The sequence below is a fragment of the Balearica regulorum genome, chromosome 5, assembly GCF_011004875.1.
Source record: "Balearica regulorum gibbericeps isolate bBalReg1 chromosome 5, bBalReg1.pri, whole genome shotgun sequence".
In the NCBI taxonomy this organism is placed as follows: Eukaryota; Metazoa; Chordata; class Aves; order Gruiformes; family Gruidae; genus Balearica; species Balearica regulorum.
Window position 1 is genome coordinate 45,541,502 of NC_046188.1, and position 144,179 is coordinate 45,685,680.

The window sequence follows — 144,179 nt, forward strand, 5'->3', positions numbered from 1 at the left end:
GAATCACTTCACCTTTAGATGAGGTATCTGACCCCAACAGTTGTTTGCCACTCTCCACTATGGATCACGTGTGGGAAATGCACGGTCCCTGTGGGGAAACAGCCAAGTAGAACAGTATGTGGCAGGAGGCTGCTGAAGGGGTGATGGGAGCAGCACTTGTAAGTGATAAAAAAGCCTGGCATCAGTTGAAAGTAGCGTGAAGAGCTCCAACCTGTGTGGGAAAGCACAAGAAGTGGCAGCAGATATTTAACTGTTCTCATAAAACTTTCCACTGGCTATTTGCAGTGATTCCTCCTATCCCTGGATGAGATGAACGAAATTGCCTGATTAAGTCCACATCCTTGGATGTCCCAATTAAACCAGCTTCTCATCTCCTCTTGCTGAGAGGCACCCTGCACTCCCTGACTGAAGCTGGTAGCAGCACTTAATGTAATACACTGAGAGCTTATGGCTAAAGTTTGAAGCTCTGATTTGGGATGGAGCCGGTAAGCAGCAGGCTCTAGAAAGAACACGGATACTTTAGTGTGAAATGAGCCATTGAGGAATTCATAAACTTTCTGGTAATAGCAGGTGACGACAAGAAGCACTCGAGGGTAATAGGGGCTGGCAGTAGCTTCAGAAAAGGACTGCCTCTTACCTTGGCAAGCACAAGGGAAACTCCCTCCTCCTCCTCCTCTTCCCCTTAAACCAAAACAATTCCCCCTTGGAAATTCTGGAAAGGAGTATTAGTGCACTAAGACGACAAGGCGTTCTGCAACATGGGTCTGAGGAGCCGGTTCCAAGAAAGAAATCCTCATACACACAGATCACAGAAACTCGAGCCCCTTTCGTATCAAAGCAACTTCCTCAAAGGCCTTCACAATTCATTTTTCTTTCCAAGGCCTAATGAAGTCGGAGACCTTCAAGGGAAGAGAAAAGACAGATTCCTGCCAAAGCACCCCACTCCCTGGATTTTTAAGAGATCAGAACATTTCAAGCTGCTAGTTCTGCAACTAAATATAACAACATTGCCTCCACACTCCTCCTTCTTCAAGTCCCTAGTTTGAGAAGGGTTGAGGACAAGGGGAAGTGAGGAAGGGAGAAAAATTTCTGAAGGAGAAAAACTGCTAAAAGACAATGCAGTAACATTTTAAAAAACTGAAAACTGTTTTATCCTGAAATATCATTGTATCATTGAAATGAGGCAAGATCATATACATCTGCGAGTTATTATCTAGCATGACTCTTGATTTCCAAGGAGTAGAATCAGCGCTTTGATACGTTGTGTGACTCATAAAAGAACAGTTTCAGGTCCCGATGGTAGGACAATGGTGACAGCAAGATCAGCAGCTGATGACTCTGCAGCACCCCATCTAAGCTGTTCTGGTGCAATTTCCACACAAAGATCAGATCAGCTTGTGGCTGACATGAAACCTTGGATCACAACAAGCTTTGCTCTGGTGAGTATTTCATGGGAATCATGTAGGAGCAGGCAGGAAGGGCTCTTTAAACATAAGATGAGAAATGTGTGGGATTCTAGGACGAGGTGCTAAGAGTGCAGTGCTGAGTTGAGATCTTAGTCCTTCTGGAAATGAATACCATGAAGTTTATTCAAAGAGAATTTTTCAGACATTAAGACTTGCGTCGACACAAAGAGTATACTGAAGGTCTCATAAGGACTCTAGATTGCCTGCTGTCTCTTCTCTTAAGGGTAGTGCTACTGGTCCAAGTCTTCATCCAAACACTGCACATCCTAAAGAGCTCACTGATAAGTCCATCCCTAATAACCATTCTTTCCTGATTTTAGTTTTAAACCTAGCCCAGTGATCAATTCCCACATTAAACCTCATACATTTGTCAAGGCCTTCACCAGTCCTTCTCTTAATACTACAAACCCTGAATAGATCACCAAAACCCCTTTTAGTCCCCTGCTGTCCTGACGGAGACTTAAACATCCATTGGCCCCTCTCAGAACCAGCTCTTATTCTTGCCCTGTAGGCAAGGCAGGACAGAAAAGAAATCTTAATCCTAGACACCAAGCAATTCTATTTAGGGTCCCATCGCCTGTGCTGAACGTCAAAGCAGCCTTATGACTCCGTGCTCTCACTAAAAGATAGGGTTAGGAATAAAATTACTCAACATTAAGTTGCATTCACAGACACGACCCAAAGGGTAGACATCAGCAACATCCCAGGAACTACCACCGCTTTGAGACTATTGGGCTTTAGTAGACCACAGTTTAGACTAGCATTAGGAGGTAGTAATAAACAGCTTTTACTGCAACAGCAGAAGGCTTGCAGACATAATGAGGCTGTTGTGGCAAAGACCCCGTGACTCCTGCTGAGCTTGCAGGGAGGCCTATTTCAGTGCTAAGTGAACTCCAGGATTCAGAGTGGATTTATACTTCTTTTTCCAAAATAATAAGGATCAAAGAGTTTCAGTCTGTCTCCTGCATGTAAGTTTCCAAAAGTAAGCTGTGACTCCATGCCAGAAAGCTCCTCCAAGCCATGATTACTTTCAGGGACACAATGCCTCAGCAGCCTTTTATTAAAGTTAGGATTATGGATAGGAAGAAACTAGGAGCTTCTTTTGTTGATGAATCCCAGAAACATGCACAAGTGGACAAGAACTGTTGCAGCTAGGGCTCCTGGGCTTGTGCTTTATTTGTGGCTGACCCTGCACCATCAAACTGTCTTGGAACACTGGAGGTATAGCTGGGGTTAGGCTTTGCTTTTGGAAAAGAAGTATGGGCCATGACCAGTTCTTATTATGCCCTCAAGGCCTGCAGAAGTAGAACAAGAAAACAGCAGTATTTGAGGGTGCTATTTAGAAAACACCTAAGAAAAACGAGGAGAATTTGAGCTGGTTTTACACACAAAAAGACTTCCATGGATAGTTTAAAGAACTACATGCAGTAGGATCCTACAGCCTGCAGTTACTTCACTGACACCGCGCCATGACAAAGCCTAGGAAGGAATCAGGCTGAACTTTTGTCTCCCCTGACCAAGTAACAAAGTACTGGTAGCAGGCTGACCACAGGTAGCTGCTGGTTATTCTGGGCACAGCCCTGAAGCATTGCTGTACCATGGGTGCTGAGATCACAGTCAGAGGTGGTTCTAGGACCTTGTACCCAACTGGCACCAGAGTGTTTTATATTTACTCTCTAGGCCTAAGCCACTGAAATAGCTTGACCTTCTCAAACCATTTCACTCCAAACTAAAACATTGTTTCTTTTTCCAGTGTTACGGTGTTCTTCAATCTATTCCATCCCAAAGCTAACCCTAAATTTAGCCATATATGAATAAGAATTTCCAGTACCAGAAGTTTACCTAAACTAGAACCTCCTCGCACAGCTACTCATCCTTCATTCTTAACTTGTGTCTCGTTTCCTTCCCATGAAGAAGTTACTGAAGCCACAGAATCCTACCAACACCAGCCAGCCTTCATCCCTTCCTGAGGACTAGGCAAACTCCAGCTTCAGTGTTTGTTGCCCCAACCCTCACTCTACTTGTAACTAACTCTGCAAAACAAAACCAAAGTTGCCTGTTACGCTTTGCATCCACACTTTTTGTTCATCACTGTACACTGTGCTCTTTAAACACTTACTGCCTAAATTTTAGATAACCCTAAATGTGACACAGCATGCTGGGCTGCTCCCCTCAGCACACCCCACAGCAGCAGTGTTATCTGGTCAGGCTTAGGCTCAATGACACAAATATACTCCCTCACACACCCTCTAACCAGATTATCAAGACGTTCTCCAGTTCTGTCACCAGTTTGTCCATTATAAACAGGTGAGCTTTACAGTTTTAACAAGCTTTTTTTTGTCCTTGCATAGATCCTAACCACAATCTCCTCTTTCCAGTGAGGTAGTTTTGCTTTACTGATGGAATCTGACGACAGCAGCCTTAAACATGACAAACCTTCTAAGATCCTGAAACATGCCATGCTCTCAAACCATCTGGTCCTGGGCTCTTACCCTTATATGAAACATCTCTGCATATTATAAACCAATTACATTCCTCAACTGTAGTCCTCTCCCTGTAAACAACGGTTAGCTAGTTTTAATGCTGAATTCTAGCATGACTACACACAGGAGGACAGTCAGGTAGAGATTGCTGCATTAAGGACAGAGCTGAGATTGCATTTACAAGGTACATAACTGCTGGCAGTATTGCAAAGTTCTTACAAGGTCCTGATAGCACTCACAGGAGCATGCGACAAAAGTTCTCTTAGTTGGTGAAAATAAAGGGTTGAGTGGGAAGCAGTTATCCTAGAGATTTTGTCATAAAGACAGGAGCTACAGACCACCCTTTCCTACCAAGCTGATTTCAGGGTACAGACAAAGAGACTGCTTCCTCCTCTACTTGTGCTTTTCTCTCCTCTTTGCTATTGGAGCATAGGAGTCCTCAGCATGGCTTGCGATGAATTCGAGAGAAGAGAATATCTCATTACCATTTTGCTGCCTATTAAAGATGAGACAATCTAGCTGTGGTAAAAAATAAATAGCTGTATGCAATTATGAGAATTGCCAGACATCTAATTTTATGTCAGGCAAGACTATTGCCTAATAGGAAGACAATGTTATCCTGCTGTTGCCTTGTTCAGATGAGAGATGGCCTTGAGCTAATTAGCTTCCACTATAGCCAGGCATGAAATTGCCAACTTTATGATAGTCATCTGATCAGCGATGTGCTCTCTGCATCTTCTCATCACATAAAAGCTGGTTACACCAGCTTCTCCACTACTCTAACAAAGTGCAAGCTCCTCACTAATGACGACTGGGATACTGAGGGAAATTTAAGAGAAACCAAGAGCAGGTTCCCAAATCCCAGACACATCTCTGCTTTGAAGCCTTGTCCCTGTTAGGACATCTTCCCACTTCTGCTCATAACTCACCAGTGTGAGGGGATTTTTTGCAACCAAGAGCCTGCAACCCACAGCATTCTGCAACCAAACTTCCTCATCAAGATTTGGTACTTTACTAGCCAAAGCAGGAGTTGCTGAGGACTTTAGGAAGAGCCAACAAGTGTGAGAAAGAACATTCAACCTGGGGTGTTACAGGACACAGAAGATTGTTTTCATAACATCTGTGGTGAGATTGACTAAAGCAATAAACAGTCTGCCAATACTCCAAAATGCTCAAAAGGCAACTCTAGCAACCTAATACATTGTTTTATAAACAATTGGTTTCAAACTGATCCCGAAATTAATGGGAAAGGCAGCAAAGTCATTTAAGGATAAAGGTGCTGTGGTTTCTGTATTGCCTGCTGACTGCTTGCACGACAGCAGCCATGCACCAAAGCACTACCACTCAGGCATAGGGGTTGTGTCCGTCCCTCTCACGCTGCCGGTGAGAACTGGCATGGCAAACCTTGACAGCTGACATACAGCCGCCTGCCACTCTGCCTGTCTCGTGGTCCCAGGTTCCTGAGAGCGTCTTTTCCAGAGAAATCTGCCTCCCATGTCCGCTCCAGGGCTGATGGCAGCTCATCCCGCTGCCCTTCGTGGCCAGACCACAGCTTAGCATTTCCTCAGCAACCCAACCTACCTTGCTGTGCCGGCTGGCTCCTCAGGGCAGTGGCTGACCACGATGGTGGGCTCTGCTCTGTGGGGATCCGTTCCTGGGCCTCCTCCAGGCACAGCTCCCTCACAGGCAGGACCTGCGCCTGCACCCTGTTCCCACCACGTCCATGGCACCCTGCAGGACAGGAAAGTGAGGCCTTGGCACTGCCATGCTCATCCTTTGCTGCTTCAAGGAGGCAAGTGGCTCCCGGACACATTGACTCCGCCACCAGATGACTCCTGCTTTGCTTATAGCAGGCAACGGCCCCGAGGCAGTAGTCTCACCACTGCCTTACGTGCTGCCCTGGGGCATAAACGAGGTTTCCAATAAGAACACAAATTACAGCTAAGCCCCTTTCTGAACAGTCATTCAGATTTGCTAGGGCAAACAGCCGTGGCTGAACGGCTGGCGATGGATCCTACCACCTTCCCACCCTGCTCATTGCGGCAACCTGCCCTCTGGTCCGGCTCCTTCTTGTCAGGGCAAATCTGCTGCCACCTCCGTCTGTCCCGGCCACCTCCCTCACTTCCAGACTGTGTGCCAAGGGCTCCCCCTCCTCCTCAGGCCATCCCCTCCCATACTGCCCCACACCTTCTAGAAGCTTCTGGGAGCTTCCACACTGCCCTGGTCCGGCTTCCACACCACCTCACTTCCACAGCTTCATTACAGACCTAGCACCAGTGCCTTTCCACTTAAAAATGAAACAAGAAAAAAACCCAAGCCAAACAATAAAAAACCCCAAACCCTATAAATCTGCATCAATGAAATACAGTCGTCAGATGTGCAAGTTGCTGGGATGCTGCTTTTCAGAGTCACTGAAGTACAGTCACGCTGTCGGCTGGCAATACAGTTGTACCATTTACTAATTTTATGAGCTGCTTAGAGAAGTTATTTCTAGGTGTGTTAAAAAAACCCCACAAAACCAAAACCAGCAGCAGCAGGCAGCCATGATTTTTGTGCATTTAAATTTTCACCATAATATTGAAGTATCACATATTTTAGGTTTGATTTCATCATGGAGTTCCCTTTCCTCTCTCCCTGCCCAGCCGAGCAAACATCCAATTAAACATTTGCAGTGGGAACAACGCGTGGCGCACAGACAAACAGTGCCACGGGCAGCTGGGATTACCTCAGGTGGGATTTCATGTCAAGCTGGGATTTCCCAGCTATTTCCATGGCTTCAAAACCTTAATACTGCTTCCTTCCAAACTCCAAGCACCAGCTACACAGCATACAGTTTTAAAAATAACTTCCCCAAGCAGAAGCTGCATCTGCCTCTATTTAATAGCCCTCAATGGACTTTTTTCCCCTCCATGATCCTGTCCAATCCCTCTTCAAACATGCACAAAGTTAACAGCGGCAGCAGCATTTCACAGTGTCTCCACCTGTCTCCCCCCAGCCTCACAGCACATGAAGAGACACATCAGCTTTCCACCAGGCAGCAACGTGACATTGGTGACACACCTGCTGCCATGTAGGCACTGAATTCACAGAATCACAGACTGACAGGAGTTAGAAGGGACATGTAGAGATCATCTAGGCCAACCTCCCTTCTAAAGCAGGATCACCTAGACCAAGTTGCACAGGATCGCATCCAGGTGGGTTTTGAACATCTCCAGAGAAGGAGACTCCACAACCTCTCTGGGCAGCCTCTTCCAGTGCTCGGTCACCCTCAGAGCAAAGAAGTTTTTCCTCATGTTCAGATGGAACTTCCTGTGTCCCAGTTTGTGCCCGTTGCCCCTTGTCCTGACACTGGCCACCACTGAAAAGAGTCTGGCCTCATCACCTAGACATCCACCCTTTAGATATTTATAAGCGTTGATCAGATCCCCTCTCAGTCTTCCCTTCTCCAGGCTAAACAGACCCAGCTCTCTCAGCCTTTCTTCCTCATCCTTGTAGCTGTCCTCTGGACTGTCTCCAGTAGTTCCCTGTCTGTCTTGACATGGGGAGCCCAGAACTGGACACAGAACTCCAGATGTAACCTCACCAGGACAAAGTAGAGGGGGAGGATAACCTCCCTCGACCTGCTGGCCATGCTCTTCTTCATGCACTCCAGGATAGATACCATTGGCCTTCTTGGCCACAAGGGCACATTACTGGCTCATGGAGAGCATGTTGTCCACCAGGACTCCCAGGTCCTTCTCTGCAGAGCTGCTTCCCAGCAAGTCAACCCCTAACCTTTACTGGTGCATGGGGTTATTCCTCCTGAGGTGGAAGACCCTACACTTGGCCCTTGTTGAATTTCATTTGGTTGGAAGGTCCTGCAAAACTGTACTGTGCTCCCAGGTGACTACATAGAGGGTATTAGTTTTGAGGAAAGGGTGCCCACTGATTTCTCCAGACAGCTTCTCTCATACACCATGTGGAGCCCATCTCACTGCTGCTCTGCCCTGCTTAAGCCTGGCTCAGTTCTGCAGCTCTGAAGGTTTGCCCACAGGGGTCTAGAGGAGGTGCTCCAAAATACAAAGTACTCAGGCATCTGTCTCTTCTCCCAAGTAGCAAGTGATAGGATGAGAGGAAATAGCCTCAAGTTGCACAAGGCGAGGTTTAGATGGGATAGTAGGAAAAATGTCTTCACCAAAATAGTTACAAACATTGGAACAGGGTGCCCAGGGAAGTGGTTGAGTCACTGTCCCTGAAGGTATTTAAAAGACATGTAGATGTGGTGCTTAGGGACATGGTTTAATGGTGTATTTGGCAGCGTCAGGTTTAGAGGTGGATTTGATTATCTTCAAGGTCTTTTCCAACCTTCATGAATCTATGGTTTAAAATGGTGTGTCAAAAAGGACCTGGTTTACACATTTGTTATAGACGCTTTTGCCTGAAGGGGAAAGAGCAAGCTCTACCCACCCACAGGGCAACAGGGGCATCTTGCATAGTTTATTCTTTTTGGTTGGGTGGGTAGTTGTTGTCTCTGCTTTTTTTTTTTTTTTTTGCCTTTTTTCTTTTTTCCTCTTCAACCCTCATACTGTAAGAAATGCAGATTTAAAGGGAAGAAAATTACTTCTTTCTCTCAGATGCAGCCAACGCTCTTGACTATTCATGTGCAAAAAACCCCGTACCCATCTACACAGTCTATCCCACCTCAGAAGACCAATACAGGCTGTTAGGTGGCATATTTAGAATATGGTTTTATAATCCTATTTTGTCAAATTCCAGGTCTTTCCACAATGTTTACTATGAGGCAACCACTAAGAAAGCACAAGAAAACCCTCTATCAGAAGTTATCGGACTATTTTCAGTCCTATTTAAGCAGAAGGAAAAAAAAAACCATAAACAAAACACACTGTTTTATAAGAACCTACAGCCTCTAGGGAAAAACTGTTTTGCCAAAAGAATTCCCAACCAGTGCTAACCAGAGTTAATTACAACATGGTATTAAAAGAACAACTTCTTTTCAAATACTTAAGAGCATCATGAAATAACCGCTGCCAAAATTAAAGGTCTGCTCTCTGCTGGGTTATTGTTCCAGGCTGTCTGCAGACATCACTGCATGAGTTTACTATTCTGACATCATTTTGCAAGTTCAGTGCCCAAAGCACATGCCTGTACTATAACACGGTCTTGACAGGACCTCACATTTCCACCCTAGTAAATCCTAAATAGTTTCCAGAAGCACTATGTAGAAAATACCCAGGAAGCATTCTGGGTAAGCAATTCAGATGATCACATGCTCTGGGATTCTTGCTGTCTCTGAAGAGCTTCCATATGTCCAGTCTGTAGCTCTAAGCAGGGCAAAAAGTAGAAAAAATCAGTCTGACGCACATTCCTCTGATCTCCAGTGCTGTCACAACTGCTGTTTTGGAGTTACTTACCTGATGCCAAGGCAGCCAGATCCAGAAAGAACTCCAGACCGAGAACTTCCAGGGAAATTGCTTGGACAAGCAGAGACAACACAGAAAAGGCTTAAGGTTATTGAACAGGAGGTAATGCTGGCAAGAGTCACACAAAGGACAAGGCCTGCCACTATGGGTAACATAGTGAGGATCTGAGGTCCTGGGGAAGGTCTAGATCTGAGACAGGTCTGGAACAGCAGCATGGTAGCCTCACATAGGTGTAAACCAATAGTTCCTAACTTAGTGAACACTCACAGAACAAAGAACAGTATCAAAATAACCTCTGAGCTGCTGCCATTGCTCAAAGCACCATTGTGAAGGAATGGGAGTTACTCACATCTGAAGCCTGTAGGAGGGAAGGGAAATGCTCTCTAGTTTCCTAGAGATGGGGCCTGTTGTGGTTACAGAAGTAGGTTTCTGCATTTTCTGCTTAACTCTGGATTATTGTGGGGACACAATTCACCTCATGATGCCATTCATTAGTGAGAGAGGTACAGGAAAGACAACACCAAAGAGAAATTTAATTCAAGTGTGTGCAAATACCATCCTTAGGGGCTAAAGCAGGATTTTCCCTCTCAGATTCCATGCCTCTTAGAGCATCCATATACTACTTGGAGCCTTATACTTCTCTTAAACCCCTATTTTAAGTTGGGATAACATTTTTGCCTGGAGAACTGAGAATACCTTTTCTCCAGATACAGAGCATCCAATATTCCCTTAATCCCTCCCCACAAAAGCCAAACAGCTCACACACACAGCCCAGCCAATTGTATTAGGAAGTTAGAAGGGAGAAACCAGAAAATTCATACCCATGAGAAGTAAGAACGTATGGCTAGGGTTACACAATCTACTTAGGAGAAGGTAATTTCCCATGTTTGGCAGAAAAGATTTTAGCCACAAGGCAAGAAATTGCATGTGCTCTACCAGCACATGCCTGCTAGAAACCATTTATAATGGCTAAAGCACACTTAGCTTTACTAGCACCATTTGACTAATAGCTTTGGTTCACTAATAGCACTGTTTCTGCTAGGGACCTTGTGCCAGCTTACAAGTATTTGAAGACTTCCATGCTAGTAGATTTTACACTGACAGGTTTTAGCATCAACTTGGCTTAAGATGTCATTCAGAAATCCTGGCTGCTAACTGAGGTTTATTCTTTGTAATAAAAGGCCAAGGCTAGAGCCAAGAGTCTCAGAGGCTAATGGGTTAGAGCCAGACCATGAATAATTGAAGGTATGTTCTCCATTTATGGCATTGAGTGGCAGCAACTGGCTGTGAAAATCCATTTGTGGGAATCCCAGGGTCCTCAGGCTTTTCAGCAATGAGCCCCTGTGGCTGCTGTTCCTCACCTTCCCCAACCAAATCATGGAGTCTGACACCACCGCTTGCAGTCTGTTCTTCAGCAGCCAGAAATCAGACCTTTTCTCACGTCTACCAAAATCAGCCTCAACCCCTGGGCAAAGCCAGCAGGGACCAGCCACACCACCACACATGGGAGAGTTACAGAGAAAAGAAGAGCTGCCACATGTTACATTTGAATATGTGCCATGCAGAAACCATCACAGAAAACAAGACACATTGTAACCTATAGGCTTATCCACACCCACTCTAATGCAGTTCCTCTTCCCTTTCTAGAATGAAAAAAAACTGTCATGGGAAGAATTATAGCAGCTTCTGAGTTCCTCATGATCACACAGAAGGAGGAATGTTACCAGTTCATTACTAGGGGCCTTGCTTAAGGCCACAAGGAGGTCACAACTATATCCTTGCAATATTAATTATTGGCCTGGGACAGTTATATAGTAGCTTATTGGTTACAGACAAAATGCTTCCATGTGCTGAGCTACTGCAGAGGCTGGCATGGTGGGTTTTACTAGACAAACATTGCAGCTCCCAAGAAGCATGAGTGCTATTCTGATTTCTAGTTCCAGCAGCAAACCTTTATCTCTGGAGACAAGCTGGGAGCCTGGCCCAAGGAGCAGCAGCAGATTTTTGCCCTCTGAAGGTCTGAGGACTTTCTTCCTGGAATCCTTTTTTAGATCAGGTTCCTAAGCATCAAATGCCCCCTCCTTCCCCCTAGAATGACCACACAAAGAAACTGAGGGTGGAGTGAAACAGGAAAAATGGGGACAAAAAGAAGCAGCTCCTCATGCTATCTTCAACTTCCAGAGCTACTTCGGGCAGAAACCCAAGAAGCAAGCACATCCCATATACAGCAGTAGAAGACATGCAACAAAGTATCCAACTGTGTGCTGCTCTAAGAAATGGAAGGGAAAATTATCCCTAAAAATGCCAAGTATGCAGCACAAATCATTTACGAGGAGAATACATTTGTAATTACAAGTTATTTTAGCTACCCTGCTGCCAGGAGTAACTAGGAGCAGAAGGAAGCTATGAGTGTCATCATCTTGTCCCCCAGGGACCAGCCCACGCTGCTGATACTACAGCACTCAGGCTGAGTTTTCTTGATGGAACACCTCCCTCCAGTGGCCAAAAGCAAGTGGTTTCCACAGAGCTCGGGCAGTTGGGGACAAGCAGTAGTCCTCACCTTCCCGCCTTTCTCCTTCCGGCTCCACATCAGGCTGAAGGAGAACCAGCAGTGCCCTTCCCCACCTAGCAGCCATCTGGTCAGGTTTGGCAGCTTTGCCATGAAGTGTAACCCTCTAAATAGTGAGGCCCTGGGAAAGTATTGCCACCTGATTAAAGCAGGATGCTCTGGGAAACCAAGTAGAAAGAGGGGACATCCCATATGACCAAGAATCAAGCTCCCCTCAAGGACAGCCCAGTGAACAAGTTGTACTCACAGATCAGACAGATCATTGCACCCTACTGCTGGTCCAGGATCCATTTCAGTGCATCTCACTCTGCACTCAGCTGGTCAGGGTACTGAATTCTTGACTTTAGACTAGTTCCCACCAGTGTTTGCTGGTAGCACCCCAGCACCTTCTTCTCTGCAAACTTCACTGTTTCTTCAAACATGTATGAGGACTTAGGTCATGCTCATTACTTCCTGAAGCAAGAGCTCCAGACTTCAATAGCACACTAACATAGGTCCTTCTAAAGACAGCCATCTTAAATGGCCAGACACACCACCACAGAGAAGGATCTGAAGGAATTTTGAGCTCCAGCTCATACCTACTTCTCAACTGCTTAGCTGAAAGAAGCAACAAGATTCATACAGTTGCTCTACCTACTTCTCAAGAGCCTTTCAAACAGTCAAGCCCAGCATGTGGTGGCATAACCTACAAAAATGGCTACCTCAGCTTGCTTCCTCCTCACAGTGGCAGGGCAGGGGCTGAGAAATCTTTTTTTTGAAATAGCAGCCTGGAGGGAGGATCCTACTGAAGGTGAGTAGGTAGAAGTAAAAACGGTAAAGCTAAGCTAGCAAGAGCTGTATGCACTGTGGGTATAGCAGCAAGCTTATGTTTTGTCAGTCTCTGAGGCTTATGACTTCATACAGTGCAGACTGTAGAGATTTGAAGCGACATCTTCCAAAACAGAGATCACTTAGCTTAGGAGATAGCAGGTAATTCAAAGGAACTACCACTCAGTCAGTTCACCCTAGGACAGACATCCTTCATAAAACAAGGCAAAGTTTACTCTAGAATATAGCCTAGAAAGGCTATATTGTCACCTCCCACGGCTGGGCAGTATCTTCCCAGTCAACATCCATCTCACATGTTGGCCTCAGAACACCTTCTTACAGGCCCTTTGCTAACTTGAAAAAACAAGGTGTCAGTGGTCTCCACGTAAGCCCAAAGGAGTGGAGAGGAAGCAAGGGGAAAACCACTGCAACGCACAATTCATAGGCAGAGATGTATTTTTTTAGCAAAGTCTTTATTACAGAAATATTCACCCTCTAGACTGCATCTGTACATGCATTTCTTCCAGTAGGAAGATGTTGCTAAAAACAGACAAAAAAAAGGAAACCCAGCATGGGCTCCTTTTTATTTGCTGCTCAGCATTGGCATCTTACAAATCAACAAGAATCTTACAAGTAAGAACACATTAGAGAATAGACTTTGTGCTACAAAAGCTAGCAAGCTTTACTGCTAAGAAGGGTGCCTTCTGCTATAGCAAAGGTCAGCTTGAAGGATCTGTGCAGGAGGTGGCAGGTGTCTCGAAATAGCAAAGCCTTATCAGACTTCCATAAAAACCAGTTGCCCAGTCATATCTACTCTCCCCAATCACTGCTGTGTCCAAAGATAAGGACAGAGCAGGGATCCACTGCTGGGTCCCTGACCCCCTGCATGAGCCCTTCTTCCCAGAAGGAAAACTGAGTAGGTAGTGAAGCCATCCCTTTGAACTGCTACTAGGGTTATTCCTACCAACCCCACCCCTGACAAGAGACAGTCCTGGGACCACCTGTGTAAGGCAAAAGCTCTCTCACCAAGTACCTTGTATCAGGCCTCAGGCAAGGACCATCCACTTCTCCCTCATACAGCTTCCTGCTGTCAGGGTGATTGCACACATGTGCAACTGCAGGCAATCTGTTGTGCCCTAGCCACCTCTAAGACTGAGGATTTGCACCCAGCTCCCTTATCTAAGAAGTTGGGGCAGTTTTTCACGTATATTTCCTACTTACTTCTGCTCTACATCACTCCTTGCTGCTGGCCACTGGCTGAATAGAGCAAACAGCCCAGCCATTAAGTACAGAGACCACCCAGCCTGCATGATTGCAGAACCAGCTACTTATCTGCTGCAGTGCTTACACTTGAGACAGAGCTCAGGACACAGCCATGGCTCCAGACCACAGAAGAGTCAAAGACTGGACAACTGAAATAAAAGCAACTTATCCTTGCATCCAAACTACAGAACCTAAACCAGACACTGGTAGCAGTGATATCTCCAATATACAGTGTCGGCAATCAAGTCAGATCCCTCCATACTCAAAAACCATAGCTAAAAAATTTTATGTTCATAAAGTGGGCAGGGGAAGAACCAAGTTAATCGTAACCTCTATAGAAGTTGGCAACCCAAGACTGCAACCAGCAGAGTCAGCCTGGGGCTGAGACCACACTATGCAGCAGTCTCTGAAGTGCCTCCAAGCTGACAGGAACCAGCAAAGCAGTGCTGGGGGAGAGGAAAAGGTAAAGAGGCAAGTGGGAGAAACATGTAAGTGTCAAATCCAGAACCCAAGGGTCCCATTCCAGAAGCAGCCGAGCACCACCCCTACAATCTGCCAGGCCACCCTAGAAATAGGTAGGCTTGGCTCCCTCCTGGTAGCTTCTCATCATGCTTGAAGGGAAGAGCTCTACTGAAGGCAAGGCATAGCTGACTTCAGAAGCAGGAGAAGCAAGTATGAGGGTAGTGCTTGATATTTCAGATGAGAGCCTAGACTGGAAGATGCATGGTAGGAGCTGAATCAGGTTAACTGCAAGGGAGGAGAAGGCCTATAAAGCACAACCAGTTACCACCACAAGTCAGTGAAGTAGGTGAAGCTACTAAAGCACTGGAATCTCAACAGCAATCCTGGCTCATGAGAAAAAGACATGGGACTTTTGGGGGGCAGGGGAAAAGTTGTGTGGGAGGAGAATGAGGGGGGAGAGGAGTTATTGTATGTTAGGTCCAGTGGGTTGTAGAATGGAGATACGAATAGTACTGTTTAACATGGAGCAGGCAGCAAAAGCACTGTCCCCTCAGGTTAATCGGTGTCTCATGTGATATGAGACAGTTAAGTTCTGCTTCTTGAAATAGAAATAATCCAGAGGCAGGATGCAGGTGGCCCAAGGGCCCTATTGCCAGAAGATCAGGCTGTATTGCAGCTCTAACAGTTCTTAGCAGAGTGGTATCAGAAATGGGATGTCACAGGAATCATGGTCAATGGTTGGACAGTCTGGGTAAGAGGCAGGAATGTTCTGTTTGCTCCTTTCTCTGTTGCCGTAGCTCTGGAGTCAGCCAACTCAAGACTTGGGCACTTTGGTGTAGTCTTCACTGTGTATGTTCTTGCAGAGTGAAATGGACAGTATCATCCCCAACAGCTGGAATAAGTAATGAAGAACGGGAACAAAATCAGCAACCAGACAGATAAGATGGGAAGAAAGGGTGCTACAGGGGAGCAGAATACAGTGGTCTCCTTAACACCACACAAGTGAACAGAGTTGGTCCCCAATGCAAGGAAAATGCAATAATCAGGATGACAAAAATATTTTGCTGCAAAAAAGATGTGCCTTCATCTAGAATCTATGCTATGGGCTTTCTAGGGCAGCAAGTGGGATCTCACTTGTCTCATTCTTCCTGGTTACGCATGCAGTGAATTGCCAAGCGTCAGACACAGCAGCAGGAACCACAAGTAGATAAGGCTTTGTTCAAGTTCTAATCCAACCAATGAAAGCAGCAGTTCAAAGCTCCAGGTAGACACAACTAAGAGCTAGAACTGCACTGCCACTGAACCAGGTGTCTATCACTTGGGAAAATAGCTTTACCTTTAGAAGAGTCTGTGATAAGACAGTATAAGTTCACATCAAGGAGTGACTTACCTCTATAACAGCAACACCAGTGCAAACCCCAAGAATGATACCAAGGTTGTCCTTCAACCACTTCTCTGCACCATCCATGCATCCCTATGGAGAAAACATGGTCACAAGGGAAAGAAGCTCAGATCTAAGTATCTGAAGACTGAAAAAATCCATAACACATCTCCTTGTGCATGCAAAGATTATCCCAGTTACATGCTATACCAAGTTTCACAGTAGCTTTAGCAAAAAAGGGAAGGATCCTTGTCCCCTCTTGTCCCCATTTCCACAGGTACTTGAAGCAATACTGACATAAAAATAGTGCTCTAAATAATTCCCAGAGGAACAAAGACAAGGCGACTTCAGTAGAAGCTTCACAGGGCCCATACATGCCCACTCACCTGCTTGTGAACAGGCCAGTCAGCATACGTTGCAGTGCCATTGACAGGGTCATCCAGATTACAGAAACCGCTATATACCTCAAATTCCCTGGAGCTATTGGAGCAGGAGCAGGGATATGCAGTCATGCTTCGGTTGATAAGAATCTCATTACTTTCCCAGTCCTTTGCTCCAGCCCAGCCACAGCAGGCAATCTAATAAGCAGAGAGAGAGAGACACACATCATCATCATGGTATTACACTTAGCACTAGAAACATACTGCTCGTGAAAACAAACAGGCAGTGGAGGTAGAAGTACACAGGAGTTCTCCGTGTAACAACAGTCTGGCCATACAGTTTGCATGAATTAGTTACATTACAACATTGCCATGATTACCAGATGATAACCTATGCATAGGGCTGTCCAGAATACAGGGCATTATTTACTATCCAAGAATGACTCTGCTAGCAAGACAAGAGTTATAGGGCCACTTCCAGCAGACTTTTAGCATAAGTTGACTATAACAAGCACAGGCCATCCATAAAGTTCTAGCACACCAGTCATACTGGTATATGTATCCTTCACCAGCCTTACTACATGAGGCCTAGATACTCAGATTTCAGCAGGCCACACAGCTTGACATCAATTCTATAGAATGTAATTTTGATTAGTTTTTGCAAACTAAATACTGGCAAACCTCATCTTATCTCCAGGTGACAATGCTAAACAGAAGTAAAAGTACAAAACAGATGCTGCTGGTGGGTCAGCAGGAGGAAGGCAGTTGTCCTGTGTGACATGTTTGAGAATTTTTTCAGTCCCTCCAGTTAATTGTCAGCAGATTGATTTGGCGAGGGAGAAGCAAGGCAGGCAAGAGATTAATGTGTTGACAAGATATCCCATGTATTCAAAGACATCTCAAAAGGATTACTACCTAGTCTTCCACTAGCAATGTCATTTCCATAGGTTTAAGTGCTAGACTATTTTTCTTTGAGTAGCACACATTTTTTGAGCAGACACGAAGCAGGAACTTTTCATTGCAAGGTACCACTTCTCAGCTGTGGCTCTTGAGGGCCACCAGCAGCCACCACACGATGGCGTCGACATGCTGCCAAACCCCAGCGAGTCACAGCAAGTTTGCGCCCGCCTGGCTGCAATCCGGGCTGGCTGGAAGATGGGATGAGGAAAGTTTTCCATCCGAAGAAACATTTACATTCCTATACAGCCACGTGGTAAAACTGCAGTTGCTGGAGGGGAAAGCACATCGGGAAGTCCAGCAAAGACCAAGATCTTACACATGGATCCCAGTACTTGCACGGTGGTACAGAGCAGAAAGGCTATCAAACTTGAGGTGGAAGTTTAGGGAAAATCCCCCCCTGCTCAGAAAGAAAGTGTAATGTTTCAGTCTGACATAATGGACACAAGAGCAGAAGTAGACAGCTGGATACCCACACCAGGACGAGCATTTGGTTTCCAAACAAGTGTTGCAGATCCAGCCTCCAGAAGGAACTACCTCTGCCTCACAGAGGTTTGGACTTTAACTCCAAGACTGGTCTACAGAACACCCACCCTTTTTCAAATGCTAACTGTAGTGTACGAGAGGAATTAGACTTCTCCACCTCCACAAAACCTCCTCCTTCTGTTCCTACATAAAAGAAGGCCTCAAGCAGGATCCTCTCTCCACAGTAGACTCAGCCTTCTTGAGTTCCCTAGCAAGTAGATGCAGCTACAGTGGTAAAACATAAATAAATCATTCTCCCTCCAAGGAGGGGAAATACTGCAGGTCAGTGTTTTACAGACTGAAAAAAAAAAATGCTATTACTTGTACTTACTGCACACCAGTCCCACACTGCGCATGTATTTAACCATAACAGTCAGCAAGCTCTCAAGCTTGTGGTTTGGCAGTGAACGGCTATCATGACTCCAGTGTGCCTGAGCACTGACCTAGTTGCTCAAGCACTGACCCTGATGCTAAAACAGAAATCATGGGCGGTTGGATGGCTCCCAAGAACGCTTACTCTTGCGGAAGAGCCCTCACAATAAGCAAGCAACACGCACCACGTAGTAAGGCAGACAGTCCTGCTGACTTGCCTGGCAATAAGCTAGGGACTTTACTTGCTACAAAAATAGCATGCATTGTGGCTTTCACACATATAGTATTCTGGAGGCCTTGCAGACAAGGAGAAGTGTTGGGGTGCCATTTGATAGGCCAGATACATTAGGCTATGCAGCCAATACTAGCTACTAGGAATGGTTCTGGGTCTTACCTAGCAATAGCAAGCAAGACAGTTTTCTAGTATGCAGGCACCAAACCTCACAGGCAACTTCATAGATCAGCCAGATCAACATGCTACAGTACTGCCTCTTGCAATACCAATTTCCCTGTCCTCTGCCTAGTTTTAAAGACCATTTATTGCACTGACAAATAGCATCATCTGCCTCTGGCTGCTCCCCTGCCTCCCCCATGACTCACCTGTGTTTGCACATAGTCCCATGCATCTTGTGAGTTCCTCTTATCATCATTCGAAGGGTCATAATTTTTAATCAGAATTCGAGCTATGTGGGACAACTCTTCTTTCAGCTGGCAAGGAAAAAAAGGCAGGAGAGTTATATTAGTTAATTCTTTGTAGCCTCTTCTTTGGGGCTTAGGGTACATAGCACCTCTCCCTATCACCTGTGTAAGTCCTGCTGTGGGTCCACCTTCCCCACAGTGGGGAAAAAATGGGCTCATCATTGTCATGAGTGTGAAAACATTTTACTTTGCTCTAGCTCCAGTGAATGAGGCTAGAGCAGAGACAAACTACAGATAGAGATTACAAGCACTGCAAAAAGAAGTAGAACGGGCAGTAGCTTCTGCTTAGACCTCTCCAAAGGATCTGAAGGAAACAGTAGCAAGTGCTCAGGCTACCCCACTCCCACAATACAGCTATTTTTAAGTTATAGCAAGAAGACAAACAGAATGAACCATGACTGAAGTCTTTGGAAAATGAGCATTTAATTGGCACATAAAGCAATGTTTAAAAGAAAAAAAGCAATCGCGCAGTGACAAATCCCCCAGACTGACCTTCAAATACGTTACTCTGCAGTCTTGTCTATGCTTTTGAGAAGAGGCAATAAATACGATCAACAGGATGAAATATAGAATGGGTTTACCAAGATAAAGTCTCACTAGGATGACCAGGTAGCATTTCTTGCTAAGAAAGTTTGTTTCAAGGCAGAAGTAAACACAACATAACCACCCTAGCTTTCAATGTTGCATGGCCTGCTGCTGTGTAAGAGGAAAGGTATTCTAGAGAAAATGAGTTAATTCTAGATCCCCATTTCCTCCCCCAATCAGTTTCTTGTCAAGCTTATTAAGCAGATGGGAGACTGCTACTCAGGTTCCTCAGAAGTTGAGGCTTAGAATAAATTCCTTTGCTTATTCAGTACAGCATTATGCTTGTTACAGTGTTGATGAGGAGCACATTTGATACACAGAGAAGTTCATACATCAGACTGAGCAATCATGCATCCCCTTAAGATCAGAATAGACAGGAAAATAAGTTGAACTCACAAGAAACCAGTTGTGGAGTCCTGAGCAAATAAGTGTTATAGTGTATGGAGGACAACTAGAGATCTACCACAGAAAAACTTGGGATGCTTGGTGGCCACAAAACAAACAGCCAGCCCTACAGGCTCCAGTAGTCCAGAATCAGAGAACAGAAACAGTCTTAGTACACATCAGGAAAATCCTTCCAGGAGAGACAGGAAAATAGTAAAACAATTGTACAAAGCACAAACTATATCTCTTCAGAAGTGTTATATGCAACTGCAGTCACTCAAAAAAAGCCGAGTCCAAAAAGTAACAAGTACAGATAAGGTGATACATACAGTCTCAGTCTTGAAGGGAAGGTAAGACAGCAGCTTCACTATGCAATGCAACAACCAAAGCAGTGGTACTTCCTAGCAAGTCCTTGCCCAGGCACAGAGAAGGGCTACAAACCTGACAAGCAATAATGAAACAGAACTGGGTATGGTTATCCTGGAAAGACACAGGCTGAACAACTGCTGCCTGCTCCAGATGAGACAGAGGTGAAAGATAAGTGTAAGCTGAAAGACAACATTGCCTTAAGTACTCGCAGGTAACATATTCCTAACCTCGTACTGCAAGTGAGACTCTGGTCCAGAATCTCGGTCACTGCAGTTCATCTCCAGTGCTCAGGGAAGGTATGAGTCACTGCTCCTGTGTGCAGCTGGGTTTTCTGACACACAGCTGGTGGAAACTTCCCTTTTTCACAAGGCATTGATCAACCTCTCCCCAAACTCCTACAACTGCTGCTTCTATATTAAGACAGGAAGTACTACAACAGTTATCACAAAGCTCAGGTATCATCCCTTCACCCACATTCCTTAACCAGAGATATTTAGCACACCTTTCAGTCTGATAAGAGGTGCAAGCTACCACCCAGCAGACTCCTTCACCTTCTTCCTCCCACCTCCTTCTGAAGCTCTTCTCAGCCAGCCTATACATGAGAAGAGCTGTTAATGCTAAGGACAGACACAGATCACAAGAGGCTGGAGAGAAGTGTCATTAGACTGCTTGAGGGATGGGACAGAGTTACATCAGCCTGAATGCTAGGATGCTCACACCCCATGTATTACCTTTTTGTCTGTGGTGCTACGGCGTATTTCAAATCAGTGGAAATTATTTTTCCTTTTGCTGTTAAGAATGACCATGGCAAATGCAGGGACACCCAGCAAGAGGAAGCAGTGTGTAGTGCCAGAGAGAAGCTTCTCTATATCAGCAACTCTGCTTCCTAGGAAAAATGCAGCTCAGCTCACTGGGATCAGCTATGTCAGGCCAGACAGATGGGAGCTGCATGATCTTTCTTCTCATGATGTCTAGCTCTTCCCCTTTTAATTACTTTGCTTCCCCTTTTCCTTCCCTTCAAATCAGGGCAACCTGACCTGGTTCTCACTAAAGAGATTGGCCTTAGCTGCTGCCATAAGCCTTATCAGTTACTGAACCTCTGAGTTCCCACCCTCACCCCTCCCACACACTGCTACTCCACACACACAGGGGGAGGCAAGCAGAGCTGGGTTTGTTGTCCTGCTCTGGGCCCATCTGGCCGCTTAGCTATTAGGCCAGATGGAGCCTAGGGTCACTTCTGCAAGAATCCCAGGCAGTGCCTCTCTTCTCCATCCCAGGACCCCACTACAAGCAGAGACAGGGCCTGAACTAGATATTCCCAATCACAGCTGCATAGGGAAGCTCTATCTCTGCTCTTCCTCTACTCTTACACAAGAACAGGCAAGAAGCCTTACAAACAGCTCTGGTTTCAAAAAATTAGGTGTTTCAGTTAAAGAAAACCTCAGGTATTCTTAGGTGTTTCAGGGAGTAATTGGAGAAAGGGGAAATATTATGCAAACAATAGCACAGCTCTGGAGAGTACACAGAGAGACAGCTTGTTCACGGGTTTAACCGGCAGAGCAGCCCAAAGGGGAAACACAGGCACCTGCAGCTGATTATCCTTCCGCACTTGGCAGAAGAAAACTGAAAGAGCAATAAGCTAGAAAGGTATATTGAACACTTAGGCAGGCTTTCAACATCCTCACTGTCTTCACCCATTTAAAGCCAATGCTGTGTAGAGCATAACTGCTCCAAGAAATCGCTACCCTTGCCTTCTGGGCTCCTGCTGCTTCCCAGCTCTAGCTAGCCTGGTGTCAGAAGGCACAACCCCACCACCCCACAGCAGGGACATTCAAAGCCTAGGCACCAAAGCCACGGATCACTGCCAGAAAGCAGCAGGGCTGTCAGTCTCCCCTTCACACAGGCTTACTGAAGAAAGAGCTGGGGAAAGCTCAACACCAGAGGCAAGAGCATAGGTCTTTGATTCCAGCCTCAGAATGAATCATGCAAGCTTCTTCCCCTGTCACACACCATTGGTCATCTATCCTGTCCCTCTGTCCGAGGCTCAAGCTAGATCCTTCTCCCAGCATTTATTAGCATCTAACCTGCACATGAAAACAGGCTCAAAAAAAAAAAACAGGAGAGGGGGTCTCACCTCTCCAGTCATTTCAGATTCTGAAACTAATGCATAGTCCATAGCCCCAGGCAAGTCACTGCATGCAATCACACAGGCCTGTTTGCTGCAAACAATAGCTAGCAAGTAGGGCAATTCCCAGAAGACCACTGCTCTCCTTCCTCAAGGCACTTAGAACCAAGCTGCAGATAACTGTGTGAACTAGGCCAAGAGAGACCCTGCTCAGGCTCTCTAGGTTTAGGGGCTTGTGATCCACTACATGTAGGCGAGTAGCAACATTCAGCTCACAAAGCAGAATGCCATTTGCAACATTTGTGACATTACTATTTCGTTGACTCTCAAAAAATCCCACCCTACCACACAGTTTCAGTCACCAACAGAGGTAAGGAAACAGATGTTGCATCAACATCCTCCCAGTAGTACTGGGCAATTCCAGTCTGAGGGGGCATTCCTCTAGCAATGCCCATGGGGGATGCAAAGGAGCATTCTTCCTGTCAGAAACTCAGCCTCTTAGTTGCACTAACTCTATTTCAGCATACTTTCATATGTCAGGGGTCAGGAAGGATTTTGACACCGAAAAGAAACAAATATTCCAACAAAAAACCCCCGTCTATTCAGTAGCTACTAATCAAGAAAAGGGTAGAGAAGTACAACAATAATCCTGTCTACTCTCCTGCAGTGCAGAAATAAATACTTCAGTTACAAGAAGTGGAGGAGTATCACCTTGCTACATTCTGGATCCAAGATCCTTTCCTCCACTCTTGTTATTCCTTGTTTTATATCTAACCAAGTTCCTGAAGTCAGAAAGAAACAAAACACACACAAAAAACACAATAGACATCTAGGGACTCAATCTTGAGCAGTTTTCGGTTTGCTTCGCTGTGCTCTGAGCTGCTCTGGGATGACGTACATCAAGTGAAGCAGAGCGATGTCCACTGAAGCACAACCACAAACCAGGGTGTGGGAGATTTCAGCCAAGACCTTCCTGAAACAGTTTTTCTTAGTGCTCAAGGCAGGTACTTCAGAGGACCCCTGAAATAGAAGGGCTCTAGAAGAGCTTTTCCATAACTCTCATTCACTGAGGACTGAACAGGAGCATCTGTTCAAAGCCCAGCTTCCCCTACCGTTCTGCTGGATCCGTACAAGTAATGATCTCAGCCACATCGGCTCCAAAGGCTGTGCAGAATAACCCCCAGCACTTCATTCTCTCCCTCGTCTAATTGAGGTTCAAATGAAGAGCTACAGCTCAAAAGCTGGAGTTTTCTAGAGTAGAGTGACAGCTAGAGGAGAAATACCAACGGAGGTATGGAAATTCATGGTCCAAAAAGTCCTATTTCCCCATTGCAGGGAAATGCCCATCCCCACACCTCCTCCTCTGCATTAGTCAGATTTTTTTGTTGAGAATCAGCAGCTTGTTTAAAGCTGTAACTTTACACACCAGCTAGCCAACGTTTCAGTTTCTCCTTTATCTCCAGCCAGCCCAGAGGGCAAGCTACATTCACACCACATTTGACAAGGAACCCAGCCAACAGTGGCTCACAGCCACTTGCACAAAGTTCATATCAGCTACGCTGAGGGCAGGCACCTCCTCCCACCCCCAAACTTCACCAGCAGGCCCCATCCATAACTTCCTCAACCATCTGCTTTCTGTAACCACCTAGCAGTAGGGTTGGCTTAGGAGAAGCAAGCACAGCCACGCAGTGGTATAGATATACGGTTATATGCAAAGGACAGCGTTACCCACAACTGGTACCAGATGCCTGCATACCAGGACAGAAGCCAGCAGGGACTCCACAATTATAACTTACTCCCACTGTGTGAATGTGGCTTCCAGTTCAGCTGTCACACAGCTGGAGGCCTGACCGGGCACTGCCCTGGCCAGGGAACCTATAGCCAGGACAGGCTGTTGCAATGCACTTAAGTAGCTCAAAAGTTATTCCCTTTACACTACCAAGCCTGTTGGAGCTCTAGAAGCATACGCTGTGAAACTGCATTCCTGACAAAGAGATCCACTTCAAAATGTTAAACCACTTGGCTTTAAGCTCAAACTGTAGTACAGGAACTGTCAGCTACTTGGGTTTGCTCTTGGGGAAAAAGGACAGCTCTTCCAAGGAGAGTTTTACATACAGATGCAGAAGCACTGGAAGGATGGAACAAGATGACACAAGGAAGGAGGCCAGTCAGAAAAGCAATCACTCAGGCTGGTAACCCCTCAAGGCACCAGTGATGGTAACAGGAATCACTGCTGCTACATGCCCAAATAGTAGTCTGCAGCAGGATCAAGAGGAGATGTGGTCAAAAGCCTTTCAGGAATTTCCTTTTACTGTTCCCACTACCCAAAAATAAAGCCTGCATACCAAACAGAGCTTCATAATCCTTGAGAAAGTAGTACTACTGAGGCTGGCAGATACAGAAGCAGCAAACCACACAGCAAAGCTGCTGAGCTGCAGTAGCAGAAAGTAGAATCCAGTTATGTCTGGTAACAGTACAGCCCAGTTTGGAAGAAAGAATTTCCATGTGTCTCCTGTTCCCCCAAACCAAGACCAAGGAAAACATGCACAGTAAGAAACTCTTACCACTTCTTCGTGGAAGTAGATGACCAGTCCAGCAGCAACCTGAGTTATGAGGATTACCATCAGGCAGGTGAAGTACTGGAAACAAAAGAGAAGACTACTATCAGCCTTTAGAAAGGTCTGTACATAATAGCACAAGTTTTAGTAAGAATTCATATACAGAAGTTGTCATTGAGCCAACACCTTTGCCTGCAGACAAGCTATGCTATCAACAATACTCTCCTCAGTAAAAGGCTTAAGGACAAGCACCTACATCAGACTAGTGCAGGGCTCCCTCTCCCACTCCAGCTCCATTCCCAGTCTGCTCTGACCTCAGTCATTTGGATTCTGCCTACCTCAAGCCTCCACAGCAAGAAAAGTCAATTTTACAAGCCTTTTTTTTTTTTAATTATTTTTACAGCCAATGACCTTTTTAAAAAAAATGTATTTGTTTGAGGATCTAAATTTAAGATTCACCAGCAAACTGCCTGAAGGAAAATTTGACATCTGAGGTTACTTTTAAACAGTGGCAGCTATTACCGTTACATTAGGAGATGTAGGACACACAATGTGGCCATACTTGGTTTCCTATACATGTGCTCTGCATAAGTAGGAGTCAAGTAGCAGGCCAAGGTATATGTCATCTCATCCATCACAGACAGAAAATTTCCTATAGATGAACCATTTGAAGAAAGGTCCTGACATACAGAACATTCCTAGTCAAGTCTCTCTCGACCCTTGCACTTTCCACAGAAGCTGGACTTTGCAGCACAGCAGGACACACTCACTCTTACTCTTCCCTCTCACTGCCCTTGATACTTGTCCTTGCATCATTGAGAGCACAATGCCAACTGGGAAGTTGGGGTGGGGGGACAAGGTACATGGTCACCTGAGACATCTCTCCTCAGTTGGTAGTCCTCAACCCACTGTTTGCAGGAAGTGTCAGTGACATCCTCTCTCATCTTGCAGAGTTTTTAGCTCATCATCAGTAATGTCAGGGAAACTGCTGCTGCAGCCTGTTGACTGCTGGAGAATTTAATGTGTGCAAATTAAGAATTGGATCTAAGTTGACTTAGCAGAAGTACCATACCCAGGAGACCTGAGCCCCACCTACAATCCAACATATTTTGCAGGAGAGGTATTAAAGGGTGGATCTAAAACATAGCATGAATTCTCTCACCAGACCCAAGAGACATCGGATTTCATTGACTGCTCCAAGACAGCCCAGGAACCCCATCAGCATGGTGAGAGCCCCAGCACCGATGAAGATGTATGCACCAGTCTTCAGGGAGGGAGATGACATCTCTGTAGGGGCCAGGAGAGGGAACAAAGTTAGCTACTGACAAAAAGTACGTCTGCCATCACCATTTACAGAATTGCCTCCATATCCACTTAGAATAGTCTGTTGTCTTCTACAAAGAGACTGCACAGAAGTGTGTTGAACACAGTGACAGAAGGCTGCTTCAGGGTGTCTTCAGATGAAGTGAGACTTTCAAACCCAACCTGCAGATCTCCATTATCTCAGAGCCTGGAAGACTCAAGGTCACTCTAAACAAATGAACCTTGTTTGGAGAAAGTTAGCTGCTTACTGGATTGTTAACTCCCTCATGAATGCACTCTTGAGTGAGAGTAAGATGAAGTATGTTCTACTCCACAACTACTCTCTATTTGCTTCAATTCCCCTCACTATTCTCAGGGAAGCTTTTTTTAAGTCCTAAAAACTTTTTGGTTTGGCTTTTCACTTTAATGCACTATTCCTTGTTCCAGCCATTCTGTTTTTACTTATACCCTTGCAGTCAACAGTGGGACACAAACTCCATGGAATGAAACATGATGCGAGAGCTACAGCTAGTGTTGAGCATAGATGATGTGACAGGTTACTTGACAAGTCAGTGTTGAATGGCTGGTGGCCAGGCACTCACTGCAGGCTGTTGGAGCACATGTGTATGACCCCCTGCAAATAGATACTATCCCAGAATCAAAACAGGTATCACACCCAAATTAGCTACTTTTACATATCCTCCTAGATATCCCCTGCTATTGTGTCTGGAATGACTGTGCTCTTGAACACTCAACAGTTTTTCAACCAAGTTGAAGTAGTATTATCTCAGGCATGCTGGTGCTGTCAATCCTCTCCCCTCAACATTTAGTACTGCGAGAAACAGAAGAAACAAGCTCTTACGTTTCAGTTGGTTACACGACTTTCTTGCAGAATAGGATTGGAGGGAGCCAGCATTAAGGCATAAAAGTTGAAGAGATACTCTGTCTAGAAATAGTAACCAGAAACCTCATTTATCATTAAGAGACATTCTTAAACCCATGAGCTGCACAGCGTAGGGGAACTCTGGATGTCCAATGATTAATGAAAATAATGTTCCTAGAGCTCAGTATTTAGTTTCCTGGACAGAAGTTCCAGGAGGCAAGTTTCCTCTGAGCTCCTCCTGAAATAGGTTGAAAGAGTGTAACCAAATCCAGACTAACACTGTCCCCCACAACACATTTCCCCCACTTCTGATACCTGGTGCAAGTCACCAGCTTCCAGATTTTTTCCCTAGAACATGCCAAACAGATGAAAAAGATCAGTTATCAAAAAATGAACTAGAGCTGTTTGACACAGACGTCACTTCAGACACTTCAGCCTTGATTCTTTTCCAGGTCAGACTCTCCCTGGCTGGACATAAGCCACAAACCCCAAGATCTTGCTCCTCCTTCCTTAGCAGTCCTGGGACTCTTGCTGTGCAGATCAGGTCCTGATACTGCAAAGCATTTACTGAAGCAGCAGCCTTACAGGAGTGGCCTTCACAAGGCCACACTATTCCCTCCCTGAAAAATCTGCTCAGCCATTACACAAGCATTCAAGTGCCCAGGTTGCAGCACCTCCACAGTGCTAGAAAGCAGTTACTTAGTCAACTTATTAGAAGAAAGTAAAAGGTATTTCCAATTCAAAAACCCTTTGGAGAAGCGACAATAGCAGGGGGACAGGAGCTGTGCTTGCACTTCTCATCTGCAATGCATCTTGAATTGCAAGAGAAGGCTTTGCTGGCAAGACGACTCCTGCTCTGCTTGCCATCGCTCCGTGTTTTCGCCTGCGCTGGGCAGGCAGCCCAGCAAGTACAACAGGCTCCTTTGGCAGCGGCTGGAGTGCCCTGCTGTGCCGGGCTCCCTCCCCAACGCCCGGGTTACTAAAGCAGAGAAAAAAGAGGAGCAAGGCATGGGAAAGGAAGCGAGGGGGCAGGGAGAAAAAGCTGATGCTGGAAGTCTCCAGGAAGGAAGCTGAATCCTTAAGTGCTCTGTTAGCAGACATTCTGGGTAAAATGGGAAGACGCAGAGCCAAACTCAGGGACTTCATACCTTCACAAGTGTTATTAACACCCATCAGCTTTGGGGTACAGCTGTTGGCCCACTGGTACCAAACACACCTCAGACTGAGAGGGGTGCTGCAAACAGCCAGGTCCTGGTAAGCTCCTTTGCAGCTGCCTGTATTAAAAGCATGTTTCTACTCTTGCCCCCACTTTATTAACCAACAGCCCTTAGTGTGCTTCTCACCCTGCTAGTATTAGAGTAGCAAGCCAGATGCCCCAGCACATCGAACAGAGCAAGCAGCAGTACCTGTGTGTATGACATTAGTAGGGGTGTTGTCTCCACCCAGCGCTTTCCAAAGCCAGGCCAGTGTTTGTCCTGGTTTTTGGCTGGGATAGAGTTGATTTTCACAAGAAGCTGGGAGGGGACACAGCCAGGACAGCTGACCCAAACTAGCCAAAGGGGTATTCCATACCATAAGACGTTATGCTCAGTATATAAAGGGAGCTGGCCAGGGAGGAGTGGCCGTTGCTCCAGGAAAAGGCTGGGCATTGGGCCCTGTGGGTGAGCAAATGGCATTGTGCATCACCCATTTTGTATATTCTAAGTATTGCTGCTGTATTTGCCTCTTCCTTTGCTGTCCTAGTTAACTGTCCTTATCCCAAGCCACAAGTTCTACCTTTTTCTTCTGATTCTCCTCCTCATCCCACCTGGGGAAGGAATAAGCAAGCAGCTGCATGGTGCTTAGCTGCCGGCTTGGGCTAAACCACAACAGTGTTCAGCAAGCGTTGGGAGATAAAGCATGATCAGTGTAGTTGGGAACAGGGCTATGAACGCTATTACTGTTTATTCCCTGGGGCTGCAAGCAGTGCACGTGCAGTCCTCCTGCAACATCTGACACTGGTGCCAGGGTTAGCCGTTCTGGAGATAGTGGCAATGGGTAACCAGACCCACTGAGCAGAAAAGTTTGAAGGACCCTCTAGGAAAGCGCACAAAGGAAGCAGAGTTTGTGGAAGACAGAGTTGAGCTACTCATTTGGTGATAGTCCACTTACAGCCCTGCCAGCTCAGTTTTTTTGGTTGTTGCAGGAAGCATACCCTCTGTTAAGACTCAAGTTGATGCTCTTGGCTGACTTCACGGGGAAGGCCCCTTGCCCATGCAGTGACACAAAACATCTCTGATGTCCCAGCAAAGTCTCATGAAGTGTGTACAATCCAGTGTGCTTTAGAAGCCAGAACATTAAAGACTTCACAGCCCCACACCTTCCGCCCCCCTCAGATCTGCATCCTCTACTGCTTAGGAGCAAACATACTGGATATTTCCAATGTACGTGAAGAACCAATAAAACCAGGTACCTTCTTTTCTTTGACACTTAAAACAGTTGAATTGAATTTGATCATTACAGAAAGCAGTGAGAACATAATGGACTTGCATAGCAAAACTACATTAAGGCATTGGAGAGCTTTGGATAGGATGGTAATGAGGAAGCTGTTGCAGAAACGCACAGCATGCAGTGAACATAGGACAAAATACTACTCCCTACATTTAGGGATTGTTGGGTGAAGAGGCAATGGTCTCTCAGTCTGACTCTGGTGTTGCAATCCGCAAGACTAGGAGGAATGCTGCCTCTCCAGGGTCACTCCCTTTCACCCTGTCCCCGAGAGTCCCATCTTGCTATATACCACGTTACTGCTCAGGTCACAGACCATGCGTAAAAGCACTGCCATCCCCATACTAGTCAAGCACAGCCCCGGTCTCGAGGCAATTCAGAAGGAAAAAGATGATGAAGAAACATGGTCTTACGTATAACTGCAATGAAACTGGTTTTGTCGGCCAGAATCCATATTCCAAAACCCACGATCACAGCACCCAGGATCTGAAAGAGCAAGAACAAAACATACATAGCTGGCTTATTAGTTTAGGCAAATAAGAAGGAGGCAGTCACCATTTTCCATACTTCCAGAGTAAAAACAACCATTCTTTTACTGTTCCCACTCATCTCCCCCGTGGTACTCCTCCCAAAGTAACGAGGATTAGCATGACTCCAGGAAGACAGCCTCAGCCAACTGAACAGGAGCCCCAGGTTCTGGCTTGGCAGTCCTTCACAGTATTTTAGTAGAACGAGATGATGCATGGAAGACTGTTCAAAACAGTCTGAGGAAGAGACCTCCTGCTGCTAGAACCTTGTTGTCAGAAGTACAAGGTAAGCACACAGCTTCTATGAGTAACCTAGGAAGGACAAACACATCTAGCATATGATTTTAAAGATTTTATTTTTTTTAATAGAGAAGTCCTTGACCCTATGGGACTGGGCTGGGAGCCAGGTGCCAAAGGATTAGATATCTGACAGCTGGAACCTTCCCAAGAAGGAAACTTTTGGCTTGTCAGTCTCTGTTATGGCTTTATTATGGCTTGAACCCACAAATGCAAAAAAAACCCCAAAACCAACCAAAAAACCAGCAGCATTCACTTTGCATGAAGTGCTTTGCCCCATCCAAAGCCAGGCTTAGGCATTCTGGCTTGGACCCTACTTTATGCCAGAATACCCCAGCCCCTCAAGCTAACACATCTTACCACCACCAGAGAGTCAAGCATTATGAAACATCACCCATAGTCTCTAACTCTCTCACCACAGAGTCTTATCTAGGGCAAGGATTAGCAGAGCACTATGTTCCTGTGAGGACTCAGCTGAATCCAGATGCTGAATTGAGAAGGCAAGAGACATACAGCTTTCCCACCTCATTTAAAAGGGGGAGGAGGGAGGGAGTATATGCTGTTTTAGCTTCCAGATATCATCATGTTTTATACTGCACTATGAAGTGTGTGCATGTAGATGATCCCTGCTCCCAAATTAGGATCAGAGCACTATTATACCCATAACAAAGTAACTATGCTGAGAAGCCTGTAAGTTTGCAGGTTTGATAAGAAGCTGAAACTTGTGCCATTCACCCAACTAGAAGTGGCAAAGCATGGAAACCCCTTGTTGTGCAAAGGTCTAAAACAGACTTTGAAGAAACAAAGGAATGACATGGAGTGCAAGTGAGATGCTTCCAGAGGACACGAACTGAGGGTGGCAGTTTTTACACCAGCAGGATTTCAAGACACGATGAAGTGAAATACTAAATAAACCGACAGGGCTTAAGAGAGATGGCAATTCTGTGCTTCATTAGAGAATGTTCTATATTTGGGAGACAAGGGAAATGCCAAACCACTACCTGAAGCAAGCTGACAGAGAGGGCTGTATGGACAAGCATTGGCTCCACATTTTGAGAATTTACGCTATGTTTCAGCTCTCATACAAAGAAGCTTTTCTGAGCAAAGATAAAGCAACAGTCTGAAATAAGCTGCTTGCAAGCTTTCCTAGCTTGGCAGAGAACATAACAAGTAGTTAGCTCTGGGGACAGGATTAGAAAGTTACCAAGCAAGTTCCCATCTCTGAAGACAAATGAAGACGACTGACTTAGCTACAGAAAGCATGTCATTGTTGTATCCCAGGAAAAAAAGAAAAAGAAATAAAGACGAGATGGCAGTAACAAGAATTCCCCTTTGCCTTATGTCTCAACATGCTGCACCGCAGCACTCAGTCTGCTGATCAGACTAGAAAGGCCCCTTGAACATGCAACAGCTGTGGCGCCTGAAAAATTCCTCTCAAACTTGGTATTGCCAAGAACTGCTGAATTTACAGTTTGAGGCAGTCTCACATTTAAACTGTAGTCTTACTAAAATATTTGTCTTAACAAAGATGCAATCCGGGCTGTATGTGACATCTCTTTTGGCTTGCTGACCCTAAAATGTCACCTAAGCTTTGCTGTTGCTGACAAAACACAGAACTGCTGCTGAGCTGAGTTCCTGGGAAGTTATTTGTTATGAGGTGCTCAGACTATCCAAGGCCTGTTTTCACTCTGATCTTTGCTCTAGTCCACGACTCACACATTTGCCAGGAGCTGCTGTGGAAAACACTAAAAGGGGAAGGCAGGGAGAAAACACTATCCTATTAACTAACAGTATATTTACGTCCTAGCAGGATAGCATCTCTGCTTAGCATCTTCAGGAGTTTGCACAGCATAGTGAGGCTGGTTTTGCCACTGGCTTGGCTTCAGACCCTCCATAGAAGAAATCACATCTGCCTTCCACACAGTTTAATTCCTCTGCTCCACTGCTTTAAACTCCCAAAGCGAGGATGATGTCCACCCTCCACCACGGGGGTGGAGATTTCACCCTTGATTTCAGCAAGATCCCCTTCCACACCCAAGCCAGAAGGATGCAGCTCCCTCAAGGCAGGGCCAGTAGTTTCCCACAGCAGAGCCCAGTGAAGAACTAAGCTGTGGTAGAGCTGGCTGACTTTTCCGGAAAGATCAGCCAGGGGTCCTCGACTGTCCTCCCCCAGCACTGCCTGCCTTCATGAGGTAGTGCTGAGCCTGGCACAGGGGCCAAGAGAAAGGCTCTTAAACTCCAGGCTTTTAGTTAGTAGCCTTCAGCTCCATTTACAGAAGAAGTAGGATAGACAGTTGTATATTCTGGACAAGTTCAGCAGTCTCTGGAAACTATTTAAGAGAAGTGTTTTCCTTTAAGGAGAAGCATCTGCTGTGGCCCACGTCTGCTGCTCAAGAAGATGGAGATGCATTAAGTTTTGGCTAGAGAAACTAAGCTTATACTTCAAGATTATGGTTTTGGTATCTTTTGTAGTAAGTACGCATGCAGTCCAGATAACCTTCTTCCCTTTAATCAAAGCAGGTCAAACACTTCCCCGAAGTAAGGCTGCAAAATACCACCAAGTCCCTGAACTACTTCAGCTATAGCAAGGGACCTTCTCATAGACCTTGAGCTGTAGTGAAGTGCTATTTCAATGACTAACTTCTAAAAGAGTCGCTGGTGTCTCTAAAGGCTTAATTCATCAGCTCCAAGCAAGGCTGGAGAACACACTTCAGACAGCGAGGGCTGGCCTGCACAGGGTGCAATCACAGAGGCTCAGCTCAGGGTCCAGAGAAGACAGAACTCCATCACCAGCATTAACATTCACATTTGTGCAAGCACTCTCCTCAACAAAACTCAGCAGTGCTGGGAAACCAGCATTAGGTATACAAAACCTGTCCATGCTGGGAGCTCACAGCAGCTCAACAGAAGCAGTTCCTCTACTAGATTAATGCTGATCTACCACACTGTATAAGCTCAAGAATCCCCATTCAGATCTTGAACAACCGTAGCTGAAAAAGCTTCTCATGTCAGCTACCTCCTATGACAGTGACAGAGTAATGGATACCAACTTCCTCAACATCTGGCACGTGCAAAAAGCCTGTCATTAGTTGAGACAGAAGCACGCTCAAAGTGTTCACTCTAGAGAAGCATCAAGCTCCCCACCAGAACACAGTGGCTTCAGAGACCCCACTTCTGCAGAGCAGCCTGAGAGGAAGACAGTGCCTGTGCTGTACAGCAGGCTGAGCAAAGAGCTCGTTAAAGCAGCTTCTCCCTTCAGTCAGCATAGACCTCCTCACACCCCACCTTACAACTCTTACTCTCCAGACCCAGTTCAGTGCATCCGGTCAGCTTTCCCCAAGAAGGAAAGGGGCTGGCTGCCACACCAGAGGAGTTTGTTTGGAGCAGGGTGTGCACCGGACAAAGAACAGCTGCTTTCCATCACTTGCAACCCAGACAGGAGGGCTCAAGCTCCAAGACCCACAGAGAGAATCAGTGCCTGCCATCCTCCCGGTGTCTTGCAAAATACAGGAAAAAGCTTTTCAGCACAGATGAGGGTCAGCCTGATGAAGCAGTTCAAGTCTGCCTCCTGACAGCACAGCTATCCCTGCAGGCTGCCCCTGACCATGCCTAGCTCAGAAAGGGAAGAAGAGGGCAATATAGAATAGAGACACCACAAACACCATTGATAGGATCCAGCAAAAACAGTGGCAGTGTTGTAAGACACTGTAGTATTTCAGGCCGTCATCTCTCCCCTTTCCTCCTATGCTAGGCTGGCTTTCTCGGAGAACTTTCGCTATACAGAGGTTAGCTAATGAACTTGGACCTAGGCTCAGGGATAAAAGACTAGACAGTGCTCAGGTACTGCGCTTCAACAAGACTCAAACACTGTCTTAATAAATGCAGCTCTGCTTCCCAGGGTGGACTGGTTAAGTTATACACTGCTTAAGAAGTACCATCTTTTCAAGAGAGGGGATAGCCTGGATGCTAGTACATCTTCAGAGGAATCCTGCACTAGTAGGATGACAGGCCTTGACTCAAATAGATTTTTCCTATCCTTAAAGTGAACCAAATCAGACTCTGGAAGATCTAGTGGCACTTGAAAAAACTCTCCTCTCCCTCCCACATCCCTGACTTTCAGCCCTTAGACCAGAGCTAACTACTCTTAGGATGGAAGCAAAACACAGAGAGAAAAGAGCCAGCAGAGTAAGCCAAGGGAAACCAGATCCAAATGGCCTCACGTTCAAGCTCACGGGCCAGCGGCACAGCACAGCAATGCAGGAAGCGAGAGTGAAGCTGTGTGCAGGGACAGAGACCAGAAAGCAGTGCTCACCTTATCATGCTCCATTTCCCTCCCTGCCCTCCCAGCCTGGTCCTTCCTTCCCCTTACACACTGCACAAAGGATAACAATATCAGACAGGCTATTTTCTTGCCAATATGCGGAAAGCTGAAACCGTATACTTCCCCACTACACCACCCCACTGCAGGAGGGTAGCACCAACAGTATCATCGCTGTCTACATGACACACAATATCTAAACTTCACAAAAGGATGCATGCAAGAATGTGTGGCCCTCCCAGACCCACTCTAATCCAAAAGGAGCTAATCTTTTGCTGAGTCTCACACTTGAAAATAACTGCATCCAGTGGGCTGCCTCACTTCCCCAAGCAAGCCCGGCCCAGTCTCCCCCACCTCCCAACTCCATTTCAAATAGGGGACTTGGACTAATTCATCTTGTTAAAAATCAAAACCAGCCGCTGGGACTTGAACAGAATTAGAGTTGTACTTTGAAGCCTGCCTGGCCTATTTAGGAGGGCACTGCCATTACTTGGCAGAGTTTTGTAACTTTGCTGCTCAGAGGCAGCTTAGCTGCTGCTCCAGGTGTGACAGAGAAAGTAGTTACAACTGCTCTTCTTCCAGAAAGGACACATAACTCCTGCTTTCCCTTCCCACTGCAGGAAGGGAGCTGTGTGCACTGGAGACAGCAAGTGGGTACTGGGAGTGGAGCTGCTCGAAATACATGGGAGCTGCACTGCAGCTCCCATGTCCCTCAGCTTCAGGGATTCCCTCCTTCCTTCCAAAACTCTGTTTTATTTAATGGCCACACTGGGCCAACATCCAGGAAAAACACCTTACCAGCTAATTTTAGTCCAGGCCTTCCTTTCTGCTCTGCAGACACCCACAATACTTACAAGGAACAGGAGATTGAAGAGGAAGAGGAAATACTTGGTGACTTTTAGGCAGCCAGACCCCATCTTCTTTCACTTACAGGACCTAAGGGGACAACAGACAGACATCCAGTTATGTTAGTGTCAGGTCCTCCAGGTAGTTTCAGAGCAACACCCCTACCCTGTGCAGAGCTCTGGATCATCTGGTGGGTCTCAGAGCAGACACACAGAAGGCACCTGCTTCATAGACTACCCAAATCGCCTTTTCAAGGCAGCAAAACAGGACACCACAGTCACTACAAACAGCTGCTGTTGCCAAGATCTCCTAGAGAACACTATCAGAAATTACAGAAGGGATTTAATCACAAATACACTGCTGATTCCATCACTATTTATACAGACTTTGCATTAACAGCATGAACCAAAACACCAAAGCTACTACCACTCCCAGCAGAGAAAAAGGATGTGCTTATCCGAAGAAGGAGCTCACAAGGCCAGCTCCCTCCCTCCAAAAGTCTCATCTCCTCATGACCCCCAAGCAGCTGCAGGAACACTGAAAGGCAAGGCCAAGGGGTCCATTTAAAAGGCAGCAGTAAATCAAACTTCCTATGTGCAACTTGGCACCTGATGCTTTGACAGCTTATGAGGACCAGCAAGTTTGCTCCATGGTTACATACTACTAATTCTGCAAGATCAAGACAGGCAAGATTTCAACAAGTCCCAGTTTCCAAAGCCAATCTCAAAAGTTTGAGGCAGTGTGGGAGCACTGGTAAGATAGGATGCTGGTTTCAGTTTGTTGGTACACACTGCACGCACCCATGGATCAGCTAGCAAGCAATACTGAGAGGGCAAGAGACAAACTCCAGGGCAGATCTTCACCACAGAGAAAAGGTACTTTAATGTATCTGAAGTTAACTCAGCTTCAGTCATGGTAATTGAGCAATGTAAAGCAGGAGAAGAGATGACAAGGTTGCTCTTAATACTGCAAATTAGGCAGCTTATCAGCAATGGATCCTCATCAGGTCTTTGTGCTATAGGACCCTGGGAATAAATTGATCTGTACTACGGCAAGCTAGTTCAATTATCACTTGCCTGACAGCAAAGAGCTCAGAAGCTAGAAAAAAGTCCCACAGGCTATCCCTGCTACCGGAGTAAGCCTCCTCCTGGGGAAGCAGCACAGCTAAGTAACACATGAGGACTGGTGGAGGGACATCTCTGAGGTCAGCTTTCCTGCTGCCTCTTCCTCCTCCAAGCTCAGTTATGTTTCCTGCATAGTCAACAGAGGACTTTAAGTTCCTTAAAATTTGCTCTAGCAAGCTTCTTGCTCAAAACAGACCATGCTGCTTTAAGAAGCAACAGCCAAAGAGCAGTACTATGCTGGGGATACCAGTATGACCTGGGAAGAGCCAGTCCCAACAGCTCCCTGCTGCCAGCCTGGGTGTACCGAGGGTCATTGGAGCCCAGTACGTTCTTTTCTTTCAATCAAAGGCTTTTGCTTAATCCTATTAAATATTTAGGTTAACTCTGGAGCTAAACTGGTATGTGGGCCTTATTATATCTGGCTAGTCTTCCCACCAAGCAATGGTCACCCTCCAACTACCACAGGAGAGCATGAGTCTGAACTCCTTGGCTGAAGACAACACTACTGCTCTAACTTCAAAGGATGCCATAGCTAGAGGCTATGCTAAGCCCATCGCTGCACAGCACCTAGCAAGATGCTATTGAAATGAGAAAGCAACACAGAAATACAGTCTCAGCCAGCCGTGGTACAGGCTGATCTTAAAAATCCCATCTATATAGCAGTGATTGCACCTAAGGAACTCTTACTGCACAGCCAGGTTAGCATCATCTCAGTTATTTTTTATCCAGTTAAATCCTCATGTCAGAGTCCATAAAGCCAGCAGCACCCAAAAGCAGGTCCTTCAAATTAGCCGGGGAAAGCTTCTATAATAGTTTCTGGTCCATACTTACACCAAATATCAAGCACGTGGCGTTCTCATTTCCAGTCCCTCCAGGTGCAACCATTGGCTATGAGCTGGTTCTGTTCCAGCACAGATGCTCTACACAACAGCTGCATCACTACCAACCTATGAAAAGTGAGTGAAGGCTCTCTATTAGCAGATTTTTACCCTTGGTTAATGACAGCAAGTTTATTCAACAAGCGTTGCTCATGTTAGATCAGCTCTCCTACCACAAATCATATGCCAGCTTGCCATCACAGAACAGCTGTAACCCAATGACTATCATGCCCTTTAATGGCATCTCAGAAAAGGGGCAAGTATTTGAGCAGGGACAGCACAAATGTTGCTTACTTCAAACTGCGTGCTCCCCTCCTTTCCTCTGCAGGAGAGACATTCTCCCGGGTCATTAGTTCTGGCAGGCACCAACTCGTAAGACTGTGCTTGGAGAGGATAACTAAGACTAAGTTTTCCCATCCAGCTGGCTTGCTTACTGGCTTCACCATGACCACATCTCCTCTTAATAGCATCACAAACTGGAGCCTGGCAGTCTAACCAGACCATTTAGGCAGCCAGGTCCCTAGGCAATGGTGAGTGTCTGTGGTGGAGGATACAAGTATTTTTCTACTCTTCAACCTAGCCAAGAACTAGGCTAGACAGTAACCTCCTGCACAAGGCATCAGACTTCCTACCTTAAGATGTCTGGTCCCAGGTACAATCGTCCTTATTTTCAAGCTGGAGACACAACTCCCAGTACTGGCTGATTTGCTTCCTAGCACTAAGTAGCTGCATGTTGCTTATTTTCCAACCCTGTCCACACTACTTTGATTAGTCAGGAAAGCAGAGGTTTGCAGAGCAGTTAGGATCTTTGCAATAGTTATCTAAGATAATTTAGTAGTCAAACAAGTTGAAAAGAGTTGGTGTGGAAGAAGACTTGTCTGAGGCGACAAGAATAAAAGATTGCTTTCGGGGCTCTTCTATTCCCAGCTATTTGCTCAAGGCATACCATCTTCAATGTTTTATAAAAAAACCCACAACCCAAACCCAACTGTGCATTACAGCATTATGCACCAGTCTCCTCTTGCCACAGGGAGATATACCGCTTTCATAGCTCCTAGCCATAAAGAAGTAATTCAAGGTACAGTGTTCAAGCCAAAAGAGAAGCAGGTTTTTAGGGTTTTGCTTTGAGCTTTTAAGATACTTCAGGGCTCTGCATACTGAAACATTACACATTTTCTAGTTCTAGTTCTTCAATTATCCTTACAAAATTAAACTTACATTTATTCACTGCATTAATGAAACTCCTCAAAACCTCACCTCCTAAGTTACCACAAGCAGTCACAAAACTAGCAACACTGCTGTACAGTAAAGTAGAAGCTCAGCACAATTTGAGATGGGTCAGGTTTGGAAGCAGACAAGCTTGGATTTATCACAGCTGGGCATATCCATGGGCCACATGATCCAGTAGTTTCTTCAGCAAGCCAGACCAGTCACTTCAGAAAGAGTTGTGACCTACAATCTGTGCAGTACAGCTCTCATCCTTACACGCGGACATGAAGGCCTGGCTTAAACACCGAGTCTTGCTAGCCAGTGCTTCTTGTGGACTGTGGCAGAGGTAACTATTTGCCTTTTGAAGCTGGCAAACTTTTGAATCTTAACATCCCGCAGCAATATGTGCAAAGGTGTAATACATGAAGTTTGCAACTTTTAAACTCCACTGATAATCCACAGTCGATTGTTTCCTCCTTTTCTTCTCCACCTCAACTACTTTGACCATTTGAATTTTCTTCCCCAAGCAGCTACACCCAGCCTTTTCAACTATCCTACCCATACACCTCCACATTTTTCCTGTCCTTCTCCAGATTGATGCCAGCTCTGAAGAGAATTTCATAAGAAACTGTACCATCAAGTTGCAAAGTGGCATTTCTCCCAGCCTTTCATTTCCCATCCTGTAAAGATACGCAGGATTATTTATGCACATCTGTCAGTTTGCTGCTTTGAGGCACTACTGCCATGAAAAACTTCATGGCCAACACAGCCTAGTTAGCTTCTGTGTAGTTAATCCTGGGTCTTTCTTAGCCCAGCTTCAGCCCCAGGACCTGAACAGAGAACTAACTCCAGCAAGGCATCAATTAATCCAGGACCCCAGGGATCCCTGTGCAGGAGAAACAAGACGAGTCCACACAGGCTAAACTATCATCACAGGATGGCTTCCTGCCCCCTCCACCACCTCCTCTCAGGCCTGTCGTTCTGCTAGCAACAGCGATGACAGCAAGACCAGTATGTGGAGCACAAAATCCAGGACACGTGTCTGAGGACAGGCAGACAGAGGTCTGCTTTGTTAGCAACAGCAAAGGAGTCCCATCACAGCTCAGAGTTTAACTTATTTTTGTCACAGGACTCTGCGATGCTCCCAGCCCCCTTCCCACAAAATATTACCACAGCAAAGGACATGCGACACGGGGAAAGTCGAATACTTCTGCTGCTGTAGCAGGAGCATTTGTGCACAGATGTTATAGCCACATCAGTCGAGAGGCAGAGAGGTTAAGTTAATCTTTAATTGCTATTCTGCTCTCTCAAATTAGATCCTGTACTGCTTCCACCTAGCAAGCACTGCACGTTTGGTGCTCGATGAAGTTTACGATATTTGGCTCAGGCTAGCACAGTACGTGCCTGTGCCATGCAGCTCTGCTGCTAAGAGCTGAGCCTTCGTCTGCAGCACCGCCCTTGCAGTGCAGGTTTCTTCCTGATGAGCTCTGGCAGCTGAAGCACCTCAGCTGCCAAGTTACTGTACAGCACAAATAAGGGGCTCATTTATGAGCGTGACAAAAGAGAAGGAGACAAGCAGGAACAACCTCAATTCAAGCCAGAGTAGAGCAGTTGTGGAAATCACCGTCTCACTACATTTACAGGCAAGCGCAAAGTTCCCGCAAACCCCTGAGGGGAGCACACGTGCTCTGAGAGCAGCGAGCTCTGAAAGTCAGCCCCAATACTCTAAGTCAAGTAGAAAAGGGTTTACATTTGAATGCATCTACATAGCCTGGAATATGCTGTCCCCTCTCCCCTAGATCTTCTTAAGGAAAGGAAATGATTGGTTACAAAGAAGCTGCAGGTTGTTTCTATGTACTTTGGCCAGTTGCTCTCCACTACCACCCCTCAGGCTCTAACCCCAGGGAGTGTAAAACAAAGACAGACCCTATAGGATGTGCTCCTACTAGCTTTTACCATGCTAGGAAGAGCCTAAACCAGCACCAGAATCAGTCTTCCAGCTGCTATTCCCCTTGCCCCCACAAACACCTTGAATGCCCTGTACAGCTGGCATGCTGGCTCACTGCTGCTGTCCCTCCTGCCTGCACTGGGCTGAAGGAAAAACTTCCAACTCAACATATGCAGAGCTGCAGCAGCCGACCTATGAACTAAGGTTTCGCAACATACCCTGAGGCTCCTGATCCTTCACATCTTGCATCTGATGCGGCAGGTGGGATCTTTGGATGAAAGTCCAGCCAGTCCACTGAAGCAGCCTCCAAACCAGCCTCAGCTGATCACAAGCACTGCAAGTGCTTCCTGGCACCGCAGGCAAGCATCACCTTCCCCGTGCCTACCCAAGCCTTATACATTGCAACAGGTTGTTTCCCTCAAGATAATATTACCAGACTGGACTTTGAAAATATCTAAAACTCTCCATGATCTGGTCTCACCTCCCTGCCTTCTTTTCACACCACAACAGTGACCAAGGTTAACTGGGCTCATTTGTAGACAGATCGCCAAAGGAGGAGCTCCCACTGATGTGCTCAGGTCACAGAACCAGCTCTCTCTGACCAAAGCAGCTAGCACCTGTCCCTAGGAGGGGATCTGTGAGCCACTGGTTCCATAAAGATGTTTACCTGCATGCTAATTTGCATGAGGTTAAGGCCATTTAGAAGGCTAATGCAGTTACTTTTTGCAGTATTATCCCAATCCTGATTCTGATTTCTGATCAGCCATATACCAGGCTTGAGACCTACAGAAGCCAGCTGGGGATCAGAAGTCACTCACTAAATGGTCAACCCCACTTCCAGCTCCAAGCCAGACACCCACCTGCAGGAGAGGCTAGCTAGGGAAAGGGCAGCCCAGAAAGCCACAGACGGCCCACCTTTGGCAGGATTTTGAGTCCTTGCACCACAAAGCCCAGCTGCTGGGAATGCTTCTCTACCCATGCACATGAAGAACAAGCACTTGACAATCAGAAGGTCTCCTGATCATCAGTGATGAGACCGGACAGCTTCACACAACAGTACAAGTTAATGAACAATGACAGACTTACTAAGTCTCCTGTTCACCAGGGACAGCACTGCCCTCAGGGCAGAGGCTGAAAGTTACAGCCATATTAACATACAAAGAACATCTGAAGCAGTTCATCTTGTTGACATTTATATTCAAAGGCCTTGGACTTTTAGTACACCTGGGAAGTACATCTTGTCTTTGGCAAGCAAATAACCACAGAGCCAATGAAAGACCCAAGTCTGAATTCAGTGAACATTTCTTTAAGCTTCACTGAGATAATACCAGCTGTGTAATGACCTTGAAATCATAAACAAGATCATGTTTGTCATGGAGAATTTCCAAACAGCATTTCTTCTAAAGTTACAATGGAGGGATTTGAGGGAAAAGCTGTATCCTAAAAATTAAGGTTGCTAATTAGGGCTACCCTCTCAAACAGGCCACACTTATGGATACAGAAAATATTTTTATTTATATGCGTGTGTCACTGATTCAGCTGCAGTTTCTTTTCGAAGGAAAGTGTCAGGCAAGGAGGAAAACTATTTCTATAATACAAACTTCGGAAACAGAAGAGAAAAAAAGGAGGTATATGGAACAGACTAATCTTTTATTCCATCTACTCTAGAGACAGTTGCTATTAAAGTAGAACCAATTGCCTTCAAGCTAGAGGAGATGATTTGAGGGCTAAGCACAAGGTCAGACATCACAGCACAGCTGCATCAGCCTGCAAACTGCAGCACCATACTTAATTGTCAACAAACTTTGATCTCACCACTTGGGAGTGCAGACATGTACAGCGACACCCTAACATAAGCATTTTCATGCCAGAGGCTCAAGTGTGTGTGCAATCTGCAATTTGCCACCCCCAGTGTAAGGGTAACAATTGACTGCAAGTATTGCAAAAATACCACTGGAAAGTCTAGATTTCTCAGGAAACTAGAGTTTGAGGAAACTCATCAACTCACACTGCAAAGGTAGATTTGTTCCTGGTGCACCTGATAAGACATTAAGCTTTTCCATTTGACTTCTGTAGTTAGTATACTGTTGCGTGAATAATCTGACAAATGACAGTGTCTTCCAGTGAGACCCTAGATTACAAAGCACTTGTAGGACTGTCTAGGATAGCAGAGATTTTTCAGCATGTTTTATCACAGCAAGCACATGTTGTGCATTTTGTAAAAAGGAAATCCATATTTTAGAAGTGTACTTCTGATGCTCAAGAGGAAGTGATTACATATTTATAAACAGCTATACTGTTAAAAAGAAACCAACTCAGAGTTCGGTATCAAAGAGCAGCACAGGTTTTAGAAGCACCCATTATAATCTATCTAGATTTGCAAGGGGTGCAATCAAATTTTAAGAACATCTGGATTTCACACTTCAGTTTGAAAGTCAAGATTTAAGTAGGTCTTCAGTCCCTACAACTGGCAAACTGAGAAAGTTCTTTGCTATTTTCAGTCTATACACTCATGCTTGCACAGCATGACAAAATTTGCAGGACAGTATTTCTCCTATTTCAGCAAATCTTTCCATTCAGCAAGACCAGAGATACAAGTCTGCCAAAAAGACTGGAAAAAAAACCCCCAACAAACCAGCCCAAAAAACCCACAACCTGTCCCAGAAGTCATTTGGTTCTCCTCTTTCCCCTTAAAACAACAACCAAAAAAGCCAAAAAAACCCACACACACTTACCAGAAATAGCAGACAGAAGAAAAAGCCAAACATATATTTTAGTGGACTTTTTTTGATTACCACATACTAGAATGTTATTTGCGCAAACACTGCAGGTAGGGTCCAGAAAGAGGCCTCCACACTGACTAAAACCAGCACATCGTACAGTAAAACTGCATAGTTTTCACTAAACTGGTTGGGCAACTCTGTCACTTGACTACATTGGCTCTTTAATGGCTCCAAAAAGGAGACCAGCTCAGCTTTGTTTTCTGCACTGGAGCTGTTTCGCTGTAAACTCAACCTCTGAAAGGGATGCCTCCACCAGCTCCTCCTCCTGCGAGCAGCACCTGTGTGTCAAAGGCAATCCCCCGCGCTGGCTTGCCCCATGCCTACCCACGGAGGAGCAAAGCCCCTGCCCCCCAAACTGGAGCAGGGCACCCGGCACAGACGAGTGGCACCCTGCTGGCATTTAGGTAAACTTCTCCCCATCATGGCTCTGCAGCAGGCAGCGGATGCTACGAAGTATTTGCTGTTGCCGTCAGACTCAGCAGCCTGGAAATCCCCGGTGCAAGTACACACAGAGGACAGGCTCCTGAGCCTCCCTTCTCATGCAAACAATGCCTCAGAGGTCAACATACCTCCTCTGAGGAGTCGCACAATATCCCTCCTGACACCACTGGCTTGGAGATACCTTCCTGAGACCAAGCGGCCTTCCTTCTCTCGCAAAGCACCCAGAGGCTGCTGCAGTCCAGGCACTCCTGCAGGCAAGAAGCAGCCTTAACGCTAGCTTTCTATCTTATGAAACAGCACCAGAGATTACTAGACTCTGAGGGAGGACCCAGGTAGTATAACTGATTTCATCTTTTCCACCTCCTCCTCGACCTCTTGCATCTTACAGGATGACTTTCTACTGTAAAGTTCCCTTTCAAAACGAACTGGTTTTCAGTTACTTCCATTTTCTCAGATGCCAGGGCAGATAACTAGAGGGTGTTTAGAGTCAGCGCACACATGCCAAACGTATTTCTGAGAAGTTTCAGCATCTGCTTGAACTGGGAAATGACACTTCCTATTCTCTTTGAATCTTTCCAGGAATTAGCAAGGATGTAGTAAAGGTGCAGAGGCAGTAGTTTTACTTCAGGGACAGGAAATTTTACCCAGTTTAGCAACTTGAACAGCAATTAAACAAACAGCTTCTCTCTCCAGCTCCCCTTTGCCTGTTGAGCCATGGGACTACATACCTCTACTCTCCACAGAGAGGTGGATGGGGCTAAGCAGAGCCCAGGCACCGGCACAGGAAGGAAGCTACACCCAACTAGGCTTATTCACTGCTGTTCCCAGGGATAGCAGGCTCTCTAGTATTACACTCCATAGCTGAAGCCAGAAGCTGCTAGAAGCCAAGCCCTAGAGATTGCCTGCTGAGAATAGCATAGGAGGACGAGCACTCCTTCGTGCTTCTCATGCTAGAGCCTGTAGAGGTGCTGGGACGCCCTGCCAAGCTAGCCCAGCACTTGCCAGAGCACTGAAGTCCCACACTGCTGGGCCTGACCAGACCCCTGAAGACTTTAAGTGTCTTCTGGCACCAGGATTCTCCCCTAGACCTCTCTCCCTAGAGTCTATCCACATGATCTTAAAAGGCGGAAAGGAAGAAAAATTACAAAAAAACCCCCACACCACAAAGCAAAAAAAGAAAAGACCTCTGGCTTGTTATTCCAAATAATTGTGAAGCTTTAGAATTAAGTCAGCTTTCTTGAACAACAGAAGAGACAGACTATTAGGCTACTTCAATCATATCACATGCTTTGTATCAGATCCTTTGCTGATAGCAAGGCACTGATCTCCAGAAGCAGAGATTTTAACCCTTTAGCCCCACAGATTAAGTAGAGCTGGAAGACTACTGCAGACTCGGCATGACCAGAAAGTCACAGAAGTCATACTGGCACAGAAAAGTGCCTCAGCGCACAAAGGGATGCATCTTTTGGCCTGTTCACAGAAACAGTCCCTTTATTCTCTGTGATATCAAGAATCTTGGTTTTGCCAAATACATCATTTGCTAACTGCAGCACCCTCACCATCTACCAGCTGTCTGTATGCCTGTGGCACTCCTGTTCCCCTGCTAGCATGTTGGCACTGTTACATGTGATTCTAGAGAAGACGAACACAGATCAGCAGTAGTAACAATCATCCTCCTTCAACAAGGTCTGCCCTACCATAGCCACAGCCCCTCCACTCTACAACCTGAAGGACCCCATTGCAGGGCTGCCAGTACCAAGAGTCAGAAGAACAGGACTCCTACGAGATTCTCACACAAAGTTATCTCACGGTCTCTCCCAGACACACATATCAGGGAGAACAAGGAAAGCAACTCAGCAAACCCATTTGCTACAAATAGACAGGTTTGTCCAAGCCATGGGTCTCCCAACTCAATGGTATGGAGCCATTTGCACACCAGTGGTGCCACAGCCGCAAAAGGTTTCTGCCAGACCTAGCCTCTGCACTCGCTGCCCTGTGCCCCAGAAGAATCTTTGCTTCCCATCAGACCATCCCATGGTCACACGGGACCGCATGTCCCACCAGAGCCTGGTGTGCCCGCTGGCAAAATGAGCACCGTCACAGGGAGTCTGAAGATGTACATTTCACAACATCCTGAGTTTCACGCCACAGATAACACTTGACACTACCAGCAGGCCTGAAAGAAAAGAGAAAGACGGAAATATAAAAAGCTTCAGAGGGAGGGAGCCTGTCTCTGGTTTCCCTTCAGTGAAGATAGTCCTGGAGGCCAAGGCAGACCGCAATGCACGCAGATGTTTTGCTGCCCTGCTCACTGCTGCATTACCAGGTAGGTAATCTCAGCAGACTTAATTGGAGCAACTTAATTGGAGCAATGTGAGAACATTACTCAATTATAGACCTGCCACCTGCAGTTAAGATCACCTCTCCACCAAACACCATCCAAAAAAAGGAAAATAATCAATCCAGCCTTCCAAGCACCACATGCGTAGGTTATGGACAGGGCTGCTTCAAGCCAAGAGGAACAGACATGTGGGATAAGTTCCCCAGGAATTTGGCAGTTAAAATAGACAGCAAGACTTCGAAAAGCTGGGTCTGTTTTGGGAAAAGGAGGGGCCTCCTTGGAGTCTGCAGACCTACGCACAGCAGTCTGGAAAACGGGTTCAGCTCAATTTGAACCAAGGGAGGGCGGGTGGCCTTTTCTACTTTCTTGAAAAGGGTCTCCTTTTCTAAATTTAGAGCACAAATATTTTAGGGGACTATTTGATGGAGCAATGCTAGAAGAATGAGATGGAAAAAAGTAGTTCAGAGGTATTTATTTTAATAAGAAAGACCTTTTATCCAGAATAGCTGATTTACAAGTATCAGGTAAGCCTCAACGCAGAGATAAATGTTCCCATTTCGGGGGAGGTGGGGGGAAGCAGGGCTGTTTCACCTTTAATCAGTAAATCATGACTGAGGCTAAGATTACTTTTCAATAGGGCTGAAGACACTTTTTTTTTTCCCTTACTTGCCTCTGTACCACCACACTGTACTCTTTTCCCCACCACCTGCTCCCCAGAGACCTTTTCTACCTCACATCAGTTCTACAACTTTTAATCAAGCCAAACATACCAACATCAAATTACAGCAAGGGGTCTTATGCACGCTACCTAGGCAATCAAGGGCTAGGACGCGAGGCTCCCTCTGCTCCCAGGATACATGCCCACCCCTCACTAGTGCAGCAGCTGGAAATCCAGCCCAGAAAAGCCCCATCGCCTGTTCCTCGTCTTGTCGGGAGGCTGCCAGCAGGACAGGGGGGGCTCTCCACTGATGCCCTGGGCAGAGAAGCAACCAGACAGCACCGCAGTAACACGGCCACCAACCCTGCTCAGCTCACACACAACTGCGCAGGCTGTTTCTCCTGATAGCAAACATCCTGTGGCAAAGGCTGTCTCTCTTCTGGGCAAACAAGGAACAACTGTTTAGGTCTCCATAGGATGACACCAGGTGCATGGCCTTCTACTTGTATACACACTGGTAGGTCTTGCTCACAGCTGATAACTGAGCTAGGAAGAGGCTTTCCATCTGTCTGAAGCCAGGCAAAGCAGGAACTTACTGCTTTACTACAGGATAAATTCTAAACCACTGCTATGACAGCCTCCAAAGCTGCAACATGATGGATTGGGAATGAATGCAGAAACAACCAGGCTCCGAGATCACCAGCAGGACTGCAGCATCAAATCAAAGGAGCCTTTGAGGTCTTGGACTCAAGCATTAAAGCAGCTTGCTGTTCCTCAAAATAGCCCTCCCTTGAAATAACCTCTTCTGCAGAGGTAGCAGCCAGTGTGATGCTGCTTTTGACATTAAAAAAATTCCACGTGGTTTCAGCAACAGCATTTTGTCACCTCTGTTTTGTTCCAGGAAGTCACAACACCTCCCTCGGGCAAGAGGAAACTCTGAGCTGTTGGGACCCCTTGCGTCATGTCAGGCAGGAGAGGTGCCAGCAGCTGTGGGCATCACTGCTTACCCCACAGGGGGGCACATCCACACCCATTTTTAGCTGCACTCAGAGAGGGTGGTATCACCCTTGGAGGATCTGGTGGGAGGAACCTACTGAGACCTGTGTATGGGGAGCAGCCACCTCCTACAGGCAAGTTCCACAAGGGGTTGGGGCTCCCTTGCAAAACTGACCTGCCCCACAGGACTCCACTCCTCACCACCAGCCTCTGGGGGCCTCCTTTGTACCCACAGCCGCGCCGCCACTCCTGTGCAGTGTCACCAGGGAGGTGCAGCAGATCCCATGGGAAGAGAAGGTCCATGCCTTTACCTTGTTTCACGTGGCTCACCAGGGCTTCTCCACACAGCTGTGGTCTAGCACTGCCCTGCACAGAAGGTGCCAGGCAGAAGTCATCTCTAATTAAAAGAAAGAGCTTCCTTTGGAAATAGGTAGATTTGCTGCACAACTTGGAGGGCTCTTTAGTTATTCCATGTGCAGTGTCTCTGCAAACCTGCATTAGAAAGGGACCTGAATGCAAAGAAGAGCCCTGCAGCTTCTTAGACTGTTGGAAAGCTACATCCAGGCAGCTGGGTTTTGTCTCATTGGGTCCCCTCACTGCCCCCCAAAGAGACTTCAGAGACAAGCATAAATAAAACCGCTGCCTGCCTTTTAAGCCCCAGTTTCTTCAAGCATCCACCATAGATGCTGCAAAATAGTTCCCATCTCCGCTTGGTTAGTGCAAAATTCAAGGCAACAGCGGGTGAAAAACAGCCTTGCTAATCTGCAGGTCAGCAGTCTCCTCAATCCAAGTCCAGCACAGTGTTCTGGATCCACACTTCTGTATGAACAGAGAGCATAGCTCCATGATCACAAGACACAGAAGAAGGGGACAGTAGACGAAGTTTACTTAAAAAGCACACTGGGAAGTTGAGGACATTCCAGCAAAGCCACTCCAGACTGACTCAGCAGCAGCAGCTTCAGTCCACGCTGACACACAGCAGACACATGACCAGCTCCACAGCAGTCAAGAGGATTGCACCACACCACCAGCATAAAACGAGTCCCAGAACTAATGCACAATTATAACTGCAGTACTAGAGATGGTGTCCTACCACCACACCAGCCAGAACAGCACCCTTTCATGCAAAAGATACTCTACAAATTATTTGATTACAAGCAGAAAGGAGATGAGAAGAACAGTCTGTATGGTGCCTTTTGAAGACACGCATGTTAGCTCTGGGGACCAAAGTCCAAAAAAAATACTTGATACTGACACCACTGAACCTCACCAATTTCTGTCCACATGTATTCTAAGTAATGTTAAGCAAGCCATTTGCAGGACCAAGGAGAAATTATAAAAAAAATCAGGTAGGAAGTAAGACATTCCCAACAGATATTTTTGCCTCTAAGACTAGAGCACCTAGAAACTAAAATGCCATGAAAGGTACAGAAACTTCTCTGGAAAGGTCTAACTAGAGCACTGAGCCATTTTGTGCAACAGTAGATTTCCTCTAGTTAGTTTAGACTTCACAACTGATTCCCAACCAAAGTGCTAATCATGTATCACAGGAGACATGCTGGCTCTGGGCATTTAGGATTTGCATATTCTTATATTATGGGATGACAGCAGCAGCCCTTGCAGTCCTAGCCAAGTGCCAAGACATCACTGCCACACTTGCCCCACAGAAAACACCTAGAGGCAACTCACTCAAACCTATGCCATTCTGGTACACTGGCCCAAGCAAAATTAGGGTCCTGGAGTGGACTGCTTTTAAAACTAGACAATTTGCTGCATGAAGCCACTCCTGTAGGGGCAAGAGCTGAGGGCATTGAGCTCCTGTGTGGTTCTTCAACCCCATCCCAGCGAGGGCACAAAAACCTCACAGATTGCAGAGGAAATGGCCAAAGGAAGGTGCTGGTGGAGGACACCACATCCAGTGACCGTAACCCCTTCTCCAGGGCAACTCTGGGAAACAGTCTGCTTTGCTGCCAATAGGCAGCAAGTTGGGCCCCGCTATGCAAATCCCTAGAAGCTAGTTCCTCTCCCTCCCTTTTCCCAAACTGCCTCCATGGCAACAGATGGGGAGCAGCAGCAGAAGGGACCAAGGGCAGTCCCCAACTCCAGCTGTGGGACAGTCAGCTTGGCTTAAGGTGCACAGCTGCACCTCTGATACCTCATCCCTTCCTTTGCTTGCGTATGAGAGACCTCCCTCTGATTAAGGCAGAATTATTTTTGCCTATGAGGGGAACTCTCCATTATGTAACTTCAAATCTCCAGGCTGGTGAATATCCTAACGTATATAGCTTGTCCCAGATCAGCATTTCTCCAGTACACATGGCCATGGGATTATTATCATACTGGAAGAGATCAGCAATTTGCTTGCAGCCTAGCAACAATTTTGCAGAAAAGGGTAAAGCACTGTAGCAATGCACCTGTTTGCTCAAGGCTGCACTGCAGAGAAACTAAACCAGCAGCCCAGCAGCATCCTGAACAAATGCCACCAGTCCTTCACCCACATGCAAGGCTCCTGGAGGCACTGGAGAGCTGGCCCTTCCCAGCTCCTGAGCTCCTTAAAGACAAATAGGCCACTTACCTCAGCAGAAAGCTTCAGAAGTTAAGTACATGCACCACACTTTGATTTGACTTGCTCTTAAATGGTGTTGTCCCAGTTCTGAAGCTCCATCAAGGAGATTAAAGAACTAGAGCAGTCAGCCAGAAAGTCCACACATGTGCCTCTTCCCACAGGAGAAAGCTTAGTCTCCTTCCCTTTCTCCCGTGCATTTATTCAGATGAGCCCCAAACCACCTGGCTTCCCCAGCCCTGCTGTGTCTGAGAGGACACAGGCTTGAGTAGTGAGCCGGCAGTCTCCGATCCCCATTCCCATCCCAACAGTCTACTATTTCATTCCCTCTTTCTGCTGGCAGGGACCAGGCAGTCCCTTTCACAGAGCTGCCCACAGTAACGCCTCATCTTTCTTCTGGAAAATTAGCTTGCTCTGAATCTGTCAGCGCACGCAAGCAATGATTTAAGCGATCTCCAGCATGCAGTTCCTTGTACTTCACTTATCGCCCTGTCTAGGTTCAAGTCAGCCATTAACTGCTTCAGTGTTTCCAACCCCTGATAGCTCGGAGAGCTTTCAGCAAACAGGCTCTGCCACAGCTGACCAAATGTCAAGGAACTGCTGGTTCTGGCTGTGTCTCTCATTATTACTTTTACCATTCCAAGAGAAAGCCTGCAATTTTTACCCTTTCCTCCATTACATTCCCTCTTTAAGAATACAGACGAGCCAGGAAGAGACGGAGGTGGTTAGGTAACGACTGCAGCTCATTACACACCTCCTAAAGGGAAGGTGGCTCACATGGCCATCCCTTCCTGCACGTGTTGTTAATCATTTGCCTGTGGAAAGCTCAGATCCCACATTCCTCTAACAGAAGCACCACTGCAAGAGCACAGTTTATTTTTTAGCCCATCAAAGATGACAACTGCAGGGTGAGGGGCAAGGCTACTGGGCTAGCTCACCCCTTGCTGTACATAAGGACTCAGGATGTCTGTATATAAGATCCTGGGATGTCATGATCCATGTTCAGAGACAAATGAAGGCAGGCAAGAAGAAGGGGATGCAGACAGGGTGCTTCTATTTTAGGGAGTTGAAGTTAAGGCACTCTAGGGTGAGGGCCAGAGTTCCTGGCAATAAGAAGTTAATTTTGATGCACACAAGTTTTTGGAAAAAGGAAAATGAGGAAGAAGTGCAAGAACTGAGGCTCTGATCATCCCTTATTGCACAGGCCCACTGGAAGTGTCGCTACTTCCTCCGGCCTTCCAAGCCACTCAACCATAGCCTGAGCCCTGCCAGACCCATGCCAGCACCTCTCACTCACCAACAAGGAGAAACAGAAAGGAGATCAGGAGGAAAGTGGCTGCCACACCACAGGCGCCAGCCATTGAAATGGAGCAATAATTACAACTTCAGATAGCATGGGGCATGGTCCACTTCCCAGCACCACCCTGGTTTTCCTGTAACAGATCCTGAGCCATTGGTGCCCAAGGCCATTGGGGCAGCACCCTTTGCCTCTGCTGCATGCAAAACTCCCACCTGCACCTCTCTGATTTAAACACCTGCTGGATAAATACCTGCAGTCCTGGGTGGTCCCCTACTACCTTAGAGCTGTGATGCAAGGACCTGGAGATACACGTAAGGGATAAAACCTTTCCTCAGCTGCAGTCAGATGAGGAATTTCATATGAATTCCCCCCCTGCATTTCATGGAGTTTGAAGCCGAGTGGCTTGGGTAGCAGGGGCAGGAAACATCCACGGAGCTGTGGGAAGGCCTTGTTACAGCATCTCCTGCACGAGCTTATAGTTGTAGGTCACACTACACCTGCCTGTCCCCCAAGAACTAAAATAGAGACAATAACAGGAATTAAGAGAGTCCAGATGAACTGCATCATTAAAGCCGCTAAATCCTCTTAAGGGAGGAGCTTCCATGCAGCAAGACAGAGATTTCTCATGGGGAGAGCTTTCTCCAGGCACTGAGCTTGCATCTTGCTCTATTTGTTGCACACAGGTAAGAAGCTGAGCGAGTGCTGCAGGACTTCACCCAGCCACCCCTGCCATGCAGCACAGGGACAAGGATGTCATCCCAGCAGTCCCCAGAGCCCTCAGTAGGGGCGGAGAAGCCCAGGCAGGCTCCACCAATTGAAGCTAGTTTGGAAGAAAGATCCTCTATGAAAGAGGTATTAAATGAAAGCATGTTAGCAGTGAGGAGAGGCTACGCACTTCCCTGAGGCACTCCAAATCCACACATTGGCTTGTCAGGAAAGGTCCTTTTCACCCAGGTGGCAGCCCAACATGAGCAAGCACCCATGGATTTTTTTTTTTTTAAAGAAGCACAGCTGCAGGTGTGGGAATTCTTGCTCCAGCCAAAGGACCAGAAACAAGTGTGAATGTTAAAAACCACCCCACTGCAGCAACCACAAAGAGGTCCTGCAATATGGGACGCTGACAGGACTGCCGCTGCCCATGCAATGGCACTGTGGAACAGGTCACTGCCCGCACACACCAGTGCCCTTCTCCCCCATTAACACGTTCGTCCTATTTAGAGGAGGATTTTTCTCAAGCCCAAGGTGCTCGCAGGGAGGGGGGGGAACCAGTCTTCCCTGGAGAGGCAGTATCACTTATGGCAGATTTCGAGACAGCAGTCTCCAGCTGTACACCTTTGCTTGCACAGAAGCACACGGGTGTTTTCACAGGCTACACATAGGAGAGGCCTCAGTAGCACTGGGATGGGTCACATCCCTGCACACCTCTACCAGCAGCAGAAACATCTCCAAGAGTTGCTCTTCTCCTCAGGCAACACCTCTGAGTGCACTGCAGTGGGACACCCTGTCCCTCCTTCACACAGCTAGTAAAGTTTCAAGCTCTCATCTCACACACAAGATGGAAATGCTAGAGTTGGTCCAAGACATAGGAACACTTCATCCTGAACTAGCTTTACAATTTACCAAAACCAACATTTAGATTCCTGGATGTTGGGTTCTCCCTCTCCCCCCACCCCCATGTTTTGGGGTTTTTTTGGTACCGAATGCTCCATTTTATGTTAAAGCATACCCAGCAGAGCTTTTATGCTCTGGGGCAGAAAGGCATGCCTGGGTTCTAACAGGCCCTTATCAACAGACTTGTTAACAGTCACACTGCAAGACAATTCACAGCCAGCATCTACTCAGCTGTTGAAATGCAAGCACTCCTCTTCACTGGAATCTTAAATAGAGCAAAAAAACGGGGGGATGGGGAATGGGACGGGGGGGGGGGGACACGACACAGCAGGCTGGGCCAGTACCAGATTTCTGCAGTTGTAATTAGGGTAAGATCGCTACTGAGGCATCTAATCTACAGAGCCCCACTGAAGACAGCAGCATTGCCCAGTCTCATCGGTACCAGCCGAGGCACATCAGCCTGCCAAAATCGCTTTACAGCAACACGTCCGGCCCGTGGGGCTCATCCCTGCGTGACGCCAGGTCAACCGCACCTGATGATGACTTTTCTACGCCATATACTAGCTACACAAGAGGATCAAAACTCACCCACCAATTTAAGTTGGAAGGGGCACACAGACAGCCACACATGTGAGCTCTGAGCAACGGGGACTCCCCCCGGGAAGACTCCCCGCGGCCCACTAACCACCCGCCCGGGGAGGAGACGCGGGGGCTTCCCGGGGCGCAGGAGGGCTGCCTGCCCGGCCGCCCCCCAGAAAGGGGCTGAGCTAACCGCGGCAGGGACTCTCGCCTCGCCGGGCGATTCCGGTCCCGGCGGCCAGCACCCCGCAGAAAGCCCCGGGAAGTCCCCGCCGCCGGGACCAGCCTCCCGCCCCACCGAGACCCCGGGCCGAGGGGAGCGGGGTCGCCGGGCCCAGCAGAGCGAGTGCCGTCCCTCACCCTGTCCTCCCGGGCCGGGCCGCCCCGCTCCCCGGCCCCACAGAGAGGGCGGCCGCAGCGCGCCTACCTGCTCGACTCCTCACGGCTCGTCAGCGCGCTCTGCTCGCTCCCTCCCTCCGCCGATGCGGCCCCAGCTCTGCTCCTCGCCCCCACAGGGCGGAGCCGGCGACTGCGCTGAGCCTGCCCCGGGACGGGCCACCGCCCCCGGCCCGGCCCCCGCTGGGGAGACTGTGGAGCGCCGGCGCCTCTCCCGGAGACCGTGCCGTGCCCGGGGCTGGCTGCCCTCCTCCGGAGCGGCTTCCTGCCTGCCCGGGGCCCCACGCGGTACCCGCTCACCGCCTGCAGCCCTGCCTCGGGATCAGCCTGTCGCTCGGCTGCAGCATCCCGTTTATGCTCACTCCTCAAACCAAATAATGCATTTCCCACTCCCCATCGGGGCTAAGCTCCTGTCGGCCCCCCTCACCTGTTAGATCTTGGCTGCTATCTCATCCCCTACTGCTGTCATCAATTCACCATCTTGCTGTGCTTACGCAGGTAGCCCAGGTACAGTCGGTTGCCCTGGCTTGCTGTGTTTGCTGCATCACGTAAGGCTCTCGCTCTGTGGCCTGTCAAGTAGGTATATACCCATGTTGGTATTTAAGGCCGCTCACAGCCTGTCTGCTCCTGCGAGATGCACGCTGTGTCTCTCTGCCAAGTGAAAGCAAGCCTGATGACCCACTCAAAGGTTTTTCCAATGGGCAATTTTGCTGCCCCAGTGAACCCCGTAAACGTCAGCAGGGCTGCCCCATTGTTCCCCATCCAAACCCCTTTAAGCTCTTGTTTACCCCAGTGATTACAGCAATGTGAGGATGGTGAGATGCTGGCATGCTGTGACTGCTGTTTACTCTGCTGACCAGTGTCATTGCATTGTTTGCCTGGGCTTTTGTGTAGCGTATCCGCTTTGCACGGCGGGCCGCAAGCTCGCAGTGCCCGCTCTTTGTTCGTGGCATGTGGCATAACTAGCCCCATGAGATCCTACCTCTTCTTTCCTGTCAGTACAGAAGTAAAAATAATAGCAATAAGGCAATCTAATAGTAACAATAATGTGATCTTCTTTAAATCCCCATTTCAAAGATACTAAAACCAAATCAGGTAAGCCAATCCTAAAACAAGAGATGGTCAGGAGGTCTGTCACCCTTCTGAGGAGCAGCATTCCTCACTGTCATGGTTTCAACTGTCCTGGCAGGAGGAGGAACAGCAAGCTCGTGCAGCTCAAGGCCCCTGTTCTCATTCCCAGGGTCAGCAAAAAGCAGTTTGGCCTTTGTACTGAGACAGGTGAACAATGGCCACCTTACTCTGTCCTTACAAGATGCCTCTCAATCACCTTTCTCTGCCTGCAGGGTGATTCCTCACTGCACCACCAGACTTCGAAGAGAAGATTTTTAAAGGTCCTTTTCTATGCTGTATTTTATTTGCTGCATGCACTTGGTTTTAATTCTTGCATTCAGAGCCCCATCCAGTCCAAACCTTTCCCTGCAGCTCCCATTCTTTTCCTCTGGTACCAGGTTTAAATACATCCTTCTCCCCTGTTGCAGCAGTGCTGCTCAGCAGCCTTCTCACTAACCAGTATATTATCCTGCAGACATCTTATGTTGTTGGCAGGATGAGCGTGTGGTCATGTAATGGGTCAACACAGGCCACACGGCAAATCCTCCTTTATGCGTCTTGGATAACGTCAGAAAGGAAGAGCTGTGGGAGCAGGCTGCACCTGAAGAGCGGGTGCTACTCACCGAGTGCCACACACATTGCACGCAGCGCCCTGCCTGCCCTCCTCCCTGCCACTGCAGGGCCATCAGCTGCAGCTGGTGTGTGGGCTCGGCCAGGGAGAGAGGTGGTTGAAATGCAGGTGCTGAAGCTGAACAGGGATGGTAAGGTGGAAGTGAAATTAATCGCTCTGCACAGGAGCTTTTGTAACTGTGGTCTTGCTACTCCTATTTCTGTGGCTGTCCAAAGCAATACTAGGCTATCCACGGCCTGCAAGCAAATAAATCTGACTTTGCTTGGGCTCCTCTCTCTTACCAAAAGAGGTGTAAAGTCAGTTGTGAGAGTCTAAAATGTGGACAAATTTTGCATCAGAATTATTTGGGGCAGTATCTGAAAACTCATTTACAGTCAGTCTTGGGGACTACATGTCTCTGTGAAAATCAGTAGCACTCCAGCATCTCTTTTCAGTAAAAGCACTCCTATTCTCAAACCGATTATAGAAAATGCTTCTTCTTTCCTCTTTCTCTCTCTATAATAGGCTTTGTCTTAAATTTAAACATCCGGTCAGGCTTATGCCCGTACTCTGTAAGCCAGAATGCTTACCCATCAAGACATAAGGCTCTGTGGGTCAGGTGAAGTAGTGTCTGCCTGTTCTTACATTTAGTCTTCCTCATTTGTGGTCTGATCGAGTATCCAAACCTACAGGTACTGACTATGTAGCTCGTTTCTGATTCTTACAAAAAGTGTCATACTTTGAGGAAGGAAGCCTGGGCTCAAAACATTCCCCCTGAGGATTAGTGCAAAGGCTGTTTCTTAAAGAAAATGGTGTTAAAATAAAAAGTGATTACAAGGTGCAGTGCGAATAGATTGCGTATGCACCAGCAGCTCAGGTGCCTGAATGAATTTGTGTCAATGGCTTTGAGAATGGGATACATGCTAGCAAGGGCAGCGTGGAGGTATATATGCATGACTGCATGTATACCTGGTTATGCTTCAGTGCCACTCGGATGTGATTCAGTCAGTGTGTAGAAAAGCATTAAGTCTGTATCACTGCATTTGCTGAAAGCAGGGGATAGGTTTTAAAAGAGAGCTTGCAAAGCGACTGAATTTTATTAGAAAGTCTGAAGTGAATCATGCTCTTCTGAGGGCTTGCAACAGGGAGTTGGCAACGGAGGAGAAACAGATCTGCAGAGATGTTGCAGCTGAGCTGTGCACAGATGGTAAACTAAAAGCCCAAGTATAAACAGCATCTTTTACAACATACACAGTAGGCTGGATTCTCAGCTAGTGATTAGACAAAAGTGCTTGTAAGAAAACAAGAAGGCTGGAGAAACCCACCATTATGTGGCGTGTAAGGCTGCAGACCAAATATCATTTCAAAGGCAGCCAGACACCAACCAATAGGTCATTTAGCCAAGCAATCTGGTTTTGCCTTGGGACATCTTCATTTCAAACACAACAACCATTCCCTATCAAATGAATACTTTTTTTTTAGAAGGAATTAATCTCTTTACCCAATCAAGTCATGGCCTATTCTGTGGAAAAACATGGGAAGTCTGCGCACCAGTCCAAGTCTCTGGGATGCAGCCTTGTACAGGTCTGGATTCATTTGTAGACAAGGTCTCCTTCAGGCACAGGGGAATACTAATACCCTGCAGAGAGCTGGCTTTGCTGCCATTCACAGCCTTGCTCTGGGTTGTGAGAAGCCGCACAGTCCTCAGAGTGCCCCTGCTTTGCAATGAAAAACATGGGTACTGTGCCTGCTAATGACGGAGGGAGCTACAGCCCCCTCATTCTCTGTGGGTAAAACCATGCCTGGGTGGGTAGGAGCCATCCTGGACAGTGAGATGCAAATGAGCAAGTTCCCACCATTTTATGTATAGGCAGTGCTTTGCAGCTGTCTGCGAAGCAGGGATGGAAGGTTTTGGGTTTGTTGTTCTGCAGCAAGCTGCAGAGTAGAAGGGACCAAGCTGCTTTTCTCTGGTCTTAGAGGATCTCTGAGATGAAGGGATCTGAGGTTCAGCCGGCATAGGTTGCTGCCCAGTGTTACATATATGTCCTGGTTTCAGCTGAGATAGAGTTAATGTTATTCATAGTAGCTTGTATGGGGCTATGTTTTGGATTTGTGCTGAAACCAGTGTTGATAATATAGAGATGTTTTTGTTATATAGAGATGTTTTTGTTGTTGTTGAGCAGTGCTGACACAGAGCCAAGGCCTTTTCTGCTTCTCAGACCGCCCTGCCAGCGGAACGGCGGGGGGTGCACAAGAAGCTGGGAGGCAACACAGCCAGGACAGCTGACCCCAACTGACCAAAGGGACATTCCATACCATATGGTGTCATGCTCAGCATATAAGGGGCTTCGGGGGAGGGAGGGGGGGAGCAGCAGTGTTTGTCTTCCCAAGTAACCGTTACATGTGATGGAGCCCTGCTTTCCTGGAGATGGCTGAACACCTGCCTGCCCATGGGAAGTGGTGAATGAATTCCTTGGGTTTTGCGCGCGGCTGTTGCTTTACTTATTAAATTGTCTTTATCTCAACCCATGAGTTTTCTCACTTTCACTCTTCCAATTCTCTCCCCCATCCTGCTGGGGGGGAGTGAGTGAGTGGCTGCATGGTGCTGAGCTGCAGGCTGGGGTTAAACCACGACAGTCCTTTTTGGTGCCCCATGTTGGGCACCAAAAGGACTGTCGTGGTTTAACACAGCCGGCAGCTAAAACAACCGCACAGCCGTTTGCTCACTCCCCACTCCCAGTGGGATGGGAGAGAGAACTGAAAATGGAAAAGGGAAAAAACCCCAACTTGTGGGTTGAGATAAAGACAATTTCATAGAACAAAACAAAAAAAGGGAAGATAATAATAATGAGAAAATATACAAAACAAGTGATGAACAGCACAATTTCTCACCACCTGAAGTCAATGCTCCACAAGACCCTGAGCTGACCAGCCTCCCAGCCCATGTCCAAGCTATAAAGGGAATATGACATCACATGGTATGGAATACCCCTTTAGCCAGTTTGGGTCATCTGTTCTGGCTGTGTCCCTTCTCAGCTTCTTGGGCTGTCCCCACCTTTGTGTTGGCAGGCCAGTATGAGAAGATGAAAAGTCGTTGACTACTTGGCAACAACTAAAAACATTAGTGCATTATCAACATTATTCTCATCCTAAATCCAAAACACAGCACTATACCAGCTGCTAGAAAGAAAATTAACTCTATCCCTGCTGAAATCAGGACAATATGGACAGACTAGACAATTGGGCAGAGAGGAACCAAATTAAATTCAATAAGGGCAAGTGTAGGGTCCTGCACCTCAGGAGGAATAACCCCATGCACCAGTAAAGGTTAGGGGTTGACCTGCTGGGAAGCAGCTCTGCAGAGAAGGACCTGGGAGTCCTGGTGGACAACACGCTCTCCATGAGCCAGCAATGTGCCCTTGTGGCCAAGAAGGCCAATGGTATCTATCCTGGAGTGCATGAAGAAGAGCATGGCCAGCAGGTCGAGGGAGGTTATCCTCCCCCTCTACTCTGCCCTGGTGAGGCCACATCTGGAGTTCTGTGTCCAGTTCTGGGCTCCCCATGTCAAGACAGACAGGGAACTACTGGAGACAGTCCAGCAGAGAGCTATGAAGATGATTAGGGGACTTGAACATCTCTCATATGAGGAAAGGCTGAGAGAGCTGGGTCTGTTTAGCCTGGAGAAGGGAAGACTGAGAGGGGATCTGATCAACGCTTATAAATATCTAAAGGGTGGATGTCTAGGTGATGAGGCCAGACTCTTTTCAGTGGTGGCCAGTGTCAGGACAAGGGGCAACGGGCACAAACTGGGACACAGGAAGTTCCATCTGAACATGAGGAAAAACTTCTTTGCTCTGAGGGTGACCGAGCACTGGAAGAGGCTGCCCAGAGAGGCTGTGGAGTCTCCTTCTCTGGAGATGTTCAAAACCTGCCTGGACACAGTCCTGTGCAACTTGGTCTAGGTGATCCTGCTTTAGCCAGGGGGGTTGGACTAGATGATCTCCAGAGGTCCCTTCCAACCCCTGCCATTCTGTGATTCTGTGATTCTGTAATATACCACAAGCAGGAAAATAGTTCTTGGCATTAGGGAGAACAGCTTAAGAGAAAGACATATGTGGATTTAAAACATTTACTTATTTCTTTCCTTTAAAAAGTCTTTGAATTGGCTGCATATTACTGCAACTCAAGAGGGGAAGGATTTCTGTGCTGACAGGGCCAAAACACTGAGAGGCTCAAGTGATACAGTGATAAGCACTGTAATTATCAATACAACCTGCCTAACTTTGAAATTTTTTTTCTTTTGATGTTGTTTTGATAACGAGGAAAGACTTCAAAAATAGAGAGAATTGCTGTATTTGTTCTGTTTAAATTCCAAGCTAAAAAACCCACAGCATAATCAAACAACTTACAGTCTACAGTTAATGACTGTTTAATAACACAGTATAAAATAGATAGAATGCAAAGCATGATTTAAAAATACAGATTTTGTTAAGTCTAATTTGACAGAAGTGCTTTCATGGCACTGTAAGTGGAATCCTCTTTTATTTGCCAAAAGCTGTGATTTACTACCAGATTAATCATATACAGAGAATAATGGTTAGAGTGGACAGCAATAAAAGTGCAGTGGTTGCTGGGGCTTCTGGGGCAAGAGGAGACTATTTTAACCTACATTAGGGGAAAAAAGCCCCACATGTTTATCAAAATGTGTGTTTTTAAAGTAGTCTGTTTTTTTTCAGGACTAAATATTTTTACTAATTCTGCGTTTTATGACTTCGAAGTGAACAAGTCAGCTTTAGTAAACTGAATTAATTTTCCTCATGACTAGTTGCCCTCTCCTGGTTGAAGTGAGAAATGCAAGCAATTGAACGTTTCCAGCAGAAGTTAGACCGGGACAAGGCAAAGGGAAACTGTTCTGCTAGAGGCACTGTGTAACTAGGGAGCAGCTTTATCTGTAGGTTTTTTATTTTGTGGAGGTCCCTCACAACGGACTGTTACAGAGCTGGCTGCACTCCCAGACTCGGTATTTTACTCCCCCTTCGATGGGTGCTGGAAAATGCAGCACACAGGAATGTGTCTTCCTAGGCACTAACTCCGAGACTTAGGAACTCATTTTTGTGATCCATTGAGCATTAGCAAGTATGGGAGCATGTGCCCCCCCATGAGTTTGGATGTCTATATGACCTTTGGGATGGGAAATATGCTGGAACAAATCATCAAGTTTTACCATCCTATACTTTCCAGAACTTCTCCCTTTTTTAAAATTCTCATAGAAAAAAATCTCAAAAGATCTTCTGTAGAGTGTGAGCAGGTCAGAGGCATCTCTGGATTGAGAAGAGACCATGACTGTTGCCATGGGCTTGCTGATTTGAGGCTGATAAGACAGCAAATGCCAGAGGAGTTTCAAAAAAGCATCCCGGTCACTATGGAGCTCTTGCTCGTGCTGCTGAGCTCTGTTCAGTGCCTGGGCTGACAACAGCATCCATAGTGTGACTTTATGGATCTTGATAGAGGTAGGACTTAACCCAATTTTACAATCATCTTTGTGCCCTTTGCAGTCATCTTTGGTGACCAGAAGCAAATATCAAAGAGGTAATATTCAGGCTCAGTCCTTTTAAACACGTGTAGATATGGATGAACACCTGAAGAATTTGACCTGAGGCTTCCATACAAGACACCAAAATCTTTCTTCTTCCTCTTACACAGAAGCATTCTGCTTGTTCCAGTGTGCTCTCTCTCCTTGGAGATATAAGGCATCTTGTTTGTGCCTTTTTCAGGAGAGACCTTACCTTCAATCACAACCTCCTGTTCAGACGGCAACAAGAATATCCACCATTCCTCCAGGAACCAAGTAGGATCTTGTTTAGCAAGACAGCCTACTGGAGGACAATAGGTTCCACTAACAACCTTGTTTTGATCTATTACTTACAAATTTAAGTGATATTCTGGATTTTATGTCCAGCTTTGCACTAGGAGGTTATGAAATGCCAAAGCACTGTGAGATCCCTCCCACAAGATTAGAGCTATTTTGCCTAATAGCTTTCCATAACAGTGTTTCTGAGGTCAGTCTGCCTGGATGAGTGTATGCATTTTTCTGTACAGTAGGACAAAGGACCCAGAGTGCTGATAATAAGACTGCCTTCCTCCTAAGATCATGACTTGAATGCAAAGTTGCATGGATCTGTCCTTGTCTTTCAAGAAGGAAGAACAGAATTGGCACCAGAAAAACATGGGCAAATCTGGGCAGATCTCACATGTGCTCCGCTCCTAGCACCCATGTTGACCTGGATCAGTTCTGTCTGTGATACAAGGCTGAATAAGTGTGTGTAAACACTCATCCATTTCTTGGCAGTTCTTTTAACTGTCTGCTACCTTGGATTGAGAGGAATGAACATTACCCAGCAATGGGGAAAGAGTCCCTGTTGATCAGCATTGGGGGAGGTGGGGGGTGGTGCTGGGACAGATGCTGTTGCTTAGGCAGTATTAATTCCACACCCCACAGCCCCAGAGACGGGTGAGAAGTTGTCCCTTTCAGTCCAGTTAAACAGTTTAGAAAAATCCAAGGAAGGAGAACCCAGTTCAAGATCTGCCAAAGCAAATGAAAGTGCTCAGGAGCTGGCAGTGGCTGGATGGATATTTTCTCAGGCAAATGTGTGCAAGACTGGCATGATTTACCTGAAAGAGCAAGGTGAGTGGAACAAACAATCTGATGACACTAATACTTCTTACATAAGCTCAGATCCACAAAAGCATTTAGGCTTAATTCCCTTCAATTTCATTTGTGAAGTCACCCTCCTTGCTACATAGAGCCAATTTTAAACCTTGCACTGAAAGAATTCTCTTTTCCACCTTTGCCTCTCTGCTCTTTCTCACCCAGATGCGTGTTTCAGTGAGGTGCCCAAAGGTGCCTCTGCATCACCTATTTACACACATAAAGCTGCAGTGCACTGCATGTAGGAATTAAATCCTTGAGGACTGCTGCTGACTTGCAACCTGCCATGTGCCTTTCTTCCACTTGGTGTCTCTCTTTAACCTCAAATCTGGGGCTGGATCTCCAGCAGAGCCGTCTTGGGGACAATCATTTGTTATTTGCATGCTAGAAGTATCCCAAAGTTTCAGTGGGCCACCATGACTCCATAGTGATTAGCAACTCACAAAATGTGAAACTCCCTTTCCTTCCCCTCCCAGCTGTATAGCTCTGCTGTGCTCTCCCCATCAGTTTTAAATGTGTTTAGGAAATTCAAATATTTACTTTTGTGTGCTGGTTTTTTTCATGAAAGTTATATATTCTTTGTCCAACTTGATCTAATTCATGCTATATGTTACAGAGAGCTAGGGCTGGTTTGACTCACCCTCTAACAAGGGCTAGAGAAGTTTACACATATGCAAGTGAAACGCAAAGTGTTACTTTACTGAATTCACAAAATAGCATTTTTTTAAAGGGATGATTTCAAAATAACATCAAATAAAAGTGCAGTCTTTGCCCTTGTGCACAGAGATGAGGGAGAATTTAAAAAACTCTGTACAATACTTCTAATCCTTCTTCATATTGAGGTGGAAAAATTTGTGGGGGGCGAAGGTGGCTTAAGCCTTTTTGCACCAGAACCCAACTTCTTTACAGTGTATTAGACTGTCTTGATAGAGAAATCCATACACTTGGCTTCCTTTTCAATTTCTGTAAAGTGCAAGCCAGTTTTTCAATGACAAAAGCTACACTGGAACTTCAGATATTTGCTGCTACTCATGGAAAACACTGTGGCTTACAGCATAAATGCCTTAATGTGCTTGATTCACTCCTGTTTCTGGGCCTTTTCTGTTTTGCCAGTTCCTCTGAGATTAAATCTCGGAGAGAAAGTGATCCAAATCTAATGTGTTTGGCAGTCCCCTCAAATAAAAGCTCCTTTCTCCAAAGACCTCTTGGTGTCTTGCTTAATTCTGATCTGGAGACCTAGAGACTAGACTCTCAGCTAGTATAAACGAGGCAAGTATACCACATAACAGCAGCTGAGGATCTGGAAAATAGTATCTACCAATAACTTCTTACTTCATGTGGGTTCTACCCAAATAATTCACTAGCCCTCCTGTGGGAGAACAAAGCACTGTATATTTCCTTTTACGAGCTGTTTTGCACATAAATGCTCTTTGCAATCCTAGTACATCTCCACTGAAACCAAGTTTGCAAAATCTGTGTGCAGCTTATTTTTAAATCCTTTCAAAATCACAGAGGAATGTTTATCAGATTGCAGATCCCCAATGCAAAATAACTGCAAAAAGTGTGCCAGAGTTTTCTTAGAGCAGATGCTGAAATAACATTTCATCCTTTTGCTGTGCCTGTGTGGGATGAGCGGGACATCCTGGACTTTCATGGCTGTGGGATACCGAGTTTGGACGAGGATGGACGTGCCATCTAGTGGCTGATCATCCTGATCACTTGGACAGTCTTATCCCAAATTCTTAACAGGATCCTCATTTCTCTCTGGAAAGTGGAAAATTAAGCATTGCACAGTCTTATTGGAAAATCTGAAGTTGTCCATCTTTTCTATACAGCACCAAGCTGGAAGATCTCTATACCAGGCTCCATCTGGTTAGCAGGATTTGCCACAGTGTTTCTAATAGGTGATCAGTTGAGGGTTTGTCCAGTGTCACTTGCACTGACCCAAGAAAAGGAGCTTCTGCCACTTGCCATGGGTGAAGGTTTCCCTCTCCAGAAGCTTTTCTCCCCCTTCCACTTGCAAGACTTCCCCCCCACCCCGTGCCCCATTTCACTCCTACCCTTTTGGGCTGCCCTCAGCAGCTCCTTTCAGTCCCTGGTGCAGGGATGCCACAGCGGTGGCAGCACTGCAGAGGAGGCTCCAGAGCAGCTATAAACAACTCTTTAACTCTCCTCCTCATGCCAAAAACAGACTAAGGCTGCTATGAAAGGGATGTTAGATGTGGGAAAGCAATTTGCAACCCTCAGGATCCTGCTTGCCACCAGCAGAGTTTCCCCAGCGAGAAGACAGAGAGGCATACTCCACACTGTCTCTAGACACCCTCCACCGAGTCGGCACTGAGCGATCCCATACATCAGGCCAATATCAAATGCAACCGCAGAGGAGGCTTTCCCTTATCTTTCAGGACAATTACCAAGCTATACATCACTTGAGCAGTCTGGGAACTATGTGAGATTGTGGTTTCTGGTAAAACGGGAAAATCTTTTCATGGTTAGCACTGGCAATGAAATTTGTATCCCACCTCCATCTGGGCTGAGCCACGGGTGATCGTTCTCTGAGAGATGAGCTCCTCTTGATGTCAAAGGGCAAATAAATAAATAACTATGTGTGAATGTGTGTTTCAAGGAAAAATCATCCTTTTTCCCCCCTCCCGTCCTGCCCCTCATTTCGCCTTGGAGAAGTTACGGGTTTCCTCAGGTCCTCAGAGAGGTTGAAAACTGTCCAAAATGTGCTTCAGGAAAGTGATCACTCAAAGTGAATCAGTTTCCAGGGTCTGCTCACCATCTGTGCGCCTTTAGGAGATTGTCACACTTTCGGCTGGCTTCATCCATCTCTCTAATTCCTTGGTTACAGTCAAAACAGTTTTAAAAGGGTTCGGTTCCCACAGTGGGAAAGTAACTGGGAGGCTGCCTGCGTCCAAGAGCAGCTGACGCCTCATGGAAAACTTTGAAAAGCAAATTTCTTTTCTGAGTCAGTTCTGCTGATGTAGCTTCAACTCGAAGAATTTCTGTGCTCCCTTCTGCTTCTGTATTTGTAAGGCCATTTATATGAGAAGGGGATCATGCTTTCCTGGAAGGATGCACTGCTTGTGGTGCAGTGCACAAGCATCTGTGGCATTGGTTCACCCACCCTGAAGAATCTAGACTGGTTGATTTTCAGGCAGAAGGAGTCTGATACGATGAGCCATGGCTTTCTGGTCTGGCATGTTTTGAATTATTATTCCGCCTCTGTTACATTTTTCACAGAAGTGCCCCAAGCCACTGACAGACTCTGTTTAGCAATAAAGAAATAATCGTCCTCCGCAGCAGCTAATGGGATGCCAACAAAGATGCTATGTGGTTGAGTCATCTTCATGTTGCAATAGTGCTGCCCAGCTAGCCACCCTACGAGATTTAACAGGCCCAGACTTTTCAGCTGGGATAATTCATCTCTTGCAGTCTCTCTCAATAAGCTGCAGTAACTAGAGGGGTGAAAACAGAGCCTCTTTCATTGCAGAAGACAACTGATGGTCTCACCACCTAAGGTGCTGACTGTCCCAATATGTATCTTCATTAAATGTGGCAGTCAGTGAGGAGGCTTGGGAAAAAACCAGTCCTTTCATTGTCTGGGAGCTTGGAGAACAATCCCATAGCACCCAGTCATCTGTCGCAGACAGCTCAGACTGTGGGCCAATAATTGGATTTCTAGAGGCAGCCAAAAGAGCCCTGGTAAGCCCAGCTCAGCTGCCACTGTTTCACAGAGTCTCTCACATAGTTTGGTCTGTGTTGGAGATTGGATGCATGATGCTTGAGCCTTGATTTTGAACACTTGTGTCACATTGCTGGAAAACTGCATTTCTGTGGGAGTCAATGTGCGGGTCTTGGGCACAAAGGCAGTTTTGGCACTCTACCACAGATACCATAAGGTATGGATTCACCCATCCCACATGCCTCACCCAGCCATTGGGTGGGATTAGAGATACACACAGAAAGGGAAAGCACTTTGTTGTGAGTAAATGTCTTTTGCTTCTCTGAGGTGCTCTAGAAAGCTTAGGAGGACAAAAGGCTGCTGGTTTCCCTGGTCCTCCTTGGAGGAACAAAAATGACTGCTGCTCTGCTGGCTTGTTTGTTTTCTTTCAGAGAGCTTATGGGTCTGCCAGAGTAGAGAGGGACTTGGAAATTGATAACCTTTATGGTTTTAGGTTCTGCTGTCAGTCAACAGAAAGCTAGACAGGAAAGCCCAAAAGAGCCAGCAGAGATTCAGAAAATCTCTGGAAGTGGAGAGTTTTGGTCACTTGCAAGATTTGGGCAAGGGAAGCGTGTGGGCGATGCAGCAGCTGTTTGGCTTCCAGGAGCCGCTTTCCTCTGAACATGGAGCAATTAAAAGCTACTCGTATTCAGGACTTCAGTTCTGGCTACTTTTTCACATTCAGCACAATATGAAATGCCAAGACCACAGTTTTGAGTGCCAGCCTAGTGTTCCCAGAGCCCAAGCATGGGAAACTGGGCTTTATGCAAACTATGGGCCTTTACATGTTACCACAAACCACACTAAGACACTTTGGCCATGCATCAACCATCCAGGTGCCACTGAACGTACAGCGTATTGCTGTGTCCTGATTGGTATAACACAGAAAACCTTGGCCCGCATGAAATCGAAATCAAAGTTTGGCTATTACTGTCAGCGATGGGAAGTACAGTTAGCAGATTAAACAGGTTTCAGAAAGACCCAAGGAAAGGAATATACTGAAAGGGTTTCAAGGTGCTAAAATGCACCAGGAATCAAGGAGTCCAACATCACAAAGAGCTGGGAAATGGCAAATGCCAAAGATGTAACAGGAACTACAAAGGAAAGGGGAAAGGATGTGCAGCTGGCCAGAGCAGCTGGTGAAGAAAGGACAAATGGATCTGCTGATAGCTAGACTTTTCCAACCTGCCATCTCAAGATAGAAACTGCTAGGAAGAAGAAAAAGAATTAAGTAAAAGAAAAGATGCCAACTGAGTGCTCGAAAATGGGTGATTAAATTGTAAGTCAGAGATTTCTAAAGAAATTTCATTTGTAGAAAGCAATCAGGTTTGTTGCTGCTGCTGAGAATAAAATTTACCCATACCAGTATTTGGAGGTAACTATTCTTTGAATGCATAGCGGCACATATACCTACTGAGAGCTCTGAGAACAATGAGCTAAATTCTGTTTTCACTTCCACCAGCAGAAAAAAAAAAAAAAAAAAAAAAAAAGACTTAATTGACAGAAATCAGTGACTGCTAGGATCCCAGGTTCTCTAAAGGATCTAGGCATCTGCCTCCTATTTAGGAACCTTTCATTAATATTAATGGGAAGTATGTGTCTAAAGAGGAGTTAGATACCCGCATAGTCCTGGGGGACCAGGGCCTGGATTAGAAAGAGAGGAAGCAGGACCCCAAAGTTCAGTTTACTATGAATGAACGATTACACTGTATTACTTGCCTACTCCTAGAGGGATACTTGCATCCACCCTGCTGATGAGCAGGTCTCTGCTGCTTCCTTGCCATGTACAGGAACAGATGTCTCCACTGCTTTTCTTGCCCCTTCTCATCCTTCCACCTCTCTCTGCAACGTGAAAACTGTTTGACTTTGTTCTGTTGGGCCATCTGTCTATGCTGGATCCATCCTAGCGGGGCAGAGTTGCTGTTTTCTCACATGAAGTTCAGTGAAGCTCTCTGCATCCTGCTCAGGAGTAAATTGTCCAGGTTAACTGGGGCTGTCTTCACTGTGGCTTTTTAGACATGAGCTCAAAAAGCAGTTACCAAGCTGTGTCCAGATCTCAAACCCTTATGTCACCTATTAGTAACTGAGGCCACTTACCCAGAGTTTTGGGCACAACTGAAAGGAAAGGCAGCATGTTGTGTCCTGTGGTTGAACACACCACCATGCTCAAGACATATTGAGTTATTTCTAAGCAGCAGCACTAGGCACCCGACCCTTTCTGCTCTAAGGGTGACTCCATGACCAGGAGCGGGGAAAGGACCACTTTCCCATGGCCTCAGGGTACAGCCTGCTTCATCCTGGCAGCGTAGAGGTCCAAGTGGACATTCATAGCATGGCTCCCCATAAGGGATTTATGGCTTGGCTCTGCACTGTGGCAAGCCGCTAAATACTCAGTATGGTACGAACTGGTTGGAGGAGAGGCACAAAGCCAGAGCTCCAAGAGCAGCGTGCAGGAGGTCTTGCTGACTTATGATGTGTGTGGCAAAATGATGGCTGAGGAGGCTGCTACCATAAATGTGGGTATCACATGTGTTGCTCTAGTAGATGCAGCATCATGTAAACATTAACACTAGAGCTCTTAAAATTATATTCTGTAAGCACAGGGTTGTTTCCTCTGCAAAACAGGCCATGTCTCTTCTCCATTACCGGAAAAAATAAGTACATCCCTCCATTCCTATTTCAGTTTTCCCTGCTGTGCACTAAGACAAAACAAAAAGAGAGTGAAGAGGGAGCTAGTAAAGAAGAAAACTATGGGTTTGCACTTTCAGCATTCAAACAGCTTTGACACTGCAGCCTCACCTGGACCTTGAAGCACACTCTGGACCCCAGCTGAAGGTGAGCCATTTTTGGTATGTTTCCAAATAGCTACCAGTCCATTGGGCTGAGGAGGGAATGTCAGTGCATGGCATTAGCCACCTACATTCCTTCCTAAGTTCCCTCTGCTGGCCTGAGGATAGGTGTGCCATAGCAACATGAACCCAAAGCCTAGGGGGGCTTGGGTGTGCTTCTAGAGTTTCCAGCACCTCGTTTCAATGTGTGCTATGGGGCTCTGGTGACAGAGGGGAAGGCTTTGGTTAAGATTCTGTTGAGAGCTGAGCATTACTGGAGGTCATCACTGCTGACGGCTCTTCCCTGTGTGAGAGGAGTGGCTCAGTTTTCCTCCAAGCCTTAGACTCAATAGCGCTGAACCCATAACCACATCTGCTTGTACAGCCACACAGCCCCTCGCTGGCAGGCTCAGTAGAGAGGATAGTGCTGAAATATGGTGCTAAGACTGATGACACAGTGTCTTTTGTGGAGATAAAGGGAGGCTGATCCCTTTCATCACTGCTTAAGCAATTGTTTCAGATTGCTTTGCTTTGCTTTTGTTCTGGTCGGGTGGAAGCCAGAGGCTCTGGTGGCTGCAAGACAACCTTTGCCAGAAGGTATGGCTGCCTGTGGGGGCATGAGCAGTTCCCGCTCCCGGTTTGCTAGAGGGCAACCCCACAGCGGGGCGTCTCCATCCGCCTTGGCCATCTTAGAAATGCCTGGGGTACGGGGACGTCCCCACTTCTATGCTTTGGGGTGTCTTGTGAAAAGAAGGGCTCTTCAGAAAGGTTTCTCTTTCTGGCTTAAGAACAAAATGCAACACAAGGCAGCAACACTCACTCCCATCTGACCCCCGCTGTGGTCTTTCTCCTAAGCGGAGGCCCAACCCCGCTGTTCCCCTGCATGCAGTATGGCAGCCAGGAGCGTGGCTGCACAACATCAAAGTTAATTAGCATCCAAAAGCAAATAAATCAATCAATACGTTCCCAGCCCCCTTAGAAAATCTCATTATTGGGAACCAGCCCAGGCAGGGACTCCCAGGAAGAACTACAGAGAAAGAGATTCTCCAAAGCTGTAATTTTTAAGGTTGTACCACTTGGAGAATAATTATAACCAGCAAAACAATGTTCACATCTCACATTAATATAAAGTAATGACTGCATGCCTGTAGCCAGCTAACCACAGAACTGAGAAGAGACTGTCAACTCTTCTGTCCTGCCATAATACAAAGCATCTTGGAAATGCTAACAGCCACAGCATGCCAGCCTCTTGTCATCCTTCCTTCTTAAAGATACAGACCGAGGGCTGCTTTGGCCTCCGCATGCTGCTCGTACAGGAAATGTCATCACTGATGGGTTTCATTTCTGTCTAAAAATGAAAACTAATATGTTTATAATTTTGAGTGAAGCAGAATTTTAAGATAATTTCAGACATTTAAAAATGCTTTTGTTTCATGAAAAATACTGCTTCCAGTTTTGGAAATGTGTAAAATTTCAAAATACCATTTTGACATTCTTCCTTTCTACGTTATATTTTCTATCCTTTTTTTGCTAGTTCCAAGTGTGTCTCTAGGATGTGCTTATGGTGGTGTGCAATGAAACAGTGGAAACAAGGAGAACATACAAATAAGTTAGATGAAATGAAATAAGATAAAACAAAACAAATCAAGATAGTATTTTTGAAACTCCATCACAATTTCTATAGCTGGAAAAAATTCCAATATGAAGTATTTTTCTGTGGGAATTTTCACCAAAATCAATACAATTTCAGCACTTTCCTCCAAAGTTATTGGACAGTCTTTAAAACATCCATCCAAAAATCTTCTGAGATGAGCCTCAACAGAAGAGTCTTCACAGAAATTTAGATCAGGGTTGGACCTTAACTTGAAAGGCATTTAGGTCTAGTGCAGCCAGACTGTAAGATCCTCAAGCCAGGGACTGTATTTTTAATTCTGTATCAGTGCTTAGCCCTGAGCCATGAAAGAGACAATGAAGCAAACAATAAATAGTAGTTTATTCACTGTATATAGTGAATATAGTGAGGTTTTCTCTGGCAAAGCAGCAGCGAGTGCTCCTCACTTACACCAATGCACATCGCTTTGTGCTGGTGGTTCAGGTCGGGGGGGTATTGGAGCAGGTCAGCTCTGGGGAGGGATGTGCTGCCCTGGCCCCTTACTCGGTGCTGGCTACCCAGGCTGTCCCGTGGGGGTAAAGCCGGTGGCTGAGGTCTGACCCAGAGACAACAGATCTTGATGCTGAGTTGAAAAAGAATTCAAAAAGTACATTAAGTGTTATGCTTTTTTCCTTGGCAGTCCTGATCTCAGTAAGAAGAAGGGGCCAAATATAATTCCAACCTGGTCCTCAACATCATATCCATATTTATGGGTCTTTAGTCTGATATTTGGGAAAAAAAAAAAGAAAAAGAAAAAGAAAAAGAAAAAGAAAAAGAAAAAGAAAAAGAAAAAGAAAAAGAAAAAGAAAAAGAAAAAGAAAAAGAAAAAGAAAAAGAAAAAGAAAAAGAAAAAGAAAAAGAAAAAGAAAAAGAAAGAAAAAGAAAAAGAAAAAAGAAAAAGAAAAAAAAAAGAACAGCTTGCAGAGTTAAATAATAAAACAACAAGAGCAAAAATCAGAATTCAAAGAGTGTGAAATCATCTCCCTTTAGACTGAGATAAAAAGTGAATAAAACATAGCGAGAGTGTTCTGGAGATCAGGACCCGGAGAGGACACATTTATTGTTGGTAATGTGTATGAAAGCAATTGTTACAAGATCATCTGCCATCAGAAGGAGACTTCTGCAAGTTTGTTTGAGCACAAACATGGATATGGTTTAGAGGACTCCCTACTCTTGGTAGAGGAGAGGGTTCAAGTCACCATCTTTATCTGTCAGATTAATTAGCTGTCTTTAGCCAAAGTGGTCAGGAAGTCACACTATTTTTTCAGCAAATTCTTTGGACACCTGCTCTGCCGTGGCTTGTTTTGACTCTCTGGAGGTGTTTCAGGGGTGGTGTGGTCTGCTTATGCTTCAGCACCCAGGTTCTCATGCAGGGTCCCTTTTGTTCTCCCTCTAGTCTGTTGTGCTTTTAAGGCTATCAGGAAGAATAGTAGGACAGTTGCTTAGTGGCTGTTGATGGCTGTTGATGCTTAAACTAACTGAACAACAAAAGAAAGGAAAAGTCAAAGGGATGTTGAGGGCAGAAATCACGGCAAGACCCATGAAGTCAGCAGAGCCTGCAATGATTCCTGAGAGATCAGAGTGCCTTCACTGTGGTTTTAATGGACTGGGGTAAATCTAGTGGCAAATTTATATCAGCAGCAGGGGTGCAAGGTTTTGCAAATGACATTCTGCAAAACAGCCAAATCAGAAATGATGGGCATAGCAGAAAATGAATTAATCCCCAGCCAAGAGTGTGGCATGGGAGCTAGATACAAAGGAGGGAAGAGGAGCCTCTTCTAAGACTACTTGTAAACCTGAAAGTGTCCTTCTTTCTTCCCCAGGAGATTAAACACTGACTGGGCACCTGCTTTACCTCCTGGTAAGTAGGAGCTGGAAGCTCCTTATGTGCCTCTTGCCATCTAGGGACACAAGCCCTGGCCTGAGGGGAGGCCAGCCAGCCTCTTGAACTGTGTGGACGGGAGTGTCCCACTTGGCAGCCACTGAGGACATTCTTTGGCACATCTGCAGAGCTTAACACCAGAGGCATTCATGCTGTACCAGGAGGAGAGATTGCCGGATGAGGTGACATCTCCGCCTCACTTCAGTCCCTCTGCACCCTCCAAACAGCCCAAACTTGCTTCATGTCCCATTGCAAAGCTGTCACCACCGGGCACAGTGAGAGAAGATCCCACTCCTGTTCCACTTTGCTGGTACGCCCTGAGAGACCGAGGGGCAGGACCCAAAGGAGAAAAAGTGGCCTGAGAAATTGTACTCTCACTCTGTGTCACTGGGAGACCACCCCTGGAGGTCTGTCAGCAGCTGATATATTTAGGATAAGCTGTATGCTTCTGCAATCAGGTCCAGGGTCAAAAAGCAAAATACAGACGGTGTCATCAGCTCCCGGCTGGAGCCTCACCTTTGCTGGGGTTGATGGCAGTGAAGTGGGAACTCTGGGCCTAATTTTCAGGACGAAGAAGCCAGTTGCTTTGTAAACAACAGCAGAGTTTCTGGGTGTCCTGTGCCTTCACAGCGCTAGGCAAAAGGCAGTGAATCTCATTTATCTTCCAAGAATCTCAGAAAGCCTGGCAACTGCCCCAACACCATTTCACTCCAACTGAGAGCTAAGGAATTTTGCCGTAAGTCTCATCCGAAACCCGCTTGAGCTTTCCAAGCCTGCTGCTCCCTTGGGGCAGGGGAGGCGGGGAGAGAGGCTTGTGTTGATTAATATTAGAAGAAACTCCCCTGAAAGAATGATAGATCATGGCTTGGTGACTCCAGAATCTTTTCTTGTTTCTTTCTTTGATGGGAGGAGGGGGAGCTGGAAACAAAAGGCCTAGGAAGGGGGGAATGGAGGGAGGGGTGTGTTTTGAAATCTGCTTCCTTTTGGCCACGCTTGAACTTCCAAGAGCCTGGCTTTGACTGACATCCCTAGGAAATGGGAGAGAAAACTCCATGCTGAGCCGGCTCTCTGCCCAGCGGAGGAAAGAGGAGGCATCTGGCTCCAAGGAGTTGAAATAGATGCCTTTAATGTGTCTGTCATCCAGCATCAGAGAGGTGCACTTGGGTTTTTCGGCTGGAGTGCTCTGTTACCGCAGTCTTCCAGGGCCTTTTCATCCCCCCTCTGGGGTCTGGTTACCTGGGCACTGCATCTGCACTCGCCTGGATGGCTCCAGGTGGAGCAGCAGAGGAAGTCCAGACACAGACCCACCATATGTGTTCGCAACTAACGAGAAGGGAATGGAGCCACCTTTGCAAAACCTGGCTTTGCCCATCCCTGCAATCCTCTCTCCTGGTGCAGGAGGGGTGGCAGAGAACTAGGACTGTAACTCAGAGCACATCAGTTTTGGGGCCAGGGATGAAGTACGTTAATACAGCAGCTGCCCCCCTGCCTGTATCCCCAGGGGGCGAAATCTGGCACATATGTGGGGTGTATGACAGAACAGAGCATCACAGGAAAAAATGGGAAAACAGCCCTCAGTAGGGAGATCTGCTGCTCATGTTGCGTGGAGCTGGGATGGGAAGGTGAGAAGGTAGTCAGGAAGAGGTCAGAGGAAAAGTCTAAGTGTTAGCATTATTTAGAGCTTAGAAACTGCTGGAGTGACTACAGAGGCATTTGCAGGATGGTTGTGCCAGGGCGGATGCTCAGAACAACGTCTGGGAGCATTGTAATTCTGGCTGTCTCCAGAGAAGCTGAGGTGATGCCTTCTGGGTGGGCACTCACAGAAAATCCACCTGATATTTGCGAGTGAGTCCACAGCTTTAAAAACACCTTTTTGCCTTCTAATGCCCCTCATATCCATCACCCTGGACGCATCACTGACATTGTGTTTGCCCTTATGGCCAAGCCAAGTGCTTATTGCTGTTCTCTGTGGTAGATCTCATGTTGGATACAAGCTAAGGACATGAGCTGTCTCGCAACAACTAGGAGCTTCTAAAAGGCTCTTGCCTCTGGTCTCCAGTTTTCCATGTCCAAGCGCATGAATTTCTCAGCAGAGGACTTTCGAGGTTCCTCCCAGCAGAACTCAAAGCCTGCTGCCTTTTACTGCGTGTCGAAATGTTTAGTTGTTCGCATTGGCTTTTGCTAACTAGCTGGTTTTTACGAAAGGAGGAAGAGAGGAGTTGCCATGTGTCTTTTACCACTGAGTTCTCATTCCATTATTTTATACTCATTGCTAGGATAGAGGAAGTTGGGCAATGGATCTGTCTACTCACAAGTTTGATGATGTGCCCACTTCTGCTGGTAGGTACTTTCCTAATGCTCACCCTAAGCAGTATGCTCTAGCAAGCCATTAACACAGAACATGGTCAAACCCTACTTAATAAAAAGTGAGGGAAAGTCAAGCAGACCAGGTCTACTAGGAGAACAACAAGGACAGTGTAAATGCTACTGCAATGCAGTTTGCAATCTTATTTACCTTTCTCAAGTCACAGAGGTGTTTTCTTGGCATCTTCCTGCCAATGTCATTTTGCTGAGCATGTATTTTATCATGGCAGTCGCATGACACGTTGTCATGATCATGAATGACATCAGGGTGGCTTAAGGAAGACTGTGGTCTCTGTCTGTCACTTGCAACTCAGGCTTTCTCTAGGTTAGGGAACTATTGGTGCTAAACTAAAAGAATGAAGGTGGCTAATGGCACAAGACGTTGATACTGACAGTGTCCCTTTATGCAGATGGCCTGCTGAAGTCCATAACATGTTGGAAAAAGTCTCCTGTTACAGGCTGCAAGCAGCTGACTGGCATTTGTGCAGTTGTTTTGGACCGGTGCTGGTATCCCTGGACTTATAGTTTCTCTGTAAGTTCCGCTTTTCTCCTTGGGCTTGTCTTCTAAATTTGCGTCTTCCCCAGCACCACTAAGGCCAGGCAGTGCTAGCAAGGAAGACTTCCCCTTGCCGAGGAGATAAATGCAGGGCAAGTTCAGCTGGCCTCCAGCCAAGAGCCGCAGAGAGCAGGTCTGGCCCCACTGCGCTCCCCCCCGTGGGGAGTGATGCACAGGCTGGCTGCAGAGCTTGCCCCTCTGCAGGCAAGAGCCTTCAGCAAGAGCCAGCCATGCTGTATCCCACGGCCTGTCTCCAGTTTCGCACGCTGCCTGTGATGAATAGCAAGCCTGGGGAAACCCATGAGTTTTTAGTTCCCCATGTTTTAGCTCTCCCAGCACACTGAAATCCTGCTCTCACTGTTGAGAGACAGTAAGCTTGCACGCATCCAGATGAGGACTCTACAATGATAGATAATACCAATAAACCCCTGAGCTGTTCTGGGGAGGGGAGGGTGATTTATCCCCAGCTGGACGGCTGGGCTGAGCGGAGCGGAGAGCGGAAATCCTACGGGAGCTGTGGGGCACACATCAAAACTGCATGTCACAGCGTCCGCGACACCCGGGGCGCCAGTTCAAAGCCGTCACATGCTGCGGCTGGAGACTTAAGGTGATGCCAAGCTAATGAGCAAACGAAACAATAAATAACCCCAGCGATCATTACACGTTCCCCCTCCTTGGAGCTCGCCTGCTCCGGCCCTGGTGAGCAAGCGCTTCTCACACCCAATTACTCATGCCGAAGCCCCTCGAACGGAGCCCGGAGCAGGCTCAGCAAACCATTCATCTTTGCAGAGTGGAGGCCTTTCAAGTTTCTCTGCGGCAGCCGCTCTGTTTATTGTTAAGATGAGCACACAGTTTACACGGACTGTTCTTATTTATCTTTGACTTTTACCTTTTAGGTCATTTCTTTGCACGTCCAGCACTTTCCAATGCTGTCTCGACCAAATTTTTATTTATGTCCTAGGCTTTGCTGTCTGAAACTCTCCAGCTACCAGTGATGGAAAGGCGAGTTGAGCTCCTGACCAGGGCCTTTCCTCCAGCAGAACTGGAGTCCCTGAGGCAAATCACTCCTCAGGACGGAGATTTAGGAAGCTACTGAAGGGAGGGGATGGATGGGGGTGTGTGTCAGAAGGGAGTGCTCGGGTAAGTGCTAGCAGCTGAGTTTTGCATGACTTCTGGCTGAGGCCGGCCATGCAGCCGCGTTGGGAGAGAGTATGGACGGGTACGTGGTTTAGGCATGATGAAGGAGCATTTGGAATTGCTCGGCCATGGCATTTGCTTTGCAGGCTGCTGAGATGCCCGAGAGGAGAACAGGCCCAGGTATCATCCCCAACAGGCTTTGTATGTTGACCACTGTTGCATGCAGATATAATCTTTCCCAAATTCCAGATCTTCCTCAACAGTCACCCCAGCTGCTGCTCCCCTGCCTGCCGTGCCGGCCCGTGCCTCGCTGCGCCCATCTGCTCTCTGCCACCACCCTCGCTCCTAGCGTAGAGCAGGGCACAAATTCTGCTGCTTTTCAGGTCAACCCTGTAACAGCAACAAGGAGGGGGGAGTCTTTCCATGCCTTAGTGGTGAGGTATCCAAGCTATGAAAAGCTGGATTTTGATTCTCCTCAGAGCCAGGAAATGGAAATATCTTTTATAATATCATTGTTTATGGTCAAAGACCAACTGGCCAAAACCTCTACTGGGGCAAGGTGTCACCAGACATGCCCCAGTTTACAAGAGCTGGAGATCTGCCTAGTGTGTGTTCACACAGGAGGAGGAGACACTAACACATGGGCTGAGGAAGGAGCACTGAGAGAAGAAATCATCTCCAGCAAATTAATCACTTGGAAAGACAGGACAGAGTGTGAATTGCATTGCAGTTATCTCACAGACTCAGAGACCTCGAGGCAAACAGCCAGAGTCAACACGGCAGGGCTGCCAGTACCACCGCCTCTCCGGAGGGCTCGCTTGCAGCCCAGGAGAGGCAGCCACAAGGCAGCAGGAGCCGGAGGGACCTGCGCTGGGCTGGCTGCGGGCTCTGCACGGGACTCCTGGCCTTCATGTAGCTCCTCCGGCTGCCTCGCCGGCAGCTGCGGGAGCCGGAGGAGTTGGGCAGTGAAGGAGGCAGCCCGGGAGGAGTCACTGCCCTTCACAGCCAGTTCAGTCTTTGTGTTTCAAAGGAACTTCAAAGCAAAAATTCACACATTTAAATTTCCTTCCAGGGGTTAATATCTCCCGCAAGGATTAAAATGGAAAAATTTTTTAAAATTACATATTCCTTTTCACTGTTTGTTGCCTTCTCTGGCCTGTCCAGGAAAATACCTCAGAAAGCTTTGCTGCTTCTTCCTATTCATGCTCTCTGAATTTTCTTTCTAGCTCTATCACCAATGTAATCACTCACGTTAGCCAGTGCCTCTTTTTGCGTCGGCTCTTTGACCCATGAAATAGCTGAAAAGCCTTTGCATCTCACGCGTCAAATTGTTTACGTGCCAGCAGAGTACTCTGAGCACTTTCTATGGGTGGTACTAGAGAACAAATGTGATGTCTTCACAGCGTCAAGAATATTTTCTCACCCATAAGGGTCAGCCTGCAGGTGTTTCAGTCCAGAGATAGCCCATTACAAAACTGCTCAGAAATATGCAGGGCCAAATTCTGCTCTGAATTACACCCACCCAGCTTGGGGGGAGCTCGCGGGAGCCATGCAGGTTCTTCACAAGGCGGACAGAGAAGGAGCAGGAGCTGGGCCCGCTGCTGGTACGTGGAAAAGTATCCCAATTGCTGGGGTCCAATGGTGTAAGAGTGGTCTCCCAACCGGAGCAGTTGCAGTGAACACTTGAAGGAAAGGAGAGCAGTAGCAGGAGAGGCTGTGTCTTTTGAGAGGCTTTGCTGAGCTGGAGAGTTATCAGACATAGCCAGGTTGCATTCATGTCTTTCTTCCTTTCCCCTGGGGATCAGAAAGGGTTAAAAACCCCTGTGATATGGGTCTGTGTTCACATTGAATCTACACCCATCATATATATATCGGGTTTTGAGGAGGGGGGGTGGTTTACACATGTCACTGGCCATAACTCAGACTTTTATTATAATCGTGACCATATGGTTAATGGGACTTAATAAACCACTGTTGACCTGGACTCTGTGCGCACAAATCTCTTGCTCCCTTTCCTTTTTTCCTCGCTTGTCTGGACACGCTATGCCAAGCAGCTGCAATTTAGTGACTCTAAAACTCCTGTTTCAGTGGCCAGCAGCTAGTTAGTTTAGAAAGAATAAAATCCCAAGAAAGCCACATTGCACCGCAGCCCAACAGAGACAGGGACTGAATTTCCTAAGGTGACGGGGCAGCTGCTCAGTGCATTGAACAGACACGGGCAGCATCTGCATGAAGGCTGGAGCAGAGGACACGGCGGGCACATCAGGCAGGCTCCTGCCTCGAACACCAGAGGCCCTGGGTGAGCTCCAGGGGTTGCTGTGGAATTAAATCCATGCTCCTCCTCGTGCAAGCAAGAGGAGCGTTTAGCCAAGCATTTCAAAGAACCCTTGCCTTCTGGTTTTGGCAGGCACAAAGCCTTCCACTTAATGGAAATTAGAACTGGGGGAAAAAGCTATTGAATCCTATCTCAAGGTTTCCCTTGGGAAAAGGACTGATCCAGGCCATGTCTTCTTCAACCTCTTATCTAATCTAGTTTTACAATGACCTAAATAATGGGCATGTGACCCCAGCCTTGGCAGGACATTTATTTTTGGTCAGTGCCATGCTACCCTCTCTCCCACTTTTAATAATGCTACATTGTCACCCATCTGTCCCTGACCAGCCTGCTCAGCCACCTCCATCCCCAAAGGGGTACCGCAAACCCTCAGCAGGCACGGCTGGACATCTGCTCACGGGTATCGGTTACTGAGCTGCACTGCTCCTTGGGCTTCTGCCTGTAGCCCTTTACAAGACCTCACCATCCAGAAATTTCCCCCAGCTCAGTTTCATTGCATTACTCCCAGGAACGTTGCTGCCGACTGATTTTACAGGTGGGGGCCCAGGAGGAGAAGCTCCTCAGCTTTCCCAGAGAACTGAACATATGTGCCTTGGAGGAATGAGTAATCTTGAAGCTATAGGTACTGAGGCATATGGCTGACACATCAGGCTGAGCCAGGGTAGAGGTTTTGGTTCATTCTTTTGATCTTGAGCTGAAACTTAATGTTTTTTATTATTTGATTGGTGTTTTTGTGATTACATGCACCTGCCAATAATGATATCCAGGCACACGTGTAGGTGGGGTGCTGTTGAAATTAAACTGTCTTCCTTCCCTAAAATGACTGTGTAAACACCAATTCCAGCTCCTTGTGTCATGTTTAGAAATGAGGGCTCCTGGTACTGTATTACCCTTTCTGAGCTGTACAGAACAGACATGGAAGAAACCTGCACTGTTCTGCTCTTCTAGCCGCTCTTTCTTTCTTTCTTTCCTTCTTTCCTTCTTTCCTTCTTGCTTTTTAAAATCAGTTTGCCTGCTGTTTGCGAAATGTCATATCTTTGCCACATCGTGCACTTAGTGCTGTGTTTCTTCTGTCCACAGATAGTTCACATGGCTTCAGTTAGGACCTGATCCAAGGGCTGGTGGTCACAGCTGGAGTCTTTATGCTGTCTTTGATGGATTTTGGAGCAGCCTGAGTAGATTTTGGTACATCTTCAATCATGTTGGGTAGGTATCAACTGTTACTCTTCCCAGAGCTCTGTCTCTCCTGAAATTGGAGGGGATTTTTTCCTAACCAGTGGCAGCCTTGGTACTTGGATAGCCTTAGGAAGCCTCAGAGATAGATGGACAGATAGACTGCACAGTGAGTCAGAAACATAAAAGGATGTGTTTAAAATGTAAAAGCCAAAGATCTGCATGACAGTTTGGCCTTCAACAAATGAGATATGAGAGGTGAAACCTTCTATGTCATGAAGAACCTTACCCCAAACCCCAGGACATCTCACGTTCTGCTCCATCCCACTCTTCCCACACAAAGCACCCTTCCCACCTTTCCCAGAGCAGCCTCCTGTAGCACCACCCTGCCCTTTTCTGCAACAGCACATACAACTACCGCATGGCTGTTGTATGTTGAGGGCTGGATGCCAGAGGTGGACGCAGCCTGTGTTAGCTGGGGGGAAGGCACAAGCGGCAGCACAACCACCCATGGCACAGGCTGGAGATGATGGTGGGGGCGGTGGTTCCCCCACAGTGCCCTCTCCATCAAGTCCCCAGGGGTCGGGCACAGTGACCGATATGAAAAAGCTACCTCCGAGATTGTAGAACCATCTTTGCCCGTGTTGAATAGCCCTTTTTCTCTATTCCTTGGCACAAGCAATCCAGCACAGGGTTGCCCAGGGGTACAGGCAGAAGCATGCACAGCTCAAAAAGCCTCACCACAAGCAGGAGCCACGCGGGCAGTGTCAGAAGGGAAGGCAAGGGCCAGACAATGACTGGGTAACTTTGGGCAGCTTTGGGGCAGTGCTGGTGGACCAGGGGCCGTATGGGCACCTTCACTGCCATTACCATACACTACATACAGATGGGAAGCATCCAGCTCCAGTTGTATCCATCCAGTAGCTCTCCCTTGCTTGAAAATCAGCTGGAGCAGAGCAAATAGCGGAGCAGCGTGCACAGAGCCACTGCAGGATTTTACCACAAAGTGTGGTCTGCCTAGCATTACTTCAGCCCGAGGTAGCGTGTCATGCTACGCCCTTCAAACAGCATGAGTGTTGCTGCTCTGAGATAATTTCAGCCATGCTAGAGGCTGCTGGTCACACAGAAAAGAGCCCTTCAGAGCAACACATAACAGACAGGCGGTGTGCCGAACGTCTCTGCCTGCCGGAGGGGAAGCGGGAGGGCTCTCCCGCACCCCACGGGAGGAGCATGCCCAGAGGAGCGAGAGGCATGTGGTCTTCACTCCAAAAATGCTGGCAATGTTTACAAAGTCAGACACGTCAGCGCAGTTACAGTCAGCAAAGTGAGTGTAAAACTGGCCTTGTTACTTCCCAGATCTGAGGGATACGAGTCAAACACACACAGATGGTCGGCCACTTTCCATAATGAAACACGTCTTTATTGTCCCGAGGAAGCTGCGTTTCACAACCTAAGCATTGAGGCTTGCTTCTTTTTTTATATATTTTATTTTCTCTGCAAACTGTGGGCAGTTTTGCCCCTTTCCTTAAATCAAAAATTGTGGACGATAAAGACGTGTTTCATTACTGAGAGCTGGCCAAGCATCTGTGTGCAATGGACTTCATTTTCTTCTCTAGGCTGCTGGCACAAACATTCCCAGCCGAAGCCAGAGAGGAAACTGAAGCAAACGCAGGGATCTGAGTACTCCCAAACTTGGGGAGAGTTCAGACTCTGTGGCTGCTTCTTTCTGGTACGTGCCCAACTGCCACATCCCGAACTTTAGACGATGTGGTGCAGTGTAGGCACAGACTGGCTTTTGCAGATGTGAAATATTTGGGTGCCTATGCTGTCACGGTTCCCAGAAGCAGCACAAGCTCACAAGAAGTAGATACTGTCCCTCCAGTGATAACTAAATTGGTGCAAGGCTGCCTCGAGTGACCTACCTAGAAAACATATTATGCTACTGATCCACAGGCTTTTTTTTTTTCATTTCTACCCTCACTAGTGGGATTGCAGCCCTTACTTCTGTTTGCATGTCTGGATTCATGGCCCTGGGATGGCTCGTGAGCGCTAGTTTGGGAACATTTCCCATGAGCTGGTCCTGAGCTCCTCCTCACCACCAAGGAGGGGATGTGGTGTGAAGTTCAGTCCCCATGACTGCCATTCATGAGGCTCTAGGATCCTTCTAGGATCCTGCCTGCCCAGCAGAAATGACTCTGTCCTGTTCTGATTTACACTCCTGACAGAATACTTAACAAATACACTACTTTAAAGCATTACCGTATTCACCTTGGGACGAATCCATTCAGAGACACAGTACAAAGCATATGGTTGTGATGACAGCTCTGGGACTAGGATGTATTTGTCCCCTGTGCAATGGGGTTATGCCTGCAAGCATATATTTTGTGAAAAGTAGTTGGCTTTAATGATGTTTAAACAGCCAGTTCTCTTTCTCAGGAAAGACAGAAAGACTAAGAAATAAAAATAGAAGAAGGAGGAAGGGAGAGGGCCCCAAGAAAAAGACGAGTCATTTTTACCACAAGTAAAAGTGTGGGGCTTTTGACCAGGCACCTGAATAATTAGAAGCCTGTTTTTAAAAGCTTCCCTATCTGCATAATTTGTTGCCTGCTGGTGGGTTCCCAAAGACAATAAAGGACCGGTTTAGGAGGGGAGCAGCTGAGTGGGATTTGTGAGAACCGTGATTCTGCTCCTGGCTTTGCTGTTGGCTCGCTGTGGGAGCCAGGACTGAGACAGGATATGTGCCTTCCCTTTGCAATGCAGCACGGACATGAGCTCGGGCTGCTTGCTTGGTGAGGCCGAATTGATTCATGTCTGTCGGTACAGTCACACCATGTCTTGCACCAGAGTTAGACCCCAGGGCTAAAGCCTTAGCTTGGCTTAATTTCTCCTTGCTCATATCCCAAGTCTTGGTCCTGGCTTTCTTGGTCCTGGTTTTGAAATCTGCTCTGCTCCAGGGTTAGGAGCCAGCCAGCACACCAGTGCCAATTGAGGTCCAACTCCTACTGCAAGAGGCAAGGCTGACGAGACGCATTCCCGCACTGTGTGACAGCAGCATGACATCTCATGCAGTATCGCTGCATGAGATCTGTGTCTTTCAGCATGCTCAAAATACAACTTTTAATGGAAAATTCAGGCATGTTAGTGTTTAACCTACACAATTGAAAACAAAGACAATTGACTTACTAGAAGAAAGTAGGTATTAAGCACTCTTACTGTGCTGTTGGAAACTTCCCCTAAATATCACAAATGCTTATAAAATACAGCACAGGCATGTTCCCAATCTATATAACCCATCTTCTCCACTATTTAAATCCCATCTTTAGCTTCTTAAATTGTAAGGACAATCAAGGGACTTAATTTGCAAGTCCCTTGACTGTCCTTGCCTAAAGCACCCGGCTTCTAGGGGACCTGACCATCACAGAGCTTTTGAGGTCTTCTCCTTAAGACATGTTTGGGATTGAAAAAAAAACTCAGTGACTTCACTGTTGACAGTTTTGTTAAAAACCCAAGTGATCTCTGGTGACAGATTTGAAGAGCAGCTGGTGTCTTGGCCGAGTGCGATACAGAGATGAAACTTCACTGTAATGATCTGGTTGCCTTTCAGAGGATCCTGTCTCTATCCCTTGACTACATGAGGGACAAAGAGCCTGGCCTCTGGGCTTGGATTGGCCAGGTGAGGTGCTTGGTGGTGGATATTATGATGGAGGAATGAAGTAGCGAGAAGTTATAATGCAGCTGAGCATTGATCTATGTTAGAAGGTCAACCTATGATCTCAGCAAAGTGGGTTTATTACTCGGGAAGTAAAAGAAGAAAAAAAAGCTTGCTCCAAATTTAATTCTATGCTGTCCTCTGTCCCACCTCTTGTTACATCATAAGATGTCCATATGGCAGTGCATGGAACATGTTTGCAGCCTATCTGCTACAGCTCTGGTGTAGCTTTCTACACCATTAGTTACCTCCCAGGTCTTAGGCTTCAAGGCGGGCTACCACCAGGACAGGTAGATAAGAGAGTCCTCCATGGTCTTGCACAGCAGGTGTATAAGGCTCTACTGTTGATTCTTCTCTGCCACTGGGGCTGGGGAAGCTACACTGAAGATAACAGCTGTATCTGTACACGATGGTCTTTGAATTGCAGGGTAGCCAGTGCAGGGGACAAAAATAAATCTTGTGAAGCGCCAGTTTTTAAGCTGCAAGTCAGAGGCAACTCTAACTTGCAGCTAGATCCAGGAAAACCACCTGGTTCTCACAGCAGATAAGTCTTCATGCTCTTTTTCTTAAAAACATGTAAAGCAGTAGATAAAGCAGAGAACGCAAACAGTTCTCAAAGGCATTCAGTGTTTTCACAACATCACCATCAATGAACAAAAAGCCAGTTCTGGTAAGAGCAGCATGTCTTTTCTTTTTTTAGATTGCAAACCTAGGCTAGATACAATTGCATGAAGTCATCTTTCATTGGATTCCTTGTGTTTGCAAGATCAAAGCCCCTCAGGATGTAACAAGAATCTCTACAATAGCCCATGGATACTCATTTTAATGAAGAGTTGCTTTTAAAATAACCCAAAAAGGAAAAAAAAAAAAAAAAAAGAAAAAAACAACTAAAATCCAGGTCCTGATGGGATAACATATTTATTCTCTCTCAATTATTTTCAGCTCTGTAAGAGAAGTCTCAGAAATGCCTTTCCCACCTCATGTTTGTCTCATATAGGGCTGTATATCCCAGCTACTCAACTAGAGGTGGCATGAAGCAAACGGGTTTTAAATGGACTTAGAAGTAGACTAGATGGAAGCAGAATTATGCTAGCAGCCCAATAAGTTCAAGAACTGCTATGCCACTCTGAGAGGGAGATTCAGCAAGGGCTGTGTTTGCAATCAGTGGCATCAAAATGCCCCCTCAAAACCCCCAAGGGAAGTCTCGGTGTCAGGCAGTTATTTGGTGGTCCAGGGCTACTTTCTCAAACAGTTCAAAACCATACACTCTTGTATGCCCTCAGCTCTTGCTCCTGCCTCTCAGCCCTTCCTGAGATGCTGATGGAGATGCCCCTCACATGCCATTAGCACCCCTCTCTGCTGCCCTCACACAGTGCTGCAGCCCAGTGAGTGTGAGAAGAGCAGCTCTGCTTCCTTTGACCAACAGCTTCCCATCTGCCAGAGCTTGCTGGGGGAACTAAAGGAGTTCAAGAAACACCTCGTGTTTGGTAATATGGCATCGTCTGTATCCACAGCTCGACATTCGCCTTCTTGTCACAGTGTGGAGCTTGGGGTGTCATAGAGAGAGGTTGGGGTAGAAAAAGTTGTTGATAAATGATCTCTCTCTGAAGTCCTAAGCAGACAGAGTGTGCCTGAGTGAAAACCATAAAGAAAGCCCTTCTTCCACTGCTAAACTGACAGCAAAGCATGCTGAGGGTCAGGCCTTTGCTGGGTGATTCACGGCTCTGGGGTCACACGGGTTAAAGATTCTCATCTGAAGGGGATTAGGTGTTTCCAAGGAAGCACAGTCCTTCAGTGCCTCCAGCGTTTCCTTGAAGCTTTTGGAGTCTCAGACCTGCTTAAGACCTACCTCATTATTCTGTCTCATCACGTGAAAAGTCCATCACAGCTTTGGCAGAAGGTATGGAGGCTGTGTGGTGCAGGGAACACGAAAGGAAATCCTTTGAGAGGCGTCAGTTCCTTCTACCAAAGCCAAACACATCTGGGTGCAGGGGAAGCCAGGCCAACTCTTGGGAGTCTCCTTGGTGCCCAGATAATATGTTCATCCATCTGACAGCCTGGCAACAGAGCGTGCTCCCCACTTGGTGCCCATTGTGCGCCCTGTACTTTGCTATGCAACTATACCTTCTACTCTGCTCACTGCAAACCAGTGCAAATGTCTGTTTGGGTAGGGAGAGCTGACTACGAGGCACATCCCATGTGGTGACAACTCCTCTGGAGAAGACAAACATCTCCTCTGGATATTGCACACAGGGCTGGCCACTTTGCTGATGAGAGTGCCTGGGGACAGGGCTAGAGTGGGCTCTGTTGGCCCTTGTTTGCTTCCTCCTGAACCCTCTCCCTCTGCTCCTCTCTCCTTTTTGACATCAAACGTTTCTCTCCTAGCAAGGTTTTTGCTGATGCTTTGCATTAAGTTCACAGTGTAAAATTAGAATGTATTGGGCCACTACAAGATGCTGAGGTTGTTAAAGCTCTGTCTGTGTGCGTGTGCATGTGCGCATGCACGTGTGTGTGTACGTGTGTGTTTAATGCAGGGCTTTACAAAACTATCAAGCACTCTTTAAAGTGCCATAAAATTTAATGCTCAATAGGGAAGCCTAAACAAATGAAGCTGCACTATAAAATGTTTAGTGTTTCTATCGCTTTCACTTTGAACACGAAGACTTACTGCAACTCACAAGAGGGATTTCTCTGTCCTTTTCTCTTCCTTATCCTTTCTCCTTTTGCCTTTTTTCTTCTGTATTCCCTATTCCCAGAGAATTTACCATGGATTTTGTACAGGAATATCTCCAAATCCCTGTGCACTCGGTTCCAAAAAGTACGGCTGTCTGCTGAAGGGAACTGCCTGTTCTCTGATTGTTCCTTGGCAAATAAATAGTTGAAATTTAAAAAAAAAAAAAAAAAAAGAGCACTACTCTTTCATCTACTCCAAAAGCCACTATATTTAATTATTTTACTGTGTAAAGTGGCTGCCAGAAGTGCCTGGTGCAACTCTTACCCTTGGCCTGCTGTGATTTTGCCTGCTTTTGTCGTGACTTCAAACACAGATCTCAAAGCGTAATCGATGGAGAGCCAAAGTGTGCCCTAAGGTCTCCTGAGGCACAGGCAACGGGGGTGTTTTGTAACTGCCCAGTGAAGACACCTAAGTTGCACATTCTTATTATTATCAATGAACTCAACCATCATGTGGCTTCCACCTTACTTGCACATGTCTCAACATCCTCTCTATAAAGTAAGGAAGGACATGAGCAGGTGAGGTGCCCTTTTTGCTGCTGTGAGAGGAACTCTCAGCTAACCCTCATGGAACAGCATAGTCAAATACTGGTGAATGAAGTCAGACAGTTAAGTAAATTGTCTACTTTCAAAGGCAATGGGGATTAGATATTACCTCCAGCACCTTGACTGAACAGTACCAGCCCATTCTTGGCCTCATGGTCCTCATCTGTACTCCAATGGTGGCAATGTTCACCTTCTTCTGGTATAAAGCTTTCAACTCACTCATTAAGTTTTGTGACATTTGGCTTCTCAGGACTGAGATGCAGGCTGAGATTGGCAGGGAAGAGCAGGACACATTTCTAGCTGGCATAGCTCTGTTTCCACCAACAGGCAATGGAGGACGGCAGTAAAGACTGTAAGTTGTTGTCTCTTCTGGACTATGGCACAATATTATGTGAATGTATGTTTTAATTTCTGTCCATACTATGATCCCTTTGGAGAAAAGACGTAGCCAGATGCCTTTGTCCAAATAGTTTTTCCAAGTGAAAGGCTTCAGATTATGAAGGAAATTGAATGGCTGCTCTTTTTCTAGGCCTCAGAGAATCCACAGCTCATGGTCTTTCCTACTATTTCAGTTATGTTCTTCAGTCTCATCAAGGGAACATTACAACGTCACAGCCTTTCCTCCTGACTGGAACACAGGAAAGTGGGGATTAAATCTTGCGCATACTCTAACACTCCTGTATTTTGAACAGAAGTGGAAGGAACTTGTCTGTTTTCTAGTTTGCCTTCCATCTGCCCTTGGGCCTGAACTTAGCTGCAGGTTTCGGCATGAGAAGAGGCATGAAGTTCCAATGTGCACATCTGGAATTAAGAGCCGAAAATTGGGCTCGGTGCTGATAACGCTTTATTGACAGGAGATGAAAGTCTTGATTCCAATAACTTTCCGAGCTCCAGTTCCCACTGCTTTATGAGGTGTTACACACTTTGGTACCTTTGAGAGAGAGTTTGCTTCCCCTCCTTCTCTCCCACATCTTTATTGCTTCTGTTCCACAGACTTGAGTCATTAAAGTCTGAAATGCTTCAGCCCAGGAGGGTATGGAAACCTCCTTTTCCTGAGCCCCAGTGAGAAAATGTCAGCAACCAGATTATCTGAGAGGGATGGGCATGACAGATCCCAAGGCCAGAGTGCTCACAGGCTCCCAGCGTCGGTCAGTGGCAGAGCTTGGCACTAACGACTCGGGTCAAACTGCAAAGAGGGCAGCCACCTACGATCCATACTCAGTTCATCTTCCTTCCTCTGCCGACTGCGTGGCACCAGCACGGAAACTCCCATGCTGCCAAAGAGGGCTCGCAGCATGCGGGGAGAGAAAGCAAAAGCAGAGAGGGAAGGGCAAATCACAGAAGGCATGGTGCGACTGTCATTCCCCACTGCCATGTGTTCCTGCACTAGCAGCATAGTGGGTGAGGCAGGACTCTCGTGATCGTGACCTTCCCCAGCACCAAGGACCAATATGATCTCAGAAGGCTCCAAAGTCAGGGGGACACCAGACACTTCCGTCAATTCTGTCTTATGAAGCCCAGGTCGCCTGCATCCATTTGACTTTGGGAAACCAAGACATTATCTATATTCCTGTTCCCCCATAAGCTGACCTGAGTTACCGTTCTCCATGCTCTAGCCATGGATTGAGGGGCTGCTTCCTGCGTGTCTTGGGCTACCTGGTCATTTGCCTCATTTTCTTACTGCTGGAAACAAGACTTAATAAAAACAGCTGCTGTTAGGGACTCCAGTCCCTAAATCAGTTCTGCATTAACAGCGAAGGCTCCATGAAGGGAAAGTCAAAGGCTGCAGGCCATTATAATTACAATTGCCAAAATATAACATTGCTCAAATTGGGATTTTTTTTTTTTTTTTTGGTGCAGAAAATGTGTGCTTGCCTGCATAAGGGCTTCTGTGTTTGTAAGCATTCCTTTCTTCCTTATATTAATTTATTTCCTAACAAATACTAGCTGTCCTTAAAAATATTGCCTGTGCTTTTCTGGACACTTTCAAACTTCCTTTAGAAAGGAAAATGCCTGAAAAAATGAAGTTTAGTGTTTTCAGCCAAAAATAAGGTATTTTGTCTCAAAAAAAGAAGCGCAATAGAAACTTTAACCAGCTATCATAAGTCACTCTTCACTTTTAAGATCCAATGTTTTCAGTTACTCACCATCACATATTGCTATATGGGCATCATGGGATCTGTAGTCTTATCCCAGCATCTCATCTGTAGAGTTGAGCGTGGGCAAGAAGAACTGTCACTGCAGCTCCCATTAGGTAAGTCAATGACATATACATAAAACAGAAAAAGATAAACATTTTCAATGTAACAAATAGTTCAGATTAAATATTTACGTTTTTAGTGTGAAAAAGCTCCCATGTTTTCAGATCGGCTGTAATTGCAGCTCTGTGATGGCACTATTAAGGCTCCTGTCATAACTGCAGGCAGTCTGTTCCCCCTGCAGGAAGCTGCTTCAGTATTTATTACAACACTGAGGTCATCACTAGTGTTAACTAACAGCTGTCCCTAAGGATGGGTAAATTGTGATCCAGAATCCTTATCTTATTCATTTTCTGTTTCTTGCCCACCTCCTTTTTCTAACTTGGACTCTGAATTGAGACAAACTTTTTAGGAAGAAATTGTGTCTGAAGCTACAAGGCTCCTCTGGGCTTCCCCCTTACTGCTGAGCATCTCATCCTGTGGTGATACCCATCCGTAGCATTTCACAGTCCAGCACTTCTGAAGCCCACAGAGAAGGAGGGAATCAAAAGTGGCACAAAATTACCAGTTTCCTGGCTGGATTCAAAAATGTGCACCCTCCAGCAGATCTCTGGGATGTTGCTTATCTGCAGGTCTCCCTTGTTTGAGCTGAAGATCCTTTTTGTCTTTGGTGATTTCTTCTTTTTGTAGAAGAAAGGAAGCACTGAGCCTTCAGGAAGCTAACCATTTTCTCTGACTTTTGCTGATATTACAAGGCCCCTCCATAGCTGCAGGCTGCTCCTACCTCTCCCCAGAAGTTTGAGTCCAATGGTGCAAGACTGTCACAAAACCAGACTCTTACAGGAGGTTTCCTCTTCTCAGAAGGCACAAGGTTGCTTTCCAGTTGACACAGTCCTGATGCATTTGGGAAATAGATGCCAGCTCTTTGGACCTCTTTTCCTAATGCTTTCTGAAAGAGTTGGGTGGCTTTAGTTTTACACCAGATATCAAAGAGCAGCTCAAAATCTGGAACGGTCTTGAGTGCTCACTTGTAAAGATCCCCAGAGAGCCTGACAGTGGAATCCTTTCCCTTCCTTCACAGATTTTATTTTAAGCTTTATAGTGAAATTTTTGCTCTTTTCTGGACCTGAATTGTCTCTGGTCTGTCAGCCACATGGTGCAGATGTCTGCATCCCCTTCCCTGCCAGCATTCTTCCAGTCATTATTCCCAAAACCTGATCTCCTTGTCTGAGCCTCCATGTGTTAAGGATCCCTTTGGGACAACATGATTATTTCCTTCTGCCTGCTGTGTATCCCCTGACAGCTTGTCTGGTAAAAGCCAAGCTTTGACCACAGGCAAATATCAGTCTTCAGTCTTAGAACTGGTTCATCTTGAGGAGAGAAGTACCATTACATGGAGTTACAGTTCTTTCACCAAACCAATCTTGTCACCAACCTCCAAAAAAAAAAAGCCAAACAGAGAAAGAGATGGTAACTTATTAACTTATTATTCTTCACATCATAGAAAGTGCAATCATTTACTTTCTGTTCAAAATACTTTTAATTCAGAATGAGAAAACAAACAATGAGAAGAAACAAAATTAGAGTGCATGTAGGCCAGAAAGGTGTGTGCACGTACTAAGTTAGGGTCCCGTGGCTTCCCATCAGATGAGTCAGCTACAGACCCAGCTATGAAATGTTGTATCCTCCATTGCCTGTAAAGAGAAGCCTGAGGAAACACAGGACAAGGGCTTACACAATAATAGTTGGCCTGGGTTAGTCACCAAATCTTCTACTCCTGGAATGGAAGAGACTTAGACAAAACCAGCTAGTGGCAGACTTGAAACACCAAGAGATACTTCTTCATCCAGCCTAGAGTTAAGCCATGGAATTCCTTGTCACAGGATGTCTGGATGTAAATAATGTACTTACTAGAAGGGTAAATTGAGGGGAAAAAAATCATCTACAGCTGTTAAACACAATGATATTAAATTGCTGGAAGTCTGGGAATATGTGCTTAAAATCTGCCTTGTTCACCCTTTCCTAGGCACCTGCTATGCAGGTATCAGAGGGTGGCAGGGTAGCTGAACCTTCGGTCAGCCACTATGTTGAAGCACCACACAGTCTTTGTATGTGTAGATTACGTTGCGTTACAGCCTATATTGCTCTTTCAGAGGACCTTGCTTCTATCCCAAGCTTACTGGTTTTTCTCCTTTCTAATACGCAGCCACAACTTGAGAGAGAGACAAGTTGCAGTTTGCGTGCTGGGGAGATTCTTCGGGTTACGTGATGCCCAAACATGTTTTCCTACTGAAGGTAGGATGATCATCTGTCCCAAGGCTTGGGCCTCTGCTGTAAGCAGAAAGCAATACTTCATCTCATGCTGCTTCTGTCGTCCTTTGCATTGCGCCCACAGTGATATAATACTTAAATTTGGACAAGAGTTAGAAAAATTGCATTCATGTTTATGGAAGTAAAATCAACTAGTAAGCAAGGTATACTCTTTTTCAACCCTTCAGTCAGCTCCCAGAACTCCTCTCAGCCTGTCCTGCAGAAGAAGGGGTGGGTTATCCCACACAGCCAACTGTGTTGACTGCCAGGTTGTACCGGACCTGCTCAGTAACTCATTGCTCAGAGGCACTCAGCATTTCTTCAGGATTTTCCCAGCACTAGTCTCTGTATGAAGTATTCCAGGTGCAGATATTTTATTAAATATGGAATTCTGATTTCAGCTTGCACAAAAATAGTTCCCTCAAAATACTGGCGTGAATTTGCTGTTTCTGCAAATAAGTATCAGTAAAGGAGACAAAATTAGGCATAGAATTGGTGAACCTTGGACAATTTTGCTTTGCATACCTTGGTTCTCCGAGATGCCACGCATGTGTCTGAGTTCTGGTGTGAAACACTCCCTTTCCTTCTGGCTCTGAGACTCATATACAGGCAATCCATTACACCAATTCTGACAAGCCTATTTCTTCCCTTGCCAGTCCTGGCTTTCTGCTGACTAATGAGGGAGCAACAGGTACCCCTGTGTCTACCCTGATGGCCAACAAAAGATTTTAACCCTTTGCTGCTGGAATCCTTTGAGGTGAGAGTGAGGAGCACAAAGCTGAGCACGCTGCACCTCTGCCATAGCTGGCTGCAATCTCCTGCTCCCCTTTGACAGATGGGAAACACCCTGAAGCAAAATTAAGAGGAGCCCTGTTTATTTTGGGACTGCAGATTACTGTCAAACATGAAGAGAGACAATTATTTCCATTGTGGAAAATGTGGCATTAGCGAACGAGCAGTTCCCTCCGCCTCGGCTTTGTGTTTTGCTTTTCTCTAAGGAAGCTTTCCTTTTTTTTCTGCAGCACAGGCTTGAATTAAGTGGGCAGAGAAGCATTTAAATACAAATATTTGTAAACTAAGTGGTTTTCCTGAACAAAGTAGATCCAGATGACAGTCAGTCTGTCAGCTGAAGCATCTCAGTGCCTGTCACACGACGGCCCCTTTTGTTGGGCAACTGGGTGCTCGCGGAGGCGTCCCGGGGGGGCGCAGAGGGGCTGGCAGGCAGCACCCAGTGCTGGGGGATGGCAGCAGGAGAACCCAAGTGGGATGTGCTCCAGTGGCAGGATGGAGGAGGCAGGGTATTTTTGACCACAAGTACCAAACTCCAAGGGCTGAAGGCAATGAGGACCATGGTAAAGCTGTTAGAGAGCTCGAAGGTGCAGAAGATGCTATGGAGATGCAGAAGACGACCTCATTGGTGTCTGATGGATTTTTCAGGGGGCAAATAGACCCTGGCAACCTGGCGGTGGTGTGGGAATGTGGGGGGCAGTGTGGATGAGCACCTTCAGAGTCAACATCCACTCTAGACAGCTCTAGCAGTTCATCAGGTCATGATAGTTGGGCAGGAATTTTCTTGCATAAGCTTTTTCTGCCAGGAAAAAATGTATTCACTGTATGCTAAACCTTCTGAAGGATTTGGTAAAAGCTTAATCAGGAAGAGTTTCTCATGCCTCAGAAGGTCAAAATCAAGGTAGGTGCCCCTTCTTGAGGACAGCCAGCAGGTAAGGCCTTCTCTGGGGCCATAGGTGATCCAGACTCAAACCCCTTGCTTACACTAGGTCTAAGCAGTTCCCACCTTGGTCCAGAACTTATTGAATGGGTAGTTGCGTTTGCATTGTTTTTCACTGAAAAGCCTCGAACAAGCCCTAATCCTTCCTGACGAGAAACAGAAGAAAAATCTTGGAAGCACAGGATGGGAAACGCACTTCTTGCCCATCAGTATGAATTATTATCCCAGGCTTGTACTTGCTGACACAATTTCTGTCCCATGTCTCTCACCTCCCACGGCTCACCTCCACAGCGGTGGGCCCTGACCAGCCCCAGGGCCCCATGGAGGTCTGCAAGGCAGCGCTGCACCTCCGGCTCCTGCAGAGCTGCATATGCCAAGTGCCAGGAAAGTGCCAGGTTTGGCTCTGCTAGCTGTTATTTTTAATTCTTAATAATGCCCTGAGGCTTCTGTTACTTTCCATTGTTCAGTTCTGGGGGGGAACTGTACTGCCAAGGTCTGTTCACTTGTTCTGGCTTTTTCTGCAAAGGCCTGAAATGCCTTTTTTCTATTTGTTCTCAGAAATAAAGCTTCTCTGCAAATGGCACGTACCAGCTTTCCAGCCTCCCTGTGTCTTAACCGCAAATGTCTGCCTCCTGACAACTTTTCTCTCCTGCTAACTTGGTCTCTCTGCAGCGGCTGCTTGCACTCTCCCGGTCTGTCTGTACAGCTGTGGCAGGACATGATGGGGAGGAAGGAAAACTCCTGGCACAGAATATCGGCATGGAGCAGCCTTCCAGGTCATCAGGATGGACATCCCCATCCGCGGGGGGCTGGTCCTGGACCCTCTCCCCCAATCCCCATGAAATATATTCCACATTAAATCGCCTGTCACATTACTGAAGGGGGCACTGATGTATTTGATTAGTAAGGAAGCTCTGAAGGAACCCATCTGTCTTAGCATTTGGATGGATATTTATCTCTTTCATGGGTTTCTTTTGTCCAAAGGAATCGTTTACTCTGATGTGAAATAATGCAAGATCTGGTCTCTTTGCAGATTTCAGCAGGAAGCTATCCTCCCTGAGCCTCATTTTAATCTCCTATTGTTGTAAATCAGGAATAACCGCAAGAAAGACAGTAAAATTAAGCTTGTGAAAACTGACGTACAAGACTTAAGGCCTCTGATCTCCACCAGCAATGGAGATGAACTCACTCCTTGAATCTCTTCTCCCTCTGTATGCAAATGCTGCTGGTCTTTTGAGATGCTCAGATGTGGCTCTGAACCTTGTGTGCTGGAACACAGCGTCCAGGCTTTGGAAAGTGACTCCTCACTGATATAAAGACTTACAGAGGAAAATTCTCTTTCTGGGGGAGGCTCAATAGAAATAAGAAATTCTGGTTGTGCAGAAAAGCTTTTGAACCTACTCTCATCCCAATCAAGCTGCTGCAACACACTTCCTACTTGCATCAATTAAAATGATGGTTATGGATCAAATTAAAAAAAGAAATATAAAGGATATTTCTGTGGTATCAGAGCAGACTGTTTCTAAAAACTTGTGTGACCGCAGGAGCTCAAGGAAGCAACGTTTTGTCTTTTGTTCTGCCTACCCACCAGATATGGTCAGGAAAAATGTTTTTATGTTTTCTTCTCTTTCCAAATGGCTAAAATCTGAGCTTAGTTTCTTTCCTGTTTCAGATAAATGGAATGGACTCTGATTAAAAGCTATGTTTAATTGAAACTGCCAAGATAAGAAAATATTTTAAGATTTTGCTATGTTGAAAATATGAATTTAAGAATAGATAGAATTTCAACAATCTGATTTGCAAGATGCCATTTTTTATTCATTTTCCTCCAACATTTTATTTGTCTCAGACAGTAAGAATGGTCTGCTCGCTTTCATAGTTTGGGGAGATGCTGAGATTTCAGACCATGCAGGAAATACCTAATAATGCCATTCCTTCTTGCCATTCTCATGCTTTCACATTAAGGTTTGGCATGAGACCAGGTTTAAGAGTGAAACACTGCCTGTCTATCAAAGTTTTATGGTTCTTCCAGTGATGTCTGGGCACCTTTTTGTTTTTGTTAAAGCTTGAGAGATACACAGAGAAGTGACCTTTCTGCTTTCATAACTTGTATAAATAAATGGGCTTGCGAAATGCTTCTGGCAGCCCTGGATGATGGAAAGCTAAAATTCCACTTTGTGAGAAATTTTCACTTTTAAAACTGAGATGTTAGTCTGACTGGAAGTGAAAAGACAGTGTTCATGAATTTCCCTTGGAATAAAATGCTGAAACATTTCAATTCGTAGCTGTCAATGCATCATCTTCTGCCGATGTGGAACTGCTGTTTTTGTAGCATTGAAACATGAAGCTGCATGTTAAACATGGCACCTGGTATATCTAGGAATATTTCATATACTTTGCAAATGACAATGAAATTAGCCAAAGCATTGAACGTAATTTTGAAAACAAAGCAAGGGACGGGGAGCCACAGGAGTGGGAATCGCTGTGCTGGGGCTCGGCACGGCCACTCTGCCCTGGGCTGGCGCTGGGGCAGCAGGCTGACAGCAGGTGGGACAGGGATCCCTCAGCCATGTCCTGATTCCTGCTTCAAATGCAGCCAGTCATGGTAAAGTCTTGCTCTCCACAGGTGATCTTGCTGCTCACTGAACGCTAGTGTAATGGTAATAGCCCAACCTTGCTCTAGCCTGCAAAATTGAACACTGACTCTCTGCAGCCTTTCTAAAAACCAACTCCCTTCGTTGAGTTTGCTCCTCTGAACAAGAGGCACAGTCTCAACTACATTTCCTGACAGAGTCTCAAAATGCTGCAAGGTGTAATTAATCCCATATTACTGCCTGAATAAGGGCAAATCCTAAGAACTAGCATAGCTATATTTGTCTTTAAAAACTCCTAGATTAAGAAAAAGAAAGTCACCACTGACATGAACATCTGACAAGAATATCTACTGATACCCATCTTAGGGGGTTATAAACTACCTGGTTTGAAACCTTCCCTTTACATTCACTTAAAACATCCTGGCAAGCGTACAAGAAGAGCAGCCGTGTCTCCCAGCACGTGCCGCACGCTTCCCTCCCGTCTCGCTCAGGGGTGTGAAACACAAGCCACCCACGTCCCCAGCGAGCCCTCAGCTTGTGGCCCTTCTCCGAGGAGACAGGCTCTGCAGCTCTCTGTCGGGCACTGACGGGGACTCCATCTCTTCCGTGATGGCTGTCATCAATTTGTTCCTCTCTAATTTCTTCTCCCTCCTCCCTCCCCGATCACCGCACAGACATCAAGAGGCTGAGATAGGCATGTTTGAATAAGACAAATGAACAAAGACATTCTCCCTGCATTTCCCACTGGATAAATTACAGATGGGCCTGAATCAACCCCCCTCTGGATCCAGTGTGTCATTATGTATCTGCCACTATTGCTTTCCAAGAGGAAGGATGAATATAGCTTTAAATGATTAGCTGCCTTATGTACTACCATGTCTCAAAGCAACAGGGGGTAACACGGGCAAATAACTACACAGGCAAGAAGATACATGAGGGCTGAGCATTCAGGACTCTCTAACAACTGTGGTTTCTTTATAAAGAGCAATAAAGATGGTTTTAATGTACTGTATATGATGCAACAGATGCAGGATGTCTCTGGCAAAACTCCTCTGGTCCAAAGCTGACTGAAGACAGTTTGATGATTTGCAGGGAGCTACAGATCCCAGAAGGGGGATTGTACGTACCTGTCAGCTGGTAATCAAAGCTCAAACTGGCCTTGAAAAAGCTTAATTAGTACTGACACCAGCATAATTCTGTGAGCTCGGGAACATTCAGCAACAGCGGAATTTGGTGCCTCTGCCCTGTTCTCCCCCACCCCAATCTCAGCCCCGCTGAGTTTCAGGGGTCAGCTCATTTTCGCGTGTGCCTGTGCCTCTGACATCACACGCTGCACCAGCCGTGTCTCCGGGCTTAGCAGGAGCAAACAGCAGTTCTGGCTCCTGTCTATACGTGCCACCAAAGATAACTGTAGCAACTTCAAGGTTGCAATGATGTTGATAAATGCAGGGCAAGAGCACACTCAAGGGATAACAAAACACATTCTAGGAAGCCCTAAGAAGCACATGGAAAGTAAAGAAAGAGGCTGCAGCCTGTCATCTCCCAGGAATACAATGATGTTTCAACCTCAGAAAGTTTATATCTGTTATGAATAGATTTAGACTGAGCCTTCAAATCCAAACCATGACACGGAGTTCCCGCCCCTTTCCTTTCTGTACTGAGAGTTGCAAACGTCCCTTTCCTTTACAACAACTTCAGAATTGAAGCCTGTTTTACATACCATGATGATTGTGATGCTTTCCTTCATAAATAAATTCACTCATTTGATTTAGTATCCCGCTTGAAGTCCCATCTACAGGTTTTCTTGGCTGCTTCTTCTCCCTGCAATCTGTGCCAATTTCACCATATTATCTGGCTACAAAAACCTTCCCAAGCTCCTGTAACTGATTCACTAGAGACAAATTTTGCATGGAAGCCCAGAGACAGAGCAGGCACTGCAGGGGGGAAAGCAGGAGTTTCACTGCATGTGGCTCACAGGGAACTGCAAACAGTGGAAGCACCTATCTGGGACTGAGACAAGCCCATGTCCTGCATACTCTGGCCCAGAACTGAATCCAAAGCTGTATTTCCCCACAGGTTTGCAGCTATGTCTATCTGATGCTCAGCACTTTACGGAAAACTGGAATGTCCAGATGTGGGCCCAGCTCCAAAGTCTCTCAAAGTCCTGGGAGAAGATGAAACTATCACTACCTCCAGTTTTCAGTACACAACGTGCCCTCCATACACCCAGCCTCTTTTAAGAAAGACTGAAGGCAGCAGAAACTTAGCCCTGAAACCTCCAGCAGCATCAGAAAGAAGGGAAAGGGAGTATTTTCTGCTTGCTTTGTTAGAACTAGAGAATGACAAGAGTTAGGCCTGCAGATATTTCGGCAGAAGAGAGAGGGCCAATTGACTGTCAATACTGTTAGGTGCCAAGCACCACACACATTTCAAGTTGATGCAGTGTGACCCAGTGCCAGCCCTGAAGATGGCTGGATGTGTCCAAGCACGGCGGTGTCAGCACTGATGGGTCTTTCAGGTGCACTTAGCAGGAGCCTGGTGACTTCAGAACTGAACCAGGTGAGACTGGGCGGAGCCAGCAGTTCATGATGCATTTACTGGTGCTCCATGGAGTTGTACGTTGGTCACTCCTTTGGTCAGATCTCTTCATTCTTTCTACATACCAGCTTGCATGAAAAACAGCTATAAAGACAGTAAACATCTTCCTCATGTTGACTTGCCAGGCGAACAACTTCAGGATGGCTGGAGGAAAGTGAGAAAGAAGGAAGATAGCCTACGCACTGAAGGAGTGCAGTCAGGAATGGAAAGAAGCATGAGGTGCTATATTGAGATCTGATGCAAACAAGGGAACTGCTTGTAAACTCCTGAATTAGACCAATCATACTAAATTTACAGGAATGCAAAAAATAGTCACATCCGTTGCTGTCTCTTGCCAACTGTACGCTTGCCAGTGCAATTTTTAGACTAGAGGGAGGAAGTTACATATATGCTCACTTTTTTCTCTTCCCTTTCACTCAGAGTCAGGTTTCAGGCAAAAATGCCTTTTGGTCGTGGAGGTTCATTTTCTACGTTTATGGGGTGCATGCAAATCAGCTCAACAAACACTCTCAAGCTTGATCCAAAAGGACTTGATCGCAGGCAGTTCTTCATCCAAAACACACTTAAACATGCGTGGTTCTATTGCCTATGCTTGTCCAGCCTTTGATGGACTGTGAAGGGAGCAGTGGTGAGCAGAGCATGTGATCTACCCACCTCCTGTCCAGAGGGGCAACCTATGCATCTCCTGGCATGACTGAGGCTGGATCACACTTTGTAATGCCACGCTTTCGTCTGCCTGGACAAGCACAGGCACACCAGACTGCTTGCACTCTGGCTACGCCCAAAGCCACGCGCTTTCAGGTTCACTTCCTTAGCGTAGAAACATCCCTCTGAGGACAGCCTAGCAATAACCACGGACTTCAGAAAGAGTATTTATGTCTTTTAAGTTCAGGATGCTGAAATGCTGCCAGATCAGGTCTAAAATGGTGTAAGGTCAGAGCAAACAGCACTGAAATGACTAACCAGTACACATATGATACATCTGTGCTCACTCTTGAAATAAGAATTCTCCATTTTCTCAAAGACCCTCAACTTCTAAAAACTCCTGTTCTTCCCTCGCAAGAGAAACCCTGCCAGGCTCCCAGTGTAACTTGGTAGTGTTGGCATCTGGAATCCCACCCACAGGAACACACATGGTGTGATGCTGCAGCTGCCTGGAATGGGGGCACTGCAGCTGCCCTGCGTGGGGGCTCAAGCAGGTGTCCGGGTTAACACCTGGGAGTTTTTACTCACTCTGCAGGCATTCCTCAAAGAGGTAAACACCTAGCAGATAAAAGAAATTTCAATCAGTTTGAGTACTCAAATATTGCCAAATAATCCATAAATTCATGAAATGAAATTTGACAGAGGCAATAAAAGTTTCTGTCTTGTACCTGATTTCTAGCATCCAAATGCTTTCCTGATAGCACTGATATCCACAGGTGAAGAAATGAGAGTTACAGGGTATCTAGAAACATTCAATTTAAGCAGCCAAAATGAACAGCAACTGAATTCAGGGTATCCATGTCAATCATTCCTGCTCTAAAACCTCTTCTGAGGCAGAAAACTACCCCACTTGCCACAGAAATGCCCCATAATGTCACATACTCCACACCTGAGTGGAATTGAGGAAAGGCAAACCTTTGGAGAGAGGAGATGCTGGAGGGATCTCTGGCAGCCAAGGGAGCTGTCATTTCCCTGCTTTGGTGAAAACTGGCACAGCCCTGCAGCCATCGGAGCCAGCCACCAAGGACCTGCACACTGGTTCATATTTTTGTACAATGGCATGCCCAAGCTCTGGCTGGGCATAGCAAGGAGAAGAAAATGGCTTCTCTGCTCAGAGGCACAAATTCTGCTGCCTGCACCCATCCGAGGAAGAATCCCCTTTCTAGACAGCTATTAAAAACCACAATGTTATTTAGCCTTCACTGTAGCAAATCAGAGCATTATCTCATACTCTTTTGGAACCAATAAAGGGAACATTAAACCAGCACCATTCCTTATGGCTATTCCATTATTCTCCTATTTCCCTCCCTTTTAACCCAGCTTCTCACCTATGATTATGGTGTGACAGATCCTCTGCTAGAGCCCTATTTCCCAGGCAGCTGTCACTGTGCCGGGAGCAGCTCATGCAGGAGATCAGGGCATGGCCCAGCCAAGTGCGGGAGGTGAAACGCCGAGGGTTGATTCCCCTGCCTGGCTTTAGACCTTTGCAATGTTCATGTTTAGGCTGGTGCTAGCTGGCTGTGCTCCCTAAGGTGTCCTTAACTGTAAACAAACGGATGTTTCCAGGGTCCATCTCATCCAGAGACAGGCATCTAAAATCAGTGAAACAGATTGTGCTCTCAAAGTGCTTCTTTTCCCCCATTGACTACAAGAAGAGTTTCAGATGCCTCCAGGGTAGGTGTCTGAAGTTAGAACAGAGAAGTTCAGCTACTACTAAGGCAGTTCTTCCCTGGTCTGCTAATTGCTGCTCTCTCACTCAGAATAAAATATATAGCCTCAAATTATCAACAACTTCTCAGACTGGATGTTGGATTGGAAACAAAGTGTATCACAGCTGCAGTTTTCTCCCTCTTGGCCAGACCTCCCTTATTCTAGTGATATACTGAGTCACCATGCTCAGCCCAGGGTTTCCTGCAGTGGAGGAGGGTAGGACCTACCCTTCTCCTAGACAAAACTACCTTCAGACAAAATCCATGTGACATAAGAATAGGTGCTTTGCCTTCAGTAGCTGACTTTGAGACTGGACTAACACCTCCTGGGCCATTTGAAACACCACTCCACAAGTGCTGTGCCGACTACGCATGGTCATAAAGGGTTGCCATAACATCTGAGACGACCCAGCTCAAACAATGCCAGTCTGTTTTTCTAGACCCCCATGCAGTTTCAATTCAGCTCAAGAAATTGTGCTCCTCCCCTTAAAAAGAGGCATTTACAGTGCGCAGGAGCACAGTAGGTTACCCATGGCAAAAGTTTATACTGCGACTTTCTATGAGGCTGCATTCAATGATCAGAAACTGGTAACCGGGCCACGTCCCCAAACAGGGCCTCCAGGCCAAACTGCCCCATTGCACTTCTCTCCCCGCTCCCCCTGCCTGGCACCCCAGCAAGCTGCCAAGGGCTGCGTGCCAAGGGCTGCGGATGCTGGGATAGCCCTGTGATGCCTGAGAACGGCGCCTGCAGTCTGGAAACCGATCTGGTTGGAAAAGCACCAGGGGCACTACTAAAACTAGTGAAGAGGGAAGATAGTGTGCCTCAGCACTTCCAGTGTACAAGGTTTGCTCCCTCTTCTACCACATTGCAGCTGGTCCTGCAAACCCACAGATTTTTATTGACTAGGAGCAATCCTGCCCAGTAGATGAGCCTGAAGCAATTCAAGGGGAAGTAAGGACCTAATGTGTTCCTTCAGCCTTCAGGTAGCCATAGGCCAGTCAGCCAGAGAGCAAAAATCCCAATCTTCATCCAAAGCCGAGTCTGGAGCTGTTCAGGCACATCTTCAGCTTCCAGCAACAGCCTTTATGAATTCATCTTGATGATTCCTCACCCAAACCCACGCACCCACCCAGATACATTCTTTAGGAGGCTGTGTCAAGCCTCCTGAGCACGTGACATCAAAACCAATTCAACCCTGAAGTGTGATGCGCTCAGCTCTCTGCACCATTCTGGACATGTGTATAACAAGATGGATACTTCCGAAGAGCTCATCTGCACCAGCTTCCAATTACACATGCAGAAGTCCCTGACTCCTCATTAGCTACTTTTCACATGCCTTTGCAGCTATTACAAGATTGCCTTGGGGTGGGAGACAGACAGCATCGTTTCTACAGGTCCCAAAGCAATAAAAACCCTCAAAGCATTGCCATGAGTTGCCCACTTGCTTTTTTTCTAATCTGCCACCTCTACCACCCAACCGTTTTTGTGCCCTGTGTTTTGAGTAGAGGGGTATGAAAGGGTGATTACTAGGCAAATACAGTAATCATAGATTTTTTTGTTTCCTCCAAGGTTGCAAACTGCTTTCTGTTTCCTTGATTTCTGCACTGTCCCAAAGGAACAGCTGAATGTAAAAGTCTCATTCTGAAACAAGGGGACTAATGTGAGTTTTGTTTCCTGCTTTTATTTCATTCCATTCTCCAAGTCCTGATCGGACCCAGAATAAAGCCATAGTTACAGAGAGGATTTCAGGTGTGTTCGAGAGCCCTACCCAGCTGACAGCGTGAGTGCAGTGCAGAGCACAGGGAGGCCTCCTCCATACCATGACCCTTAAGCACTGCTGTGCTCATCTCAGGAATACTAACCCCAAAATTGTCCATTTTCCCAGGGTTTTCATCAGAAAATAATTACTTGTGTGCCCAAGTTTGCCTTTCACGTACATTTGTTGTGGGATGTACTTTGGTACAGCATTTCCCCCCTGTGGCTCCTCCGTGAGTGGTGGTGCCAGGCTGCACCTAACCGGTTTCCTGTCCCACACTGGTGTTCAAGGAGCTCCTGTTTCTCCACTTGGTGAGCACAGGTCTCCAATGCTGGTGTTTCTGCTTTGTGATTTCTGGTGCTTATGGATCCAGAATTCACTTTCTGCCAATGTGATGAGTAGATTTGTGCAGGGACTGGGAGGACCGGTCTCCCGCCCTGCCCTCTGCTCCACATGCACCACCCAAATGTTTTGAGGCATATGACACATGGCCACGCAGCCTTTCTTCTGCTAGCCCAGCACCTCCTCAGTTCACAACACAGCTGGGTCCAGCCCTGGGTATTCTCTAAATGCTGCTGATCTGCCAACATTCCTGCTAGCAAATGCATTTGCTAGAATATTTGTGAAACGCTAGCATGAAAGGACACAGACGAAGCCAGAGAGAAATCGCTTGTGCTGTCAGGCAGAGCTCGTGTTTTCTCAGCCCCCGTTGCCATCGTTGCCCACAGGGCTCCCGCTAACCCGAAGGGTCAGGAGTCACCTGCAGCAGGAAGCCGATGCAAGCAGAGGCCGCTGGGGCAGCCCCAAACGGGACGATGCCCGGGACGGCGCTTGGGCTGCTCACTCAACGTGGGCCCCTCGCAGATGCTTCCGACACGGATCACATCGCGAAGGGAAGGGCAGCATCGGAGCGATGGGTGGGCACTGCGGCTCCTGCGAGGCGGGCCCGGGGCCGGCGTTCCCCGCCGGGCCGGCACCGGCAGAGGGAGCCGGGGATCTCTGCGCCGCTCCGCCGCCGCGCTCCTCCCGCCCCACAGCCCCCGGGGCGAAGGGGAGGAGGACAACCTGCCCTCTCTCCGGACGGGTTTTTGCACTGAAAATTCTTAATGTTACGCGGTGGTTGCTCAGCACAACGGAGGGAGGGTGCTGTGCCGGCCGTGAAATGCCCTCTCCCGGTTTTAGGGAATTTTTCACCAAATCATTAGTAATTTTCTTCAGTTTTTTATTGAGAGCCTTACTACAAATACCACTAATAAAACCAGTAATAATGATAAAAACCTGTTCCCTGGTCCTCAGTTTTCCCTTCTGGGATACTCAGACTTTGATAAATGAAAAACGTTGCAGCGATAACGTGCTGACAAAATCGACAACATAAACAAAACATTGTAACTGTAATTCAGGTACGCATGCTTTGAAAGGAGACAAGCCTACCTCTGTTTTTATTCCTTTGGAGTGGGAGTAGCCTCAAGAGCAGGTTTCCCTGCAGATGACCCCTTTGCAATGCTGCAGCCACCCCTCGGTGTAACCTTGTGGAGTCAGTGGTCTTTCTGCCCCCACTGTGGCTTCGCTGTGATTTTCCAGGGGGGCAGTCTCCCCTGGGAACACACTAGTATAGATGTGGGTTCTTCAGGGGCCAGAGCAGGTATTTCACTGCTTCATCTGTTCAGCTCCCTGTTCAGCCTGTCCTGTAGGAGCCTCTTGGGGTGTTTATCCCACAACACACCTGTCAAGAGAGGGGATGCTATTAGACTCCTTCCTAAAATGGGGACCTGCAACAGTGGGTAATGGATGGCTTGAACAAGATCACCCAGGAAATATGTAGCAAGGCAAGGAACAGAGCAGCGATCTGACCTGCAAGCCATCCTGCCTCTGAAATGTGGGGTACACCACAGAGAATTACTTCATCATTTAGGTTCAAAAAAGGACAGCTTCTTAACCCAGGGTTTGTCTGAAAACAAAACCGAGCTAGTTCTGAGGTTTCATGAACGTGGGAAACTTTCGTTTCCCTGTCCTCCTGTGTTATTTGCTCATTTGTTTTCTTCTTTTTTATGTTTTGGTACCTCAGGAATAGTGGGATCCAGCCGGGTTAGGAAACAGCATTGCCAGAATATCCTAAGAAAAGGATTGTGAGTTATTTCTGGCCCACGCAGGAGCTGGAAGTATCTGACATCTCTGAGTGCCCGGAAAGCTTGTTCTTATGAGAACAGAGCTTCACACCACACGCTCAGGAGGGCTAGAGTTCAGAGATTTGGAGAAACACCCAGTGGCCAAACACAATGGGAACTACCAAGTGGTAGTACTGAGATCACCCTATCTAGGGTCACCAAGGAGAAGGTCTCGGCTAACCATGACTCCTGCGCTAGCATGGCTCCTGGACACCGACACTGCTTTACGGTGGCTCTTGGGTGCCCACTCCTTCTGGGAGTCTCTCCCTCTTCTCCTGCTCCCCCATTCAGTCACTGCTCCTGGGATTATTTTTTTTTCCCCTGTGACAAAGCACATACAGATGGTGCGTTGTCTGCCACAATCAAAGGGCTCAGGTGGGTAATGGAGAATGGCAGAACTTGGCATGTACTTGTTTGCCTTAGTGCAATTTTCCCATAATTGCACTTCCTAGCTTTTCAGCATCTGCGAAAGATCAGCCTGTGACACAGCAAAATCGGCCTTGCACTTTTCTGGAGTTTGCATCAGTTAGGAATCAGGCATCCTTCTTTTGGCTTAAATCATTTTGGAAGGGTGGGGAGAGAACCACCCCATTTTTGTGCATAGTCAGTACTGGCTAGACTTTAAAGCCCAGCAGGAAAAGCACAGCCTGTCAAACATATTTAGCTCAACCGTCTGGTGTTGTTTTTTTGGTTTTGTTTTTGAAAAGGTATTGATGAATCTGGCACAAGTTCTTTTAATTTGCCCAGGTCCTGAGGTGAATTCACTGAAGATTGAACAAGGGGGAACCCTGGAACAGAACAAAGCCAAAACCTGGGACTTGAAATAGTTCAGACATGTAAAGAACAGGCAGAGGTTGTGCAGATGGACAGTTTTACCATGACAGATGACTCTTTCTTACCTCTCCTTATAACATACATTTCTTTCCTTTAGACATATATAGATGCCAATAATGCAACAGAGAAATAGCAAGGAATAGAAATAACTTTAGGACTGAAATGATTGACCTCCCTTGTCACCTGGGCGAGAGCAGAAGTAGTGGTTCTGTGGTGCATCGAGGCGCTAAGGATGACAAAGAGCAGTCCCTGCCTCAAGGAGCCTGCAGTCGCAATGATTGGAAACAGAAAACAAACCTTGGAGGTTTGTGGGGAAATACCTTCTGCTCAGACAATCTAGGAGACAGCTTGGGATCATGCTCTGTTATTTATCAAGGGCTGCAGGTTTTTGTACTGGAACAAGCTGTCTATTCTTCTATCTTCCCCAGTATATTTCAGATTTCTTCAAGCTGCAGCATTAAATTGCATTGTTGGAACAAATACCATTCTGAAATTAAACTTGGTTCTAAACAAATGGGAAAGCAAGGTTTATTTTTCTGGAAAATCTCAACTTTAGTGATCTTCTTAGACATGTTCGCAGCAATAGCTGCTATTCAGCCAGGCAGCACTGTATTTTTTCAGTTTCTGAAGCATTTTGTTCTTTATCAACCTCTCTCTCTGGCCGCTGAGTACTCTTGGGAGGTAGTTTAGGTTCCCTCTTGTTTTGAGATAACTAAATCCCCTATTTTGTCAGTGAGGCTTTCTAGGTTAGACAAGTCACCCATTCCCCTTCTCTACTTTAACGAATAGATTTTTGTCTGTAATAAAATTTTAAAGGATGTCATCAGCTTAGTTTAGGCTCAGAATAAAGCTTTATCATAAAAGGGAGAATAGAAACACTAAAGCAAGCTATTTTTTTCACTTTTTGTTTTGTCGATGTTCCTTTTGCTCTCAACATAGATGAAACCAGGGCTGGATCCAAACAACTTTAGCAGTGTTGGAGACCCAAACAAAACAATACCTGCCAACGGCATGAGAACTGCATTGAACTGCCAGGACAGGACTTCAGTTTCATGACCCAGCCAGAGAAAAGGGCATAAAATAAGCTTACAGAAAAATACTGAAAAGAATGGAGGTTCATTGTGTTTTGTGTTTGTTTGGTTTTGTTTTTGTTTTTTAAATTAGCCTCAGCTCAGAATGAGTTTTGTTTATTTCCAGTTTGGTCTTGTCTTGCTTTTTTTCCTTTCATTAGAGACTGTAGCTAAATACACAGCCTTGAGTCATATCTCAGTGCTTGCTGAGGATGCTCAGATTGAGGTTTTGGCCTCACACATATACATACACATACACACTCAAAAAAAGCACGAGAGTGCAGCTTGCTGTGGCTTTTGCCAGTGAAGTAAACGCTAACCAAAAACTAACTACTGTCTTAGCAACAGAGGGCTCTTCTGTATTCTGAATTACATCAAACCATTGGAGCTAAATCTCTTTCCACTTGAGTTATACTCCAGACCTGCAAAGTGATACCCAAACCACTACTTCATCCAAATATTCTTCCCATTCGACGAGTAGCAGGAAACAATCTTCGCAGAGCTGCCTATGTTAATACTGAGCATCTGGGTATGTCTCAGGAATGATGCTGCAATCCCTTCTAAATCCTCCTCTTACAGGAGAGTCGGGGAGGGAGTTAACTCTTTGTCTGCAGGGGGTGAGATAAAGTTCCTGGACCTGCTACAGTGCAAAACCTGGCAGGCACGGTGCAGAGGCAAGAAGCAAAAGGTGAAAGTAGATGATGCTGAATTCTTCTCCCATGCCAACCCAGCAGCAATACTGATTCAATAGCCAGGCACAATTGGTGCTTTTTTTGCCCTGTCTATAGTGCTAAAAAAATACAGCAATTTACTGATCCCAGGTGGCTGGGACCCTGCCCGAATGAGCTTATGCACTCACGTTATCAGCTGATGTACAGGACAATGAAGTGCTGCTGCAACAGGAGCAGCCAAAAGCATCAGCAGGAAACAAAAAAAGAAAAGTTAAGATAAACAACTGAGTATTGTAGGGATTAGAAATAAAAGGGCCACTTGACTCCTGGTATTGGCACAAACTGCAAAATTACGTAATATCAGGAAACAACCAGAATAGCAAGAGAAGAGAGTTTTCACCTAACGAGATCGTTGTGTGGGCAGGAGGTGTCTGCAAGGGACAATATAGTCCTCCCCATAGAGCGGGAGACACTCTCAAAGGCACTGAGATCTAGGGCTGTATGCTGAATCTCAGCCCAAAGAAAGTTAGTGGGAATGCTCCTACTGATTTCCAAGACGACAGGTTCTTACCTCTTAAATTTAGGAATATAGTGAAAGGAGACTTTCTCAGGCTAGGTTGAGTTCATCAAGAGATGCCAAATAATAAACACAGGGGGGAACAAGCCATGATGATGTGACAGCACTGTAGCCCAGAGAGCAATGCAGGAGCAGCTGCTGAGCTGGCCTCAGCATCCTCTGTTGGGACAAAAATGTTATTCCATCCTCTTTTCCTGTCCTTTGGGTCTTCCTCCCACAGAAAATAGAATGTTTCCATGCCCACAGGATCTGCTGAAGCAGATAGAAGATGCACCATCCTGCCACTGCTAGTAATTAGCAGGTTCCTTATCATCCAGGTAGTTCTAAGTCCCAGGACTGGGAAACCTGACTGTTACATCCTGCCCACTGTGTCTCATACATCCCATATTGTAGATCAGTATGTTCTGCTGTCTGCTTTAAAGCTGCCAAACTAAAAACCAGGTCCAGGTTTCAGACAAAAGCAGCAGTCAATAATTATTCCTAGAGGCAGATGAAAATTTTTAGAGGTTTCTTCCATTAAAAAAAGGTCTCTCATCTTGAGGGGTTTTTTGGTTTGGTGGGGTTTTTTTCTTTTTGGTGGAAATGGTGTAGTTTAGGGGCTTCTTTTATTGGAAAGCTAAGGATTACTTCTAGTACTAGCAGGTTATTGTTTTGGTTTTTATTTGAACAAAACTGAGAAATCATGAGGTACGGGCTTAGAGGGATATTGTACTTTTTCCTTTTTTGGCTGGCAATTCTGCACTTTTTTGGCTCTGAAAACTACCTTCTGCCTTTCCCTAAATAGAAAGAAGAGATTTGAGGGAGGTGAATAAAGAAGAGAAAAAAGGATGGAATGGAAAATAAGAAAATTAAAACGTGTATACACAAAAATGAAAAAGCCCATAAAACTTTTCAAACTTGCAGAACAAGCATGACTTCAAAATTCTTTCTCAAAGCACTTTTCTGATGAGCAATGATGGTCCTTGCCGCCGTGCCTTCATTAGAGCTCGGTTGTCTCAGAGAGAGGGAGAGGGGAACCCTGTGAGCCCCTGTTCCTCTGCAGCATCCAGCCTTGCATGCATTGAACCATGTGTCACAATAACAGAACGAAATATGGGTGTCTTCCAGCCCCCATGCCTCGCTAACATCAGCCCTGAGTATGTACACTGGATCCCAATCATTTCAGCCCAACCACTGATACCATGCTGGGGTGGGTGTTCCAGCAGCTCGTGCATTTCACAGCGTGGTTACCAGAGAAATCCTGTTAGCACTGGTGGCTTGGCAAGACTTCACAGAGATGGCAATCACATTCTACAGTCTTACAGTGATGGAGGGGGGGTTGCAGTGCGGTTTGCTGCTCCGGGTGGATTTTTGATTTGGGCATATGTGTGTGTGCATGTCTGCTGAACTTGGTTAACAGAAGAGGTGGGAAAGGGAAGGTGTTTGCATCTCACCCTGGGTCTGAATGTCAGAAAAGTCTTCAAATGGCCTGGCTGAAAATCCCAGATCAAAATAACCTTTAATTTTGGAGAGAATCCAGTCAAGATCTGCCGCACTGTAGATCATGCCCATCTCCAGCTAAAACTGAATTCTTGCCCAACAGCCTCGCAGTCACATTGCAATTAAAACCCGCTCTGTTTACTTTCCAATGCAGCTTGTAGCAATTTTGTCCTCTCGCAGTCAGCTATGATTTGGAGGAGGTGAAGAGTACTATGTGGCTGCCACATCCCGCACGCTTTCCTACCTAGATATTGTAAATTATGTGTGCAGTGAGCCCTGTTACTGTGCAATAACAAGGAGGAAATCCCTGCAATGAACATCTTAATGCATCATCTTCTGCAGCTCAGTTCCCAGGCAGATATGGTTCTGCTTTCCTTTCTGATTTGCTGTCAACAGCCCATCTCTATATACATGTATAATATATTTTTTATAAGCAGGGAAGTAAATGCTTCATATCACCCAGGAGATTCTCACCAAGCTGCTCCATCTGAGCACCAGTGCTTGCCCAGGACAAGGGGAAGGTGGGCTGTTGCTTTCATCTGATAGCCTCAAGCCCCCTCCACAGACTGACTTGCTCTCTGTCAGGCGAACCCTTGCACCAGCCAAGAGTCACCTGGAAACAATCTCTCATAAAACCAGCTCCGTAAAAGCTACAGCTACTCACTTTGATAGTTCCCAAATTGCTTTTCTCTCTCTCTTTTATTTTTCATAGGACCAGTAAATGGTAAATTGGTCCCCAGTAATCTACTGGAAGGAGCCAAGAGGTGCTCAGGAATATTGTCCTATTCCAGAAGCTCAGCTATGTGCTACTGAGCACGAACAGGGGCCTGCAGAGTTACCACAACCCTGTAACTCAAAAAGATGAGCAAGCATGGCTTTTCTCACATTCCTTGAGAGATGGTAGGGCTTCCAGCCTGCTCTGATCACTGCTGGGTACCCAGGACTTCAGCCTTGGGAAAAGCAAACCACCAAGGGACTCCTTCTCCTGGGGACAGGCCACTTCCAAAGCAAGATGATATTGATAGCACCAGGCAGCTGACCTCCCTGTTATGTCTCTTTTTGGGGGTGGAAGAAATGAGATATCTTCTGCTCACATGTAGGTTTTGTGCTTCTTTCTTGCTCAGGATTAGCTTCAGGCAAACACAAGGGTCTGCATGAGAGAAGCAAGCCCCCAGAGAAGGCTGTGATATTGTAGGTAGGTGGGAACCCTGAGGAACCCAAGCTGGCCAGGGCATCCAGAGCTCAGGCTCTATGTGCTTTCTGCAAAATATAAAAAAACAAAGCAAAAGTCCTGCAGGTTCTGAAGGGATGCATAGGTAGGTTTGGAGCAAATGCATGAAAGGAGGTAATATCTGCCGGGAGATGAGACCTGTCAGTCCTTGGAAGAAAAAGACACAGAAGGTGTATCTGAAATGAGAACCGAATGAAGGGCTGTGAAGCAAGCCAGGGACAGCAACGAAAGCAGGAGTCTGGGTTTGTGCATACACAGACCTGAAGGAGGCATGCATATTGCCGAAGTCCTCTCTCTTGGCCAGGAATACCCAGAAAACTGGCTATCCTGGCCTTTTTCCATCCTTTCCCAGGCTGGATTTTTGTGATCTGTTTCCTTGGCCACTGGAAATTTACTATAAATACCAGGTACTGAGCAGCCGTTGTATACTAATATCTCCTAACCATCCTTTCTAGCTGCCTAAGGCTGCAAATGATGTGAAAATTGCATATCCCAGTCCCGGGCCTTAGTAGCTATTCAGGGGTTTGGCCACATGTCATTTGTTATTCTTGACTTATGCATACATTCTTCTTATTTATTTTTTGTAAACATTTGTGTATAATTATTCATTCCAGAGTTTCCAGTGATTTTCCCTGGCTCGCAGATGTGGCAAAGCTTGTTCCCTGCATCCAGGAAAGAAGGGGGTTTTTGACTACTGCAAAATGGGATCCTGACAGATTTCAATCTGCTGCTTCCATGTCCGTTCTTGTGATACTTAGCTACCCATGGCAAGAGACAATTAGCTTTTTAAATATAAACCAGAAATGGTCCCAAGCCACGGATCCAAATTTGGGGCAGTTCAGATTTGGCCTGACATTTTGGGTTTGGGCCCAGGCCTGACTCTCCTTAGGAAGCAGTTTGACATTTCCAGTTCTGGGAAGCTCCCCTCCCCAGGCGCACAGCCACTCCCCGGTGCAGAGCCACCCCTGGGGTCTGGCCCTTCGCTGCTGAAATCTCTCCCACTGGTCCGGGTTTTTCAAAAGCCCCCGCCTGTCATTACTGCAGCTAATTCAATTGCTGCAGTGATGGGCGCACGCCTTCCATGATGCTGCTGTGACATTTTGGTTCCTGCGAGTGTGAAAACCTAGATGAACTGAGCTCTCTGCAGCTATGAGTTACTCATGTGGGGAAAAAAAAACCAAAAAACCGCGGTCAAATGGTAAGAGTTCTTGGGAATTCAGGTTAAATCTCTGGCCATCTGCCTGCAGCCCAGACCCCGCAATAACCCTTACACACGGTGATAACATTATGTTCAGAGTACAGGACACAGAAGCAGAATCCTGGGGTTCAAAGCTCCCACCTGTCCTAAAAATTTAGTATATGGTCTTAAGCAAGTTACTCAATGGCCATGCTCTCCAAACTACACCAACTACTAGCTATTGGACACCTCTCCAGGGCAGGCAATGTCTCCTGCTATGTTAATACAACGCAGCACTGATGTCCACTGCTACAACAAACTCCTAACTTCAGTGTAATTAACTTTCATTAGCTGCTGGAAATAATGACCTGATCTGTAGTTCACATTTTGATGAACTGAAGTGTGTTTCCCTGGAGGATATTGTGTTTCTGACCCATCTTTCCTCTGGCTGAGCAAGCTGTCACTCAGCACCTGATAATTGTTTTGTGGAGTGCATTTTGGATGTGAATTTTCAGTTACAATTTTATTCTATTCTACTTTTTTTCTCAAACAACTCAAAGTCTCTTCTTCAGTCATTTTATAAGGAGGTCATCAATAGAACTGGATCCTCTCATAATAGGGCTGAATTTGGCTTTTTAATTTATATTTGGTCCAAATACAACACACAGACACACTATCCTTAAAATTTAATCAGTTGTTTTACAGATAATTTCAGATGGACACACCATCACACTCAGCTTATAGCTCATCTCCTTTCATCAAGAGTAAGGTGCTATAAGGAGGTCATGTAAGCATAGTTCACCAAGCTCAAGATCAAGCCAGCAAAGCAAGAGATCTCTTAAACATTGAAGTTAAATGCTTCTCTTCATGACTATTACCCAAGAATCGCTTTACATTTACAGTATGTTTATCTCCATAATCTCACCAAGAGATGATTACTGCAGTCTCTGAAGGGAGAAAACTGAAGCACAGAGAGATGAGGTGATTTGCTCAAAATGACACAGGACTTTTTATAGCAAAGCTCAGAACACAATTGAGAGCTCCTCAATCCTCTTGGTCTTTGTCCATGAGATCATACTTCCTTTGATATGCACACCATTCATAGGCACTGAAGTTGTATTAGGAGATCACGGAAGGATCCCTGCAAGTGTTTAGCCTAATTTTAGGCCCAACATCAGCTTTCAGAACATCCTTTTAAGAGAAAATGCCTAGCAGCAATGACACCGCAGTGAGCTTGATGGAATGATGCTGGCTTTGCAACAGGCTCTGAATGGGCTCATAATGTCTGAAAGCATTCATTAAACAAGGCTCACAGATAAAACACACATATGACACAGTTCTTTTTATAAAGAGAAGCTTTTATAGGCCAAATGCTGAGGAGCCTCATGAGATTGGTAAATAATCCAAAGGGAAGTGCTTGGAAGTCTGTTTCTTGGGACACAGAGAACCACTCTGGAAAAACGCCATGGAGACGAGACTCTGGGGATGGATCAACCCTCCCTCAGGTCCTGGTTATGGATCAAGCTGGTTTTTCCATCCATATTTTCTTCCATGAAATATAGCCCCCCTGGATCCAGTGCAAGGAGTGCCAAGGAGCAGGAGGAGAGGGGAGGTGCCACCTGTACTCAATTGTAATTGTTTCATCAGTTCCTCACAGCCCACTTGCAAACCAAGGTGACATAAATGAGTTAATTTCCATAGTATACTGAGGCTAATTGGAAACAGCTCTCAGGCCCTGTAAAGCATTAAACTAGACTGCAAGTGATAATTGGTCACCTGCTGCACGGCCCTATAAGAGGCAGTGCATTAACTAGCACATGGGGTTTTATCACTTCCCTGGGACAGTAGGGGCTGGACTTTTTCCAGCACCCATAGCACTGAAAGCAAGATGCTGGATTAGGCCTGTGGTTTATGGCCACTCAGGCAGGGAGAGCTGGTGATATGGGGCCAGATTCCAGCTTTCATTACATGCTTTCTTGGCTCAGGGAAGCCTTTTCCTTTTTCTCTAGCATGGCTGTGGTATCAAGCTGGCATAAATAGTTTTTGTTGTTCTTGAAGGCCTGGAAGAGAGGTTTAGTACTGTGTTGCAGTGTAAAAGTACAAATACTTGAAAGTATAAGGAACCTAAGTACTTCTTAAGGGTCTAGACCCCTCTCTATTCCAGGAGTTTGGGATGCACAAGTGTTAAAAATAGTCTCAGTCTGTTTATAATAAATTCTAGCAACTCTTAGGTTATAGCTACTTGTAATTCTCTTCTACTTTTTCTTCTTCTCCCCTTTCTCTTCTTTACTAGAAAAGCCTGACATTTCTCAGAAGATATAAGCAGTACTTTGCCTGAGAATGGGGGGCAAGTTTGCTTGTTGTTGTTCTGGGGCTCTTGGGTAGATTAAAATGAGATTTCATTAAGGAAAGCCTCTATTATTTGAAGTGCTGACCACCCTCCTTCTGTAGCCTGAGTGGGAATAGTACTGCTCATTTCCAGAGCCTGAAATGGTAGCTTTTCTCAGGAGAGAAAGATCAGAAATATCTGAGAATTGCAGCAGGACTTCACAAGGGGCTGCAAATGACAGGAATATAAGAGAATTATTATAAACATCTATTAGGGGGATCGTGGTGCCATCATTAATTACTTGTGGTGTTCAACAGCAGCTGTAAATCACACAAGAAGCAAGGGGGATTGGTATACTATGTGGCCTGTATATCCCAAAGTTTGACATGAGGCTTAACTTTTTACAGAAGCTTTCATGAGACCCTCAAATGCACTTTGTACTGCTTGAGACCCTGGGAGTTTCTGTCATGGACTAGGACCTGAAACTGAGTCTCCTAACCATGTTGTTGGATAACCATAACATGTTAGCATTAATTTTGGCTTTCACTGAACAGGTGAATGGGTGCCTCAGGCATGGGATAGAGTTATCATGGCTTAGTGGTATCAGCTGAACTGTGATATCTGAGTATTTCCTGAAGAAGTCATCTTAATGCCGTCAGAGCTAGAGGCAAGTGGCTTTTCAGAATGACAAAGTATCTACACCTTCAAATCAATTAAAATTATGCCAGGGAAATAATTTAAACATCTACATGTAATTAAGTCTGTCAAAAACACCAGGACACCAGGCTTTTTCCATGAGGTTCTTACCACTTCTATTTCTGATCCTGGTCTTGAAGCACAAAGACAAAACCAGGCTAACTTCCAGTCTTTTCCACTGGTGCTTTGACACGCTGGGGCTGAGCCAAGATCCAGAAGCTCAGAGGTCAGCAGAAATGTAGCTATGAGTATATGCCAGAGGCTTGAGACAGTATTAGGTTAGCTTGAGCATGAGGAAAGGGGGAAAAGTTCTGAGCTGTTCTGTCAAAGGGAAATAGAGCATCCTTTTCCCTGGGATCTGACATGTTCTGGCAGTCCCTCATTAATGGTATGTTCCTGTCAAGGGGTCACCACAGGAATGTGGCTCTTGGAAAAACCCAGATACCAGTTTCTAGCTGGTGGGAGCTGAGAAGGTGCTCTTATCTGAGCAGACTGGTAGAAAGTAGAAACTGTTTCCTTCTAATGAAGATGTTTAAGCAGTTCCTAATGAAAGCATTGCTGTATGTAGAAAAAGGGGTGTCCTGTGATTATTCACAAGTAGGAAACGTTTTATAGCCCATGAACTTCTTGAGAATGACACATTTTTCAGGTGGTCTGACTGTCAGTTTTTTGATTTTGATGGATGATGCTAAGCATGGACGTAATCACCATCTTGGTCTCAGAACCAGCCCGTAAGATATGTTAAGATTTTCCAAATGTTTCTCCAACAATAAAAGGAAATGTAAAGTTAATCAAATTGTCATGAGAGATCAGAGCCCAGCAAGGAGGGACTAAGACTGACATTTGAAGTAGAAGCACTAATAAAACAGACGGCTGCTTGCTGATCCTGTCCGTGCTTGTGTTTAATTTAAACAAGTTAACGATGAATGGAGTTTGCAGAGGAGGGGCAGGGGTGCTGTCGAAATCGATGCATGTACCAGCCATTTAAAGAAAGCAGAGAAGTGGTAAATCTCTAGCTGCATGTGAACACCGTGCCTCAGCAGAGGGGTTCTGCAAACATCCCTGCTGGCATGTTTGGAGCACGAGGCCATCCTGCTCCCTGCTCTACCTTACCTATGGCTGCTTGCTGCCCAGACAGAAGCTGGATAAAGTTAATCCCTGGTGCCTTTAGATTGATTTACTGCATTGTGCTTAGCCAAATTAATTCCAGCACCTAAACACCAAGATAATTTAAAAAAATAAGGTGAGTTCACCTCATTTCTTAGCTTTCCAGTTACCAGTCTCTGATATTCCATGCATGCACGTGTGTGGCTCGAGCAGCCAGTTCTCTCTGAAGATTTCCTGTGCCGTAAATCTGCTGGACACAAGGATCTGGGGATGCTCTTTGGAGAAGGTAGCTGCCACCTATTGAACAATGAAGTTGAATGTTGTGGCCCTGTCTGCTCTGAGTGGTAGAGACATGACACCTTCTCAGGTGTCTTTCACATTGAACTGGCTAATTAGGTGCCAACGTGCTTTTTGCACCCAGCAGTGTTGCCAGGGGAGTTGGAAGGAAGTAGCTCTATGCACAGCAAAGCTGTGAACTGCAGTTTTGCTCTCTCTTGGATACTAATCACCACACACTGCTCCCACTCTCTGCTCCCTTACCCCAGGAACCATTTTGTCCACAGAGGGGACATTTTATCCTGAAATCCAAGCATTTGTTTCCTACATAAATGCTTCAACCACCATCAGGTGGCAATGAATTTCAAGCAGCGCTGCCCTCCAGGCACCGGTGGGACTAGAGGCCTGGAGATGAGAAGCTGCTCTGTTATCCATTACTCATCCCCCGAGCCAGCCTACATCATGTTTTGTTCTGGATAAATATGATCAGGAGGCAGAAGCGCTCCTTCTGTTCCCTGATGCCTTTCATTAGATCCCACCTTGCAAGTGTTGGTTCTGCTGCAGGGCAGCGAGGAGGTCAGGATGGGCAGCCAGGGTGGCTGGCGGTTCAGTCCCAGCCCATGGGCCAAACAGATGAAGCGGCTCAATCTGCTGCTTCCCTTCATGCCCTGCAGCAGCACAGCTCCCCGGCCACAAAGCCCTCTCTCTGTGGTGTGCCGGGTGACCCTTGCTCGCCTGCCTTTTTGCTCTTATTCTTCTCCGCAGTTCCTTCCTTTATCAGATTAACTTTAATTAGTGAAATCAGAATCACATGGAGTGGGGAGGAAACGCTCCAAACGCTGCGGATTTATTTTCAGCCGAGGAAAAAGCGAGGTGCATACAGGCTCTCAGGAGGCCTTGGATGAGGTTTTCTCTAGAAAAGTGTCTGTGGGTGTGAAAGCACTGGGGGGGGGCTGGGAGTGTGTGGCAGGGCAAGAGAAAGCCATTATGTCCTTTGTGAGGTGTGTGTGCAAAGGAACTGCACCCACACGTGAAGCATGTACAGCTACAAGCATGTGCTAGCTAACGCTGACAGGAGAGAGGCTGGAAATGTCCATCCAAGTCCCTTGTAGGCAGTAAGAATCAAAGGTTAGAGTGGTGCTCAGCAGCCTGTGCCCCACAAACCCTGAGCTCTGGTCCTGATTCTGGCCGACCCTGTCTCCCTGGAGCACTTATCTGGGGGCCAGGGGACATGAGCATTGCCATCAGTGCCTCTCGACACTGTGCTTGTGTCCCACGAATGCAGCACACGGGCTGCCACATCATAGCATCATGATCTTTCCTCATTCACGTTACTGATGTGTCTGCCCCAGTACCAAATCTCTGAGGGGCTTTTTTTGCCTCTCTCATCTTTGGGCCAAGGCTCTTGCTCACTGCGTGTATCTTCATCTGGTGTAGCATGAACAGACATGTGGCCTCTGGTTGCTGCAACGATGGACTTTTTTGAATGCATAATCTTGGGAATCTCTCTGACTAAAGAAATTCTCCATTGCTGTTGGCCAAACTCTGCTTCTGACTGAGATCTCTGCACACAACACCTTCATAACACCTTCACGTTAGGCCAGGCGTCCAGTCCTGGTTTCTGAGCCCAGCTGTCCCTGTGTATTTCCTGGGCTGAGTGGCTGCCCTGAAATGAATGGTAAAGGGCCTCTGGTTACAAGATGCAGCACCATGCCTTTGCTGTCACTAAAGACAGGCGCATCTTGCAGAGAATCTACACTCCTGAGTGCTGATCTCTGCTCTTGGGTACTGGAGCAACCACCCAGCTGCTTCCGCTGGCTTCCAGCAAGTGCCATGAGGTGCTCACCAAGTGAGATCTCATCCAAAAAACTTTTCTGGAGCGTTGCTGAGACTGGGCCTCTTGGCTGCACTGCTCCCTTCCCTAGCTAGGAGACCTGAACAAGACTCGTTCAATAAGAGCATATTAGAATAGGGGGAAGCACAGGGAAATGAGTACCATTTTACAATAAAGATAAGAAAGGATGCAGAAGTGAAGTCTCCCTGTATCTGTTCAAGATCTTCTGAGAACTGAAATGGATGAAAATATCATCCAGTGCTAATACACAGTGGCAATCAAAGTCAGTGAGAAAATGAATCTCCCTGCATTTTTTTCTGTTCATTCTCATGTCTCTGCATAGATATCTGATATTTCACCTACCTACTACTCATTTGCTGGAACAACCGTCCAGCTAATGCACTGAAAAAAAAGCAGCTTAATCTCCCCCCCTCTCCTTCTCATCCCTTTCTCAATGCTAATTGCTTGTTCCGCTTTGCAGTTCTGCAGTGCAAGCTTTGGGGCACATGCTGCTCCCCACTTCCCCACTCCAAGGTCCTGTCCAGGGTCACTCCTTCACAGCTAGTCAGCATCCTCCCCACCTCAGGCACTCATCTGCTATGCTGCAGCCATGGCTCAGGGCAGGAAGGGAAATACCTAAATAAAAACATTCAGAAGCTTGGAAGGAAGCCAGCTTTTGTGGCACGGACAAGACCAGACAGTGAGGATGAAGCAAATCAGAGCCTGATTCAAAGTCAAGTAAATGAAGGACACTGTGGATGGATATTGGCAGCAGCTGTCCTTCGCGCAGTTTAAAATAATTCGTGAGACCTCTAGTGGCTCTCTGTGCCGTCCCCAACTCAGCACTCGCCTGGACCCGTGGAGGATGAACATGAGGCATCCAAACACCCTCTGCCTGCAAGGTGTGTCTCTGTCTTGTGTTGGGCACAGCCCATAACACTAAAAAAATCTTTGCTGCTATGGCTTCTCGTGGCTACATAGCACCACTGAAATCCTCTCAGACAGGATTGCAGGGCTCAGGCACGCAATCAAGCAACTCGCTGCACACCAGCCAAGCTGTCTGGCTGCCCCGAGCCGGCAGCACACTCAGGGAGGTCCCTGGGGCTCAAGCTCCAGGCAGGGAGTGTGAGCGAGCACATGCCACCTCATTTGAGTGGTGGCTGAGGGCACACGCTGGACCAGGAGGGCTCAGCTGATGTATGGTAACACCAGCATGCATCTGAGCCCTCCATGTGGGTTCCCCACTGCATAAGCCCATGACCCTTTTTATGCTCACTTTTATTAAGGTGGTTTGTGGGCCTCTCACAGGTGCATCTCATATAGGAGTGCAGCAAACTGCCTCTGGCTTCTCCTTGAAATCAATTCCAGATGTATCGGAGTAGAGCTTCCCTTCAGAGGCTCAGTCTATGAAAACTCAGAATACTTCCTACACCTTTATTGCAACTACTCTTCTTTCTGACCTTTCTGTTTCCCTCCAATCTTTGTGCAACATACTATTATGAATAGTCTTAGTTTCTTCTTACCATCCCTGTTCATGTAAGGTTCAAAATTTCCTTTGCTGCTGAGAGCAGCTTCTCTCAGCGTCTCTCTGTCCATGTACTTTGAGGCCTCTCTTCTTTCCATCTCTGCTGACACACCTCCTCCACACCCTCCTCCTGCCATGTGTTCCTGATGATTGAAATCATCTTTTGCTTCTTGTGCAAACAAAATTATTCTCTTGCCCTGTTCAGAGCTCTCCTTGACACGCTTCTGACAATAATATCAAATAGCATAGATTTTAGATTATTTTTATGATCTGCATGACTTTGATATTGAAATTTGATCATGTATCCTAATGTATCATGTGTATCTTGAGCTTAATGTGAACAGCTCAGGCAGCGTGTCTTCTTGCAAAAGCTGAGCAGTGCCTAGCAGGCAATTCCCAAGGCCCCCAGGACTCCGAGTTTTGAGCATGCTCCACCAGCTCTGTTAATGTCATGCCAAAGCTATAAGAAAGGCTTTAGAATCCACTCCTGGCTTTGAAACTGGGACCTGAAATCTGTGTTTTCACAGATGGCCTTCCTCCCATTTGAACTTGACTTGACTGTCCCGTGGAGGGCTGCAAAGGAGAGCACTGATACACATGGACATCTTGGTGGGAGACCAGAGCTGAGGGGTGCAGCTTGCCCTGTTCATTCCTGGTGACAAAGGGGCATTAACACCTTTGTCTCTAGGCTTCCAGTTACCATTTTTAAGTGACACAATGCCATCATTTTACTAGAAAAAGCCAAGCAATCTGTTTATCGGTGTCCCACACTGCCTTCCACATGTGACCAAATATCAAATGCTCTGGTTTCTTGTAGCCTGATGCCTTAACTTTTCCATTTTTCACCCTAACCACTTCCACAGTACCACTGCAATGTTAATGCAAGAATCTGTAAGTGTAAGGGCAAAGTAAAAGGAATGTAGCTTAATATCCAAGCAATTAGCACAAGGGTTATTGTGCTGAAGGCATTATTCATTTTTAATTATCTGAAGCTGCTGAAAAATTCCTAGGACTGCCTCCAATGGAGTGCATGAATCGAAGCCCACACACAGAATGGTAGCATGTTGCAAAGGCAAGAGGAGAAGCAGTTGGCCCACTTTCACACAAAGTTTCTCAGCCCTGGCCTGCGACTTCTTGCAGCAGTAGAGAGCCAGCTGCTTGCAACTGAGACCTGTTTATTTCTGGTGGGCATATTCCTGAGCTCACAAAAGTAAGATAATGAGGAGGAAGGAAACAGGAAACATATCTGCATGTTCAGTCGCATTGGTTAATTTGGGCCATGTTTCCTCTGATTAAAAAAAAGATAATAACAATAATAACTTCTGGGTCATATTTGAGGAGGGATGGAGAGCAGGAATGGGGTTGGATTTTTCAAATAGAAGTGCCAGCCACCCCCAAGTTAAATATACTTAATAGGCATATTTTCAGGGTGTTTAATTGAATGTGTATATTGATTCACTACACTTGAAAGAACAATATACATTGGGCATGTCAGTTTCCTGCAGAGAACACAATAAATTCTATACAATTCAATAAATTGTAATCAAAAGATGAATTACAAATCTACTTTCTTCTCTCAAGGGCAAGGCAAAAAGGCCAATGTACAGAAACAAGAAAATAATATTTGGGGTTTACTTTTCTAAGTTTATTGAAATTTAGTTTTCTACTTCCTCAGGATTTTTCTCTTTCAGCTGAAGAGAGGAAAGACTCCAGCTCCTTTGCAGCTGCTTCTTTTAGGGTCTGCCTTTGTGCAACAGATGAGCAGGACTGCGGGCTTGATGCTCAAGGCCAGATCAAGCATCCCACCCTCAGTATTTGTGCACACCCTCCTCAACAGGAACTAGTAAAAAGTCTGCCTGCTTAAGAAAATCAGCCTCTCTAGCCTTAAATATGGCTCCCCAGAACAAGATTCTCTAGAGTTTGATTGGGGTCTGATTCCCAGCCATCTCTTGCATCACACAGTTTTCTGTGCAGGAGGAGAACCGTCTTTGCTAACTGAGGTACTCATGTATTTTCTGCTTGGAATATAGGCTCTTTCACATTACAGGGCTGGCTTGTCCCAGGAAGGCCTATGAAATTGGGCGTCATTAGTAGCCCCTTCCCTGTCCCGTGATGGGGCAGAGCCAGATTCAGTTCTGATACAATCCTGACACAGAGCATCATTTGGGAGCTTTTGCCCACTGCGGTTTTCATACAGGCAATACATAAGTAAATGCAATATGGTTTGTTTGTTTCAAGAATGGAAGACTCTTCCTAGAGTCTGACTACAACAAATTCTCATCCTCCTTTTTTTCCTTGCAGTTAAAATGGACACATATATTTAACTAGCTCTCTCGGCTGCTCTGAATTAACAGCCCTGCCATGTTCCCTAACCAGCACATTCCTTCTGATTTACATGCCTCTTGCTGTCCCTTCTGCCTCCAAGATCATATCAAGACATCAGAAACCATGTATCAAAACCAAACAATTTTCATCTTGGAAAACCTGTTGATAGATGATGTAGTAAGAATGAGACATAATTTTTCAACGTAACAGCGGACTTCAGAAGGGGATGCCAGTTTTGTACTTAACTGGAGGTACAGTACAGACTGGAGGTCAGGAGCTCTTGACATTTGCCATGCACATCTTGGGCAGAAAAAAGAAAATTTTAAGGTGTGATTTAAGCAGATCAGAAAAAGCATAACCCTCATCCTCCTTTAAATCAGTGTTATTGTGATTTAACTGGAGTCAGTTAAGAATCTGAAGCAGCTAATCAAAAATATACATCCATTGAGTAATTTTCTCTGGGTTAGCAGAAGTAGTGCCATAATGTGTATGGGTAGAACTATGCACAGGACCCCACTAAACAACTCAGGAATATTATGAATCCAGTGCAGCAGAGTGTCAGGACCATTTTCTGACCCAGTTGGTGCCAGGGCCTTGCTTTCACCCAGCAAGCACAGGACCGGGGGTGCGGCACATGGGGAACAGTGGGACTGGAGGCTGCTCCTGCTGCCCCAACACCATGTGTGTCATCCTCTTGGAATTATTGTGGAGTACAAATAGTACTGGGTTTGGGAAGCAGGTAGCAGGTCTTACTCCATTTAACAGTGGAAAACGACTGGTTAGGTTTTCCATTTTTTCTAAATAAATGTTTGAACAGAGAGCTGTTGTTCCAAATGTTCTGCTTACAGGAACTCTCTTAACCTCTGTTTACAAGACAAAATATATCTTAGCACTGAATTTTAGAAAATGTAATTTTTTTCAGTGGAATACTTTTTGGGCTTCTTTTTCAGCAAGAAGAAGCTACTATGGGAAAAATGTTGGTATTGGGAGAGAGAGGGAGGAAGGCAATATTTCCTTAAGCTACAGATTTTAACCAGCTTTTTAAAAAAGATTTGCTTTTCTGAACTGTTGAATGGGGTACATCTCTCTAGCATTGCAAGCCAAAAAACAGATAGAGAAAAGGCACTTTTCCTAAGAAAGAAAAAAAAAACTCTCTTCACCATTCCAGAGGAAATTGTTAGTGACAATGAGCCACAGTCTGTGAACTTAAAATTCCTTGCATTTGAAATGGTTTGATTCTTTTTTTTTTTTAAATGTTTTACTTCCAGCTCTGACCACCCACAAGGGAAAGGAAAAACAGAGAAGAGCGTACAGCTTAAAAATATTCCTGCAACAAAAGGACCCTTTATTGGCTGTACTGATTATAAGGTATCTCTTATGACAGTTTCCAAAGTATGTCCAGCACTGTAGCTTGGAGGTCAGAAGATCAGATCAACATTACCAATTCTGGGAGTAAATCTTCATCACTGACTGGAACTGAAGAGTCAAAATCGAAAAATACCAAATCTAAAAGGCTAAGCATTTTCTTTTCCTTCTAATATTGAAACAGGAAATACAGACTATTAAAGTTTTTAATGTGGAAAAACATTGCATTCTGGTGTCACCATACTGATAAACTTGAATTCCTAAATCATACTCCATTGCAATTCATCTGAGTGCCCTGCACAGAAGAAATGTCATTTTCACTTGAGACACAAGTAGATTTGCAGAAGTCTAGTAGGATTGTCCTCTAATCTGTATAAAATAGCATTTTCTCTGCATTCCTAAATGAAAAAAAAAATCCTTGATTTGCTAATATCACTTCAAATTTTAATGAAAAGCAACAAAAAGACTTGCATCAATGTTTAAGGAGGCACCTGTCTTAAGTAATAATTGTTATTGTGAGAGAGTGATTTCTATCCAAAGCATTGTAAATCACTATCCACGTTGGATGCTCTCATTCTGAAGCTTCTGACTTGTACTCCTCCAGCAGGGGGGGTGGCTTCTCGCAGCTAAAGTGGCCTGGACTTTTTTTAAAAACAGACAAAGTCATAAAGCATGGGTGAAAAGAATCTTGTACCCTTCTTCTAATTCCCCAGTTAAGTCTTCATCAAAGACATCTTTTCAGTCAAAACTTAAGCTATAATGCTTTCTCTTATTTGTCTCATATTTGTTATGCATTTTTTACTATATAAAAAAATTATTCTCAAGCTTGTGTTGATGACTGGATATTCCTGTGGATATTCCTACTCTGCAAGGAAACGAACTGCAGAGGTGTCTGAGCTGCTGTTGTCCAGAGCTGGCATGTCCCTACATCCATGCAGCACTGAGGGGATGTTTCCAGGCACAGCTTTAGCAACAGCACAGCCCACCGGCTCTGCTGAGCAGCAGCTCCTCAGTGACTGGGCAAGCAGATGTGTCTCCATGTGGAGAGTTGAGGTTTGCTTGCATTCTTACTTTACAGGCTGCAAACCAAGCCATCAAGCTTGCAGTGACCACATGCACATTGCTGCCACCAAGGGTTCACCTCTTAGCTTATGTTTTCTACCCCTTCTCTCAACAATATCAGTCCAGCTGGGACTGTGTCACACTCCCTAGTGTGTTACATCTCTTCAGAGGAATGCTGAAGACCTTTCATCCTTTGAGAATGAGATAGACTTGAAAGAATAGCATTGCCATGGCTTTTCGAGCAAGGTGGCTTGATGAGAGGTGTCAGCTCTGCAGTGCCTGTACCTTGCTCTGCCATAAAAGCAAAGTTACAGCCTGCACAGGAAAAACTTCTATTTTTGGTGGCAAGGTATCCTTCTAGCTACCTGACAGAAGCAGAGCAGAAGTTCCCTAGACCAGTGACTCCTGGTGATGCTTCTACACATACAAATTGAAGAATCCAGGAGTGAGTGTATCTGGTAAACATTAGTGTTTTCTCTCTTTTCCTCACTTTTTGAAAGTGATCAATTTAAACAAGGCTCTAAAGGAACAAGAGAAAATGTAAGACCAGAAGTCTAAGCTTCTTCCTTTTTTTCAGCAACACCTTTCATGGCTTTCCATGTGTAACTGAGAAGTAGCTGTGCTTTGAAAGAAAACTCCTGTGGAAAATGACTGGTAGGAACTTTTGTCCTCTGCAATGGAAAAATTAGGTAGTGAGGGAATTCTTGGGCCTGGTTTGTATCACCATTAGAAAAAAGGAGAACGGACCAGTGATAGCTCCACTCCTCTGGCATGGGTAGAAGGAGTCTAGTTTGACATGTGATATTGAGGGATATTTCCTTGTAGGCTCCAAACTCTTATTAAGCCCCTGGAGATGATCAGCTGCAGAGCAGTGGGAAATCCTGCCTCAGAATCTGGAAAATCCAAGGTTGAAAGTTTCATCTTTTGCTTGTGTTTAATAAGATGAGCAATACTGGTTGCTAGGCTTTGTAATATGCCAAGCACATTCTCTTCACTTTGTTATATATCGCAGGGAAGGCCAAAGGATGAGGGTGAAATTAGGAATATTCCTCTCAGGTAATGAGGAGACTGTTTGGATGCATGAGTGATACCCTTGGTATAAGAACAAGAGGAACTAAAGAGAAATTTCATTTTTTCCAGAGTGAACAAACAATGCATGTTATTCTAATTGAATTACTGCGCTAAAGGACAACTTGAATTGGAGCCTAAGTACCAATGATTCTTGTTTTTCTCTCCATGCATAGTATTGCTGGTTTTAAATATTATGTCTCATTTGCACTGTTACATTTAGTAGGACCCTGATATTTAATATTGTTATTCTCCTCCATCTCTGCCAGAAGTTTTGCGTTTTGGATACAATGGACCCCATCTGAACAAAAGTGTGCACAGTTCCTCATTGCTGCTCTGCTGCCCTGAATTCATTGCCTCTAGCCCTGCCTGAGACTCACAGCCTTAAGAGTTGGCAAGCTGAGAAATCAGGACAAGGAGAACCTGAAGCTGCAGCAGTGCAAATAATTGTGGTCATTGTGAATTTAAGGTGGGGAAAATGAAGGGGGAAAATGCTAGGTCCAAGGAACGTCTGAGTTATGAAGTCAGTGTCACACAAGAAAGAGATCATGGGACAATGACGCATTGCCCACAGTCCCTTGACCCATGGGACATGGGTCAGGACAAAAGATCTACTGTACCTCTTAATCATGACTCTTACATCCAAGTATGTTCTACTGAGAATTAGATCAGGAAAGTCCTATGGATGCTGTTAGATGGGCAGGTCATGCAAGGCAAGCGTAGCTCCTTCTGGACCAACTTAGGACTCTCCATACCCCAGTCTTAGTAAGTAACAACTGAGATAGTAATACCTATCCACCTTTAGAGTTTCAATTACTCTTTTTTATTCCAAGTTCTCAGTGTTGGTAAGGATTGAGACTTGGATTAAAAATTAAAAAATGACTCCTTGAACTCAAAAATAAATATTAGTTATAAGTCACTGGAAACCTGCTCAGTAGCATGGCTTCTTCAGCTCTATTATGGGCAGATGGCCCGTATCGGAAATTGAATTCACCCAGTGTCAATGAACATTAAAACAGTCCTTCATGGTATAGCCAATATCTGATATCTGAGAGTGCCCCAAACTGCATGTAGAGTAAGGACAAACCCGCTGCAGTACTGTAGGAGGACACTCTGCAGCAAGGACTGCCTAAGGCAGAGGAGCTGCCTTTTTAATTTGCTCAGGGACATTTTTTTTTTTTAACTTGTTGGAGATTGGGCTGCCTAAGTACTGTGAGGCACCCGGATGTTGCAATAACCAAGGTGTGATCACATGACAGCATCTACAGGCAGCAGATGCCTGTGACTGGCTGTATCTCCTCTCTTGTCTGTCTGCCATTCCCACCCTGAGCACATGAAAGCATGCCATCTTCCCAAATCTCTGCTGAACATTGCATGTCAGGAACACACACTTGTCTCCCCCAAATGCTTGGTCTGCTGTGTTTTTTTCAAGGCATTCATCTTTATCACCAATGGCAAAACATGCTTGGGATTCATACTATCTGGCAGTCACTTCATCTTGCTGCACCTTCATCTTTCACTTCATCTTGCTGTAACCTTTTCTGTGGTGAGGGTACTGGGCACCTTTTCCTGCAGGTTGCCAGAGGAGCTGCTAGTGGGCTGCAAGGCCATGGTTCCTCTCACTGCCACAGGTGCAGTGGGGTCCAGCTCCCCCAATCTGTCTTTCATGGTCTCTTACACCTCACATTGCTCTGTGCAATGAAAGGGGCCTTTTGGTCCACGTGACGTCTGGTTTAATCAGGCAAATTTGTGAATGTGTGTTCAGGCAGATGCACAGTGGAGAAACACATCCTAACAACCACTGCAGGGAATGTGCGGTTGGACATGTGGGCACTTTGCCCACTTGTGCGTTCACCACCCTTTGTCGGCCACACTCAGCACAGTGCTAGTTCTCCCCTTTCCCACCTGCTACAACCTCTGCCGCACATTTCCTGTCCCGCCCTGCATACCCTGCACTGCAGAGAGCATGCAACAACGAGACCCAACACAAGGTGACAGTGCAGAGGGGCAGACTCTACAACTTTCACCCTGTCTAGCCCATACTTGCTTGCACAACCAAGAGTTACTCACTCTCCTGCAGCCCCAAATGGCTTGGCACTGGCAATACCTTCTGCCCCAGATGCCCCAGCAACCCCTCACATCCAGCTATCCTGCGTGCCCCAGGGCATGCATGCTGATGTGAGGCAGTGTTCCTACAACCCCATCTCAGCACATGCTGAGAAAAGCCCTCTCCTCACTGTTGCCTGCCTGGTCCCAGGGACGGGCAACTCTGGGCCTCCACAAGTGTTCGGCACCTGCTGCCTGCCCCGGCTCCCAGCTGCTGCCTGGCCAGCCCTGCTCTCCCCGTTGGCTGCGGGAAGCAGCCGCTGAAAGGCGATCTGCCTGACCTGATGTGAAAGGGATTTCACTGGTGTTAGGACACTTGATGACAGGGGGGAGGGAGGATTGAAATGAACTCCTTCCATCTTCTTGATGCAAAATGAGTGCAGACACATTGCTTTAATATCTTCTTTGTAATTCATTTCCTCCAGTAAAGACTGAAGACGATGCTTTATGTGTCTCTGGGTTTATGCCAGCAAACTACTTGCAAACTCACCCATCTGGAATAGGCAAGGGTCATTAGTAGTTCCGATCCAGCTCTTTTTATCCTCTCTAAGTTGGGCATTAGCCCTGTATGAATATTGAGAGCTGGCCTAATCATCTAAGAGGTGATTTAACTAGTTTATACAACAGACTTTACCTTTTCTCATCATTAAGACCTTGCCTTTCTCAGAGTGTGTCCTAATGTCTTGTCTGCCACCAGTAAGGAGCCACGGTGGAGTCCATGGATAAGAAAGGTTTCTGCATAACCACGCAGTAAAAAATCTCAGCTACTGCTCACAGTGGGCAGTACCAATGCCTGTAGTTACAGGCTCACCACAGATCTCTGCAAGGAGGCAGGAAACTTCTTGCCCTGGGAGGAAGGTCAGCTCTGCTTGAAATGTGCCAGACAGCTCTCACCTCCAAGAAGGAAACCCAAAGACCAAGGCTTAGGGATTGCCAGGTCTCCTTTGCAGAGCCTCCTTCCCAGACATTTTATGGGGCTGGGATCACACCCAAATCCGAAAAAAACTTGGGGCCAGCACATATCTTAGACGGGATGAGTAACAGGCCAAGACCCTCTCTATGGGATAGCCCACATAACAAAGAGCCTGCTTGTGCCATGCTCCTTGCTGCCCAAGTACCCCCTGCCAGGAGAATACCCTCCTACCACAAGCAGAGAATCATAGAATCATAGAATCATAGAATATCCTGAGTTGGAAGGGACCCATAAGGATCATCAAGTCCAACTCCTGGCTACACACAGGACCAGCCAAATCAGAGCATATGATCAGAGGGAACAGGAGACAAGGCTGCTGCATCTTCTTCGCTCTTGATGTTGCCGCTAAGCATTGCAGATGGGTGATCACAGCATGCCAAGTTTTCTCCCCGACTTTGTTCCTGCTATGTGATTCAGTTGGGCATATTGTCTGTTTAATGTAAATTATGTTTGGAGTTTATTTGTTTTCAGGAGCTTGGAGGCCTTTGAACGAGAGACTCCTGTAGATGAAAGTCTATTATTAGTGTTTGTAATATTGAATAACACCTGTAAGCATTATTTAGTGTCAGCACTTTTGTCCCTGCAGAGAAAGGAGACTTGGTTGTTGCATCCCAGAGGCAGTGCCATCTGGTTTGGTACTTAGCGTGGAAAATACAAAGATTGCAAGTTTTCCATTAGAGGGCTTACTGACACTAGACTCCATTTAGGAGTCAGTCTTAGTAAATTGAATTTATTTGGAAATATACACGGCCTTTGAATCAGCTCAAACTGTCTTTTAACTGCATGTGTCTGTGCTATGTATGTTGATGGAAACATTTAACCCATTTAACTTGGAGTGTTTTCTCCAAGGCCTGCTGAAATTGCAGATCCAAATGTCTGTTCATCAGTGAGGATACACCATGCCCAGGGCTGACAGCCAGCCTTTCCCTAAAGAAGCTGCTTCTGAAATAAAACTGGGGCTGAGAAAGTAATGTTTATGAGATCAAGAAATGTATTGGTCCAGATAAGGTCTCCAGCTGTCAAAGAACACTGAAACCTTTGCAAGGTAGCATTGCCAAATATCACAAGTTTTGCATATCCTGAACAGAAGTAATTACCAGGGAATCCCAACCAGTTCTTACAGCATTGTTTCTACTTTTTTTTTTTTTTTTTTTTTTTTGGGGGGGGGGGCAGGGAGGGAGGGTTAACTTCACTTGAAGACATTATTTTTAAGCCAGACTTATGCAGGCTCTGTACACAGTTCCTTAATATCACTGTTATGAATTTCAGTATTCAGCTCTGTCCCCTTCATTACCTCTATCTTACCAATACCTTGTCAGATCATCCCCAGGCCTGATGGTTAGCACATGGCAAAGCCCAGAACAAAACAGTAATGTTCTCGTTTTCAGACCTGTTTGTGAGTTACAAGACTAAGAAATGGTCTTATAGTTAATGCATCCACCACGTTCTTTGTACAGCCTAGAAATTGCTCCAAATCATGTGGTTGGGTGGATTTTTCTGTTTTGTTTTTGGCAATATGAACAGTTATTTAAGATTGTGCTGCAGTGAGAAATGGTTCTGTTTTCAGTTACCTGTCAAACCCTAACTCAAGCTTTGGAGTTTGTTTTTTTTTCTCCTGGATCCACTGGTGGAATCATCAGCTGCTCCAGTAGACTTGAATGCTGCCTTCTAATGCCATCCTTACGCAAGGCTGTTGCAGAAGAAATGGAGGCTGTCAGTCTTGGAAGATCTAAAAACAAAACAGGCTTTGATTCACATGGAAAATGTTCTTGTCAATAACTTTCCTTCACACCTACTGCAACCCTTCCCTTCAAGGCATAAGCCAAGTTCAGCCACAGTGTAAGACTGCTAAAATCAATTCATGTCAATGAATTCACACCTATTTGCAAAATCAGTGACATGGTTTCTCTTTGTGTACTCAGTTGTTCCTACTGTGAAAAAGGCAAATTGTCTGACACCCCATCAGTCCTAAGGGGTTGGGCAACATGATCCATCTTGTGGCTAATTGCTGAGATACAGCAAGGACTTTCCTTCCCTCTCCATACAGTCTTCTTCAATGGGTTGCTGAGACACTGTAATGGTCAAGTTACTGTAAGCTAATGTGTCTTCTTGTGAGCATGTAATTGGCTAGAAAGTGCAGAGTTAGTAGTCCTAAATGAACAAACGAACCTGGTTAACTATGATCTAATGCATCACATTGTGTCTCCAACTAAATCTGTCTCAAAACATCGTATTTCTCAATAAAGCTGTTATTCTGGTACCTGTTACTGAAGCATCTCACTGTTTGAATGTCAGTGTTGCTATGCAGTTATCTCTGTTGCAATTTTTAAATTATTTCTGGTGAAGATTTGTCTTGTACTGCAGGTAGAAGTGAATGACACGAAAGTCTTTTTGTGTCATGGCTCAGATGGGTTATTGCGATCTCTAGGCTGTCAGCTCCAAGCCTGCAAAAATATCCTTGTTGATCTATACAGGGGGGTGCTTGGTAGCACTGGTAGCCTTACTTCCAGCCATGTCAGAGACCAGAGCTTTTGATCAAAACACTTAAATGTCTTCTTGTGTTCTGATTTATCCACCAGGTTGACTTGCAGGATGGAATAGGTGATCTTTTTAAAATTAGTCTTCTTTAAGAAGAACAGCTGTAAAGTCTACTTTACTGCTCTGAGATGACCATTCCCATCTCTTTGAATGGACTAACACATGCCCCTCGTTTTCATAATGGTGACACACGTGGCACAGTGGATGGATGCAGTGGGGGAGGGATTCTGCTTCTTATTCACTTATTTTTTATGTCTTTTGCCTTACAAACTTCCAAGAAAAAAACCCAGCAGTTCTTTCACTGGTATTTCTTAGCAGACAGTTGCAAGAGAGAATGAATGAATGAAATGCCAGATTAGGCTGCTGGTGTTCATTAGCAGATTCAGCAACAATTACTACCTTTTTCTTCCAAAGGAAGCTTAAGCATCACACAAAGCACCTGTCTAATTGTGCAGTAACGTCCAGAAATGATCTGTGGTGGAAATTTCTTCCTGACTCTCACATGGTTGGCTTTATGCCATGGAGCATCAGATTTGCTTATCTTAAATATAACCAAATGCTAGTTATATATTTATTTAGCACTTAAAAAAAAAAAAAAAAAAACATTTACCGCATTTGACTTGCAACTTTCTGTGGTTTGGATTTCCACAGTCTGACTGTAAATATAGAATTTATCAACTGAAGATGATTTGGGATGAGGAATTGTGTTCGGCAGTGGAAAGTAAAGAAAAATGCTGAGTGTAAGAAACTTTCATCAAGATACTCCATATGAATACTTGTCTGAACATTTCTTTAAGTGAGTTGACTTAAAAAAGCAAGTTACATTTTGGCTAAAAAATAGGAGTTTTCTCTTAAAAAAAAACCACAGAAAGAATTGTAATATCATCAGAGTATCATTAGTCTGGGCCATATTTGCTGAAGAAGACCGTGTACCACTGCACGTGATGGACTTATGAAGTTTGTGATCTGGCCAGCTGCAAGCCGCACACAGCATCATGTGGTGGCAGGAGCCATGTGCCTGTAGCTAGCTGATCAGCAGGCTGACTGGCTGTGTCCAGCACATGGCTTTTTGGCCCACAAAGAAACCTTGATGCCCTTGTGCTGGAAATGCTTGATAACACTCTGGAAGGGGGAATGGAAGGTGGGTCAGGATAGATGTGAGCTGAAACTTCCCTAGTTGCCTTCCCCATCTCCCTTCCCCTCTGCAGTAAATTTGCCATACCCAAGCAAAAAGCAGTTGAAAAATACCAACAGGATGATTTTGATTTTAACAACTTGTTCAGCTCCACCTCAGATGTGCCGTAGCTTACCTTCGTACTCTTCACAGCACCATGGATGGTTGTATTTTCTAGGAGAGGAATCAGGACATATCAGTAACTGGCACAGGGCTAGTGCCTGACGGGTGAGGTGGCCATCAGGGTCAGCCCATGTTCACGGAAGGCAATCTTGTTTTCCCTCTGACTGCAGTTCATCAGAGAGGAGAGAGCTGTTGTGAAAAAAAGACAAGATGTGTAATGCATTTACAAAGTGTTATGGGAATGGCAGGGTTTCTGGTCTACAATTTCAAGCTGAGTTCAAACAACCTCAACATTTATGTGTGCCTAAGTTGTTATATAGAGTTAATATTAGACACTTAGAAGCCAAACAGATTGTAAAGTCTGTGCACGTATGTCTGTGGATTTACATTTACCATTTAAAATGGGACATAGGGAAATCTTGCAAATGTCAAATCTAGAGGAAGCATGGGGCCAACCTTGGGCTCCCCTCTGAGCCAGCAGTGCTCCCTACAGCAGTGCTCGTTCTGTGAGAGACACATCCAAAACCACTGGCCCCATGGGTTCCCCTCCACCAGGTGCAGGAGCCACAGGCTGAGAACAGGGATACACCCAAACAGGACCTGCTGGGAACAATACAGTCTCACTCTAACTTGCAGCAAACTAAATTCCTCAAAATTAAGGTTTATTCGGTTGGGGGGAGAAGTTACCTCATTCTCTCAAGAGACCCTAAAGTGTACCCAAAAATATAGGTAGATCTGCATCAGTGGAAGAGCCCATGGCCTTGGGCGTAATTGCAGGGTGATAGTAACGCCACTGAAATGTTCCTCAGCAGTTGGTTTCCTTCTCCTCTTATCTCCATTACGGCAGGGCTAGAGACCCCAGTCAACGCTGCATTTGTGAAGCAGGCGCTCTCCCTGCACTCAGCAAATTCTCTAAATAAGCCTGAAAAAAATCTCTGTGGGAAGAGGGAAAGGGAACACTATGTATCCTATTCCATTTGAGTAGAGCCAGGAGAAAGCAGAGGGAAAGAAGACCTTAAGAAGTCATCTAGTCTGTCCTCCTGCCCAAAGGCAGTGGGTACTATCTCTTAATGAACAGAAGTGAAATACACTGAAAGATTTTTTTTTTTTCCCCACTAGGACTTACCAAGAAAATGTTAGTTTTCACTTCATGTGGTTTAAAACTGACTTAGGCTTCTTCATTTCAAATGTTTAATGTATTTTGCTGATCAAAATCACCAGTCATTCTCATCTTAAAATAATGGTATATCAAAAAAACAATTCTTCATCCTCAAAATTGAAATTTAAAAGATCAGTCTTCATTCACTTTCATAAAAAGTTTTTAACCAATAAAGTGAAAAATAGTTACTCTGCCTTTTTCTGTGTATTAGATCTAAGCTCAGCCCTTTCCTGTTTCTGTTTACAATTGCCCCTAGCTGTGTCTTCAGAAAGATTTTTTCTTTATAAACTCATCTCTTGCTATTTTACCCTTGTACAGTGGTACTTTTCTATATAGTTAATTTGTGCCTTTTATGTATCTTAATTTCATTGCATTTTTATGTCTGTCTTTTCTATTTGTATTTAAACTAGTTTAAAATTTCTGTCCTCTTTAATTCCTTCACTTGTGCCATTTTATTGCCATGATTAAGTAGCTGTCCCTAGGCAGCAGCAATGAAAATGCAAGTTTTCCCATCACATTCACTTATCTGCTTCTTGCTGGAATTAAGATTAATTATAGTTGTCAGCGCATAACTAAAATCACAAATGTCAATTTCCCCTTTTCACATTTTTCGTTGTCAGAATAAATTGCATAATCATCACTTAATACCGAGCTCTTGTTTCCCTAATAATATGCTGAAGCCAAAGGTTTACCAAAGGGAGCCTAAGGAAAACACACGAAACCCGAGAGGGTAAACACGACGTGGGAAAGCACGGCCGCAGTCAGGCTGGTCCCACAGCTGGAGTGCAACCTCTGCAGGGACGCGGGGGCTTGGCCTGTGCCAGCGGTGCTTCCACAGGCCACAGCAGTGGGCTTTGCACTGGGGGTAGCGATTGCTTGGAGAATGAACGTGCTGGGACCTGGGCTGTGGGACTCCTCTCCCTGGAAAAATGGACAGAACTTTCCCCAGAAGCTTAGCAGTAATCACCTCTTTGCCTGGGAGGGCTGCTGCTGATCCAGAAAGAGATCCAGGCTGGAAATGGCTAACGCAGCCCAGCCACATTCAACATCTGTGGCGTGAGCGGTTTGTGGGAGACTCCCTTGGAACGCTTGCTGTCCAATGCCTTCCTGATGCCTTGGCATGCCTCGCCACAGGCCACCAGGTTTGGGCTCCTGTGGGGCTGCGTCACTTCGGATTTGACCAAGTTAAAGTGTTTCAGTACCAGACTGCCCCATCAACCTGTCTTGTTCTTGTGGGGTGCTGGAGGGACGAAGGCTGAGTTGCGAGCCTGTGCTCCTGCTGCCGGCTGCTCCAGCGTAGCTGCCTCTCCCTTCCCCACACAATAATCCCTGTGCACCAGCTGGGCTCACTTTCTTGCCATTTAAATTAACCTCCTTAAGCATGTAGCCCAAGGATGTAAATGGAGTCATTTATTTCCAAGTTAGGGTCTTGGAAATTACCCACTTTGCTGCCCTAAGCCTTCTCCCAATCCTGCTCTTACATATGGATGTCAACACTGTGAATCACATACTAGCTGTCCCCATGGTCTATCTTTGTGCTCTTTTTTAGAAGATCCTTCTTCTCCTTGTTTTCTGCCTTAGCAACATTAGAAAAAATCTTAAAAAAAAAAAATCTGTGTACCCTTGGCCTTTAATGGAGGGTGGCTGGTGAAGCAACTGCACCCTGTACGACTGCTGCAGGTGCTGCTCAGGTACCGACTCCCCATCGGAAGAGTTGCTCTCTTTCCTCTGATCTTCCAGGAGGGACCCTCACAAAATTCATCTCCAGCTGTGGGTGCTTGCAGTTGGGTGACGTCTCCCTCTGCTTCAGAAAAACTGTAATGAAGTCTTCTCTTTCTGTCCCCCTTCTTTTTTTACAACTTCAAAAAATTTATCATTAAAAGAAATGTTAAAAATATTTGAAAGAGAAAACTCAGAATTTCTTTTATGAAAAGTTAGTATTTTAGCTTCCAGCTCTTAAGCTGGAGTGTATATTCAAAATTTGATTCATATTTGACAGTCCTTTCATTCTCCTAAAGCTGTCTAAGCAAATTTAGCATTTGTCAAAAAAAAAACCAACCAAAAAAACCTCAATTCTAATATCAAATTCATTCAGAGCTCAGCACTACAAAGTAAGAGAAATACATGACTTCTGACCTGGTATATCAATAGTAGGCTTGTGTGCAAACCAGAATGAAAATACCACTGTAGTCAAGGCACTTTGGTAAAGTTACTGTTTCCTTTCAATTTCACTGGTTTGAAGGGATTTTTAAAAATCATTTGTCATTTCCCCTTCTCTGGTTTTAGTTGTTTGTTGGATTTTTTTATTGTTGTCCATTTGCTTGAGAAGCTGTTTGCTCAAGGTGCCTAATTTCAGGAACTATATGCAGGGATTTGTACGTGTGCTTACAGATTGCCAGTTGTTTGAACAACTGGTCCTGTAAAGGGACTTTGCTCAGCTTCTGAAATTTGGGAAGCTCTTTGAGATCCACAGTATGGGAACCCTCTGAAACTCACTGTCTGCAGAAGGAGAACCTGTCCTCTGGAGCAGATACGCAGAGTGAAGGAACCAGAGTGGGGCGGCCAGTGGGGTATTTGCAGGAGGGATTGGGACCTTCTGGAGATGTTGCAGCAACAGGCATGCATGGGTCTGACCTATGCTTCTTGCCTGGCAGTAGCAAGGCATCCTGCAGGACCTCAGCCTGCAGCGTGACTACCCTGAGAGAGTCTAGCTGAACTGCTGCACATTACTTTGCATGCAGAAAAAAATGACGCCTTGTAAAATTAGATACTTAAGACTCTTATATGCAGTCCAGTGTCATGCTTGGCTCCTGCAGGTGTGATGGCTCTTCTTCAGAGACAAAGCCCTTAGCAGAGGTAGCTGGTGCCAGATGCCCCATTTTCTTTCTGATTTGGCTTGGTCCCAGCCCCCTGTGAAGTGTTCTGGGAAGCTGGTATGTGGAAGGAGGGAGAGAGGAAAGCTGGGATGACATTTTGCAGTGCATGTGCTAGCTTTGACTGCCAGCTTTTTGCTTTCCCACAGACAACGCTCTGCCCAAACCCTTCTCCCCAATCTCCTAATGCTCCAGACCAGTCTGAGGGCTGTGGTGTAGCAGTGGCACCAGTAGCAGTAAGAGTGGGGAGCTGAGTGTTTCCATCCCGCTCTCCAGCAAGCTGAGCTGCTTCCCTCCTGGCCCCCCATCTGTCCCGTAGCCCACCAAACATAGCCTTGTGATTAATGGGAACGGTCAGAGATAAATGACTCACTGATTCCAGCATCAGAGGAGCAGATCTATTTGAATAGAGGCAGCAAATCAAATAGTGTAACTTTATTTGGCTTGACATATTTCCTATGGCTTCACTTCATAGAAAGCTGTACAAATGCTTTTGGGCACGTGCCTACTGGCTGCAGTGACAAGATAGGGAGGGAACCCAGAAAGGACGCGATCTCTCTTCTGCATTGTGTCAGAAGTACCAAGCCACTGAGATGAGCAAGGGCCACATGAGAGCTACATCCTGCTGCTCCTCTCTGGGATTTGGCTGGGGCTTGGGGAGCAGCAAAAGCCCTGTGTTACTTCTCCCCTTTAAAAAGGCAAATTGGGTTTGGGATGAGAGAGGTAGGGTGAAGGGAGAAAGCAGCAGAAGGTGGGTTAGTTTTATTCTCCTAATGAACCACTTCCCCAGGCAGGCAGGCTTGTCTAAGGGAATCATGGGTTACTGAAAAGAAACCGTCCTCCCATCATTGTCTTACTTGGGTCATATTCTTGAATAATATAATTCTTGTTTAGATTTCTTTTCCTTTTTCTAAAAGTTTTCTTTTTTAACGCTGTCAATTTACAGCCCTGCCAAAGCCTTCCATAACAATGAATCATCAATAGCCTCCAGATCTTCTCACACTTCCCACCAGAAGCTCTTCAAACATTTATGATATGTGAAATTGCAATAATTAGCATTTTGCCCCTTCTTGGATGATGTCATGTTCACTGACTGATGCAGTAAGAGCTGCTCAGCAGGATATCTCTCCAAATAGTGATGAATAGTTTTCTGTCTATAGGAAGCATAATGTGTACCATCATCCTCTGCCCTGTGAGACAGATCAAGGCCAGGGGCAAAGCTGCTGCTCCCTGGCTGGACAGCTTTGTAGCAAGAGGGAAATCACTAGTCAAAAAATGAAGCGACTTCTGGTACTAATTTTTCAGTGTTCCATGTATGCTGTTAAAGTCCATGAAATGCTGAAGACTTGCGTGTTTCTTTGTGTATCTCATCCTAATCTGAACTTTCCCAACAAGTGAGCAATATGACATGAATCATAACAGAAAATCAGCACTTTAATTTGCAAAATTACTTGCAAACCAGTTCGAGTATTTGTGACTGGCTCCGTTAATTAAAGAAACAACCCAGCATGAATACTAATCCTATTTCTACTCAATACAAAAGTTACGTGGTTTGTTTTTCATACAGCCCATCAATGGTACTATGGAGGAACTCTGACTCCTGCACCTCAGCTTTAACCGCTGGATAGACAGCCTCTGTACGGCTGAGGGGAGCGCACAAGCAGCGAACAGCAAGGGTTACAGACACGCAGCGTGGTAGCCGCAGGAGCCGAGCTAGCAGGATATAAGGCCTCCAGTGCTGCCAGCTTGTGTGGACAGTTTTATGTGCCGTTTCTCTGCCTCCTGCTTCATAGACGGGATAAACGACGTGAGAGGAGCCAAGAACACATTTTATATGAACATCATGTACTGCAGGAAATGTGTCTCTGCCATCTTTCAGCCCTGGTTTCTTTTATAAGAAATTAGCCACTCGAGAAAATTCCAGCTTCTCTCTTGTCTGTATTTCCTAATTGTGTAAAGATCTGTATGAAGACCTCATTAATAGACTAAAGGAGCACGATGTCTGCAGGGCATACCCAGGGGGGAGGCAGATGGCTGCAGAGAGACATGAGCTCTAATGAGGGCCCAGACCCTCAGCGGTGGGAGCTGATGCCACCCCAGCAGAGCTGTGGGAGCCTTCCCTGGCCAGGGCACCGGGCCGTCATGCCCTGGCTGTGCCCTGGGCCCAGCCAGTGGCTCCCCGCAGCCCTCGGCTCCTTTTCCAGGCAGGTAGCTTTCCCCTCATCTGCAGATGAGACTTGTTATGTCTGGCTCTGTCCTTCCTAGGGCCTGTGGCCACCCCTGACCTCTTTGGGCTCCACATTTCGGTGGCCGCAGATGCACTCACACGCTGTTCAGGTTTTGCTTCCCCAGAACCAGACTTCTGTGCTATCCCTTGCTCCTGGGCCTTCTCCTTATATTAATAAACTCCTCATTCATGGAAAAGGGCCTCCTATGGTAGGCACATTATTTTCTGAAAGCGAGGGCCTTTTCTTGTACGGATGGGCTAAACACAAGGGAAAATATACATTTTTGTCATTTCAGAGTCACAGTTTTCTGTTTAGGAATGTGGGCTTTCCCCAGTTTGTATTGATTGTATACAGCTTCATTCAATACAGGCAGTAAAAAAAACTTGTCCTGTTTTGTCTGAGGAGATACCAGAGAGATATTAAAGCTTGAATTAGCTTTTTTTTTTTGCCTAGAGTTAAATCAATTCCAGACTCCATTAATTTAAGCAAGTGCCCTTGGTCCCATTGCCTGGCCATCCAGAGCTATTGTATAACAACTAATTGGTCTATACGTCCCCTTCAATAATGGAAGGCTGCCACAGACATGGAGCTCACGGAGGCCAGAAGAGATGCCTGACTCAGGGGAGCTGCGACATGAGGGGGGATTAATTGCAGCCCCGCCGTGTTGTGTTAACCTCTGCGGGCGGGGGCCAGAGGGGACCCCTCCCGGGGTGCACGCACGGCTCCTCGGGAAGGGGAGTGGGGGGAAGCGGGAGGGTGAACAGTTCAGAGAGATTATGAACCAAAAGATAAATAAACACCGCCCCCCACCCCAAGCTTTGAGGACGGTGAAGGTTTAGCTGTGCGCACTGGGATGGCAGAAGAGGGAAAGCAAGGATGGGGGTCCCAAGGGAGGCTGGAAGCACCCTTGTAGTCACAGCCCTGCAGCAGGGAAGCGAGAAGCCGGAAGAGCTGCCGAGCTGTGGGACCAGAGGAGGAGGGTGTGTGGCCAGCCAAACCCAACCAAGGGCCGTTGCCATCACCCCTCAGAGGGAACCGCCGTGGCTCTGAGGATGAGCGATCGGTGCCTCTACTCACACAGGGATAGTGCCAAAAATGTCTTTGCCTCCTCAGTGGGGGAAAGCATCCCATCGAGAGCTGGTGGTGGGGAGGCAGCAGCGAGGAGCCTGCAGCTGGCCCTGGTGGCACAGGGCATGACCGCAGAGCCATGTGTTTGGGCTTATCCCTGTGCCTGTGCTGAGGCACGTGTGTAAGAGCGTTAGGCCTGGGTGGCAGCATAGGGGGTTCCCATGAATAAATCAGCATGTTCAGCTCATAGCCCAAACAGGTTTCGGTGTCAGAAATAAGAGTCTTGTGGACGACCCTGTGGCCATCCCAGCTGCAGAGAGCAGAGCGCTTCTCCTCCAGCAGGACCATGCCCTGTCAGACCTTCCACCTCAAGGCACGCCGATGAGAGAAACAGGGCATGCACTTTGGCTGCAGGAGGGTTTCCTGGTGGGGTGCTGGGCCCAGGCACTGGGAGAAATTTTGGCTTCCTTGGGGCATCATTCCCCTGTAAGCCTCCTTCCCCAGCCTCCAGCGCCCTGTGGACTTGGGCCAAAGCTGGGGGCCCGGAGCTAGAAATGGCCTCAGGGGCACAGAGTGCTAGACAGGGCTTGCCAGCAGGCTCCATCACCACATGGGGTTGACATAATGTCCCCATGTCCTGGTGCCTCAATGTGATGAGAAAGAAGAAGCTGAATCTGGCACAGCCTCCAGCCCCCTTGGTGCCACCATTTCTTTTTCCCCAGGCGAGAAACAAAGAGAAAAGATCTGCCACCGCTGGCACACAAGTGGGCTGATGCTTTGCCTGTCATGACGCTTGAAAGGAGGCACCACTTTCTCCCACATTTGACCCTACCCCGCCATGGATGCCCTCCATCATACATGTGATAAATCTGCAATTAATAAACATCAGGCTGAGGAATGAAGACATTATTTATTGGCCAAAAAAGTTAAGCTCCCCCCTCATCAAGAGCAAGGGGGAGAAGGAAGGCAGAGGCTGGGGGGAGAGAGGGGAGGAAGTGAGTACGCCGAGAGTGCAGGAAAAGGGAGAGGAAGAAAGGAGGGAGAGAGGGGACAGGCGATGGGAATGGGAGAAGGAAGAGGTGGGAAGGGGAAGCGGGACAGGGTGAGACACAGGCACGAAGGGACAGATACCAAGGAGGACAAAGAGCGGGGTGGGGTGGAGGGAGGGAACAGCATGAATGTGTTTGTCTGCAGAAGAATACACACTAGTTCTTGGAATATGCCAGTCCCTTAAATCACCACCGCAGGAGGGGAGCCATCCAAGGCTGGGGAGCCCTCTGCACTCCGGGTGACAGGCCCGTGGTCTTTCCTCAGCAAGAGACTGAGCAGAGACGGGAAATCTTGCAGGGAAATCTTGCATCGCTGCGCCTCCTCTGAGGGCTAACATTTCTCTCCCTCTTTCTTTTCTTTCTTGTCTTAAACTTGAGAAAATCAAAAAAGAAAGCAAGTAAAACAAAAGCCCCTTCGCCTTAATTAAATTACTCAGCCGCCCTCTGGGGTTGACACTGGGGATACATGAGGCTTTTGTGTAATATCTGGAGGAATTCTCCCGCCGCCCCCCGCCTCCCCCTGCCCCGTCCCGGGGACAGGCGGGAGGATTTCAAAGGGGAAGGGAAAGGAAGGGGGAGGGGGGTAAGCTAATAGGGATGGGAATTATTCTGTGATGGCTGGAGGGATAAGAGAAAAAAGGGAAGGAAAGTCGCTGCTGAAATTGAAAGCTGATTCCCCGCACTGGCTCGAGGCAGTGCTCTGACCTAGGGTAGCTGCCCTTTTGCCAGAGACACAGGCAAAGTTCAGGGCACAGGGAAAGCTGCATAAATATGAAGCCTTTATCAGGGGGCCAATCCTGCTGCCACAGGACATGCCTGTCCGCTCTGGGCACAGCGTGACAAGACAAGATGAGCTCCCTAAGGATGCTGTCACCATGTCAGCCTGGTCCCACTTGCCACCGGCAACCGTACAGGGGCCGCGCCTGAGCAGGACAGTGCAGGCGGCCAAGCCAGGCCATCCTGCAGGCTTCTGGCAGCCTGCCTGCCCACCCAGGCAGCAACACCACCACTCCAGATCCCCTGCAGTGAGCTCCCCAGGTCCAGCCAGAGGGTCATCAGCAGGGAAATTGGCTTCCACAAGCAGGAGGCTTCATTCGGAGAGGGACTGATGTTTTTATCAATGATGTCCCCCAACCCTGTGCAGAGCACATCCAGGAGATGCTGTGGCAAACACATGGGTGGTTGTTGCTCTCCTGCCAGCAGGATTGCTTTCACGCTGCTGCCGTCAGTGGACTTGTTTGAGAGCTGTGGTTTTCCTCCCCAAAACATCCCATTGGCAAGATCCTATATTTTCCCCTCTGAAAATTTGGGGAAGTGAGCTTTTCTTTGCACCCTCAGTTTGGCCCTGAGTCAAGAGAAATCCATACGTGCTGCTTGAAAGGGGAAGACACTCTTCACATTGGGCATAATCTGCAAAGGTAGCTGAGCCCATACAGGACTTGCTGGTTCCTTTCTGCCATCTCCCATGCACACCCCAGCACTGCACTGCCCAGGGCCCAGAGTCCCAGCATCAAGCTTGATTGGTGGCTTTTGGAGAGATGACTGTGCTGGCTGGGGCTGGGGTGTGTAACGCATAAACAAGTGATGCTAACAGAAGGAGCAAGACAGCATACCAGCACCAGCTCCCTTTTACTTACTGTTGGGAAGGAATATTTCTGGGAACAAAGAACATCTGGGCTGTAGGCTGAACTGGGCTTTATATGTTGAAGCTTGTAATACTGTCCCATCTGGAGAGCAGCTCCAATGAGCTCTGTGGGGAGATAAGAGACAGAGTCAACCATAAATCCACTCCTTTAAGCATGACAAGTGTGTGCCTCATATTCCAAAGAGAGGAGGGGGAAAAGTAAGTGGAAACATTTTCCTCTGTGCTGAACACACGCAGAGCTAAAAAAAAGGCCCGGCTCGCCGTAGTGTGATGGGAGGCTGGTAAGCATGGAGCACCCCCAGGGTGCCAACAAGAACAGTCGAAGACTTTTCCTGCAGTGACAGCTTCATTCCCCAGTGACAGCTGGGCCTGGCGGGGAAGCATGGGAGCTGGGAGATGCTGCCACGTGCACAAAGCCCCTGCGCAGCTGGAACTGGAGGCAGCTGCCACCAGGGCAGGAGAAGGACCCAAAACTTTGGGGCTTCCACCTCAGTGGAGAAATTGGTCTCCCACTTCTCAGAGTGTTTATTACTAACCATGATTTATGGCATTAATAACAACAGCCTTACAGATGTGGAAGGGCCAGGTAAGGAATCAGGCTGTGGGCATGGGGGAATAGTATCACTGTTAGGGGAAAAAAAAAAAAAAAAAAAAGGTGAATTCCCATTTCCCCAAATGATCTATCAAGGCTCAAATGAGCTCTTGCAGTTTGCACCCGATGGACTGGCAGCACGTTTCAAATACGCACCTTGCAGATGGCACACGAGTCCTGGCAAAGCTCCCCATGGCGGTCTGCCTCCCCTGCAGCAGTGCTGCCCTGTGCTCAGGCCACCCAGGTAACCCGTGTCTGGTGAGCACCTGTGTCAGCCAGCTTGGAGGAAGGTATAAATACACCCTTGTGTTTATCTAGGATTTCCCACTTATAGCCTTCGGCTTTCAAATAGCCACCCACTTGAGCAGGCCAAGCAGGCAGCATCCTTGTTTCTGTCCTACAAACTTTTCCTCCAATTCCTTTTCCCCTCTTGTTTCCTACAGTTTTCCAGCCTGTGTTGATTGACTACAATATTTGAAGGGGTGTCTCTCTACAAGCTCTTTTTGCCGTGTTTAAAGAAGTAGATGGTTTTAATCCACACCCAGATCTCTTGTGGACAGACTGCCACTGTTCAGAAAGAAGAATAATTTGCAGGGCTGCAAAACAGAACATGGCACAGCACAGTTCCTAGCACAGAGCTGAACTGTCCTCCTCCCTGCTCCAAGGAGCTTCCCATCAGAAAACACCAGAGACAGGACTGACTGGGATGGTGGAGACCAAACAAGGGGGAGAAGTGAAACAGGAGCAGGAATGCCTGGGGGTGGGGTAGGCACTGATCTGCTGCTCCTTCTAAAGCCTGTGTCAGGAAGGGACAGTCCTCTCTTATCCAAGGGCTGGCTGGGGCACACGAGGAGCAAGACGGGTTGCTAGCATTTGTGCCTTCCACAAGGAAGGGGCT

General features: G+C 46.3%; 1 protein-coding gene and 1 long non-coding RNA gene across 8 annotated transcripts; one reads left to right on the forward strand and one right to left on the reverse strand.

Moving 5' to 3' along the window:
- Positions 1–13,199: 13,199 nt before the first annotated feature.
- On the reverse strand, positions 13,200–54,546 carry CD82 (CD82 molecule). 4 transcript variants are annotated; one of them, XM_075754684.1, is made up of 9 exons: positions 54,324–54,546; positions 35,474–35,555; positions 29,891–29,963; positions 25,968–26,092; positions 24,812–24,886; positions 18,686–18,793; positions 16,238–16,429; positions 15,861–15,944; positions 13,200–15,362 (listed from the first exon to the last, which is right to left on the reverse strand). In XM_075754684.1, the coding sequence occupies exons 2-9, from the start codon at positions 35,534–35,536 to the stop codon at positions 15,285–15,287; spliced, it is 798 nt and encodes a 265-aa protein (XP_075610799.1). In that variant the 5' UTR covers positions 35,537–35,555; positions 54,324–54,546; the 3' UTR covers positions 13,200–15,284. The 4 variants fall into 4 exon arrangements, with proteins under 4 accessions (XP_075610799.1, XP_075610802.1, XP_075610801.1 ...); XM_075754687.1 differs by lacking the exon at positions 54,324–54,546 and adding an exon at positions 48,155–48,355 and having other exon boundaries at positions 13,202–15,362; XM_075754686.1 differs by lacking the exon at positions 54,324–54,546 and adding an exon at positions 43,360–43,845 and having other exon boundaries at positions 13,202–15,362.
- Positions 54,547–80,286: 25,740 nt separating this feature from the next.
- LOC142601922 (uncharacterized) lies at positions 80,287–95,851 on the forward strand. Of its 4 annotated transcripts, XR_012835499.1 has the most exons (5): positions 80,287–80,407; positions 83,979–84,047; positions 89,223–89,616; positions 91,767–91,893; positions 94,633–95,851. It is a non-coding gene; the product is annotated as an uncharacterized LOC142601922 (long non-coding RNA). The 4 variants fall into 4 exon arrangements; XR_012835496.1 differs by having other exon boundaries at positions 89,223–91,893; XR_012835498.1 differs by lacking the exon at positions 83,979–84,047 and having other exon boundaries at positions 89,223–89,259.
- Positions 95,852–144,179: the final 48,328 nt, after the last annotated feature.

What these genes read in the sequence shown, in the direction of transcription:
- CD82 (XM_075754684.1), bottom strand. Translation starts at nt 35,536, where the DNA reads ATGGGGTCTGGCTGCCTAAAAGTCACCAAGTATTTCCTCTTCCTCTTC. An exon ending in TCTTCAATCTCCTGTTCCTT is followed by an intron (nt 29,964 to 35,473) that starts GTAAGTATTGTG and finishes TTGCTCTTTCAG; the next exon opens with ATCCTGGGTGCTGTGATCGT. An exon ending in TCCGATGTCTCTTGGGTCTG is followed by an intron (nt 24,887 to 25,967) that starts GTGAGAGAATTC and finishes TTTTGTTTCCAG; the next exon opens with TACTTCACCTGCCTGATGGT.